This window comes from Mesoplodon bidens, assembly GCF_964165515.1.
Source record: "Mesoplodon bidens genome assembly, chromosome: 6".
In the NCBI taxonomy this organism is placed as follows: domain Eukaryota; kingdom Metazoa; phylum Chordata; class Mammalia; order Artiodactyla; family Ziphiidae; genus Mesoplodon; species Mesoplodon bidens.
Genome location: NC_138162.1, coordinates 104,567,396 through 104,676,014, shown reverse-complemented (window position 1 = coordinate 104,676,014; position 108,619 = coordinate 104,567,396). Strand labels below are relative to the sequence as shown.

General features: G+C 43.8%; 1 protein-coding gene across 6 annotated transcripts; it reads left to right on the top strand.

Moving 5' to 3' along the window:
* Nucleotides 1–67,145: 67,145 nt before the first annotated feature.
* On the top strand, nucleotides 67,146–108,185 carry ENTPD4 (ectonucleoside triphosphate diphosphohydrolase 4). Of its 6 annotated transcripts, XM_081236714.1 has the most exons (14): nucleotides 67,146–67,333; nucleotides 72,953–73,052; nucleotides 75,968–76,058; nucleotides 77,231–77,428; nucleotides 77,940–78,145; nucleotides 83,020–83,170; nucleotides 83,915–84,018; nucleotides 93,377–93,436; nucleotides 93,719–93,873; nucleotides 95,461–95,627; nucleotides 98,926–99,250; nucleotides 100,930–101,015; nucleotides 102,803–102,964; nucleotides 104,161–108,185. In XM_081236714.1, exons 3-14 carry the CDS (start codon nucleotides 76,051–76,053, stop codon nucleotides 104,387–104,389), a joined length of 1,851 nt encoding a protein of 616 aa, XP_081092840.1. In that variant the 5' UTR covers nucleotides 67,146–67,333; nucleotides 72,953–73,052; nucleotides 75,968–76,050; the 3' UTR covers nucleotides 104,390–108,185. The 6 variants fall into 6 exon arrangements, with proteins under 6 accessions (XP_081092840.1, XP_081092839.1, XP_081092841.1 ...); XM_081236713.1 differs by lacking the exon at nucleotides 75,968–76,058; XM_081236715.1 differs by lacking the exon at nucleotides 67,146–67,333 and having other exon boundaries at nucleotides 72,956–73,052; nucleotides 75,783–76,058.
* The last annotated feature ends 434 nt before the right edge of the window (nucleotides 108,186–108,619 follow it).

The following is a 108,619-nucleotide window of genomic DNA, read 5'->3' as shown; positions in this document are numbered from 1 at the left end:
CCAGGGGGCAGTCGCTGGGGAGGGTCAGCCGGACCGTAGGGATTGGGCAATGCTTGAGGCTGGAGGGAGATTCGGAGCAGCGGAAAATCTGCCCCCAGAGCCCGGGATTTTGCAAACAGTATTGCTCAGCAAGCTTTGGCATTCCTCAGGCCTGGAGGGGGGAAGTTGCTGCGAACGTCATTTATGGAGCAGTTATGGTGGCTGGAGGAGGGGAGGGGTGGAGGCACACGTGGGGGTGGAGTGGAGTTCTAGAATTGAGGACCCACTGCACGATATGAGGGGTGCACCTCCTTTTGTGCAGCACGAGAGCACGTCCTGTGGAGGGAACAAAGTGAAAACTCAAGATGCTGTGCCAGGCTGCTTCGTTGGGGAGAACAGCCACTTGAATTTTTCTGTCTCACTGAAAACACATAATACATAGAGCAAAACTTGTGCCTCCTTATTCTTACCAAAAGGCTAGATCCACCCTGCCCTGGACTGGGCAATAAGTAGCCACCAGGATGGAGCCCTTCTGAGTAGGCGCCTTCAGCACGTTTTCCTGGGGCTGGAGGGGCTTTAGAAGCCTGGTCTCACAGTAGGGTGCAAAGTGGCCAAGAGAGTAAAATCGTGCAGTATTGCATCTGCCTATCTTTAAAGACTCTGGTCTTCTAGCTCTTAAACTCATCCCAAGCTATCTTCTTAAATAAAGCGTAACCCAGACTGTTTTATTTTAACATAAATAATATTGTCTTTCCCCATCTGGGGGAAGGGGGAGGAATCAAAAAATAGGGGAGTAACCTGCCTGTTTATCTAAGGCTCCCTGAAAGCATGGCATCTGCACATCTAAATGTGCATGTTCTGGGCTTAAGACTTGGCTGGAGCTGATCAACTTTTACTGCACCTTATCCAAAGAAGGCTTCTCTGGTCAGGAAAGCTGTGCCTTGAGATATGAAAAGGGGCAGGAGACCCTGAAGATGCTGCACACCCTCCTTGGCCTCACCCTGGTCCCAAGGTTTGGGTCATAACAACCCAGGCAGTTCTCCGGGATTTGAGATCAGTGATATGAGCTATGTCAATAGAGTCTTCATGACCAAGGGCACCATTTCCCCAATTTTGGTAGCTGCCAAAAGTTGCTCCCGAGACCAGTGCTAAGGATGGGCTAGGTAGAAACATGCTCTGTATTTAGTAATTGCTGGAGAAAAATTTAGTAATTGCTTTTGCCAGAGATGATTTTGAAGAAACGTTGGTCAAAACCTGTTGATACTCATGTAAAAATGGATACCCTTTAACCAGTACATATTAACTCATCGTCCCACTTCAGGGAATGTGACACAACTGTCTGAATATGCATGATGCTCTTCAAAGCATTATTCATAGTAATAAATAATTGGAAACAACCAAAATGTTCAACTAGAGAACATTGGCTGAGCAAATTATGATACCTGTATTCATGAAATATTATGGGGCCATTAAAACTGTGGCTATGCAACGACATGGGAAATAATTATGATGCAATGTTATGTGAAAAAACAAAACAAAATTCTATGAACATTACATTCACAAAGATGTAAATATGCATAGGAAAAGAGTGAAGTGGTTATTGTGATAGTGACGTAGGATTAGAGGTATTTTTACTATATTTTTCAGACAAACAATGCTTGTATTGTTTCTATAATTGAAGAATGAAAATGGATCATTCTTTTTAGGATCTAATCTCCCAACGGATGAGAAATCTCCTGAACTCTGCAATGGTGATATTGGTGGAGAAAAGTAAGCTTGTGGATGGTTAAGAGGACTCTTGGCACTTGTAAACATGCCCATAATCTTCAGATACCTAAGTTTTTTTAAAATTTCATTAAACAAACGTTAAGCCAGAAGCATTTAGAGAATCTTTGGAATACTTATTTTGAATATTCAATATTTTTTCTCACCAAATGTGGTAAAAATGGTGGTTTGGCCCTCAGCATCCATCTTAAACTTCTCCTTGTACTGTAGTGACCAGAACATTTTAAACCCCATTTCTCAGACTCCTTTGCAACTAGGAGTCTAGATATAATTTATATTCTGCCAGTTGGGTGAACTAGGGAGATTTGGGAAGTAGAAGGCAGATAGAGACCACCTTCCTGCTGTTTTGAAGTTATACGCTGCCTAGTGAAATCAGAGACTCTTGGGTTAGGAGCAGTTGGGGTGGGCAGTGGCTGGCCTGTTACAATAACATTGCAGGGTCTGGACACCAAGTTCGTGAATGTTGAGAGGCAATTGTGGCAGTGGGAGTGGCAGCAAGGTTGGTGGCATCACCATAGCTTCCATAGGTGGCCTTCACCTTTGAGGATGTGGTGGAGGTTCCCTTGGGAAGCCGGTTTGGAGGTGTGGGTCTGAGAATCATCTCTGGAGTCCCCGCCCAGGTTTCAGCTCTTCCTTCCCATCCCACAATATCCTGTATAGGAGCAAATGGGCATCAAAATGAAGGCGGCTTCCCTAGATGTCAGAATACAGCAGCCAGACGTGGTCTTAGACCTCTGAGGAAGGCCTGCTTGCAAGGAGGGGTGAGATCCCAGACCCCCTAACCCAGTGCTTTGGCCACACTGCCAACAAGGAGGCAACAGTGGAAGGACCCAGGAGCAGAGTGGAGATCCTGCCCTGTGGGGTGAACCAGGAGACTCAGAATGACTTGCTGGTTCCAGCCGAGTCTTACATAAAGTTCCTGAATGTTGAAGTTCTGAAGATGTCATCATGCTGCTTTAGCCCAGCTGGGAGTCAAGCTCCACTTAGAAACGGGAAGCTACACAGGGTGTAGGGGGAAGAGCATTTGAGTTGGAGCCACAGACCTGTTCAAGCCCAGATCTCACCATTTAGCAGCTATGTGGCTCTGGCCCTTTTGGTTGGCATGCTTCCTCACCTGCTTACCATGGGCACTGCCACTTAACACATGGTGAATGAAATACAGAAAAAAGTAGACTAGAAGCTCGTGGTGAAGTATATATAATTTGGGGGTGTTGGGAGGAAAGAGGACAGAAAGGAGTTAAGAGTATAGAGTTAAGAGGTCCGGGCTTCCTCCAAAATCCTACCTTTTTCACAATAATTACTTAAACCCTGGCGTCCACCTGCCCACCCATGCAACACACAGATATATTAACACCGTACCCAGAATTTAGCCAATGCTGTGTCTCCCCCTGGAGCCCCAGAATTCCTCTAACAGAGGGGAGGCCCGGACCATGGTGGGACGGCAGCTGGTGTGATGTCTCCTAGATCATCGTGTGCTGGGTACCAGGTGGGGTGCACATTTTGCCTTTGTTTTTCACAACGTGCACGCCTCCACATCTCTGTTATTTTTAAGTCAAGTGTATACGTTGGAAGGGCTGTGCGGGCCTCTAGACATGCAGGGTGTCTCCCTCATTTACACAGCTGACCCCCTTGCTTTCCTAAGGACAGCACTGTATTCCCTAAAAGCTCTATCTGTGATTCATCCTTAGGGATGAGTCTCCCCTTGAGACAGAAGAAATGGAGGCCAAAAGCTAGCCTCCCTCCAGAGCCCCCCATCAAATAAGGAAGGGATGGGGGGGGGCGAGCCACCAGGCACAGAGAGCACAGAGCTGCCTCAGTTTACGGGGCTTCCTTTTATGAAAGGTGGTGACAAGAGAGGGTCAGAGCTGGCAGTTTAAGCAGCGGGTTGAGAGAGGAGTGTTGCCCAACTCTGCCTCCCAGAAGCCTGCCGGGCTCGCACTGCTGCAGACTCTGCTGCTGAGTCCCTTGTGATAGGGCTGGGCCCCCCTGCTGTGTGACAGCCACCGCCCCCCCCGACTCCTGTCCTGTGGATGCGTGTGCCATCCTCCGTGGCAGCTGCCCCCTGCACTTTCACGGATGAGACCCAACGATGCCAGCCGTACCCTCCTCACATCAGGGTCTCTGCACTGCGGCCATTCCCACTCTCACTCAAGAACCCATCACCTAGCAGATGTCTCAAGGCCCCAGAGGTGGACGGAATGGGTAGCAGAGGAGCCCTGAGGCCCCAGTGGAGGCCAAGCATTGGCTGAATTGTGGGTAGGGTGTGCCACATCTGTGTGTTTGCATGGGTGACCTTGGACCACCCGTAGCCACTCACCAAAAGGGCTTGCATCTGTCATCTTTCCCTTTCCTCACCTTTTCCACAAATATACTCAACCCTCCATAGCCTGATAAAATCCCTCTTCCCTGTTCCACGCCTTAAGCTATTGCCCTATTTCTCTCCTCCATTCTGAAGCCCCAGAAAGAATGATCGCCCCTGGCCATCCCTCCTTACAAGGCGCTCCCTCCTGAAGCCTTCCCGTGGTTTCTAACTCCTGCACTTTTCGAAAGGAGCTCTTGAAAAGGTCACCAATGACCTCACTGCGGGATCAGCCCGCCCCTCCTGGCGGGAGCCTCTGAACCCCGCCTCCTCAGGAATTCCTCCCTCACTTCCTCTCTCTTCCTGCCCTTCAGGCAGCACCCTCTGCCTCCTCGGCCTCTCCTTCCTCCTGACAGTCTGTCCCCAGAGCTCCTTTCTTCTCCTCCCTTTGTTCCTCGCTTCCATTCCCACGTTCCCGTTCCCAACCCCGGCTCTGTTGTCAATCCTGACCATTCCTCTGCACTCCAGCCCCATATTTTCTCATGCCTCTCAGACAGCTCCATCTGAAGCTCAGATGGTAGATCAGTGTCCTAGGGCTGCCGTCACAAAACACCACAAACGGGCAGCTTGAAACAGCAGCAGTATATTCTCTCATGGCTCTGGAGGCTAGAAGTTCAAGATCAAGGTGTTGGCAGGGCCATGCCCCCTGCAAAGGCTCTAAGGAAGGTTCCTTCCTTGCCCCTTCCTAGCTTCTGGCGGCTCCCCTGCAATCCTCGATGTTCCTTGGCCCCTGTCATTGGATTAGAGGCCCACGCTACGCCAGGATGACTTCATCTTAGCTTGATTATATTTGCAAAGATATTTCTAAATAAGGGCACAGGTTCCGAGCAGACATGAATATTGGAGGAAAACTGTTGAGCTCACGACAGGGGAAGTTAAGAGGCTAGAGCTGCAGGCTGTCGGGGGAGAAGCCCGGGTTCCAGTCCTGACTCATATCCTTTGCCCCCGTCCCTTTATCTTCAAAAGGAGGAGTTGGACCCAGTGATGTACCAATCCCCTTCCAGCTCTATCTGTCCAATCTAAAACTGAGTTCATAATCTTTCCCCCTAGTTGACAACTTCTTCTCATGCTACTTTTTCCTGTAGTTTACCTCTGTTTTACCACGCAACCGGCTGGCAAGTTTAGAGTCCTTCCTGGCTTCTCTCTTCTTCTCTCAGATCCTGTCAGCCATGGGGAGATTCAGGCCTCTGAGAGAGTGTCACTTATAGCTACGGCGACTGTGTAATTTATCATCCAAACTGGGATGCTTTTTGAGAGTGACAAGGGACACTGGTGAGAATTACACCAGGACAGAGGTAGAAACTGAGACTGTCCTGGGGAAACTAGGATATGGTCGTCCTACTTAGAGCCTACCCTTGCTTTCCATGCCCCACCTGTCACAGGTACTCATTTCTCAGCTCAGATGGCTCCCCTTCCAGGAAGTCTTCTCTGACCCTCCGGAAGTGAGCTGAGCCCTGTCACTCTGTCACGCCTCCTTCTGGGCTCTCCCAACCTTCTATTTATTATTACAGTTATGTTGCCTCAAGTTCTTTGAGGATGTAAATTGAGTAAATGATCAATATTTATTACAGGAGTAAGAGTTTCCTTCAAAGGGGCTCCATATTCCTATATAATAACATTAAAATGCTGCAGACGTTCATGATCTCCAGGAAATTAAACCATGTTGCACCGTAGCTCCGGAGGGTCTGAGCACAGACGGTGGAGAAGAGAGGAAAAAAGGGACATTTTCTTTTCTTCCAAAGTATTGATACATGTCACAAACGCTAAAACAGGGTGCTACTTTTCTTGGGAGCATGGAGTTGCAAAGCCTGAGAACTGGAAGAGACCTAGAATATGATATAGTCTATAATCCCATCTCACAGGTGACCAAAGAGGTCCAAGAGGTAAAGTAACTTGTCCACAGACACAGAAGTGGATAATGGAAGAACTGGGATAAAAACCCAGGTGTTCAATTCAGTACTTTTTCAATTCACCCACCTTTGAAATAACCCTAGAGGCTGATAAGACTCCTTTATTGCCGTCATTAGTCTTATCTCAGATGCCTGCTCTGTAAAAACCAATAGTCATCAATGCTCCGCTCTGGCCGGGTTCCCCCGACATAGCACATTAGCACATGGCCTCATTTGCCAGATTCCGCAGGTGAGTTTCACCCTGAGCCTTACCATCATTAAGAATGTGTTGATCGGGCTTCCCTGGTGGCGCAGTGGTTGAGAGTCCGCCTGCCGATGCAGGGGACACGGGTTTGTGCCCCGGTCCGGGAAGATCCCACATGCCACGGAGCGGCTGGGCCCGTGAGCCATGGCCTCTGAGCCTGCGTGTCTGGAGCCTGTGCTCTGCAACGGGAGAGGCCACAACAGTGAGAGGCCCACATACAGCAAAAAAAAAAAAAAAAAAAAAAGAATGTGTTGATGATTATCCTCTAGGCAGCATAGCTGCCATATTTCCAACAATTCAATAGATTGCGGAGCATAGAAGAGGCACTCTTTAGGAGAATGGAGATGATATTCCCCCTGCCTGGAATATCCACTGCCCGATGGATAGATTCTTTTTTTTTTTTAACATCTTTATTGGAGTATAATTGCTTTAAAATGGTGTGTTAGTTTCTGCTTTATACCAAAGTGAATCAGCTATACATATACATACATCCCCATATCTCCTCCCTCTTGCGTCTCCCTCCCACCCTCCCTATCCCACCCTTCTAGGTGGTCACACAGCACCGAGCTGATCTCCCTGTGCTATGCAGCTGCTTCCCACTAGCTATCTATTTTACATTTGGTAGTATATGCAAGTCCATGGATAGATTCTTGTCCTTCAAGTACCAGCTCTAATGTCACTTCCTCAGAGAGAACAATTTAAACCAGTACCACAATCACTTTTTAAAAAAATGTATAGCACCCATTACTTTCTTAATTTATCTTTGTTTGTTTGTTTGTTTATTCTCCCTCTTGCACTCTCTCTCTGTGTCTCTGACTATCACACAGTAAGTTTCAAGGAAACAGACACTGGGTGTCACATCCTCACAGCTCTGTCCCCGTGCCTAGAACTGTGCCTGGCACAGAGTAGGCTATGACTGAATAAATGCAAATGAATAAATAAAATGTCCCCTCCTCTGGGTCCGCCTTCCCTGACCCAGGCAGCCCACACACATCTTTCTCCACTGAACTTCTCTGGGATGTGGGTACTACCTCACCCACATGACATTTACCATTTACTTCCTTGTACTGTAGTTTGTTTCAGAACATACCTTGGTCCCCCATCTAGACCCTAAGCCCTGGAGAGCAGAATCTCCGGTTATGCTCCTTTGTAGGCCCAGAACCTAGCACAGATTCCTGCACATAACAGGAGAGCAACAAGCATGTGTTTAATCGATTGAGGAGGAAGCAGAGCATAGCAGGAAAGATGAACTTTGAACTCAGACGTCCTGACTTACCACTCACTACCTAGCTGTGTGTCCTTTGAAAAATTACTTAGCATCTCTGAGTCTAGTTTCTCAATTATAAAAGGGGCACATTAATTCCTACATTACAGGATTAAAAAAGAAAATATATATAGCACTCTATATATGTATATGTATTTTTGTATTCAGAAATGTCATTTCCCCGTTAGTGTTTGACAAATGTTTGTTAGCTCTTACAGTAGCCATGGACATTTTTCATAGCATGCTGATGTTCACCAAAGATTTTCTGTCTCTTAATCAGCAGTTAATTCTGCTTTTTAAGTGTTCTTTTTTTTTTCAAAAATGCAAGTCTGTAACATTTTTGTCAAAATATTTTGATACATGCAAGTATATAAAATCAGGACATGAACACTACGTGCTACTGTTAACAGATTTCCTTTCCATATTACCATAAAAAGGACCAATTCACATTCTCACCATTTGCTTCACAATCACAAAAGTCACTTCAAGAGCTATAGCCATCTCTCAAAACTGATCAGTTTGGTGCAAGTAAAGCATGTTTCTTTTAAAAGGCTGTGCACTTGCCCAGGTGTGAGGTTATTACAATGTAGCACATTTATACAGGTGGAAATACAGAGAGGCTGCTCTGACCTTTAATCACCTGTCCTATGACAGCAGAGCCCTAACTTAATCTCCATGTCTCTTCATTCCCAGAAGTTTGGTGGCCAAGTCATACTAAATAGTGGCAACTTGTAGAACTCTGGAAAGTTTTCGAACACTTTCACATATCTTATCTCATTTGATTCTTAGGGCTGTTATTACAGAGTTAGATGGAGAAATGCAGGCCATGTAATATTATTTTATGGTTGGATTGATTTGTAAGCTGTACTACCCAAGGAGGTTGATTAATGGGGCCAATATCAGCAAGGGAGGTGTCACATAGTACCCTGTCCTTGACCAAGTTCAATTCAACTATTTTTTTTAATCAACTACTGGAAAAAGTCATGGAATGCAAACTTATCAACCTCTTGGAAGACGCAATATTAGGAGGAGTAGCTTTACAGAAGGCTAAAAGTCAAGGTTGTTTTTTTAAATCTCTAAAAACATATTGATAAAATTGTACCCTTAAATCCTGAACCTTACGGACAAGCAAGGCAGAACAGGCCCTCTTGAACTGGTAAGACTTCACATGATGCTGTAGTTGCCCATCAGCTTGGGACAAGCTCCAGCTCCCAGGACGTTTTTCCTGGCTCTCTTCACTTGGACGACCGCTGTTTGTCCTTCCAGTCCCCAGTTAGATGCCACTTCCTCTGGGAAGCATCCTGACTTCACAGGTTTGCTTCTAGTTGTTCAAGCCAAAATTCCTGGATTCATCCCAAAGTCCTAATTGTCGCTCACATAGAACATATGATCTATCAAGAATAATGCCAGGGCTTCCCTGGTGGCGCAGTGGTTGAGAGTCTGCCTGCCGATGCAGGGGACACGGGTTCATGCCCCAGTCTGGGAGGATCCCACATGCCGCAGAGTGGCTGGGCCCGTGAGCCATGGCCGCTGGGCCTGTGCGTCCGGGGCCTGTGCTCCACAACGGGAGAGGCCACAACAGTGAGAGGCCCGGGTACCAAAAAAAAAAAAAAAAAAATCATGCCAGCTCTGCCTCTAATAGACAGTTGAGTTGTAGTTATTAATGTACAATCTAATTTTTATTATTTATTTGTATTTATTATGTTTTTGTCCATCTCCCACCAGTAGAATGTAAACTTTCCAGGAGAGAGATCTTTGTTTTGTTCACAGCTACTTCCCAGAATCAACAATAGTACCTAACACTGGTAGGAACCCAGTAAGTATTTATTTTTGCTTTTTAAAAACAATTTTATTTATTTATTTAGGGTTTTTTTTGCGGTACGCGGGCCTCTCACTGTTGTGGCCTCTCCCGTTGCAGAGCACAGGCTCCGAACGCATAGGCCCAGAGGCCATGGCTCACGGGCCCAGCCGCTCCGCGGCATGTGGGACCTTCCCGGACCAGGGCACGAACCCGTGTCCCCTGCATCGGCAGGCGGACTCTCAACCACTGTGCCACCAGGGAAGCCCATCAATTTATTTATTTATTTATTTTATTTATTTATTTTATTTTTTTATTTTTTGCGTTACGCGGGCCTCTCACTGTTGTGGCCTCTCCCGTTGCGGAGCACAGGCTCCGGACGCGCAGGCCCAGTGGCCATGGCTCACGGGCCCAGCCGCTCCATAGCACGTGGGATCCTCCCGGACCGGGGCACAAACCCGCATCCCCTGCATCAGCAGGTGGACTCTCAACCACTGCGCCACCAGGGAAGCCCAATTTATTTTATTGATGTATAGTTGATTTACAATGCTGTGTTAGTTCCTGGTATACAACAAAGTGATTGTCATACATATATCTAATAGTTTGCATCTGCTAATCCCAAACTCTCAATCCACCCCTCCCCCACTCTCCTTCCCCTTTGGCAACCACAAGTCTGTTCTCTATGTCTGTGAGTCTGTTTCTGTTTCGTAACTAAGTTCATTTGTGTCATATTTTAGATTCCACACATAAGTGATATCATACCGTATTTGTCTTTCTCTTTCTGACTTACTTCACTTAGTATAACGATCTCTAGGTGCAGCCATGTTGCTGCAAATGACGTTATCTCATTCTTTTTCTATGGCTGAGTAGTATTCCGTTGTACATATGTACTATGTCTTCTTTATCCATTTCTCTGTCAATGGACATTTAGGTTGCTTCCATGTCTTGGCTATTGTAAATAGTGCTGCTATGAACAGAGGGGTGCATGTATCTTTCCAAATTATAGTTTTGTCCAGATAAATGCCCAGGAATGGGATTGCTGGATCATATGGCAACTCTAGTTTTAGTTTTTTGAGGAACCTCCATACTGTTCTCCATAGTGGCTGCACCAATACGAATTTACTTTTAATGAATGACTGAGTGAATAAGTGAGGGTAAGTTAGGTGTCTCCCTGCTGTGCCCCCATCCCACTCTGCAATCCTCTCCTCATAAGACTTTATACACTGTAGTGTAATTGGGGTTTCTTTCTACTTAAAAACATATCTTTTAATTACATGTTTGCCCATGAATAAATTCTGGTTGTCATGTAATGGTTTGCTTGTCCAACCATTTCGCTAGACTGGGAACCACAAAGAGCCCATAGCTGGTCTGCCTGGCTGCCTGCCTGCCCCCAGCATCTGGCACAGTGCCTGAGCAGAGAAATAGCACATTTATTGATTGCCATGCCTTCTTCTCATGTTTGACAGGCACTAATTCATGTAACCTCCACAGCCATCCAATGAGGGAGGTTCTACCATTATTATTATTTTATAGATAAGGAAACAAGGCCCTGAGAGGTTGAAGCCCAATGGCACACAGTAAGGGATGGATCTCAGATTCTGACCTAGGAGGTCTGGCCCCCAAGCTCAAGCTCTAAACTGCTAACTGAATTGCCTCACCTTACGAGGCACCCAATAAAATGTGTTCAATAGATGCATCAGTGAAATATGGCTGCCAAAAAAAAAGTCAATGCATTCTTAGGCTGTGTGAGTAGGGTCAAGATAAGGGAGGTTAGTCCCAGAGTACAGTACAAATCAGCTCAGTTTAGGATGATTCCTTTTGAACAGGAGATCAGCAAGTTGAAGTGGGTCTAAAGTTTAAACCACAATGGCAAAGGGTCTGGAAATTATGAAATACTGCTTAGCCTTTGAGGAGTTGGTGGTTCACATGCAGGGATTCTTGTGGGAAGGAGGCCAGTCTGATGCTCTGGCCCGAGGGCAGAGCTGGGCAGATGGGTTTAAGTCACAAGAAGGCACGATTCAGCTCACTTGGTGGAGGAACTGATGGTTAGAGACATTCAAAACCATCCATCAGCAGATAAATGGATAAACAAAAGGTTGTGTGCACGTACAATAGAATATTATACAGCCTTTAAAAGGAAAGAAGCTCTGACACATGCTACCATGTGGATGACTCCTGAAGACATCATGCTAAATGAAATAAACCAGACACAAAAGGACAAATCCTGTAGGATTCCACTTACTTGAGATACCTAGAGTAGTCAAATTCATAGAGACAGAAAGAACAGTGGTTACCAGGGTCTGGGGAGACAGGGGAATGGGGGGTTATTGTTTAATAGGTACAGTTTTTGTTTGGGATAATGAAAAAGTTCTGGAGCTGGATGGTGGGAAGTTTATACAACAACAAGTGAACGTACTTAATGCCACAGATCTGTACACTTAAAAATGGTTAAAATGGTAACATTTATGCTATGTATGTTTTATCACAATAAAATAAAATTTAAAAACAAACAAACAAGTTCTTCCCTGTGAGACAGTGAGGTTCTCTCCGTTGGCAGTGAACAAGGGGAGGCCAGATATCAGGGGAAATATAAGGGCATCCTTGAGTCCGGGTGGGAGTTGAACTGGGTGACCTTTAAAATGCCTTTCAGTTTGTAAGCTTTTATTTGTTTTTAACATTTATTGGGCATCCACTAGGCATGGATTGTCTCGTTGACTCTCCATCACTCTGTAAGACAGCACTGTCCTAGTCTCCATCTTACAAACAGTAAATGGAGGCTTAAAGATCTCCAGTCATTTCCTCAAGCCCTCCCCAGTTCTAAGTGTAAGATGGGAACTCCAGAGAAAGCAGTATGCTACAGCACAAAGATTGCACCAAGAAGGAAACCTAGAGTGTTGGTGAATTATACGAGGCCATGCTGAGCTAACATCTGGGCCCAGGTCTTCCACTGACTCCATGCTGCCTCCGCACTCTTCCTCCTCCATCTTGGGGCATCAAAGGCCCCCCATGGGCATTCCTGTTAGGTCCCAGAAGGTGCCAAGCTGTCCTCAGGAAGGCACATCCTCAAACAGCTTCTGAGGATGTTAAGAAGGCCAGGATGTCCTCTGAGAGGCATAAAGCCTGAACCAACGTTAGCTGTATCATTACTATCCTTTCAGGGTCCATTCCCTGATTAACAAGGGGGTCACCACGTTAATTCCATCATGATTTCCCATGTCACACGCAACCTCTGTGTTTCCTCACTTAAAAGGTCATTGAAGGGCTTCCCTGGTGGTGCAGTGATTGAGAGTCCGCCTGCCAATGCAGGGGACACGGGTTCATGCCCCAGTCCGGGAAGATCTCACATGCTGCGGAGCGGCTGGGCCCGTGAGCCATGGCTGCTGAGCTTGCGCGTCCGGAGCCTGTGCTCTGCAATGGGAGAGGCCACAGCAGTGAGAGGCCTGCGTACCACAAAAAAAAAGAAAAGGTCATTGAAAATGATGGTTTGAGAACACAACCTCTTCCTTAGATTCAACACCCGTTTTAATTTTATGAACATTGCACTTTGTGTTCGAGATGGTCTTTAAATGCTTTGAAGCAGAGTCTAGACCAGCACTGCCCAATAGAAATACAACGCATGCCACAAATGTAATTTAAAATTTTCTGGTTGCCACATTAAAAATGTTGAAAGAAATGGGGAAAATTAATGTTAATATATTTTGTTTATTCCAACTTATTCAAAATAATTATGATGAGATATTTTGCATTCTTCTTTCATACTGTCTTTGAAATCGGTGTATGCTTCATACTCATGGCACATCTCAGTTTAGACCAGCCACGCTTCAAGTGCTTCATGAAGCTAGTGACTACCATACTGGGTGATGCACGTCTAGTTTCTTTTGTTTAAGGAGCTGGATGGTAAAAAGTAAAGAGAAACAAGGCCATGTTTTGAAGGGAGCTGGATCTAGTGAAGGTTTTATTTAGTACAGGATGCATACATGTCGACTCCAGGGGATATAGAGGGGAGAGCCTAAAGGTGAAAGCAAGAGGAAGTTAAAAATGGTGCCTCATCCAGGAAGAGGCTGGATGTAAGGGAGGAAGGAGGAAAGAGTGTGAAGGCAGGACAGGGGCAAACTTTGAGGTTATTGCTGGTTGGGTTCCTCTTCCATAATTACAGGTACACTTTGGACATACTGCAGATTTGGTTCCAGATTACCGCAATAAAGCAAGTATTGCAAGAAAGCGAGTCACATGAATATTTTTAGTTTCCTAGTGCATATAAAAGTTATGTTTACAGGGGGAGGGATAAATTGGGAGATTGGGATTAACATATACACACTACATATAAGATAGATAACCAAGAAGGACCTACTGTATAGCACAGGGAACTCTACTCAATAATCTGGAATGGCCTATTTGGGAAAGGAACCTAAAAAAGAGTGGATATATGTGTATGTATAACTGATTCACTTTGCTGTACACCTGAAACTAACACACTGTAAATCAACTATACTCCAATAAAAATTTAACAAAAATGAAAAAATAAAAGTTATGTTTACACTATGCTGTAGTCTATTGAGTATGCAATAGCATTAGGTCAAAAAAATACACACGTTCATTTAAAAATACTTTATTACTAAAAAATGCTAACCATCATCTGACAACGCAGCATTGCCACAAACGTTCGATTCGTAAAAAACGCAGTTATCTACGAAACATAATAAAGCAAAGTTCAGTAAAGCGAGGTATGCCTGTATTTTAAATCATTTTACTCTTTTATGATTCCCTATTTCCTTCTCTCCACCCCAGCTCTCCTTTATTTATCCAGTTGCCATCATTGTGATAACACGAGCACAGAGCTGAGACTCAGGTCCCCTATAAGCCCAGGTGCCACTGCTCAGTTGTATGACTCAGCAAATTAACCTCCCCTGTGGCTTCAGGTTCCTCCTCTGAGTAATGAGGCGGTTGGATTATTTAGGTATTCATTCAGTCTCTCAGGCCGTCATGCGAGCACTGACCATGGTCCTATGTGCTCGCTGATCGTCACTTCCTTCCGATTCTACTGTTTTCTCTTCCTCTTGACTTCTGGGTGGTGCTTTGATTGTTGCCACGTGCTGGATCTCACAGGATGAAAATTTCTCTTCCTAAATGAAACCAGAGGCTCCTCAGGCAGTGCAGACAGTCCCCACTAGTGAATTCCTCAGTAGTAATGGCCTCCTTAGCTGACATTGGAGGTTTCCACCATCATCCATCTAAGCTCTTTGTAATATACCCATGGCACCGAGAGGGTAGGGGTAAAAAGGTAAAACAAAAATCCCTAAACTGATCTTCTATCTAGAAATCTGATTTATAATTGCTGTCAGTTAGTACTTGGGGGCCTACAGAATGATAGCCCTCACCACTTTGGCAATAAAGGAAATTTAACTTTCTTCTGAGTGTGTCGAAAGTCTGCGCACAGTACATCAGAGGTGGGCTGTCATCTGAAAGAGAGAAGAGGATGTCCAGGTTCCTAAAATCTGACTGATAATGGATTGAAAGTAACAATATTTCAATTAAAGAAAAAAAAAAGAGTGGACATTGAAGGCATTCTGCTAAGTGAAATAGACAGAAAAAGACAAATACGGTATGATCTCATTTAGATGTGGAATCTCTAAAAACCTAACTCATAGAAAAAGAGAACAGATTTCTGGTTCCTGGAGGTGGGGGAGAGGGGAATTGGAGGAAGGGGGTCAAAAGGTACAAACTTCCAGTTATGAGGTAAATAAGTCCGGGGTATGTGATGTACAACATGACGACGACAGTTAACACTGCTGTATGGTATATTTGAAAGTTGCTAAGAGATAGATCCTAAAAGTTCCCATCATGAGGAAAAAAAGTTTTGTAACCGTATGAGGTGATGGATGTTAACTTAACTTATTGTGGTAACCTTCTCACAACATATGTACGTCATTATGCGTACACCTTACACTCATACAGTGTTTATGTCAATTATATCTCCCTAAAACTGGGGGATGGGGGGAAAGAATGGGCTGGTCAGAAATGGTCTTGAAATCTGGAAGTAAAAGGAGAGTCACAGATGGAAACCTCAGCGACACCTGTCTGTGTAGAGATGAAGAAAGATGCAGCCTCTGCAAAGCCTCGATGGCCCCTCCTATGACAGCCTGCCTGATGCCAGGACACACAGGGGCCGTGAGTGCTGATGGCAGGGCTGTATTTCCGTGCCTTTGGCTGGATGGCTGTATAAAGCCCTGTTACTTATGTTGATACCATGAAACGTCTGATTCTCCTAGTTCCCCTGGTTCTGGCTCTTTGCCCACCAGATCACCATCTGGTCAACTTTGGTTTCCAGGAGGGTTGCCGCACAGAGAGGGGACATGTGAGGCCCCAGCACATTTATTTCTCTCTGTGATTCCTGGGTAACTTGGCATTCCGGTTCCACATATTAATCTTGGGAGTCTGATAAATACGAATCAGCCCCTGAGAAATCAAAATGCTCTCAAGGCACCAACAAAAGCGGGTTTCTGAGTCTAGAAGTCTACCCTGGACCATGGTTCAGTCACCATGGTGTTAATGAATGACACTCAGCAAGAAGTGGCCGTACCGCCAGTGGTCACACCCAGATAGTGGATTATTCATTTGACACATCATTTTTGAGCACCGTCTTGGCTGCTAGACGCTGAACTGAGTTTGGGGGACACCTGGCTCCTGCTTCCTTGGAGCCTCTGGTTTTGTTTTCTAAAGCAAATTTCAGAGAAATTCAAATAACAGTCCTTTCCTACCTCTCCTTTTAAGCCTAAAAACTACCTTTAAAAAAATATACTTATTGGGCTTCCCTGGTGGCGCAGTGGTTGAGAGTCCGCCTGCCGATGCAGGGGACACGGGTTCGTGCCCCGGTCTGGGAAGATCCCACATGCCGCAGAGCGGCTAGGCCCGTGAGCCATGGCTGCTGAGCCTGCGCATCCGGAGCCTGTGCTCTGCAAGGGGAGAGGCCACAACAGTGAGAGGCCCGCCTACCGCAAAAAAAAAAAAAAAAAAAAAATATATATATATATATATATATATATATACTTATTTATTCATGTATTTATTTTTGGCTGTGTCGGGTCTTTGTTGCTGCACGTGGACTTTCTCTAGTTGCGTTGAGCAGGGGCTACTCTTCATTGCGGTGCGCGGGCTTCTCATTGTGGTGGCTTCTCTTGTTGCAGAGCACGGGTTCTAGGTGTGCAGGCTTCAGTAGCTGTGGAACGTGGGCTCAGTAGTTGTGGCGCATGGGCTTAGTTGCTCTGAGGCACGTGGGATCTTCCCGGACCAGGGCTCGAACCTGTGTCCCCTGCATTGGCAAGTGGATTCTTAACCATTGTGCCACCAGGGAAGTCCCCAAACTACCTTTTTAAAAAAAAAAAATGCATGGGCTTCCCTGGTGGCGCAGTGGTTGAGAGTCCACCTGCCGATGCAGGGGACACGGGTTTGTGCCCCGGTCCGGGAAGATCCCACATGCCGTGGAGCGGCTGGGCCCGTGAGCCATGGCCGCTGAGCCTGCGTGTCCGGAGCCTGTGCTCCGCAACGGGAGAGGCCACAACAGTGAGAGGCCCGCGTACCTCAAAAAAATTAATTAATTAATTAAATGCAGACTGAAGGAAAGCTCTGCAGTCCTCTCTTGCTCCACCTTAGGTTTTTGCTGACATGAAGGTTGTCTTTTAATGAGTGGTTCTCCCTGATGGGGCCCCTCTTGAAATCTGGCTCCATCTTTGCTGGTGCTGCCTGGGCAGAGGAGGAAGCTGCAAAGGCTCTAACCCCAGCAGAACCATCTGGAGCCAGGTGAGGACCTGTTGGGAGGCAGACAGGGAGCAATCAGGTGCATGGGCACCCAAGAGAGAAATCCTCCCTAAGCTTCAAGCAATTATGGAGTAACCAGGGATCCAGCTGGGTTCAGAGGTTTTCCCTTTCGGATTAACTCTGCTTGGAAGTGCCCGGCACAGCTGATGTCTTTGTGCAAAGGGCCCTTTATGGGCATTAAGTGGAAGCCGCTAGCAATTCCATCACTTGTTCACATACCATATTTAACCTCCCAGCGGTTCCTACAGGGACGATCTCAGCTATATTTATCTCCCATGGACTTGCCAGAGCACTTTTGGTTGATTAAGGGAGGGGTGGGTTCAGCCCTGTATCAGAAACCCTCTGCTTTCAGGCCAGAGACACGTGTATGAAGGGAGATGTCTCAGAGAGGTGGCGGGGACAGTAAGATAAAGTGGGAGTGACCTGCCGAGGAGAGCACACCCATTCCAGAACCCAGGGGAAGAGAGGCTCTTAAAGGGACTGGACCACATGAGCTGTGTTTGTTTCCCAAATGTGTTTTGATTGTTCAGAACATTCAAGGATATGACTGTGGCCTACAGGACAAGAGGCTGACTGTCATACATTGTAGCTAACTGAGGGCATGGCATGGTCTGGTGGCAACTAATAGCATATGTTCTTTCCATCTTCTCTAGGAGACTCTTTATAAAGGGTCTCCACTCTACATAGGTCATTTAGAAGCAACACTTCAAGGTGTTGTTGAAATAAAGCAGGGCTGTGTAAGAATAGTTTCATGCTAAAATACAGATTCTCAGGTACTGATCCCAAAGATTCTGATTCAGTAGGTCTGGGGTAGGACCCAGGAATCTGCATTTGAACAACTCTCCTCACTGCTACCGCCACCTCCCTGGCGCCCCTGTATACACATCAGGTGACTCTGCAGTCCTCTTTTGCTACATGCAATCTCAGAGGACCCCACTTTGAGAAGGTCTGTGAAAAGGGCTCTAGGCCTGTCAACTGAAGCCCTGGATTTGGGAGTAGCTGTGTGACCTCAGAGAAGCCCCTTCACCTCTCTGGGCCTTCATTTCTGTGTCTATAGAATGAGGGAAGTGATCTTCGGACCCTTTCCAGGACCAATATTCTAGGAGTTGAGGCACATTCACAATGCCCTCCCAAGGCTGTGGGTGTTCCAAACCTCCTAGAATGAGAACCGACCCTCAGACTGAGCTTTACCCTAAAGAGGATCAGCTGACAAACCACAGAGCTTTGTCCTGTTCCCTTATGAGGATCAGGCCTCTCAGGAGAGACAATACCATACTTCAATCTAACACCACCCCCTTCCTCCCCAAATAACTCTAAGCATTTCCACGGGCATCATTTATTTTTGCCTTTTCTAAGGCTAGACGTTTCTAAGGCTGGACTTTTGTAAGGCAGGGGAAAGGGTGAGCCTCCCCATTTATTGAAGACAGACTGAGGCACACAGAGGTGGGGAAGTGAAGAGACAACCCGCCTATCTCTGACTCCTATGCTTTTGGCTCCATGCTCTTCGCATCTTCATTGCAAAAACATCAACTCACTGGGAGCCCTCATCTGCTCTGCATCTGCTAGAAATGAACATCGTAGCTCTGGATGAGACTTACGAACAGGCCATCTCTCTTCTACAGTATTTCTGTGAGTTTATCTCACATAGACACATGGCAGGAGCAAGTTACACAGGTCCTGCAATGCTTAGAGTGAGAGCCCTCCTTCTGAAAGGAATCGAGAACTTTTGTCCTATGTGTTTTTATTAGATCTGGTCACCCCCCACCCCAGCTAACTGATAACATCAAATGAGCCATAACTTCCTGCACTCAGAGCCTTGGAATGTAGTTGTGAATCATCACCCCTCTGTGTTGCTGCCTGGTTATTGCAATAGGAAGAAAAATGAAGACTGCGACACATGCATAAGAAAAGTCCTTATCTGTGATACTTGAGCTTCGGTGGCTACGTTTTATACCCTCCCTTCCCCTCCCCCTTCCGGTTTTGCAAAGAGTAGGCCTGAGATTATAGATTAAAAACCCTCCTGGACCCCCATTTTTCTCAGATGTATAAGGCTGTTACTTACAAAGCCTTCATTAATAATCACCTGCTGTATCTTGGGAAATTCTTGTGTCAAACCACAAAATCTTCCAGTAGATACTGTATAACTGCTCTAAGTTTACGGTTTCTGTCTTAATTTAAGGTTATTCACACATTTCATCCATTGGCAACTCAGTTCTGTGGCAAGAGCTCTGTGCCAATAGCAAAAGCTTTGACATTGATAGAGATCAGTTTTGCAATATATAATGCTGTTCTTTCTTTTCTACCTGTACCACCTTCCAGACTTGAGGCCAGCACTTTAGAACATTACTGAAAACCAGAAAGCGGTGTGTGTGTGTGTGTGTGTGTAACAGCCAAAACAGATGCCATAACGTTTGTGTGTTCTTTTATCTTAGGGAATCCTCTTAGTGTGAGCACCGCACACTGATTATTTTACAAACAATTCCAAGAAGTTAACTTCTAAAGCCATTAGCAGGAAAGAGAGTGTTGCTATAGACAGATCCTGATAAGTGTGCCATGTGGCAACCTTTAGAAATAGCAAAGTTGGGAAAACTGAAACGAGATACTCTGTGTTCTGTTTAAGAAGGCAGAAAAGTACGTAAAACATTCTAGAAATTTTTCTACTCCAAATCATTACAATGTAAATATGTAAAAGAGATGAAAACTCTCAGCCAGCTGAGAAGACTCATTCCCAGAAAGTAGCTAAGTTTAACTGTAGTTAAATATTTATTGTCAGTAAATCTTAAGTCAAGTCCCTGGAGTGTCCTGGTTAATGGAACATCGGTGAGTAAAAAACATGAGCCCTTTCCCTAGAACCCCCTGAACCAAGCTAAACGATTCCCAGAACCTTTTTCTATACTTCCAGACTTTGGGGAATTACCTAATTTTTGCAATGAAACCTGCCACTCTTCCCAAACACAGTGCTGTGTATTTAAGTTGGGGGGTGGGACAGGGAGGGTATATTTAAAGGTGTATATTTAAAGAATATAAGGGTATATTCTTAACTTTTTAAGAATTTTTGAACTTCCAGCAACCCTTGACGAATAACTGGGTGTTTTTTTGTGGCATATTATTGTTTTACTGTTAATTTGACACATCTGAACCAAAGCATTCACAATACTTGATATACTTTGAAGAGAATCATACACTATAGTCTTAGACATAACCACAGAACAAGCAGAACAATTAAAACTACATAAGGCCTTAAAATATATCCACAGTGTGTATTATTTCAATATTCATTCATTTACAAATTAGACTACATACCATTAATTTTATTTTTATTTTTCTTTCATTGTTTTATTCAAGCAGGATTCATTCAAGGAAAGGCAACTTGGTTTTTGTGTGAACTTTATTTTTTTCACTACATTCGTTAATATAAAAGTTATGAATTAAACGTTTTCTTATCTCCTGCATCCAGGAGTAAATCCAGGAAATTCTCAGATGGTAATCCAAAACAACAGGTCCTATTCTTAAAAATAGTCAAAGTGAAAAGGGATCAAATAGCCAGTCTGTTTGTGGTCTTAAAGAACATCTAATAAACTTTCAGGATTTCTAATAGTGACAGTATTGCACTTCTATGAGATTAGTCAAAATTTAAAACAACATTGCGTACAAAATTATTCTTGAAGCTCTAAATGCCTTTTAAATTACTAAAATGAAAATTTTAAGTTGTTACCTCACAGTACCAAACTTATAAATCAAAACTAGTTAAAATTCAGTGCTATTGTGACTTCTTATTTACAAGGTAACTAGTGGGTAAATTAACAAATGGCATAAAAATTAAGACTTACATCATTTTTTTTAAAGGAGAAAATGTATGATAACCAGGGAATACAGAAAATTCAATGTATTTTACAATAAAATAACCTTTAAATCTCTGTCCCTGTACAACAGGGTTTAGGTCATCTTTAGTGAACTTGCATGTTTTCATACAGTTTATTCTGAGCACTTGAATTGTTTTAGATATACAGCTTTTTATTGAAAGAATATTACATTTGTATACCAGGATAAGATTTAGTACACTGAGATTTTAAAAATATTTATAGGGCTTCCCTGGTGGCGCAGTGGTTGAGAGTCCGCCTGCCGATGCAGGGGACGCGGGTTTGTGCCCCGGTCCGGGAAGATCCCACATGCCCTGGAGCGGCTGGGCCCGTGAGCCATGGCCGCTGAGCCTGCGCGTCCGGAGCCTGTGTTCCGCAACGGGAGAGGCCACAGCAGTGAGAGGACCGTGTATGGCAAAAAAAAAAAAAAAGTAAAACAATATTTAATGTAGTTTAGGAAAACATACATAATACAAGCTAAAAGGAAATTCATGCAAACAATAAAAACCAGATTCAGGATTAAAGGTGGATTTACCATGAAGCCTATGAAGCTTAAGTTCAGGCCTCTCACTTAGAACCCTTTCAAGGTCCTGTACTTGAATTTGATTTCGTAATTGTGTACTTGTTTTCTTAAAGAGGTTCTCCTCTCCCAAACTGTACTAGCCTCAGGCTAGGAAGGAAGGGGGAATAGGGGGAGAAGAGGAAAGGGCTGAGGAGGGGAGGGGTGAGGAGGAAAGGGCTGAGGAGGGGAGGGGTGAGGAGGGGAGGGCTGAGGAGGGGAGGGGAAGATAGGGGAAAACAAAGAGTCTCTCCTAAAAGATGCTGGCGCCCCAGGGCCTGCTCTGGCATCACTGTCCAGCTCGTGGGCACTTGTGCCTGAAGGCATGTTTACTGTAGACTAGAGGGTGAGACAGCTCTTGCATTTGACTTGATTAACCGTCCAGGGCCTTGCACAGCTCCAGGCTTGGAGGACATGGAACAGAAGCCACCTGACAGGGAGGAGTTCCCAAGAGGGCTGCCAGCTGCTCCACTTCACCCTTAGTCCATTCTTCCAGCCCTGGTGCACCATGTAACACCAACACAGAGCTTGCAAAACGCAGAGCGTGGCCAGAAGTTCTCCAGGCCAGAGGCTGAGTGCTTTGCGGTTGTGTCCAGGAGGATGGTTTGAGACCCAAGGCACCCTGCAGCCACAATTCTGCTCCAGCCCTTTAAGCTTCCAGACTAAATCTCGCTTCTTTTACTCAAAGTGTACACCATTTTTTAAAAAACAAACTTGAACAAAATAAATAAATGACAGTTATTTCAACAACAGCAACAGAAATATACAGAAACATACACTATGAACATCTTTCCATGTTCTTTTACAGCACTTCTTAAAAATTTTATTGAAGTATAGTTAATTTACAATGTTGTATTAATTTCTGCTCTACAGCACAGTGATTCAGTTATACATATATATATATATACATTCTTTTACATATTATTTTCCATTATGACTTATCATAGTATATTGAATATAGTTCCCTGTGCTATACAGTAGTACCTTATTGTTTATCCATCCTATATATGATAGTTTGCATCTGCTAATCCCAAACTCCCACTCCATCCCTCCCCCACCCCCCTCCCCCTTGACCACCACAAGTTTGTTGTCTACGTCTGTGTGTTTCTGTTTCATAGATAAGTTCATTTGTGTTGTATTTTAGATTCCGCAGATAACTGATATCATATGATATTTGTCTTTCTCTTTCTGACTTACTTCACTTAGTATGATAACCTCTAGGTCCATCCATGTTGCTGCGAATGGCATTATTTCATTCTTTTTTATGGCTGAGTAGTATTCCTTTGTGTATATATATATATATATATATATATATATACCACATCTTCTTTATCCATTCATCTGTCATTGGACATTGAGGCTGTTTCCATGTCTTGGCTATTGTGAAGAGTGCTGCTGTGATCATAAGGGTGCATGTATCTTTTTGAATTACAGTTTTGTCTGAATATATGCCCAGGAGTGGGATTGCTGGATCATAGGGCAACTCTAGTTGCAGTTTTTTGAGGAACCTCCATACCATTCTCCATAGTGGCTGCACCAATTTACATTCCCACCAATGGTGTAGGAGGGTTCTCTTTTCTCCACACCCTCTCCGGCATTTATTGTCTTCTACAACATTTTTAATGGCTACATAAGACATGTCAACATTGATTAAATGGTCACTATTGGACCATTAGACATTTAGATTGTTTCTAGTTTCTGCTCGATACAAACATTCCTACAGCTGACACTTAGCATACAGCCCTAGTGATTTCTTTAGAAAAAAATTCTTCTAAGTGGACTACCTTTGTCGAAGAGGACTGAATATTTTCAAGGTTTCTGAGATATATTGCCAAGTATGTTGCCCAAAATGTTGCATCAATTCACACACATCAGTATATGAGAATGCCTTGTTTCCCAAACTGAAGTCAATGTTAAATGTTTACATTAAACAAAAGTATGTTGTCCAATGGATAGATTTAAAAAAAAATAGCCTGTCATAGCTTTAATTTGCCATCAGTCCAAGATTCAATTGCCACATGTTCATTGGACACTTGTGTTTCTTCTGAGTTGATTTACTATTCTCGTGCTTTGCTCTGTCTTCCATTGAGACTGTACTCCTAATCTTATTGATTAGTAAGAGCTTTTTATATATTATGACATTAACTTTTTTTCATGTATGTTGTTAGTACTTTCTTTTTTGTTTTGCTATTTGCCTATATGGTTTATTGTGGTTTTGATGCACAGACATTTTAAAATTAGATGTATCAATATTTTTTATTTCAGATACTTCCTTGGGTGTTTTTTTATTTTTAAGAGTCTTTTCCCCAAAGAATATATAAATGTTCACCTATACTTTTCCCCAGTACTTCCATGGTTTTATTATTTTTAATTTTTTTTATTGAAGTATAGTTGATTTACAATGTTTCAGGTGTCTTCCATGGTTTTATTTATGAAATTTGGGGTTACCCTCTTCTTTTCCAAAGAGTTAATCATTTCATGAAAGTCACCTTTTTTCTTACAGATTTTAACTGGGACTTTCATTATATATTGATTTGAGTCTCTTTCTGGACTTTTCAGTTTTAATCGATGAGTGTCATTTTCCCAGCGTTATGTCAATTATTGTAATTATGGTGTATGGAATTCTAGTTTTATGGAAAGTCCTTATTATTTCTTTCTTTTCTTCTTTTTCTTTTTCTTTTTCAAGATTAGTTTGGTTGTACTTGCATGTGTATTCCTCCGGAATCATTCTGGCAATTCTACTTTCTTTTCCTTTACTCATAATATTATGAACATTAATGATTTTTCTTAAACCCAAACGTGGTCTTGACCAAAAGATGTGGTTGGAGAAGAGAGAAACAGTACAAAGAAACACTCACCAGGCTAGGTAAGATATTATAGATTTTTTACTCTAATCATTTCCAAATAACCAGACCTTAAATTCCTCCAATATGATCCAAAGACCTACCACCGATGGAATAAATGAAAATCTTCTGTGTAAAAGAAGAGGTAGAGAGAATATAAGGACATATAGGTAGAAGTAAAAGAAAAAAACCAGGATCTGAAATTAAGAGGAACACAAAGACACATGAAATCAAAATGCTGAAAGGAGCCTAAAAAAATGACCCATGGTTTTCATTTTTCTACTTCCATTCATTCTTCATTTCTATAAACAAAACTCTACATGTTTTTAAGAAGCCACTGAAATTTTTTAGTCTAACCCCTAATCTAATTTATGATGTATAGGACCTACGTTTCAGAGAGTTACAAAATAACAGAATCTTAGAGCTCCTTTCCTGCCCAATGCAGGAGTCCCCCTGTAGCACTTCTCCTAGGAGTGGCTGTCCAGCCTCTGCTTGGCTACTGCCAAACTAGGCCTTGACTCACTACCTCACTGAGCCCTTCCCATGTTTAAGTAGCCTAATTATTAGAAGGCTCTGGCTGCTGTAAAGTCAAAATCTGTCTCCCAGCATATCCCTCCCCCACCCTTTTCCCTGGTTCTGCTCTTTTGAGCCAACATTGGCCTTCACTGCTTTGGAGCTGGTTCTCCTGTCCCCTTCAGTTTTATCTTCCACAGACCTGTCATTCCTGATCAGTCCTTTTGGGACATAGTTCTTGATCTCTCCCCTGGAAGTATTATAAAATAGCCCACATTTCTCTTAAAGGTGAAATGCAGAAGTTAACATAATTCTCCAGGTTGCATCTGACCAGTGCAGTAAGTTGGGAGAACCTCACTCCTTACTTGGCATTTTTTAAAATGAATGCACCTCAGGTTACATTCAGGTTTGAGATAACAGACTCAAGCTACAGCTATTTGGCCTTGTCCTCAGGAAATAGTTTTGGTCCTTTTCACATAAGCAAGAGAACAGATCTCACCGGTAAACATGAACTCCTAGCAGACTGGTGAAATTTGGGAGGAGTCTTTAAAGCCAAGAATAAGGGGGAAAAAAGGCCTTTCCATGTAAAAACTGGAAGAATCCCAGCAGTGGAATTATGAGTGCCACGAAAACTTCTGTGCCCAGGAAAAGTGAGTTCCTGCCCATCAGTGAAGAAACCCCAGGATGCATCCCTTTGGGGGGTGCCTTGTTCCAGGCATAGGTCTCTGCCCCGGTAGACAGCTTTTGCCCCCTTTCAGTCTTGCTTCTTAGGATTGGTTAGGAGTAGTGACAGCTTAAATTTCTGTCTTGTCTATTCCAACGTGTGTGCCCGTCTGTGAAAAATGGAAATTAACTCAGGACCTCAGGACCCCAATTACTCTGCGCCTAGTACCCTTGGCCTCTGCCTCACACATGCCCTCCTGGCAGCTCCTCTAGTCCACAGAGAGCCTGATCCTGGCATGCCCTCCTCCCGGCTCACCTTTCCCTTTCCCTCCCCTACGGCGCCACCCCAGGCCAACTGCGCAGGCGTGGGCAGGAGGCTGCCGTGACCCAGCTCTTGAGCTGTGGTCATATGCCACAACAGCGGGGGCAGATCAGGAGGACTGGGGCCTCACTAGCCGCGTCTGATCAGCCCTCTCCCGTTGCCTCCAGACCAGAAAATTCAGGCATATTCACAGATCGGCCCTGCTTGAAATCTACGAGGAGGCCTAATTACAGAGCTCCGGATCTCAGTTTTCTGTTTTGCCCTAAATCCTGGCATAGACCACAGTGAGTTAAGTCGGAAACTAAACACTCTCTTTCAAGGGAGGGAGAAGGCAGGACGAGGGAGTTGGGGAGGGTGGAACCTCACTGAGCTTTCATTGGTAGAAGATGAGCATGTGATCCTAAGAGATCTAGGATCTTCCGGAGCGCACAGATGTTTCTTCCACTAGTTCATTGTCCGTAGGCCCGGCCCATCTCACCTTTCGGGGGGCTTTGTTCTCTATTAATCTATCTCTTATAATGTAAAATCCATTTTGGAGTAGATTACGTACATACCATATACTGCTAGCCCTCCTGGCAAACTAAGTCACTGAAAAAATACACAGCCAGCCAGATTTGTCAGAAAGTTTGCCACCATATAAGGATGAGAGATGGTGTTGAAAGAGTGGTGCTTTCTTGCTCTGGTTCAGCCAGCTGAAAAGTAAGTCTCCCTTTGCAAAATGTAGAGTCCTGACCCCTTGTACAGTCCTGAGTCCTAGGGCACTCAGATGGGAAAGATGGGAGTGAGGAAAAAGAGAGCTCTCCAGGCTCCAGGCTCAGCTGACCCTCCCTCAGGAACTCTAAGCCCTGGGCAGGGGGACACAACCCACACCTTCCTCCCTTACCCCCTTAGCCTCCGCTAAGGTTTGAGACATTTGCTGAACGCTTACCTTGTGTGGTTAACATTTCCTTTGTGTATCTTTTCTCCCAAACTCAGCCATATCCCTCACAGCTCATCCCTGTGCTCAAGATGAGGATACAGTTCTTGAATGAAGGAACAAACCTCTAACTCTCATTCCATACATTCTCAGTGAAGAGCTGGACCCTTTGGGGATGTTTCTGCAAACTGATCAATACTGGGGGAAAGAAAGGAAGGAAGGAAGAAAGAAAGAAAGACAGAAAATTATTTTTAAATAATAATAAATAAGAAACCCAATAAAGAGGTGTGTTTGTCTTTATGTTCTACTCTGAACCTTTACACTGTGGGTTGGAATATCCCCTCAAATATCACTCATGAACTATCTAATGACTTGAGATGTTTTAAAAATGTTTTAGCATGGCAAATTTCCGGCAAATACAAGAGAAGAGAGAGCCCCCATGGATCCACCAGTCAGACCACTCAGCTTCAACAAATTCAACTCACAGCTGATTTTGCATTACTTACACCCCATCTGTTCATTATGCACCCCCACCCTGCCCCCAACCAGCAGTTATTTCAAAGCAAACAAAACACATCATGTCATTTTACTCCTAAATATAGAGTGTCCCTTAAAAGAGAACATCTCGTTTTGAATAATCACTTCTGTGCTGTTATCCAAGTGCTCTGATCTTTGAGGCAGATCTTTGAGGATGAGCTCCCTTAAGGTATGCTGGGTCAGGTGTCTATTACCATCACGTGGGACTCCGTGGGTGCACTAAAATCATGGTTCATACCTACCCTACCACTACCCCCCATTTCCCAGTTGCCCACACTCAGGGGGACTGGTTTCTTAAGAGAGGGTTACCTGCAGAGACTTGGAAGCCAGACTGGCTTAGAATCCCAGCTCCACCACTTCCTAGTTCTGTGACCTTGGGCAAGACACTCAACCTCTCTGTGCCTCAATTTCCTCATCTAAAAGCCAAGTTAATTAAGCTCATACAACTCAACAACAAAGAAACAGACAACCCAATTGAAAAATGGGCAGAAGACCTAAATAGACAATTCTCCAACAAGACGTTCAGAGGGCCAACAGGCACATGGAAAGATACTCAACATCTCTAATTATTAGAGATTTTGATTTTGAAAATTAAAACTATAATGAGGGACCACCCCACACTGGTCAGAATGGCCATCATGAACAAATACGAATAACAAATGCTAGGGAGAGTGTGGAGAAAAAGGAATCTTCCTACATTGTTGGTGGGAATGTAAATTCATGCAGCCACCATGGAGAACAGTATGGAGTTTCCACAAAAACCTAAAACTAGAGTGACCATATGATCCAACAACCCCATTCCTGGGCATATATCCAGACAAAACTATAATTCAAAAAGATACATGAACCTCTATGTTCATAGCAGCACTGTTCACAATAGCCAAGATGTGGAAACAGCCTAAATGTCCATCAACAATGAGTGAATAAAGATGTGGTACATATATACAATGGAATAGTACTCAGCCATAAAAAGAATGAAATAATGCCATTTGCAGCAACGTGGATGGACCTAGAGATTATCGTACTAAGTAAAGTAAGTCTGAAAGAGAAAGACAAATATCATATATCACTTATATGTGGAATCTAAAATATGACACAAATGAACTTATCTGTGAAACAGAAACAGACTCACAGACATAGAGAACAGACTTGTGGTTGCCAAGGGGTTGCAGTCAGTTGTTTTGGAGAAGATGGTTCAGATGGGGAAACGGAGGCACAGGAGGCGGACGGGAAGGCTCTCGGGCTCCACGTCCACCTCCGCCTGCCCTGCCCAAACCAGAGCAGGTATGCTCAGTTCTCCCCAGTGATGCCTACTTTTGGGTTCATTCCTGACCCCTGACTTAGAGCTCGAGGATGTAAATGACTGTCGCATAATAACAGGGCGCAGCCTCGGAGCCTTTCCTCTCGTTCTTGACCAAAGAGCAGCAAGGTGAAGCCACAGGAGGAGAGAAGAAATGGGCTGCAGGGCCCTGCGTGTGTTGGGGTGACATGGGGGAGGCTTGGCACTCCAGAGGCGTCACCTCCACCATCTGCAGGGGCGGGGAGCCAGCCCTCAGCTGGGCCGCTGCAGATTCCAAGCCGCAGCCATCTCCCGGTTGGCAGCAGCTGCCAGCTGTGAGGGAGGAGCAAGCCCTGCAGGCAGATGTGTCAACCAGAGATAGCGGTCCACCCAGCCCAGGTATCTGGGGCCTCCCTGGTCTACTTCCCCAACACGTGTGCCTGGAACAAAATAAACAAGAGACAAACAAAAACAAATAGACCCAGGGAACAAAAAGAGAAAAGGGAGAATGAGAGAGAAGCACTTTCTAGACAGAGCAGTTGGAGCAGATGATAGCACAGGTGACAGGCAGTAGGGGGGTGGTGTGGCCCAATGGGCAGAGCTGTGGGTTAGAGCCACAGACCAAGAGTCCCCCACTGCCTGCAACTATATGATCTAAGGCATGTGCCCTTCCCAGGAGAGTGCCCCTTCTACAAGTGGCAAATGTCACCAAAGGGGTAAGAAGGTGTCCTTGTTTCTGGAAGGGGCGTCACTGCTGCACGTCTGCCCCAGTACTCACGGGAAGGGACAGGTGTTTCGGTCTTCCCACCTGTGTTCGGACCCGATTGTCAGGGCAGATTGCTGTCACTGTCAGACTCACTGCTTCCAGGTCTGCAGGGGAGGAAATAGCCCCCGGCTTGGCGATGCCACACAGGGAGGCTCAGGCTGGGTGGGCAGACCTGTCCTGGTCCTATGTGTGATGCGAGATCCAGGCCTGGGCTGTCTTCCATGCAGTCAGCTCTGAGACACTCAGTAGCCACGTCCTCCCTCCAGCAGCCCACACTGCCTGGTGGACCTTCGCATATCTGTCCATTGGCCTCAGAGTAAAGTGGGCTTGGGGGATTTTTCCCCAGGTGGAATCGAAGAAAAAAGTATCAGTGGCCTATTGCCATTAAAACTCTACATATGGTCCTGGCAGCTTTAGACAGACCCCCTGCCTAAAACTCTACATATGGTCCTGGCAGCTTCAGAGAGACCCCCTGGCTAAAACTCTACATATGGTCCTGGCAGCTTTAGAGAGACCCCCTGGCTGTTTAAAGGTGGTTACTTACCTGTTTTAGACAAGAAAGGTTCCTAGCAGTGATTTCAAGGCAAGAATATGGAAGGAAAGCAACTCTGACAATTTGACTAATAGGAAAGACTCATTCTCCCTTACTCCCTAGCTTCCCAAGTTCATAGGTTGCTATTAAATCCCACCACATCCTTCCACTGGCATCTGTTTGGCTTTGCAATTTGATTCAGGTTAAGGGTGCATCCCTCTGGGCCTGGCTTCAGGCAAGGTGTGGAAGAGGATGCAGCAGAAGAGTGAGATGTGGTCCTGGGGTCCACAATCCAGAGGGGGAGACAAAAGTCACATCCTGGGCTGAAACTGACCAGGAGAGGTCAGACAACAGGTTCTGAACCATATCATGTGAAACAGTCCATGAGGACACTCATCTCAAATTACCATGAACCCCAAACAAAACACAGAGACCAAATCCTAAAATGTATCCCCTGTATGTTCGTACCAGTCTGGGCTGTAAAAGAACACACTGTAGTGGCGCTTCTCTGCCTTGGAAAGCAGGAGTTGCAGGATGACAACTCAGCACCACACCTGGGCATTCTGTGTGCACATCAATGCCCACCTACAAGCAATAGCAGCTGGGCCTTTAAAAAAAAGTATCTGGCAGTGTTTATAAATATTTTACCCTGAGTATAACATAAAGAAGATATTTAGGGCTTTCCTGGTGGTGCAGTGGTTAAGAATCCGCCTGCCAATGCAGTGGACATGGATTTGAGCCCTGGCCCGGGAAGATCCCACATGCTGTGGAGCAACTGAGCCTGTGCACCACAACTACTGAGCCCATGCGCCACAACTACTGAAGCCTGCACACCTAGAGCCCGTGCTCTGCAACAAGAGAAGCCACCACAGTGAGAAGCCTGTGCACCACAATGAAGAGCAGCCCCTGCTCACCGCAACTGGAGAAAGCCTGCACGTAGAAACAGAGACCCAACGCAGCCAAAAATAAATAAAAATAAAAATAAGTTTATAAAAAAAAGAAGATATTTAATGGGACCCCAAATTTGCTTCAACAGCTTGCAAGCTATTTATGGCAGGATCCTACTTCAGGCCTCAGATACACCCCACATGTCTTCCTCTCATTTGATCATTTCTTTCTCTCTTTTAAGGTCTGGTTCAAACCCCACATCTACTCTTCAGTGATGTCTCCAACTGCTCTTCCAATTCCATGTCAGAATTATTAGAACAGAAATAGTTGATTTATATTCTATGTTTTATATTTAGGTTGCTACGGTTGTTCTGGAGGGTAGAGCAGATGATACTTCTTTGAGCCCCACCATGGTGCCTCCACAAAGCTGACAATCCTGTCACCAGGAAATAATGGTAAAGACCATTCTAAGTATCTAGTGATTGTCCATGTCCTTAACTCACTATTCAGTGAGCACCAGTGAATACTTACTAGCTGCTTTGGAAAGCAAGCGGTTAATACCTAATGGTAGCGTTGTTACTGAGTCCAAGCTCGTACTGCGAACCCCAGGATAGGACAATAAACTAACAGACGAGTTGTTGAGGCAAGGAATAGTGACTTTACTAGGAAAGCCAGTAGACGGAGATGATGGTGGACTAGTGTCCCAAAGAACTATCTTCTCCGAATTAGAATTCAGGCTTCTTCTATACTAAAAGGGGAGGGGGTAAAGTCCTGGTTCCAGCCAGACTTTGGTGGGAATGTGCTAGTTTCTTCTTTCTTGTAGTCATTCACTGGTGGGTCTGGTCAGGATGTTTCCTGTGAGCTAAACAAAGGTATTTTAGCTTAATGCTCATTACCTGGGGGACAGAGATGGGCCACTATGTATAATGTAAGCTTATAGGCAACATTCCTTTACTGATTAACTTGTAATAGGATACAAAAGTTCTTCCCTATTACGGCATGACTTGCACCTTAGCCTGTGCTGATTAGATTTTTGTATTATATTGTTCAAGCCCATGTTCATCAGCAAAAGGATTACAGTCAACACAGTCATTATTCCAGATAGTAATGTGTATAGTCAGTGATAATTCCAATCGGATAATATGTGTGATAAACATCATCTTTGTGAATAACAATTACACAAAAAGCACAAACACATCCAAGACATACTGAAAAGTTGAAATCCACATGATACCTCCTTCTCGGAGAATAATATTAGCAAATCATGAATTTTCTTTTTAGTTACACATCTGGTCCCAAAGCTAATGGTTTGTGCGTTTGCCTTGTTAGAAGATCTAGAATTATCAGCTAGTTATATCATGCATATGATACATTACTGCCAAAACGATACATATTTCTAAGTAGACACCTCCATTCCAGACAGAACTGAACAAATAATTCTTCACCAGGATGGAAGTGAACACACAAGTAAGAGCAATTAACTTGCTAATTCTTTCCTCCTTGCTTAGTATATTAGTCTTTGTGTCCTATATACTAAAGTATACTTCCTTCCTAGATGCATTGAGGGGAGGGCAGTCTGCATGAGTAGAAGTCTGATATAGAGATTTTAAAACTTACTTTCAAATATGTAAACAAAAGTTCCATATCACCAATATAAAATTAGGCCTTGCCAAGTCTGGTCGGGTATAGTTTTGGCTTTAACCACTAACTTAAAATGATTTTTAATCCAAATATCCAAGAACCAGCCAAGAGAAGCAATCATGGTTTCTGCTTACAATGAATTACCATAAATTATTTACACCTTAAAAGATACATTTTAAATGCTTTAGTTTATTCTCATAAGTGGGTAAATAGCATTTGTATAAGCCTCCTGTAGCTGCTATAACAAATTACCACATATTGGTGGCTTAAAACAACCCAAATTGATTCTCTTACTGGAGTTCTGGAGACCAGAGTCTGAAGTCAGTTTCACTGGACCAAAATCAAAATGTTCACCTGGAGGCTTTGGAATGTTTCCTCCAGGTGAGCTTCTGGAGGCTACCTATGTTCGTCTCCTGACCCCTTCCCCCCCCACACACACACCCTCTTGTTCCCATCCTCATATCTCCTGCTTCCCCTTTTACCTTCTTGCCTCTCTTTAAGGACCCTTGTGATTCTATTTAGGGCCACCTGGATAATCCAGGCTAATCTCCCCATCTCAAGGTCCTTCACTGATCACACCTGCAAGTCCCTAGTCCCCTATAAAGTAGCATCCATAGGTTCCGGGGATTAGGGCATGGATCTCTTTGGGGAGCCATTATTCAGCCTACCACAGTCCTTATCTCACCTTGTCTATGCTGTGATTTATAGGGACCTTCTTTCAGAGATGGAACAAAGATAGACTTCTGATGGTGGAGCCATAATTGCAGTCTGAGCGTCATGCCCTGGTATTGAAGACGGGGCTAGATCGGCAGTGAAAAGACGACTTTGAATCTCACTCTGCCACCCCTGCTGTAGGATGGTGGGGGAAGCAACCACGCTGCGAGCTGCGTGTGTTCCTACCCAGATGCCCTGAAGGAAAGGCAGCCTCCAGTTTGGGTCAGTCCCCTCACCTCCAAACCTGGAGGTGCCTCATCCCGGTCAGTCCTCCACATTCAAACACCATTTCTTGCTCCTAAGAAAAAGGCTTAGAAATGCCTCATTTGGAGCCTTTCTGCTCTCCAGGCACCCTGGGGTACCCTGGAAATGGAAGGATCAGAAGCAACCAGCTTACTTTTCCTTGAGTGCCCAAGAACTAAGGGGGAATCCACACCAGGCTGACGCTCTCTCGGGCTTTGTCGGATACAAAAGGATGGAGCAGTAGATGCGCCCCCCCATCTCCCCTCTCTGGGCCCTCACTGGGATCATTCTTGAGTGTTAGTCCTATTCTTAATAACAAAGCCATTTTCTTCTAAGGGTCAAATCTTGTGATTTTCTTTTCTGACTTTGCTCCAGCTTTTTTCTGGGATGGCCCTAATCCCTGGGCCTCAGTGTCCCCACCTTCTAATTAAGTGGGGTGCACTCAGGTGATCAGAGATGAGTAGGATTGCGTACGTGCAGCCTTCCGGTGCAACCCGCTCATTTTGCAGATAAGTAGACCGAGGCTCAGAGAAGGGAAGTGGCTTGGCAGGGGTCAGCCAGGGGTTGTGTGTGAATTTCTCTGTGTTTTTGTCCTGTCTCCTCAGTAACTCCAGGGCAGGGGCTATGGCTTTCCTGCCTTTTGAGTCCCTCCAGGGGCCCAGGCCCGGACTGGGGTTTGTAGACACTTGCTGATTGGGAGGACTGATGGATGGAACACAGGGCTGGTTGGGGAGAAGTTGTCAAAAATGAGCCAGACTGCGACGCTAGCCCTCGTGGGCAGGAGTGGCTGAGGCACGAGCTCTGGGGAGCGCTCACCAGCTGGGTGATGGTGTGGACAAGTTTCTTGACTTTTCTAAGCCTCCATTCCTCCAACCAGAAGATGCAGATGATAATTCTTACTCCACGTGGTTGGAAGAGTTAATAAGGTTTAATAAGTTTGATACACTCAATAGATAGTAGTTTTGTTGTTGTTGTTGTTGTTTGCGGTACGCGGGCCTCTCACTGCTGTGGCCTCTCCCGTTGCGGAGCACAGGCTCCGGACGTGCAGGCTCAGTGGCCATGGGATACTAGCTTAGTTTTGTTGCGGTTCTTATCATCGTAATTAGGTAGGGGCAAAGGCAGGGTCACTCGGGGGAGGTGCAGAAACAATGCAAATGTAATAGAAAGACGTGGCAAAGCACAGGGAAAGCAGCCCCTTGCTGCAGATCCTGAGACTGGGGAGCCTGGCAGGACTGTAGAAAGCTCAGGTGAGTCAGATAGAGAAGGGACGGGAGTGGGGAGAGATAGAGAACTCCAGGTCCCAGTGCTCAGAAGACCTTAGGCTCATACACCTATAATTAATCTGTGAGCATCCCCAGCCCCAGCACTAAAATGGGTGGGGCCACCCCTCCTTGCTTCCACCCACATCCTTAGCGGCCCATGACCCTCCTAGACAACTCTGACCTGTGTTGATCTGGCTTTACCTGCAAACAGAGGGGTACAACCCAGGGCAGGGGGGTCCCACTCAACGGGATTTCCCCTCCTAGAAATGGATGTTCCCCTGGCAGCCGGGTCCTCCAGCACCCCAGCCTGTCACTCGTTGCCAACTCCACCAAGATGCTTGGGAGAATGGGAGCCACACGGAGGCCCAGCTGGGCTCCATGGAAACAAGACAGGCCAAGCGTACAGCTGGGTGGGCAACTCTACTAGGTGGACATGGAAGGGATGCTGACAAAGCTGGGGGCGGAATTCCTCTCTCACTCTGGAAAATCGGTGGCAGAGAGATAGATTGGTTGGAAGGCACTTTTGAGGAAATCTCATTTCTTGGGTCAAAATGTAGGGACTAATGCCTAGGTTAGCTAAGAGAATGGTTTCCGGCAGCGCGGCCTTGATGACGTGTGAGGTTGGTGTGTGTGTGTTTCTTCCAATTCCTGAAATGGGGCCCTCTCCCAGTTAGCAATCCTATGAGTAATCACAGTGTGATTCTGCTCTCAGTGAGCCTCTGCTTATCCCTGAAAAAGCGTCACCTGATAATTAAGCAGTGACACAATTATCAAACCAGAGAGATCTGCCATTTTATTGGAGACAGAATAAAGAGGGAAATGAGTAAGAGTAAGGAAATTGGCTCTGGAATCTGGAAGACTTGGGTCTGAGTTCCAACTGTACCACTGTCTTATACAAGCTTCGTTTCTTTTCTGGTACTCAGTTTCCTCATCTGTGAAATGGGGATAACGACCTTTCTTCTCCCCTGTGGCTGCAGTGAATGTCAGGTGAGGTATTTGTCTGCAAAGATGCTTGGTAAACTGTAAAATGCTGTACGCTTGCAGGAGGTGGTTATGGCCAGCTGTCCCTCCTCAAAGCTTCTTTCAGGGAGTTTTGAAGTTGGGAGGGGAGTTCTCGGCTGTGCCTCAGGTAATAGAGCTCTGGACCTCCCCCGCCAACCATAGTGCTTTTGGAGAGTATGTGTGCCCTCTCGTCTCCAGCCAGTGTAGCCCTTCTTTTTTTTTTAATTTTTTAAAATTTATTTATTTATTTTTAAAATTTATTTATTTTTATTTATTTGTTTTTTATTTATTATTTATTTACTGTTTATTTAGACTGCGCTGGGTCTTAGTTGCGGCACACAGGATCTTCGTTGCGGCATGCGTGTGGGATCTTAGTTCCCCGACCAGGGATCGAAACTGGGCCCCCTGCATTGGGAGCATGGAGTCTTACCACACTGGACCACCAGGGAAGTCCCTGCAGCCCTTCTTAATTAAACAGGTGTATGCTTGGTTAAAATTAAACAGGTGTATCCTCCGACTGATGGAAATCAAGCCCTTGCATTGAATCAGTGCAGTCCTGCTGGAAACTGCCCCTCTGAGAAGGCGGGGGGGCGGGGGGGGGGTTGGAGCTTCTGATGGTTTGGCCATGTGCTGGCCACCAGGCCACCCAGTCATTCCGAGGACCCATCCTTTTTCTGGGGGCCCTCCTCCCACCTGGCGGCCCGCAGCATTCAGGAATCCCCAGATATGGGAGCAAAATAAGATAACAACTCTATCAGCTTCTGGAAGCTGCTGTGCTGGATGGTGGTGAAGGTGGCAGAAGGGAAATATGTGTGGGGAGGGGAGAGAGGGAGAGAGACTTTGGGGCGGGGAGAGGACGGGGAGGGGAGATGGGGGAGGGCAAGGAGGGGGCTCATTCCGTTTTTGATTCAAAGATGCTGTTTGAGAGATGACTGTGTAGGTAAGTTCTGCGGTGGATAAGGAGGCTGCGGAGAGAGGAAGGAAGAGGGAAAATGAGAAGGGGAAGGAGGGAAAAGCACTGGAAAGGGAGGCTCTTTGAAAGACTATTCAGAGCTGTAGATTCCAGGCAGGCGGGAAGGCAGGCGAGTCTTCCCCCAGAGAAATGAGAACCCTGTCGGAACCCCTCCAGTCCGTTTACCCTCCTGGATTCCTTACAGCAATGAAAGGAGTTTTTGCCTGAAAAGCAGCAGCAGCAGCCCATTCCAGTTCCCTCACCCTTAGCAGGTGCTCAGTAAAGAGTAGCAGGATCCCAGGGTGGTTCCAGCCTCATTTCTCCAAAGGAAGCTGGGTCTGGGTCTGACCAAGTTTTATAGTCTTGAAGCCCAGGGGGAGTGGAGGATCCTGGTTTCCCCGATAGCTCCCTGAGGGCCTGGCCTGGGGCCACCTTAGGACACCAAATGCTTCCAACTCTTGGGGACCACTTCCTATAGCCTCAGGTGTATAATTTGCACACAGACTCCGCAAAAGTGGCAGATAACACAATCCATTTCAGTCATTTAACAGCAAAATGTCCTTCTCTAAGAAATATGCAGGACATGTTTAGGCCTTGCTTCGGCTATTCTCAGACCCCTGCTAGGAGTCTAGGGGAATTCACTTCAGACAACTCACCTTTATTGCGTATATCCTGTCTGCCAGGCAGTGTGTTTGCTGGGTGCTAAAATACAATCTATTCCCCATGCTTCAGAGCTCTCATTCTCATAGACGAGAATAAAATCATAATTGTTTTACAGATGAAGAAACTGAAGCCATATGTGCTGTCATTAAAACATCCATTTGTTGGGAACTCCTTGGAGGTCCAGTGGGTAGGATTCATCACTTCCACTCTAGGGGGCATGGGTTTTTTTTGGTTTTGTTTTGTTTTGTTTTGTTTTGTTTACAATCTATTTTGAAGTTTATCCACCCATTCTTTCAACATACATTTCCCAAGCTCATACTAATTAATTAGTCACTGGGGATACAATGGTGATCAGGACACAGAATGATCTTTATTCCCAGATTATCCTTTTGTCACATGCTACTGTCATGAATTCAAACTCTTGCCAGACTCCCTTCTTTTATGGAGAGATTAAAAGAATGTACTTCTTTGGGAAAATCCAATGATCTAGATATATAGTTCTTAATATAGTAGGATAACTGCTTAGCTGTTTCCTATAAAAGGATATAGCTGAACATCCGATGGAAGAGATGCCTAGGGCAAGGAATGTAGGATGGGACGTGGAGCTTCCATGCCTTCTCCAAGAGCTCTCTCCCACAGCTCTGCCTGCTCAACCCGGAAGCTCCGGGGGCACGAGTTTTATCCCTGGTCGGGGAACTACGATCCCTCAAGCCGTGAAAAAAAATGGGAAACATTCATTTGCTCTTTCCTTCATTCATTTATTCAGAGAGCTTTTATTGAGTCACATGAGGTGCCAGGCCCTGTACTGGGCACTGTAGGCTGATACAGAGAAAAGTCAGGCACATTCTTACCCATGATGCAACACCTACATAGGTAACCACAAATCTATGCAACTTCAGGAGTTTATATTTTGGTTGTGCACTGGAGCCTTATGACTTTTATCTATACAGCTTCAGTTTCATCATATAAATGCCATTGGGGGAGGGCAGTAATGGGAACCTATGATACACACACACACACACAGGTTACTGAAATTGCTGCATCACATCTCAGGAAGTTGGGAGAAGAAGGATGCTTGGAGAAGGACATAAGAAAAGAAAGCCAAAAGCAAAAAAAAATCAGAGTAAAGGCAAATATCATAAATGGTTGATTGAAAAATTTCCTTTTAGAATCACTTGTTTATGTGGTTTGGGAAACTTGTTTTTTAATAAGTACAATCTGGTTTTGCTTTGAAACTCCAAAATTAAAAAGAATTGAGCGTCAGACAAAACAAACACACACAAAAAAAGAAAGCCATCGCCATCTGAAATAGTGGGGTGGCCCCTGCAGGAGGAGGGGGGACAGTATGGCTTAGAGCCCAGGCTGGGCATTCAACCTACATCAAGACGGTGGGTAAGAGCACGAACTGGGAATAGTCAACATTAAATGGATCTACCATTTAGTAGTTGTATGAGCTTGAGAAAATGGCTTAATATCTCCAAATCTCCTGATCTGTAAAGTGAGGATAACTGTATGTATCTCTCAAGGTGGTATAGACCTCGTTGTGAGGATTCACAGAAAGTCTCTACATAATAGGACTGCTGTGTCGGAGGGACTTGGTAAGATATTATCATCCGCCAGCATCAGCATCGTTACCAAAAGTGCCCCATGGAGTAGAAGTAGGAGAGGGTGACAGTGATGGAAGTGAGGATTTTTCTGGTTGGAGCGGGCCGGGTAATGAGTGATAGAAGGCCCCCTCCGTATCTCTCTGAGGATTTCAAGCAGCCACAGGAGAGACCCACATCCAGGGCTAGACCTTCAAGGCCCAGGCTGCGTCTGGCTGGGAGGGAGTGTGTTCCATCTGACAACCAGCAACGGGGGCCAGGGAGCCCCTGCTCTGGAGGTAGAGCCCTGAGGCCCTTGAATAAGGACAGCAGATTATCATTCTTGTCTCCACCCAACCCTGGGAGCCTCCCAGAAAGAGATAAGCTCAGCTCCTCAGTCTCCCTGCCCTAGAGCAGCTACTTTTTACTTTAAAATAATTATACTTTTTTTTTTTTGTACTATTTACACAAATAATAAATGCTTATATTTGGAAAGTGTATAAAAGTCAAAACAACATTTACAATTACCCTGAGTCTCACCACTGGCAACAATCACCTCCTGTATTCTAGATAATTAGTGCAATATTTTTGGCCTTGTAAAAAATAATATAGTTGTAATAAGAATATAATTTTATTCTACTGTCTTGCTGAACATTACTTCATAATCTTGTGTTATTATAGACTTTACACACACAATTTTAAAAGTCTGCCTTTGATTTCAGTTAGACGATGTGTTCTTAACTAATCATTCCTATATTGTTAGACTGTTTCCAATTTTACACTATTATATAAAACATCACATTAACATCTTTGTATGCAGTATATTCTGTAATTTAAATTATTTCCTTAGACTGAATACCCAAAATGGAATTCATATCGTTAAAGGGCATAAACATTTATGACTTTTTATACATATATTAGGTATCTCAAAATGCTTTCTAGAATATGTAATGTATACTCATATAAAAATGTTAAAAAGTAGACCTAAGTAAAGTGAATGGAAAAAATAATTAATAATCCTAACATCCAAAATAACCTCTTTTGACAATTTCATATGCTTCCTTCCACATTGTTCTGGGATCATTTTATACATATAAATAATATTTTTCACTTATTGTCACTTATTTCTTCACATCTTTAAGAATGGTTCTAAAACATAATTTTTAATTACTGCAAAATGGCCCATTTTTCAAAACAGCTTATTGTGTCTATATCATAGTCTATATTTTATTGGTGGCTATTGGGAATTTCCCCCCAATGCTTCACTGTTATAAATGACAATAAAGCAGATGCTAAAAGGCCACTACATTCATGAGAAGGACCCCATCCCAGTGGGAGTCACAGAAGTATAGACTCGAGAGATCTATTATACCTCAAGAGATTCACTCGCCCAGCACCCTGTAACTAGATTCAAAATCACTTAATCCCCATTTTACAGATGAGGTACACTGCATTCAAGAGAATTTGACTGGGTTATACAAGTTCATAGATCTAGTAAGTACCAAAGATAAGAACTAAAACCTAAAAGCCTTAGATCCAATGCTGCTTCCACATGTGAATCAATTGGATTGTTTTTTATTCTGAAACATTCTTGTTTTCTGCGTATTTGAGAACTAAGTGTACAAGAGATGATAATATGCTAAGGAATGCCTAAAGAGGATTGATCTTTTATTCATATCAGCCTGAGGGAAGGTCTCTATTGGTGTGTCACAGGTCTCTACCCTTGACTCTATCCTGCCCAATGTTTTGATGACGGTGGATAAAGCAGACTTATAAACATTTCAGGTAACGTATAATTAATATGCTGAATGACAAAAGCAAGATTCCAAACTCAATGGATCTCAAGGATGGACTAAAACTCCTCCTACTAGGAAGAAGTATGAAGATTTCCTTTCTATCCAAGAAATTTTTAAAAATTTTTAAAAATTAAAAAAAGGAAAGAAAAAACTATACCCAGAAAGGAGGAAATATGACCTAATAGCATGTCTATGAAAAAAAAATTGAAAGTGCAGTTAATTCCCCCCACTTAGTGCTGGTCAACAATGTAATAATATAGGGAACCACCAAGTTGAACAACTCGAGGGGGCACTATTTACATGTACTTCAATGAGACAGCCTTGGATATGGCTGCCCAAGACCTGCAGTGATTTTTGGCTGTATTAATAGAACTGTAGGGTTGTTAATTTTTTTTTATGATACATGTTAAAGGTGATAAGGCAGACTTTATGTAAGGGGGACTAATACAGTGGGGTTTTGTAGTGAGGGGGAGAGAGATTTGGCTTAACTCTGAATACAACAGGTGGAGACTTATAGCCAAGGAGCAGGGTCAGAGGATGGAAAATTACTAAGAAGGAGCAGCAGGGGTAAAGGGGATTCTGGCTAAACCAACTCGACAAAATTTTTGCTAAAGGCAGACCAGGGTGGTTAGATATTGAGTGTGGGGAGATAAGGAATTTGCTCAGAAATCAAGGATGGGGGATTGTCGCTAAACTGACACAGAAGAATTCTTGCTAAAACTAGACTAAGCAGAGATGAACATGGAAGCCCATAAGTCAGGGCCTGGTTGAGAAGAGGGTTCAGAGGAGCCAGACTAGAATTAGATCAAGGAGAGAATCTTTGTCAGGGTCCAAAGTAATTATGCTCATATGGGCCTCCAAACGGGACCATATTTTTAGAGGAATAGTGACCAACTTGAGGGCACTGGGAGAAAGGTGACCTGGATGTTAAAAGGTCTGGGAAACATGTCATGCTTATCTTTCAAAAGACATTTATTGAGTACGTACTATGTGCCCATTGAACAGTACAGACGACAAAAACTAAATTCCTGTCTCAAAGAAATTTACATTCTGTGGTGAATGTTAAAAAAGACTGAAAATAAGCTAGTATATAAAAAAATAAGCAAGATAATTATAGTACGATAAACACTGAAAGAAAGGGGGGAGGGTGAAGAGCTGGATATAATCTCAAGAGCAATTAGTGAGGTAGAGGAAAATCAAGAGTTTGGGGTGTCACAGAAACAGAGGGGAAAGGTTGACTTTGTAGAGGCCTCTGGGAGGAAAAGGAAGATGAGAACAGAGAAGTAACCAAAAATTTGGCAAGATGGGTGTCATTTGTTACCAGAACATAAGAGCAGGTTTCACCGGAGTGCTGAAAATGGAAACCCACAAGTTGTGCCATGAACAGAGAGCAGAGAATGGAATGATATATACATAGAGTCAAGGAAGGATATGCAGTTGACCCTTGAACAACATGGGTTTGAACTGTGCGGGTCCAATTATACAGGTTACTTTTCAATAGTAACTATTACAGTACTCCACAATCCACAGTTGGTTGAATCCAATGTGCATGTGGGACCACAGATATGGAGGAACTGAGGATACCAAGAACAGATTTTAATTTATACTCAGATTTTTTAATGCAAAGATGGTCCACACCCCTAACCCCCATGTTGTTCAAGGGTCAACTGTATTTTAAAAGATGGGAGGTATTAGGACACAATTATGGGCTGATGGGAAGGATCCAATAGAGGAAGGAAAAGTGATGGTCAAGAGAGAGGGAAGGTTGATAAACGCAGGCATATAATCTGTGAGATGGCCAGTGGAGATGGGTCCAGAGCACAGGTGGAGGACTTGGCCTTTGATTGGAGCAGAGAGATTTAAAATGCTTATAAGGGCAGCATTGTAACTGGAAAGAAAACAGAAGATATGAGTTCAACTCCCGGTAGGTTTGTAGACTTGGTGATGGGAAGATGTCAAATGCTTCCACTTCCCTAACAAAGTATGAGACCAAAGTTGGGTGGAGCAGAACGTAGATTTGGGAAGAGAGGAAAGATATGGAATAACTGCCTTGAAAAGTGAGAATTCATATTGACTGGGGGAACGTAGCAGGATTGCTGGGCAGAGTAGAGGTTTGTGTGAGCCTCAGCCATCAGCTCTGGCCACGTTAAGTAACAAATCTATTGCAAGAATGGAGAGAGTTCACATGGCTGTGAGAAAAGCTGAAGGACCAGAGTACCAGGGACTAGCTTAGCCCTGGGGATCTCTATAGCAGGAATACATGGACGGCAGTTCTAGAATGCAGCTGTTGGGATGAAGAAGTTCCATCCCCCCACATTGAAATTCCAAGGAGAGAGCATGTGATTGGCCAGATGGAGGCAAAGAACAATGATTGAATTGTGTCACCAAGACCGTATTCCGTGAGGGATACTTCATCCAGCAAATCTGTGACGTTATTACCCAAAGAAGAGGGAAAGGATACTGGACAGACAAAAACCAGAGGACTACCGTGTAGTCATGAATTCAAGTGAAACCAGTCAGTAGGACTGCGTGTTTTCTCTATCAACATTCAGCCTCTTTGGGGCAAGCTCAAAGAAAGTGGGCCATTAGGATTGAGCTAAGTAAACATTGTGGGATAGGAGCTTATTATAGTAATTAGACCTGACACAATCATAGGAGGAGCTGGGAAAGAAAAGTCCAAATTTGGAGCTGAAAGACCAGAGAAAAGCCACTAACCAGCTCTGGCACTGGTGAACCAATAGGGATTTGCAGGAATGCTGTAAGCAAGTCACATCCAGCTGCTGCAACAGGATCACAAAGGGGGCTAGGACAGAAGTCCAGGCACGGTTGTTGGTTCCCCATGGCTACTGCCTCTGTGAGTTCACACCAACGTGTCCGGGGTGGGCTTGGAGTCACTGCTGGACAGCAGGGCCAGCAGTTGGGAAGAGAGACCCAGAGAGAACCTCCGGCACTTCTGTGTCTGACTCTAAACAACCACCTTCAGGGTGTTATGACTGCCGTTTCCCTCTGCCTCCCAAATCTTACACGACTTTGCTTTTGGCCAACTCGAACCCTGGACTTTTCAGAGAAAGGGATTCTGGGAAACACAGTTCCCAGTGTAAATGAATCATCAATATAAAAATACAGCATGATAAGGATAATAGAAAACAAGACAGATTAAGGGATTTAGGGTATTTTGAGGGGAGTGACTATCATGATGGACCATAAGATCCAGAGTATGCAGATCACATGAATTGGCCGTGAGAAGGTCCAAGAATTTTTGACTGGAGGTACGAGAGTAAGCGTGCAGTAAGGATAAAAGTTGATAGAAAGTGGGATATGAATCTGAGGTTTGGGATGTGTTCTGATTACCGGTGATTAGGAGGTATCAGGTGGCTGCGGTATTGGAGACCCATGAGTTGGAAGCATCATTCATGTGGAGGCTGAGGTTGCTGAGAGAATGGTGGCCAGGAGGGGACCAAAGAGGAAGTCCATGAGCCTGGAGCTGAAGTCCCAGTGAGCGTGCAGCAGTGACCAGCAGGTTGTCAGGTACAGCAGTTAGGACAGGTGGAGACCGAGCTTCAAAGAACTGAAGAGTTTGAAGTAGAAGGAAGAGAAGTGGTTTTAAAATGGCAACAGAGAGCAAGGAGGGCTCCTAGTCACTTCATGCCCTGAGCTACCTGAAGGGGAGGGGGGAAAAATCAACTGTCTTTTTTTTTTTAATTAATTTATTTTTATTTTTGGCTGCGCTGTGTCTTCATTGCTGTGCGCAGGCCTTCTCTAGTTGTGGCGAGCGGGTGCTACTCTTAGTTGCGGTGAGTAGGTTTCTCATTGTGGTGGCTTCTCTTCTTGAGGAGCATGGGCTCTAGGCACGTGGGCCTCAGTAGTTGTGGCTCACGGGCTTAGTTGCTTGGCAGCATGTGGGATCTTCCCGGACCAGGGCTCAAACCCGTGTCCCTTGCATTGGCAGGCGGATTCTTAACCACTTTGCCGCCAGGGAAGCCCCTCAACTGTCTTCTGAGAGCACTGTGGGTGTTTGGGGGGACCAGGAACCCGAGGGAGTGCCAGATTTCACCCAATGAAAGGAGCTGGGAGGTGCATTCAAGGAAGAGGTGAGAATACAGGGGAATGTGCTGACCACTCAACATGTGTTCCTAGAGGGCGCAATGAAATGTCGCCCCAGAGGGGAGAGGTGGGAGGGTGAGTCAGGTTAGGGATTATATTGGGGACTTTTCAGCTGCAAATGTCAGAGATCCAACTCAAACCAGATTAAGCAGAAGTAAAGAGAATTTATTTGCTCATATACAGGCTTACCTCAGAGATACTACAGATTCCGTTCCAGGCCACTGCAATAAAGTGAATATTGCAAGTCACATGAATTTTTTGGTTTCCAGGGTGTATAAAAGTTGTGTTTATACAGTATGTAAACTGTATAGTGTACAGTATTTATACACTACTGTAGTCTAAGTGTGCAATAATATTGTCTTAAAAAATGTACACACTTTAATTAAAAATACTTTACTACTAAAAAATACTAACCATCATCTGAGTCATCATCTTTTTGCTGGTGGAGGGTCTTGCTTCGATGTTGATGGCTGCTCACTGATCAGGGTAGTAATTACTGAAGGATGAGGTGGCTGTGACGGTTTCTTAAAATAAGACAACAATGAAGTTTGCCACATCAATTGACTCTTCCTTTCACAAACAATTTCTCTGTAGCATGCAATGCTGTTTGATAGCATTTTCCCACAATTCTTTTAAAATTGGAGTCAATCCTCTCAAAACCTGCTGCTGCTTAATCAACTAAGTTTATGTAATATTCTCAGTTGTTTGTTGTCATTCCAACCATCTTCACAGCACCTTCCCCAGGAGGAGATTCCACCTCAAGAAACCACTTTCTTTGCTCATCCATGAGAAGCAACTTCTCATCCATTAGAGTTTTATCCTGAGTTGCAGCAATTCAGTCACATCTTCAGGCTCCACTTCTAATTCTAGTTCTCTTGCTATTTCCACCACAACTGCAGTTACTTTCTCCACTGAAGTCTTGAACCCCTCAAAGTCATACATGAGGTTTGGAATCAGCTTCTTCCAAACTTCTGTTAATGTTGATATTTTGACCTCTTCCCATGAATCATGATGTTCTTAATGGCATCTAGAGTGGCAAATCCTTTCTAGAAGGTTTTCAATTGCCTTTGCCCATATCCATCAGAGGAATCATTATCTATGGCAGCTATAGCCTTACAAAATGTATTTCTTTTTTTTCTTTTTTTTTTTTTTTGCGGTACGCAGGCCTCTCACTGTTGTGGCCTCTCCCGTTGCGGAGCACAGACTCCAGACACGCAGGCTCAGCGGCCATGGCTCACGGGCCCAGCCGTTCCGCGGCATGTGGGATCTTCCCGCACCGGGGCACGAACCCGTGTCCCCTGCATCGGCAGGCGGACTCTGAACCACTGCACCACCAAGGAAGCCCCAAAATGTATTTCTTAACTAATAGGACTTGAAAGTCAACACGACTCCTTGATCCACGGGCTGAACAATGAACGTTGTGCTAGCAGGAGTGAACACAACACTAATCTTGTTGTACATCTCCATCAAAGCTCTTGGGTGACGAGGTGCATTGTCAATGAGCAGTAATATTTTTCTGAGCAGTAGGTCTCAACAGTGGGCTTAAAGTATTCAGTAGACCTTGTTGTAAACATGCTGTCACCTAGGCTTTCTTGTTCCATTTAAAGAGCACAAGCAGAGCAGATTTAGCAAATTTTTTTTGAATGGTAAATGAGCACTGGCTTCAGCTTAAAGTCACCAGATGCATTAGCCCCTAACAAGAGAGTCAGCCTGTCCTTTGAAGCTCAGAAGCCAGGTACTGACTTCTCCTCTCTAGCTATGAAAGTCCTAGATGACACCTTCTCCCAATATGAGTCTGTTTCATCAACACTGAAAAGCTGTTGTCTAGCATAGCCGCCTTCATGATCTTAGCTAGATCTTCTGGATAACTTGCTGCAGCTTCTACATCAGCTCTTGCTGCTTCACCTTGCACTTCTACGTTATGGAGACGGCTTCTTTCCTTAAACCTCATGAGCCAACCTCTGCTAGCTTCAAACTTTTCTTCTGCAGCTTCCTTACTTCTCTCAGCCTTCATCAAATTACAGAGAATTAGGGCCTTGTTCTAGATTAGTCTCTGGCTTAAGTGAATGTCGTGGTTTGTTTGATCTTCTATCCAGACCACTGAAACTTTCTCCATATCAGCAGTAAGGCTGTTTTGCTCTCTTATTCGTATGTTCACTGGAATAGCCCCTTTAAATTCCTTCAAGAACTCTTCCTTCGCATTCACAACTTGGCTAACTGTTTGGCAGAGAGGCCTAGCTTTTTTCCTATCTCGGCTCTCAATACGCCTTCCTCACTATGCTTCCTCATTTCTAGCTTTTTATTTAAAGAGACATGCGACTTCTCCTTTCCCTTCAACACTTAGAGGCCACTGTAGGGTTACCAATTGGCCTAATTTCAATATAGTTGTGTCTCAGGGAATAGGAAGGCCTGGGTGGTGGGGTGAGAGAGAGAGAAGGAGAGAGAGAAGAAGAAGGAGGAGGAGGAGGAGAAGGAGAAGAAGGAGAGGAAGGAGAAGAAGAAGGAGAAGATGAAGAAGGAGAAGGAGGAGGAGAAGGAGGAGGAGAAGGAGGAGAAGGAGAAGGAGAAGAAGAAGAAGAAGAGGAAGGGATGGGGAGAAGGAAGAGGAGGGGAAGGGAAAGGAGAAGGAGAAGAAGAAGAAGAAAAGAGAAGAGAAGAAAGAGAGAGATATGGGGGAACAGCCAGTCGGTGGAGCAGTCAAAACACACTCAGCATTTATTGATTAGGTTCGCTGTCTTAGGTGAGCGTGGTGCTCCCTTTCCATCTCTCTGCTCCTCTCTCCTCTCTCTTGGCTGTACTCTCAGGCAGCCTCTCCCCACCCAACATCAGGTGGCTGCCCAACAGCTAGAGGTGGATACGGTCCTCAGTGCCTGCTTCTTCCCTTCCACCCCAGTGAAATCCCAACCTGACCCATCCACTGTGGTTAGCGTGGTGGTGTCTCTAAGTGGCCATGGTCCTGGGCGCACTGCCCACCCCTGGTGGACAGAACCTCACGTTGGCAAGTAATGGAATGGTTCTTCGGAGGAAAACTGCGGTGCTGTCATCGAGAGCAGGAGGGCAGGGTACTGGCTGGGCAAACGTACGATGTCCACATTGGGTACGTACAGAGCAGGATGGGGATGAGGGTCAGGGCGATGTTGGATAACTGCAGAGGCTGGGATTTTGGATTCTGGTGGTCGCTGAGGAAAACAAGGCTATGAGGCATGATGAGGTTGGCACTGATAACTCTTAGAGGAAGTGGGCAATCTTCCTGTTCGTCCTGAACACCCAGAGCACCAGAATGGGGCCTTGGCCATGGCGCCATCTAGAGCTGTGTCATGGCGTAGCGGGGGAAGCCAAGGCACAAGATGGCTTCCCTGTGATGGCTCACTCTTTCAGCACCATATAGTTTGTGGTCTAGGAGACGCAAGGGGTCATTTGCAAATGTCTGAAGGATGTGGGGAAGTTTGGGGAGGAAAAGTTAAGGACCATGTGATTGACAGCAGCTCTTGGCAGTTTGAAGAACCGACCTCTGGAAGAGGGAGGAAACGTAATCTACGTGGCTCCAGAGCAGAATCAGCACCAATGTGTAAAAGCTGGAGGAAAGTTTTGAACTAATAATTAGAAGTAGAACTGTCTAGTGAAGAAGTGGCTTTATAAAAGACACATGCACCCCAATGTTCGTTGCAGCACTATTTACAATAGCCAGGTCACAGAAGCAACCTAAATGCCCATCGACAGACGAACGGATAAAGAAGATGTGGTACATATATACAATGGAATATTACTCAGCCATAAAAAGAAACAAAACTGGGTCATTTGTAGAAATGTGGATGGACCTAGAGACTGTCATACAGAGTGAAGTAAGTCAGAAAGAGAAAAACAAATATCGTATATTAATACATATATGTGGAATCTAGAAAAATGGTACAGATGAACTGGTTTGCAAGGCAGAAATAAAGACACAGATGTAGAGAACAAACGTATGGACACCAAGGAGGGAAAGCGGGGTGGGGGGTGTGTGGAGGTGGGATAATTGGGAGATTGGGATTGACATATATACACTAATACTTATAAAATAGATAACTAACAAGAACCTGCTGTATAAAAAATAAATTAAATTAAATTTTGTTTAAAAAGTTGTTTGCGGGCTTCCCTGGTGGCGCAGTGGTTGAGAGTCCGCCTGCCAATGCAGGGGACACGGGCTCGTGCCCCGGTCCGGGAAGATCCCACATGCCGCGGAGCGGCTGGGCCCGTGAGCCATGGCCGCTGAGCCTGCACGTCCGGAGCCTGTGCTCCGCAACGGGAGAGCCCACAACAGTGAGAGGCCCGCATACCGCAAAAAAAAAAAAAAAAAAAAAAAGTTGTTTGCTTCCAAGGCAGTGAGTTCCCTGTCCCTAAAAGTGTTTAAGCAGTGATTTGAATGCTTCTAGTCAGAGATATTATATAAAGCCTCCTATTTTGGAGATCTAGCCAGAACATTTTTAAGGTAGCTTCCAGATTTAAACTCTGTGACTTGATTCATACTCGGAAGGAGGAAGAAATCATCAGCCAAATAGTAGAGTGGCTAAATGTTGCCTCTGATACCCTTTCACTTCCCTTTTCTTACTCCTTTTTTCTGTCTCCAGGCACCTCCATCCCATCCCCAGGAACCTGCCGCTCTCATCACACCTCCTGGATTCCCAGGCAGGTCTGCCTTCTAGACATAATGTCCCTGCTGCAAAATGAGGCCTCTTCTTTCCCAGCAAAATATCCGGGATCTGACAAACAGCCTACTCTTGACAAACAATGCAGATGTAAACCAGCATGAACGTCAGAATTTGAGAAACTGAGCCCTGTTGGAGGAACTACAAATTTAATTGTAACCAGTCTGTATCATACATTCTGAATCATTTTTTCATTTATTAGCTTCTGTGTTCTCTCTTAAATATGTTTTGGTTAATCTTGTCTCCTTTAATCAGATTGCTAGAATCTGCAGGCAGGAGTTTTGTGATATAATCTTCTGAACCCTGGACAAAACTTCATATTTCAGTAATAGGAGGTTTGTGGAGTAAAATCAAGGTGAGTAAACTCTAATCATGAACTAGTTTTTTCACTTGCTCACAACGCCTACCGTCCACACCCCAGGCACTGAGATAGCTGAGGGGGTCTTAAGGTGAGTGGGGTTCGCCCCCTGCAAAGTGCCTACTAAGCGCTGGGCGCTGTGCTAGACACACTGCATCCTTGTCGCATTTGACTCGTAGACAACCCCATCATGCAGGGATGGCTATTTTCCTTTTACATGTAAGAAAACAGGCCCAGAAAGGACTGTCCAGAAAATGAGAGCCAAAACTTAAACCCAAGTCACTCTGGCTCAGTGTTGTCCATAAACAAATAAACAAAATATGATTACTAAACAAATCGGTTTTCAATTTTCATTTTTCTCTCTGGAGCCCCAGGAACAAAAAGACCATTTTTTAATCTATGATGGGATCCACAGAATAGAGCAAAAACTGCCTAGGTTAGTCCTGGGGGATACTAAAGTGAAATTCAGCGATGCAGGGAGGGACAGGAGTGGCTGCGTCTTACCTGGTGGATCTCCGTGAGCGACCGTTCGCAGCCCAGCGATCACTCAACTCCTCAGAGGAGCCTCAGACCAACCCGCTTCTGGCCCCTCTTCCTGAGCGGCGGCGGTGAGCCACAGCTCGGGCGCCATCTAGTGGTGAGTCGGAAGCCTCACTCTAAGACTCCGAAAAGGCTCGGGACCAGCAGAGCTTCAGGATCCCTGTAGAGCTCAGATTCAGAGTTCGCTGTAACAGGTGGGTCCAGAACCACCGTAGCATCCCCAAAGAAATTCATTTGCTGCCCGCTTGCCATCAGATGCATATCCCTGAACTCAGAGCCCTCTCTCAGCTCACACCTTCACCTTCCAGGCTTTCTGGAAGGAATTGGAATGCCCTTCTACACCCCCCCTTGTATTTCCATTCATGTTAGTGACAAATGGAGAAAATAAAGAAGCTCAGCTAATCTAGTCTTTCAGCTACACACACACACACACACACACACACACACGACCTGTTGGCAGGGTCATTCATCAGAGAGCCTCTCCAGGGGAACTTTTCCTAAACACAAGATCCAGGTGGGGAGAATGCAGCAGCTTGGGAAGGCAAAAGGATGAGGACCACCAAGGAAGAAAATGCTGTTTTTGCGAAAGGAATCCCCATAAACAGAGCTTTGAAAACAGGGGCATCCTCAGCAGGCTCTCAAGGCACTGGGCCACCTTCAGGGTCTCCCTCATGCTCCCCTGCCCTTTCATTTTGACTGGTATCCCACCCCTCAGCCCCAGCACCGCCCCCCCAACAGGGCAGGCAGTTGTGCAGAGCCTGGATCTGGACAGGAAGGGAGACGGGCAGTTTCAGTGGTCCAGAGATGCAGGCTTAACCTTGGTGTCAGAGGTGAGGGAGAGGCATCCCAGAGGATTTTCTCTGAGTACCACTGGGTGATGAAGAGTTCTCCGAGCTCATACTTTTGTACTTGATTCACCCAATTTAATCATTCATTATACAAGTGAATGAATAATGTATATGAGCATATGTAATGTGTATGTATTCTGAATTCATATTCAGAATAACGAATATGTTCTGTGAATGCATTTTTAAATTTATTTATTTATTTATTTATGGCTGCGTTGGGTCTTTGTTCCTGTGCGCGGGTTCTCATTGCTGTGGCTTCTGTTGTTGCGGAGCACTGGCTCTAGGCGCGCGGGCTTCAGTAGCTGTGGCTCGAAGGCTCTAGGGCACAGGCTCAGTAGTCGTGGCGCACGGGCTTAGTTGCTCTGCGGCATGTGGGATCTTCCCGGACAAGGGCTCGAACCCGTGTCTCCTGCATTGGCAGGCGGATTCTTAACCACTGCGTCACCAGGGAAGCCCCAATGCATATATTTTTAATTTAAAAATATATGTCCATTTTAGATCTCGTGGTCAGCAGAATCATCCCTCCCTCCCAAAATGTCCACCTCTTAATCCCCAAAACCTGTGAATACATTACCTTTCATCCTTGCATGGCCAAAGAGACTTTACAGATGTGTTTAAGGTTAAGGACCTTGGGATGGGGAGATTCTCCTGGATTATCCAGTCAGGCCCAATCTAATCACATTAGCTCTTTAAAAGCAGATGGATAACCTGGAAATAATTTTGCCGGTGACGTAAGTGTCACAATGGGGATAAGAGTCAAATTTACAGAAAGTGGCTTGTAGCAGAATAAAATCACTATCAACTCTTAAAAGAAAAATAAAAAGCAGAGAACCTTTCCAGCCTACGGTCAGAGAGAGAGAGAGAGATGAAAATGGGAGAAGGACCTGAGAGAGATGTGATGTTGCTGGCTTTGGAGATGGAGAAAGGATGCCATGCCCGAACCAAGGAATGTGGGCAACCTGTAGAAGATGACAAAGGTGAGGAAAAGGATTTTCCTGTAGAGTCTCCAGACAAGAAGGCAGCCCTATGGATTTTAGCCCAGCAAGGACCATGTCAGACTTCTGCTGAGCTGTAAGATAATTTGCAATGTTTTAAGCCACTAAATTTATGGGGACTTGTTAGAGGAGAAAGAAAAGCTCACACAGGCCTTTTTTGGGTTTTGAGATCTCAAAGTCTCACTCCGCGTCAAAGCAAGGGCCACCCGGAGCTCTGTTGCCTTTAGAGACTTTGCTCTGATCAGAGCCATATTTTTTGGATTTTTGTTTCAGGACCTGTGGGAAAAGCACCATGCCTATTAATAATCTATTTTATTACTCAGAAACCGAAAGATCTACTCTATCCCACCACGTGAGCCTCCAATGAATGTCTTCAGACTCCTCAGCAGAGTTCTGAATTAAGGGGCTCTTGGGGGTGGCTTCTGTGCCTCTCATCACTGACTAGGACACACTCTGGAAATGGATACATGAGTACATACTGTTGAGAGGGCACAAATGGATTGTCTCTACCAGGAAGCATGGTCCCCTTAAGAAATTACTCATTGAATCATGAAGTTATCCAGACCTCCGTAATGCAATCATATTCTTCTTGGGAATTTTTTATTTGAACCTAATTCCAAAGAAGTTAAATAAAATACGCATGAAATGTTTTACAATACAATTATAACAGTAAAAACAACAACAATGACAACGCAAAGAGTCAAAATTCCAATGGAAGGAAGCCTTGAATACATTACTATTCCATGCCATTAGGCAACCATTAAAAATTACAATGATTCATACTATGGAAAATAGGGAAATATTCTTATTATGCTAAATGGAAGCAGCATATTATAGAATGGTGTTCATTCAATAATCCTTTATTGACCTCATGCTATGTGTACCAAGCACCAAGTAATTAATGGGAGTCACAGTAGATGTACACTCATTGCTCTTATGGACCGAGATGTGCCATGACTGCAAAAATGTAAAATGATCTATGCACGTGGAAGGAGATGTACCCAAAAATGAAGGAATGGTAGGGTGTGGTAAATATTCTCCTTAACCTTCTTAAATTATGCCCTCAATTATAATCATTATATTAAAGGATAGGCCAGGAAGAAACATAAACCTCTAGACCTAAGTCCCAAAGCAGAGTAAGAATTGCAGCAGGCTCCTGGTTGAGGAAGCAGGGTTGGAATATACTGTTTAGAAACATAACAGGCAGGTCAGGAGGCCAGGCTCTTCCCCAGCAGGGGAGCAGGAATCCAGCTGTACACACAGGTCCTTTACAGTGAGGTTGGTTCCCGGGGGGCCACATTTGAGCCTGACCTGACACCCTCTGTGTATCTGGGAAATTGTCACTGCACTAGGCTGGGCCCTGAGGGTTGGCGACACCTGTCTCTACCTGTCTCCCCAGCCTCTGAGAGGTTAACTGGGGAAGCAGATGCCGCATTACTCATCATTTTTATGCCACCATCTGTGTCGGGCAAACCACATCCCCTGGGCCTGCCTCGGTTTCCCTGTGTGAATGAGGAATGTCAGGGCTTGTTAATTTCTAAAGCGCCTCTTAAAGGCTGCAGCCGTGGGAGCTGTGCTGGGCTCTAGGCCGAGCGAGCTAAGTCCTAAGAAGGCACAGCCCCGACCACTAGTTTCCTATCCAAAGACACTTTGATGATGGTACCGATATGAAGAAAATTATGACGACTGAACAACTACTGAGCGCATGACAAAAGTGAAGGTGAGACTAATTATCAATGAACATTAATTGTCCAACATGTATGTGTAGGGTAGGGTGTGGTTAGGAAAGGCACTTATAGAGATCTCATTTCTCTCTTGATTTATCTTCTCCTACCAAACAAGAAGTTACTTTATAAAGCATTAACAGCTTACTTTTATCAACTCTTATTACATGGCAGGCCCATGCTTAGCCCTTCATCTGGATTATTTCATTTAATCCTCGCAACGACCCAAATTAAGTGGGAATATGATCTCCATTTTGCCTTTGAGAAAAGAGGAGCTTAAGCAAGTGAATGACTTGTCCAAGGTCTCATAACCCGTAAGTGGTCCAGGACTTGGAAATCCTGGGTGAGCCTTCTCACCTGTGGATTATCACTGCCATTGGAATCTTGTGTCTGACTAATTCTACTCATTCTTCCAAATCCAGCCAATAAAACAGCCTTTTCTGGCCTCCCCACTGTGCCACCTCCAACCAATCTCCCAACCTCCTGGGCTCTGTGGCTCTACGGGCTGTAGTTGCTGCCCACCTGATGTCCCTGACTTCTGTTTCCTCCCCTCAAGCCCTCAGTTTGAATGCACTTCTGTTCTACTCCTTCTCTTCTTCACTTTACCCTGTCTGACCCTCTACTAGGATATTATACTACATCTTGGGATATAGGATGCAGACTTGAGCATGTATCGAAATCACATGGAGGGCTTATTAAAACACAGATTACTGGGCCTCATCCCCAGAGTTTCTGATGCAGTGGGACTGGGTGGGACAGAGAATTTGCATTTCTCGCAAGATTCCAGATGCAGCTGATGTTGTTGGTCCTGGCATCACACTTTGATCATCCTTGCTCTGGGGAGCCTGCATTCCACTATATTTTCCTGTGTTGCTGAACTTTTTTTTTTTTTAAATAAATTTATTTTATTTATTTATTTATTTTTGGCTACGTTGGGTCTTCGTTGTTGCGCGTGGGCTTTCTCTAGTTGCAGCAAGCAGGGGCTACTCTCCGTTGAGGTGCGTGGGCTTCTCATTGTGGTGGCTTCTCTTGCTGCGGAGCCCGGGCTCTAGGCACGTGGGCTTCAGGAGTTGTGGCATGCGGGCTCAGCAGCTGTGGCTCTCGGGCTCTAGAGCGCAGGCTCAGTAGTTGTGGCGCACGGGCTTAGTTGGGCATGTGGGATCTTCCCGGACCAGGGCTCGAACCCACATCCCCTGCACTGGCAGGTGGATTCTTAACCACTGTGCCACCAGGTAAGTCCCTGAACATCTCCTTAAACAAACTCTTCCCAATGTCTTACATAAGGAAACCTGGCTTTCTGTGGAAGGCCCTTTACCCAGGTTTTGTTCTTTTTTCCTAGATCCCTGATCACAAGACAAGGAAGCGTGGTTCTCACTGGCACTTCTAACACCCTCATCTCACAATTTCTTTATTCTTCCAACTCCAGTAGCCATTTCCACACCAGACACCCAAGGCAAGCATGGCTGTGTCTCCAGCTCCACCTCTCCGCCAGCCCAAAACCTGCCCATCACAAACAAGAAGGGGATTCTCAGCCACCAGTCCAGGCAGCCCCACCAAGTCTGTTTCCTCCTTCCCATCTTCTGGGCTGCTGGAGACAGTCACAGAACTGGGATTGGGTCCATTATGTATTCAAGCCTCCTGACCTCAGATGGAACCCCACAACTGCTCACTTATCTTGATAATCATCACCAGCTGACTCACCTGTCTCATCCCCGCCGCTGGCTCCTATTTTAACCCTGGCCAGTCCCCGCCAGCCTTTACCTGCTCCACACCTCCCTCTCTCTCTTGCCACCAAAATGGCGGACCAAATGGGGATCAGCTATGAGCTACCTCAGCGTCCCTCTGATTTACTTCACATTAGCTCTTCCTCTTCACTCATCCTGCCCTCCTTCCCTCCTATTTCAAAACAAGAGGAGTTTTCAAAACCACAGTGACAGGGCTTCCCTGGTGGTGCAGTGGTTGAGAGTCTGCCTGCCAATGCAGTGGACACGGGTTCGAGCCCTGGTCTGGGAGGATCCCACATGCCGCAGAGCAACTAGGCCTGTGAGCCACAACTATTGAGCCTGCGCATCTGGAGCCTGCGCTCTGCAACAAGAGAGGCTGCGCACTGCGATGAAGAGTGGCCCCAGCTTGCCTCAACTGGAGAAAGCCCTCGCACAGAAATGAAGACCCAACACAGCCAAAATTAAAAATAAATAAATAAATAAAAACTTAACCTGAGTTGCCAAAACTCAGGTTAAGATAGTAAAAAAAAAAAAAAAAAAAAAAAAAAACCACAGTGACATACCACCGCACACCCATCAAGATGGCTACTATCAAAGCAAAAACAAAAACCCAGAAAATAAAAAGTGTTGGTGAAGATTTGGAGAAAATGGAACCTTTGTGCATCGTTGATGGGAATGCGAAATGGTGCCGCCCTTATAAAAAACCAGTGTGGTGGTTCCTCAAAACATTAAAAATAGAACTACTGTATGATGCAACAATCCAACTTCTGAGTATATACCCCAAAGAACTTAAAGCAGAGTCTCAAAGAGATATCTGTACACTTAGGGCCATTGCAGCATTATTCCCGGTAGCTAAAACGTGGAAGCAACCCAAGTACCCATGAAGAGATGAATGCATAAGCAAAATGTGGTATGTACAAACAAGGGAATATTGTTCAGCCTTAAAAAGGAAGGAAATTGTGACACATGCTACAATATGGATGAACCTTGAAGACATGATGCTAAGTGAAAAAAGCCAGTCACAAAAGATAAAATACTGTATGATTCCACTTATAGGTGGTATGTAGAGTGGTCACATTCACAGAAACAGAAAGTAGAAGGCTGGTTGAAGGAGGCTGAGGGGAGGGGAAATGGGAGATGGGTACAAAGCTTCAGTTTTGCAAAAAGAAAAAGTTCTGGAGATTGATGGCACAACAATGTGAAGATATTTAGCACTTTTGAACTAAACACTTCAAAATGGTTAAGATGGTAAAGTTTACGTTTATGTCTACTTTTCCACAATAAAAAAAATAAAAGTCTCGGCAAGGATATACAGTGGAGAAAAGACAGTCTCTTCAATAAATGGTGCTGGGAAAACTGGACAGCTACACATAAAAGAATGAAATTAGAACACTCCCTAACACCGTACACAAAAATAAACTCAAAATGGATTAGAGACATAAATGTAAGACCAGACACTATAAAACTCTTAGAGGAAAACATAGGAAGAACACTCTTTGACATAAACCACAGCAAGATCTTTTTTGATACACCTCGTAGAGTAATGGAAATAAAAACAAAAAGAAACAAATGGGACCTAATGAAACTTCAAAGCTTTTGCACAGCAAAGGAAACCATAAACAAGACGAAAAGACAACCCTCAGAATGGGAGAAAATATTTGCAAACGAATCAACGGACAAAGGATTAATCTCCAAAATATACAAACAGCTCATGCAGCTCAATATTAAAAAAACAAACAACCCAATCCAAAAATGGGCAGAAGACCTAAACAGACATTTCTCCAAAGAAGATATACAGATGGCCAAGAAGCACATGACAAGCTGCTCAACATCACTAATTATTAGAGAAATGCAAATGAAAACTACAATGAGGTATCACCTCACACCAGTTAGAATGGGCATCATCAGAAAATCTACAAACAACAAATGCTGGAGAGGGTGTGGAGAAAAGGGAACCCTCTTGCACTGTTGATGGGAATGTAAATTGATACAGCCACTATGCAGAACAGTATGAAGGTTCCTTAAAAAACTAAAAATAGAATTACCATATGACCCAGCAATCCTGCTCCTGGGCATATACGCAAAGAAAACCATAATTCAAAAAGACACATGCACCCCAATGTTCATTGCAGCACTATTTACAATAGCCAGGTCATGGAAGCAACCTAAATGCTAATCGACAGACGAATGGATAAAGAAGATGTGGTACATATATACAATGGAACATTACTCAGCCATAAAAAGGAACGAAATTGGGTCATTTGTAGAGGACTGGGTCATCCATCCGTTTGTGGATGGATCTAGAGACTGTCATACAAAGTGAAGTAAGTCAGAAAGAGAAAAACAAATATCGTATATTAACGCATGTATGTGGAACCTAGAAAAATGGTACAGATGAACCGGTTTGCAGGGCAGAAATAGAGACACAGGTGTAGAGAACAAACGTATGGACACCAAGGGGGGAAAGTGGTGGAGGGGGGTGGTGGTGGGATGAACTGGGAGATTGGGATTGACATATATACACTAATATGTATAAAATAATAATTAATAAGAACCTTCTGTATAAAAAACTGAATTAAATAAAATTTAAAAGTTAAAAAAAAAAGTCTTTCCTCTGCCTCACACTAATTTTTCTCTTTGCATCTTCAGTCTTATCTTGTGTCGCCCTTTCCAGGGGGCTGGTCCTTCTCTTTTCTCCCCTCCAGAATCACCACAGACATTTGTAGGACTGGGGGTAAGAGTACATGTATTGTTTAGAGATGTTCAAGATTATAAATCCAGATAACACACGAGTAAATAGAATGTGGTATTGTTCTAGCTTGAAAATATATCTTTGTGACAACAAAATGGCAAAGGGCATGAAGCTATGGTTTCTATAACACTGAAAATCGGTGAACTATCAAGACCTGGCTCTCTCCTTAAGCCACGCTCTCCCCACTCCACCAGCCCATTTCTGCACAGCAGCGGGGCCCAGGCCAGTCCACACCCTCAGGCTACAGCAGCGGCTTCCACAGATCCAGCCCAGCCTATACCTTCCGGCAAATTTCTTTGCCACCAGCAGGCTATGCATGCCTGCAGTAGCCACAGAGCTGCACAATTCCGCAGTCAGCCGTGGGCCCTGGCACTCAGGAAAGCCCTGCATTTGACTGATTTCATGTTCTGCTGCCACTGTGTTGAAATTCTTAATAACTTTGGAACAAAGAGCCTTGTATTTTCATTTTGCCCTGAGTCTGCGTATTATGTAGCAGTCCTAGGTAGCCACACCCTACTGGAAAAGTTCTGAACCACAGCCTTGGGATGGAGACAGAAACGGGGCTGGGGGATGTCCCCTGGGTCCTCAGTTCCTTCCTGTCCACTCCCTGCCCCAGCCCAGAGGTAGTAGCTGCTTTTCTGCACCTGCTTCTTCTGCATCCCTTCATGAAACCTCTTTTTACACCTTTTAGTAATTAACCACCTTCTACTAGTTAACAGCTCTTTATGTTAACTTTTTCCTTTAAATAGCTTATATTCTTTCTACCTCTTGACTGATATAGGGAGACAAAGAGTAAACTAACAAAATAAGAAAATCTGTAGTACGTCAGATAGATAGGAGCTACAGAGAAAAAGTAAAGCAGGGGCTGTGTGTAGAGGGTGTGGAGTCCAAGGGGGACAGCTTGCCATTGTAAATGGGGGTCAGAGGAGGCATCTCAGAGAAGGATGCCGGGCTGAAAATACACATCTGACTCCTCATCCCCAATTCCAACTAAAATGATGAGAAAATGTAAAACTAGGGCTCAACCTGCATCATACAAGTGGAAAAGTCACCATCCAAGTCCAGAAATTCTCCAGAATTTCCTGCTAGGCACACAAGGCAAGTAGGATCAGAATATTGTAAGGAAAGATAAAGCTCGTCTCTGGATCACCCCCTGCTTTTTCTCCCCTTTCTGTCCCCTCTCTTCAGTGAATTTGAAAGGTGGTGAGCAGAGAAGAGACCTCTTTTGCCAGGCTCTAACTTCATCAATGCCTCCCTTTGATCAAGAAGGAAAGTAATATCATTCATTCATTCACTAATTACTTAGCAGACATGTTTTGAGCACCTCCTAAGTGCCTCTCTCTGTACTAAGACAGGCCCTGTCTTCAAAGAGATCACAGTTTAATGGGAGAGGATATGGGAGACAGGATGTGTCTAGGCAAATAAGTATTATTCAATGCTAAGAAGGACAAGGACTTCCCTGGAGGTCCAGTGGTTAGGACTCCGCACTTCCACTGCAGGGGGCCTGGGTTTGATCCCTGGTTGAGCCCAAAAGCTGTGCAGTACGGTCAAATAAATAAGTAAATAAATTAATTAAAATAAAATTTAAAAAGACATTCCTTAGGGAGGTGTCGGGAATGAACGGAAAAAAAAAAAAAAGCTAAGAAGTACAATGAGTGGGTTGGATAACAATATAGGAATTCCAAAGTTTCTGGCAGATGAAGCTTAGCCTGACTTGAACAAGATGAAATCTTCAATTCAGTTCCAGTAGACATTACTGAGCACCTCCCCTAAAAAAATACAGCATGGATTTCAAACAGGGATGAATTTGGAGCTGGGACAAAAGTCCATTGCAGTAGGAGGGGGGTGAAATCTATTTCTTTCTACCGAAGGCAAGGTAGCTAGAACCTTCTCAGTTCTGCAGGGAACGGGAGAGACACATGTGGGCACACAGCATGTGTTTTTGAATGGAATTCATGTTTGCTCCAGGCTAGGAATGCCCAGAGGAATAAGATGGCAGCAAAGACCAACAACAGTTACACCAAACAACGGTGCTGAGCGATAAAGGAGAAAGACTTTCTTGCCTGGGGAGGTCACATGACAACACACAACTTCAAGGGGCAAATTGAAGGATGAGAAGGAGGGTTTTTTTCCAGGCAGTCAAGGAAGAGGAAAGCATTCCAGCCGTAGGAAATGTGTGTAAAGACCCAGAGGCATGAAAATAGGGAACAATTTAGGAGCAAGCAAGTAGTTAAGCATGTTAGAACACAGGGCATATATGACATGAGGCTTAAAAAGCTGACAGCCTTGGGGTGTCATGCTAAGGGGATGGGTATTAGACCAACCTGTCAATAAAAATCGAATCACCCTACTGATTCCCAGAGTTGATTTGCTAGGAATTTCAACTGTAACCTAGAGGGGATGAGGAATTAACAAAGGATGCTGGGAAGGAGAATGATACGTTAGCTGGGGTGAGGAACGAACACAGAAATGTTGAGATTCAAGGGAGCCAATAAATAACCTGCTGCTTCCTGACCAAGTCTGAAATATTTGAGAAATGAAACAAAAACTGTACAAAAATCAAACTATCATCTTTTTTGCAGATGAAGCTGATATTGAAGAACGTAGCTTATATCTGATCAGAACAGCGTGACTCATGTGCCAATCACAGGGTCAGGGAATGAAATTGCTCTGCTTAACCAGGCCAGGGTGATATGTCCTGACCCAAATGGACTGAGTGCGAGACAGGCGTACTGCTTCAGAAATTCAAGGTACTGTTACCAAAAAGAGAAGGATGGTTGTAGGCAGCAAAAGCAACCATGTCCACTCCCTATTTTGTGTGTGTGTATGTTTATGTGTGTGTAATGATCCACATCCCACTAGACCCCTTTATGGTCCAGTTGGTCACATGCTGTGATAAGAAAAGTTTGAAGGAAACCCTGTGAATTTTGATGCTGCTTTGACCAAGTCCCTTCCTCTTTCTGAATCTCAAGTGCTTTCACTCCAAGACAAAACACCATAAAATAAGAATTCTCCTGGCCCATTCCCTGCCTTAGGAATGCTGGGCTCATAAATGAGGTCATGTCTGTAAAGTGCTATGATCTTCTTGAAGACAAATGCTGTATAAATATATAGGATTATTAGCCAAGTCGCTCAAAAACCAGTCTGTGCATGCGTGCATTGGAAGGCAAACAGGAACGGAGGAGGGCAATAGGACTCATTGTTTCCAAGGGTCACTTGATTCCTTTGTTTCCATGACATCCAGTGCCTCACAGTCACCTCCTCCCAACACTTACAGACTGCCAGGAGGGCCCGTTTGCCAATTTAGTCTCCCTGGAATGATGGGTAAAAACATTTGGAGAGCAAAGCCAACAGAATGCCAAGCTATGGCCATGTTGGAGGTTTTTCCAGAAAGATAACTAAAGGAAATGCTGTTTGGGTTCTAAATATTGATGGTTTTCACTGGCCCTAATCCATTCATTAAGATTCCCACATGCACAGTTTTAAAAGAATCTGGAGTTCAATTTAAAAAGGAAAGAGCTCTTCTATCTTATGTTAGATTTTATAATGAGGAAGCAGAGGTGGAGAAGGAGGGAGAGAGGGGAAGGAGGAAGGGAGGACCTTGTTTCTGGTCTCTTTTGCCTCTTAGAAATCGTGGATTTCAGACCTTAGAGGTCAACCTAGCCACCTCTCCACTCCCTTTTTAAAGTTACATACGGATGGTGAGAACCAGTGAGGTAAACTAAATTTTTCTAAGCTTATGCAGTCAGTGAATAGCATAGCAGGGACTGGGATCCAGGTTTCCACCTTCCAGTTTAGTTAGCTTCACATTCAATCATCCTGCATCTCTTCCTGTTTTAGGAACTTGAACAAGTCATGTTGCCTCTGAGACCTAATGGCAAGTAATGGAATATCCAGCCAGAAGTAATTTAAACAAACAAAGGCTTTATTCTCCTCTCATAACAAGCAGTAAGATGTACATCAGTGGCTAGTATTATTTTAGTGATTTAGTGATGCCATGATGGACCTAGGCAACTCTCTCTTTCTGTTTCAACATATTTAGTATTGGCTTCTTATCTGCATCACTGTTGCCTCATGGTTACAGGATGGCTTCTGCAGTCCAGACATCGCATCCCTTTTTGAAACTCTGATTTAATACTTTCTTTTTTTTTAACATCTTTATTGGAGTATAATTGCTTTACAATGGTGTGTTCGTTTCTGTAGTTTCTGCTTTATAACAAAGTGAATCAGCTATACATATACATATATCCCCATATCTCCTCCCTCTTGCGTCTCCCTCCCACCCTCCCTATCCCACCCCTCTAGGTGGTCACAAAGCCCCGAGCTGATCTCCCTGTGCTATGCGGCTGCTTCCCACTAGCTATCTATTTTACATTTGGTAGTGTATATATGTCCATGCCACTCTCTCACTTTGTCCCAGCTTACCCTTCCCCCTCCCCGTGCCCTCAAGTCCATTCTCTACATCTGCATCTTTATTCCTGTCCTGCTCCTAGGTTCTTCATAAACTTTTTTTCCCTTTAGATTCCATATATATGTGTTAGCATACGGTATCTGTTTTTCTCTTTCTGACTTACTTCACTGTATAACAGACTCTAGGTCCATCCACCTCACTACAAATAACTCAGTTTTGTTTCTTTTTCTGGCTAAGTAATATTCCATTGTATATATGTGACACATCTTCTTTATCCATTCATCTGTTGATGGACACCTAGGTTGCTTCAATGTCCTGGCTATTGTGAATAGAGTTGCAATGAACTTTGTGGTACATGACTCTTTTTGAATTATGGTTTCCTCAGGGTATATGCCCAGTAGTGGGATTGCTGGGTCGTATGGTAGTTCTATTTTTAGTTTTCTAAGGAACCTCCATACTGTTCTCCACAGTGGCTGTATCGATTTACATTCCCACCAACAGTGCAAGAGGGTTCTCTTTTCTCCACACCCTCTCCAGCATTTGTTGTTTGTAGATTTTTTGATGATGGCCATTCTGACTGGTGTGAGGTGATATCTCATTGTAGTTTTGATCTGCATTTCTCTAATGATTTAATACTTTCAAAACACAGACTTGCAATAACGTACTTTGAACTTGCAACCATGTTAGATGTAGTTCTTTTGTAAATATGCTAACAAACTAAGGAAGATGATTCCCTTTATAGTTGATGAAAGCTTTTTGGTTTAAATCATGAATGAGTGTTGAACTTTGTCAAATGCTTTTTCTACACTGATTGAGATCATATGAATTGTCTCCTTTATTCTGTTTATGTAATGAATAATACGGATTATTTTTAAATGTTGAACCAACCTTGCATTTCTTGAAAAAAATCTCATTTGGTTAAGCTATCTTACTCCCTTTAGATAGATATTGCTGGATTTGAATTGACAATGTTTTGTTAGAATTTTTGTGTTTGTGTTCATAAATGATATTGATGTGTATGTAATTTTCCTTCTTTTTTATCTCTTGGAATCAGGATTATTCTGACCTCGTGAGTTAGGAAATATTCCCCCCTTCTCTATTTCTTTGAAAGAGTTTATATAAGATTGGTATGATTTCTTTCTTAAACAGTTGATAAAATTTACTGGTGAAACCATCTGGGCCTGGAATTTTCTTCTGGGGACCATAAAAGATATAGGGCCATTCAGATGATTTTTTTCTTCTGTCAATTTTGGGAAATTGTATTTTTCCAAGAATTTTTCCATTTCATCTAAGTTGTTGAAACCAGCATATAGTTGTTCATTATGTTTTCTTATTTTTTTTTTTAATTTTTGTAGGATCTGTAAGGATGTTCTTCCTTTAGTCTTGATTTTGATTATTTGTGTTTTCTTTCTTTTTTCCTGATCAATCTCACTACGAATTGATCAATTTTATTAATATTTTCAAAGAACCAACTTGTGGTTTTGTTAATTTTGTCCTACTTATTTTTAAAAATTACTACCTTCCTTCTATTTGCTTTGCTTTTAATTTTCTTTTCTTATCCTAACTTCTTAAGGTGGAAACTTTGATTTCAAACTTTTTTTTTCTTTACAAAAAGAAGCTTTTAAAGCTATAAATTTCTCAGTAATGATCGCTTTGGCTGCATTCCATGAATTTTGACGTATTTTCATTACCATTCTATTTGAAATGTTTTCTAATGCTCTTAGAACTGTGCCTGGCATAAAGTACTCAGTAAGTGTTGTCTCATATTAGCTTAGTTTTTTAATTTCTCCTGTTAATAAGGGAGAATAAGTTGATGGCTCACTCTGACAGTTGTGTTTCTACCCACTTCAGAGCCTCTTTGCTGTTTCCACTGCCTGAAGCGCTACTCCTTCATATAGGCCCAGACTTCATCCATCTTCTGGTTAATTCCTATTCATCTTGCCGGTGTGACCTCAAACATCACTTCCTCAGAGAAGCCTTCCCTGATGACCAAAACCGGGCTGGTCCTCTCATGTACTGGGTTGAATAGAGTCCCCCCAAAATTCATGTCCACCCAGAACCTGTGAATGTGACCTTATTAGGAAACAGGATCTTTACAGATATAATCATGTTAAGAAGAAATCGTATTGTATTGGTTGGGAGGGGAGAGGGTGTGGCTAAATCCAATATGCTGCTGTCTTTTTTTTTTTTTTTTTATGCTGCTGTCCTTTTAAGAAGAGGTGAATTTGGACACAGACACACAGGAGAACATCATGTGACAGAAAAGTCAGAGATTGGAGTGATGCATCTACAAACCAAGAAATGCCAAAGATTGCCAGCAACAACCAGAAACTGACAGGCAAGGAAGGATCATCTCCTAGACTCTTCGGAGAGAGCATGGCCCTGCCAACACCTTGATTTCAGACTTCGAGCCTCCCATACTATGAAAGAATAAATTTCCGTTGTTTTAAGCCACCCAGTTTGGGGTAATTTGTTATGGCAGTTCTAGGAAACTAATGCAGCATATTCCATGTTTTCATATTTTATACTTTTTTTCCTAGCTCTTATCAGAAAACTATTGTATATGAATTATCAGGAAATACTGATGGTGTGATAATTCTAGTCTGGCATTTTGGTAGAGGCCTCCTCAAGAGAGAGACTACCATAATATAAACCAGTAACACAGATGGTAAGGACTTTGAAACAGACGTAATTTTGAGGGGTCCTGGCCCTAAAATCATAGGTGGCCAACTACTTCAGCTTCTCAAAGCTAACCTTAGGTATAAGTCACAGAGCTTTCTAATGTGTAAGCTATCCAAACGGGTCATTTTTTAAAAATAGCAACAGATTGCCATAAAAGGGCACTCAAGTAGGAGTCAGAGCCAGAGGTTCTGCTTCCCCTCCTGCCTCTAGGGCAGAACCTCTAGGGCAAGACATTCAGTCTCTCTGGGTTCCAGGTTCCTTAACACTAAAAGGAGATGGTTTGGTCTAGATAGTAACTATGGTCTCTTTGTTGGAACATTCTGTGGCTTTATGATTCTAGTATGGAGCAATAGTTAAAAGACAGTATTTACTTCTAAAGCACAAGACTCCTTGGTCACTGCTAGGCTTCTTCCATGAACAGTATCTGAATCCAAGGATGAAATGCTACCACAAGGAGATTTAACCCAAGCTGGTGCTGGACCAAGGATTCTGCTTAAAATTTATAACTACTAGTTTTGTCCAAGCTTGTTTAACTTGACACAAGTAATGGAGTAGACATTTCCAGGACTCTCATTTTTAAAAATATTTTAAACTGGCTAGGCTGGCTGGTCACTTTCTATCTCTGGGAAGCAGTGTATTCACCTGTTTAGAAAAAAAAAAAAAGAAAAGAAAAAAGGATAAAAAGCTGTGTTTCTCAAGGTCTCTTCCAGCTCTGTGACTTCAAGGCACTTTTTTTGGTCAAGCTAGAGTGGGGCCTTGAGCTAAGTCCAGATCTTGGGGTTAACTCTCTGGAACTAGTGCTGTTCACCTCACTATTTCTACTCATAACCATCGACTGTGTTGGAGGTGCTCTAACCCAGAGTAGGCTCTGAAACATGCAACTTTTGGTAAGGATGAAATCCTGGCTTTTACTAATTATGTGGACCTTAAGAGAGTCACTGAATGAGTTTGAGCTTCGTTTCCCCGCTTGTAAAATAGGGATAGCTACTCGCAAAGTTGCAAAATGAAATGTCGAGTCGAGCAAAAATGCCGTTTTTCTTAAGTTTTCAAGTGCTGTTTTCCATAATACTGAAGAACACAAATAAAAGATGAACTGCGGGGCTTCCCTGGTGGCACAGTGGTTGAGAATCTGCCTGCCAATGCAGCGAACACGGGTTCGAGCCCTGGTCTGGGAATATCCCACGTGCCGCGGAGCAACTAGGCCCGTGAGCCACAACTACTATGTGCTCCGCAACAAGACAGGCCACGATAGTGAGAGGCCCGCGCACGGCGATGAAGAGTGCCCCCCGCTCGCCGCAACTAGAGAAAGCCCTCGCACAGAAACGAAGGCCCAACACAGCCAAAAATTAATTGATTAATTAATTAATTAAGAAAAAATGAACTGCGGTGTCATAAGCACTTTGCACCTCGCTGTCAGCGGGACAGCCTAGGATCGGCGGTAACCAAGCCACTACTGGTTATTTAAGCCACAGTACTGGTCATTTCAGTGATGCCACTTTCACTTTCGGCATTCACTGAGCTCGCCTGCACCCGCGTGGTCCGCGGAACAGCGCTGCGCTCGGATGCCAGTCACGGCGGCGCGGCGCAGGCCCCGCCCCTCGGCGTGCGCGCTCCCGCCGCTGCCGGTGACGCGACGCGGGTGGCTACGGGGTGGTGTTTTGGCGGTACGGCTGCGGGAAAGGAGCGGAGCTACTGGGAAGCTGCTGCCGGGAAGCCGCGACTGCGTTGCCGGCGCCGCCTCGCTGCGGTGGCCGTGATGCGCTCCGCTCGCGGGTCCCCGCTCCCGGGAACCCCGACCGCCGAGTCGGACGCTGCCGAGCAGGTGAGGCGGCCTTTCCGGCGCGGACGAGGGGAGGGTGGGCGGCCGAAGCGGGGCCCGACGGGGCCCGACGGGGCAGCGAGGCCGCGGACGAGCCACTCTGCCCCGGGGGCCCTTCCCGCGCCGTTGCCTCCCCGCCGCCCGGGCCGCGCGGCCGCATCCGGGCGCCAGCCGTCAGCGTCCGTGACCCCGGGCGGCAGGTGCTGTCGCCCAGCCCCTGGCGGGAGAAAGCTGGCAGTCGTGCTGTCGGCACCCGCTCCGGTGACCGCGCTGGATTTCCCCTCTGACACGTAGTGGGCGCGGGTCTGGGCCGCATGGGGAAGGACCTGGCGGGGGAGAAGGATGCTGCACCGAGGACCCTGCGGGTCTTAACTGCCACCTTGTCATGACATTTACAAGTCAGCATCGTTTTTGCTTTACTCTGCCTTTACCAAGTTGCATGCTTTAGGTTTCTCCAAAATCTAAATCTGATTAGCTCCATTGGAAAAATAGAGCTCGTTGGGCAATAAAGTGATGGTAAGAGCAGTGTTTCACAAACTCGAGTAATGCGTGACACCTCTTAAAGGGACAGTTCACTCATTCTCTGGAATTTGACTCAGAGCCCGCAGGGGTTCTCAGACCCCAGTTAGACGAACGCTGGTGTAGACTGTTTAGGAAAGAAAAGAGATGCTTCCATGCTGAAAGATAAACTAGGTTATTAAAGAATTCTAAATTAGAGACTCAGATCCCTAGTTTAATTTCACATTACAGCCTTTACTGTGTTCTGCTTTGTGTAATGAAAATAATTTTCCAGCCTTGGAGAGGCCTAAAAGAATTATATTCTTTGTATTATGTTATATTTGATGTTATTGTGTCTTTGTATCAGGTCTCTTCATTCTGTCTGACACATTAGCAGAATTATAAAATGGAGTATTAATTTGTGTACGTAGTTTGTTTATTCCATTGTTAACCTTAACATTGATTTATTTGTTGCATATTGAATCTGTGGTTTACATCCTTCCAGGCCTAATAGGAATGCATGATCTCAACCCTTACCTATATAGTCTAGAAAGAAGAAACAATGAAAGTTATCTAGGTATTTATATTCTCTACATATTTATTCAGCATGTTTATCTTAAATCAACTACACATGAATAAAGAGAAGATTCAGAGTGTGGATAAACATTGGGAAATATAACAAGTTAAATCTTGGCAAAGAAAAATACTGACCTGTGCCTTGAAAGAAGTGTAATATTGTGAACGGGAAATATTACTTAGTAGGAAGTGACTTAAGTAATGGCCCAAGACAAGAACGAGAACAGCTTGTGTGGGAGAGGAGAGACTCACCTCACTAGAGCAGAGAGATGTTATCTGGGGCTGAGCAGAGAACAGTTTAGTAAAATAAGATGGGACCGTTTGATGAATGGAAGGTCTCAGATGCCACACAGGGACGCTGTTGTTGACCTGTAGGCTCTGGAAGGTTCTTTTTTTTTTTAATAGATCTTTTTTTTTTTTTTTCTAATTTTTTGGCTGTGTTGGGTCTTCGTTGCTGCGCGCGGATTTTCTCTAGTTGTGGCGAGTGGAGGCTACTCTTCGTTGCGGTGCGCGGGCTTCTCATTGCGGTGGCTTCTCTTGTTGCGGAGCACGGGCTCTAGGCATGCGGGCTTCAGTAGCTGTGGCACGTGGGCTCAGTAGTTGTGGCTCGCGTGCTCTAGAGCACAGGTTCAGTAGTTGTGGCACACAGGCTTCGTTGCTCCGCGGCATGTGGGATTTTTCCGGACCAGGGCTTGAACCCGTGTCCCCTGCGTTGGCAGGCGGATTCTTAATCACTGCGCCACCAGGAAGTCCCAATAGATCTTTATTGGAGTATAATTGATTCACAGTACTGTGTTAGTTTTTGTTGTACAACAAAATGAATCAGCCATATGCATACATATGTCCCCATATCCCCTCCCTCTTGCGTCTCCCTCCCATCCTCCCTATCCCAGCCCTCCAGGTCAACGCAAAGCACCGAGCTGATCTCCCTGTGCTACGCTAACTATTGTACATTCGGTCGTGTATATATGTCGACGCTACTCTCACTTCCCCCCAGCTTCCCCCTCCCACCCTGTGTCCCCGAGTCCATCCTCTATGTCTACAACTTTATTCCCGTCCTGCAACTAGGTTCGTCAGAACCTTTTTATTTTTTTAGATTCCATATATATGCATTAGCATATGGTATTTGTTTTTCTCTTTCTGACTTACTTCACTCTGTATGACAGACTCTAGGTCCGTCCACCTCACTACAAATAACTCAATTTCATTTCTTTTTACGGCTGAGTAATATTCCATTGTATATATGTGACACATCTTCTTTATCCATTCATCTGTTGATGGACACCTAGGTTGCTTCAATGTCCCGGTTATTGTAAATAGAGCTGCAATGAACATTGTGGTGCATGACTCTTTTTGAATTATGGTTTCCTCAGGGTATATGCCCAGCAGTGGGATTGCTGGGTCCTATGGTAATTCTATTTTTAGTTTTTTAAGGAACCTCCATACTGTTCTCCATAGTGGCTGTATCAATTTACATTCCCATCAACAGTGCAGGAGGGTTTCCTTTTCTCCACATCCTTTCCAGCATTTATTGTTTCTAGATTTTTTTTTCTTGAGCTGGTTGTATTGTGAAGGTAATGTTTTACAGAGAAATGTTTCCAAAGAATTGTGTTCACGGTGAAGGCGGAAGGTCAGTGACCTGCCTAGAGACCTATCCTGAGGTAGGAGTGTCTGCTGTGGTCATTTTAGATGTGTGGACTGTTTGAGGAAGAATTGACAGGACCTGATGAATGACATAAAGTAGCAACACACAGATAATTGGGAATCAAGGTTAAGAACCAGGTGACCCCAGTCCATGATGAGACTCCTCTTAGACCTGGGGAATTTGGAAGGGGGTATTAGTTTGTGTCAAAAGATTTGGGAGCCCAATCTTAGACTAAATGAGTGTGTGGTAACTGAGTAAGCTCAGGATGTGGAACTGAAACTTGAGGGAAGTCAGAGTTGCAGATTTGTGAAACTACAGAGGGGATGCAGGGAAAAGTGTGACCAGAAAAAGATCATTTAAAATGGGGACCAGAAGTTTGCAAATGAACAGTGAGAGGTAGTGAAGAGGTTTGATTAGCACTTGCTATTGAAAAATAAAACTTAGAGACTTCCCTGGTGGCACAGTGGTTAAGAATCTGCCTGCCAATGCAGGAGACACGAGTTCGAGCCCTGGTCCGGGAAGATCCCATGTGCCGCGGAGCATCTAAGCCCGTGTGCCACAACTGCTGAGCCTGTGCTCTAGAGCCCGTGAGCCACAACTACTGAGTCCGCGAGCCATAGCTGCTGAAGCCCACGTGCCTAGAGCCCGTGCTCCGCAACAAGAGAAGCCACTGCAACAAAGAGTAGCCCCCACTCGCCGCAACTAGAGAAAGCCCGCACACAGCAATGAAGACCCAATGCAGCCAAAAAATTAATAAATTTATTAAAATAAATAAATAAAATTTAAAAATCTAAATATTAAGAAAATGTCGATCATAAATGCAACTATGTGCATTCTTCTTTTTTCTCTTATTTAAAAAAATTGAAGCATAATTGACCTACAACACTATGTTAGTTCCAGGTGCCCAACATAGGGATTCGATAATCCTGTACATTACGAAAAAGATCACCACCGTAAGTCTAGTTACCATCTGTCACCGTACAAAAGTTATTACAATATTGACTATATTCCATATGTAAATTTCACCCCTGTGACTCATTTATTTTGTAACTGGAATTTTGTACCTCTTAATCTCTCTCACCTGTTTCTCTCCTCCTCCCATTTCCTACCCCTCTGGCAACCACCAGTTTGTTCTCTGTATGTTTGTGTGTGTTTCTGTTTTGTTATGTTTGCTCATTTGTTTTTTAGACTTCACATATAAGTGAAATCATACAGTATTTGTCTTTCTCTGTCAGACTTATTCCACTTAGCATAATGCCCTCCAGGCCCATCCATGTTGTCACAAATGGCAAGATTTCATTCTTTTTTTGTGGCTGAGTAATATTTCATTGTATACATACACCACAATTTTTTTATCCATCTGTCGTTGGGCACTTTGGTTGCTTCCATATCTTGGCTATTGCAAATAATCCTGCTATGAACACAGGGGTGCATATATCTCTTCAAATTAATGTTTTTGTTTTCTTCAGAAAAATACCCAGAAATGGAATTGCTGGATCATATGGTAGATCCATTTTTAATTTTTTGAGGAACCTCCATCATGTTTTCCGTAGTGGCTGCACCAGTTTACATTCCCACCAACAATGCTCAAGGTTCCTCTTTTTCCACATCCTTGCCAACACGTGTTACTGTGCATTCTTCTTAAAACAACAAACGAATCAAGTTGTTTTGATGTATTTTTCCCACAACTGAGTGCCACACAGCATCCTTCACTTTGGCCTCTCACTCTCCCCAAGACAGTCATTTCTTACAGAATTCTGCCTATTTGTGGGCTTCTTTTGACTTTTCCAGGTTCTCTTGTAATCTTTTGATATTCATATTGTTCTTTTTTGAAGCACCCTTCGTGGCATCTTACCTGTTCTTACTCAGGTTTAGCTCTTCCAGAGTCTCATTTTTCTGTTATTTTGTTTGCCTGTAATTTCAGAATTTGCTAATGTCTGTATCACTGCATCCTGCATTTTTCACCGTGGGAGCCATTTCACTTTGCAGTTGACTTGTATTGTTTTCACTGTTTTCCTTAGGACTGTCAATGAGAAACTGACTGAAAAGACTTTAACTCAGGACCCAGCGGACCTCACTCCGCTAAAGAATGTTCAGCTAAGGGGGGCCCCATCAGCTGAAAGAATTCGAGTTAATGCATCTCTCTTGTGATGGGCCTCACACAACTTAGGCCTTTTAAAAACATGGCAGTTTTATGTAATATTGCTAAGAGTTTGCCACCCTAAACCCTGGTGCCAAGACTCTTAGCTGCAAGTACAGCTGGAGTTTACATTTTAAGATCAAATTACTGTATTGTTGTCTGCTGGGTGATATTCAGCCATACTTTTGTCCTAAGTGAAAGTAATTACTTTAGCAATTTACAAGCTGACCTATTTTCTGTCTGTCTTTAAACACACATTTTGTAACTTACAAAAATATCTATTTATCCTCATTGTCAAAGTCATCACATATCTCAAAAAAAAAAAAAAAAGGCCTAAGACAAACACCCGATTAAATAACATTTACTAAGTTTGCCATGGTGCATCCTAACAGGGCCTCTTCTTTGAAATGTACTCTCCTTTCTCCTCCCCCATCCAAAGCCTACTTCCCACCTGCAGGAATCTTGTAGCCTTCACCGTGCTCTCTGAACTGGTACAGCAGGAGTCCAGATAATTTAACATTGCCTTCTGTTACTCTCTTGATTATTTCTTGGGTGTTGGTATTTTCTCCATTACCAATCGGCAGAAGCCTCGAGATTGGAGTCAGTCTTATTACCCCTCTGTGCCCTTCATAATACAAATCGTTGAATCGTGAAAGGCCTTCCTTCTCCCAAGGACCTTGACTTTAAGCTGTTAATTAAACATTCTTTTCTTTTGTTCTTAGTTCAGCTATCACATAATTATCGATTTTTTTTAAATGTTCAGACTGGAATGAATTCCTGTGCCATGAAGGGTTTTGAAGACGGGCTTTCTTGATATATCCAGAAGAGGATTGGATGCTGGAAACTGGAGATATCAGTCAAAGGTAGCTTGTTAAAGACGGTTCTGTTGTTTCTTCTGATGATAAAATTAATATATGCCCTTTAAGCAATCTAGGCAAGCCTAGGGAAGAGAACAGAGATGATCCATTATCTCACTACTCAGAAATAACTAACCACTGTTAACATTTTGGTTTTTCTCCTTCCATTTTCTCCTTTCTATGCATGATGTTATTTTTTTTTACTTAACCTATCATGAGTATCTTTCCATGTCAATAAATGTAGATCTGTGTGAGCACCTTTAACAGTCACATCGTAGTCCATTGCATACATGGACCATGTTTAATTTAATCCACCCCCCTATAAGGCACATTCGTTTAGAACAGTGTTTTGCTATTATACGTAATACTGTGATGAACATCTTTAATCCCCTACCCCTCACTTGCCCCTCCCTCCTTTCCTCTCCCCACTGGTAGCCACTTAGTTTGGTCTCTATATCTGTGAGTCTGGAGAAACTGAATTTTTAATTTAAATTACTTTAGCCACATGTGGCAATGGCTACCGTATGGAATAGCGCAAGACTAGATCAAGAAGGACCTCTTTTACCATCCTAAGGAGTTGGGACTTTTTCCTGAGTGAGAGAGAAAAATTGGGAAGTGGGGAAGTGTCATGATGACTGTTTGTTTTGGAAAGATTACCCTAGTGTATAAGTTTGTAACCCTTTTGGGTCCCAGAACTCTGAAACTTGACTTCTTGCCAGGCCCTTTCCTAGGGGCTGCCACGCTGGGAATGCAGCCAAGCAGACCTAAATCTGGCCCCTTGTGGGGCTGGCATTCTGGAGGAGGAGACACATGAGCAAGAGAAATGCAAACACACACACACACACACACACACACACACACACACACAGAGTGTGTTAGAGGACAGGATAGGAGTATGGATTCACATGCTTGAATCCCAGCTCTTTTATTTATATTCACCTTTTATTAGCTGTGTGACCTCAGGCACATTACTTAGCCTCTCTGCTTCATCTGTAAAATATTATGCAAATAGTAGCTACCTTGGTGGTTGATAGGAGGAATAGATTAGTATTTGTAAAGCATTTGAGCAGGGCCTGGCACATAATAAGCACTATATAAGAAGTTCATAAAGGGACTTCTCTGGTGGTCCAGCGGTTAAGACTCCGAGCTTCCACTGCAGAGGGCATGGGTTCGATCCCTGGTTGGGGAACTGGGAACCTCCATGCATGTGGTGTGGCAAAAAAAAAAAAAGAAGAAGAAGTAAATAAATACGTAAATGCTAAGGAGGAGAAATAACCCAGGGAAGGGAGCTGGATGGAGGGGAGAGCTTGCAGTTATAGATTGGGTGACCAGGGCATGCCTCCCTGAGAAGGTGACATTGAGTAAAGATCTGAAGGGAGTGAAAAAATAAGCCATATGGATCATTTCCAAGCAGAGGGAGCAGCACATTGAGAGGCTCTGAGACCAGACAGTGCCTGGCGTGTGTGAAGACAGTGTGGACACCAGCGTGGCTGGAGTGAAGTGAGAAAGGGAGAGGGACGGTGAGGTCAGAGCAGTAACAGATGTCCGGATCCCGTAGGACGGGGAGTCAGGGTACAGCCTTTGGCCTTTATTTACTTGCGAGGGGAGCCGTTGGAGGATTTCCAGCGCAAGATTAACAGGATCCTGGACCTGAGCAGGGCTGGGGTGGATGTCGGTTTCTGTTGAAGAATCTGCCTGAAGCTATGGGGTGAGGAACTGGAGAGCCGCTGGGTTGAGACGGCAGGTGGGAGACTGACGAGTCAGGCTGCTGTCCTGATAGGCCAGGTAAGAGTAAGATAAGCTCACCTCAGGCAGAAGTGCTAAGAAAAGGGACAGGCTTTAGAGGAATGGAGGTTCAAGAAATGGACGGACTCCGTAAGAAGTTGGCTCTGGAGGACGCAGAGGAGGGAGGGGTCAGGCACGACTCCCTAGTTTCTCCTTGAGCAGCCGATGGGGTTGAGACTGAGGGGAGGGGCGTGGGAGGAGGGGGTGAGGGTTACAGTGGAAGGCTTCAGCTTCAGAAGTGTTTCTCGTGGGCCCGTGCGATGTGCAGATGGGGGTGTTGGTAGGTGCTTGAAGATATGTACCTGTAGCTCCGAGGAGCAGCCTGGGGTGGAGAAAGAAAGGTCTCACCTGTTGGATCATTGAAGCAGCAAGTGAAGTTGCCCAGGAACAGAGATTAGAGTTAGAAGAGATTGGAGCCAAGACAGAGAACCTGGGGAACAGAGCAGACAGGACGTGCAGAAACGCCGAGACGCGGAGGGTCCTGAGAAGGAAGCGTTCAAGAGCTAACAAGCAGACTAGGGGAGACAGCTGTCCCGAGAGGCCTGGAAGAGGTACAGCGGTGCCACAAGACCAAGAAGGAGACCCGGGATCACGCGTCCTTCGGATCCGGCGGGTTGGAAGGAGGCCCCGGCCTCCTGTTCTCCTGTGATTTGAGGTCTGGGAGCTGAAGGAGTGGCCGCCACGGTGAAGGTGACAGAGCTCACGAGGCACATGGTGCCTCGCATGGTACTTTGTACATAAAAGAGCCATCTAGTAGGTATTTATCAGATGGACGGAGAGTTCAGGCTCCCAGTCGGTTATTCATTCCGCCTGCCTCCTACTCCCAGCCCTAACCTTCCGTAACATTCAGCCCCATAAGGTGGTTAAGAGCTATTCGGTGACCTGTATTTTGGCGTCAGTGATTGGCATTTGGGTAAAAATGCCAGACTGTTATTATCTCTTTTGATTTAGGCCTGTGTCTGATAGCACGAAATTAACTCTGAAGCGTGTTGCTCAAAATAAACCGAGCTAAGAGCTCCGCTGCAAGGATCACAGACCAGGTTACGTGTGCTTGGATTTAAGCAGGCACCTGATGAAGAACATAGCGTCTCCTTGGCTTGTGCTGTCTTGGTGACTTTTGTCGCTTCCTGGAACAGGAGGGCTCTGGCACCGGGAGGCCTTCTGTAATGGTGTGTGAGGACTGACCCCCAGGGCCTCGCCGGACCTCTGACCTGCCAGCATGGGGAGGTGAGTGATGGTGCCCAATCACCGGCACTGTAAAACCCAAGATTTGGTGCCACAGAGCAGGTCTGGAGAGCGGGGAGGAACCTAAATCCCAAGTGAAAAGTGTTAAAGTTGTGCTACACTTCTGTTTAACACCTTTGTTCTTCCAGGTCCCCAGGGGGGCGCCTGTCACCGAAGGAAAGTGGGGTTCATGTAGTTTACTGTAAAGGACACACATGTTGGAATCTGGGAGGAGGTGTATTAAGCACAGGATAACGACCTGTAAGCCTCGGAGGTATGGGAGGGGTGATAAACTCCATGGCGTGGCCCAAGAACCCACATGGAGACCAGAAACTACAAATAGAAAATTCCATTGGGTTGACGGGATACCTCCCCCTTCTGTGAGACGTTTTAGTCCATGAAGCACTCTTTAAAGGGAAGAGTGTAGAAATTAACAGTAAACAGTAGAATTTATCCCAAAGGCAGCAAGGTTTGTTTTGTTTTGTTTTGTTTTTTAAGCCTAATAATAGTCTCTCATTCCTGACAAACTGAGAAGAAAGTTTATTTGCAAAAATGGCTCAGGAATATTTCTAAAAACACAGGATATACAAAACGTATTTATTGACTGTTGCAGGGATGTTGTTAAAGATACTGTTTTTTCCCTTTTTCTCACGCAATCAGCACGGGAGAGATTGGCCTCGGGATTCAGTGTTAGACAATCTTATTCCTCCTGGGCTGTTTATATGTTTCTGCTGTAACAGACAGGGTTTTTGGTCGCTATCATGCTCAGCCACCTTTGCAGGCTTTCCTTATTACATGTGTTTCTGGGCTCTAAATTCAGCATCCTTAAACCTGGTTTCATTATAGATTTACATATTTATCGTATTGAACTTATTCTTATATGCTGTCTATAATTCTATTTTTGGAACAAAGCAGGGCACAAATAAAACTACTTAATACTCTCCAGAAAGGGGGAACACAGAAGTGTCATCAGAGCTTAATTCTCATTCATGTAATTTTATAATAACGAGTTACATAGCAATAGCAATGTGGAAGATGCCGGTATACCGATAACCTACCAGCAGGGAAGTAGGGGCAGCTCAAGCTGAATGTTTTAACTTTGCGATCAGTGGAGGGGAGGGGAGGCCTCTCTGGAGCAGACTGCTTTAGCTAAACCTGTCTTTTTGAAATTTCAGGATCGGCTTCTCCTGTCTTTTTCCGGCTTCCTGGCATTTCAGCATCTCTCCAGTGGGGTGTCCCCGAATTCTGAACACCAACTTACGCCAAATTATCGTCATTAGCATTCTGGCTGCTGCTGTTTCACTTTTATACTTTTCCGTTGTCATAATCCGAAATAAGTATGGGCGGCTCTCCAGAGATAAGAAGTTTCAAAGGTAGGAGGGAAAAACATTTGTTTTCTAGATGGGATGCCATACCTTCATGTTATGACTTCCAGACTTTGGGGATTTGGATGGAATTTAAGGAGCAGGTGGCTGGAGGAAACAGATTTTGTACCGAATACAGCATAGCATGAAAAATTAAACTGCTTGAAATGGTTTAGTCGTTTACCACCAAATCCACATCATAAGAGGATTTAAGCATAAGCTTCTCCTGTGATATCTTTTAAGCTGATTTTTCAGTTAATGTTGATAGTTTGGAAATCGAGTTTTGCTTTTCAGAGCTTATTTGAACTTACTTAAAGGAATGATGAGTGTGTATCTGCTCTAGATTACTTTTACCAGTATCACTTTTTTGTTTTCTTTTGACTTTTTAATCATTTGGCAGTTGTAAAAGTGTTACGGTGGTGCTACTACACAGCTTAGAGATCACTGATTTGGTGTTTGTTTATTGCATTATTGATAGCCTCTGTCTCATTAAACGTATGTGTCTGTTTCTCTAAACAAGGTACTTGGCACGAGTTACTGACATTGAAGCTACAGACACCAATAACCCCAATGTGAACTATGGTATCGTGGTGGACTGTGGTAGCAGCGGGTCTCGGATATTTGTCTATTGCTGGCCACGGCATAATGGCAATCCTCATGATCTGTTGGATATCAGGCAAATGCGGGATAAAAACCGAAAGCCTGTGGTTATGAAAATAAAACCCGGTATGTAAAGGATAAATATCTGACTGGTAACCAGGCTCTGCCTTTTCGTTCTCTGTGCTGGCTTTCACGTCTTTCCCTTTCTCTCCTTGCAGTCATCACCCTCATTCAGAGCTCACACCAGGACCCAGTTGATCTCCTTGTTTCACTCTGTTTCCCCTTTTCTGTTCATCTTGCATAAGGTGACCAATACCTTCATAAAATAGCCTAAACCCTTGTCTGTCTTTTTTGTCTCCTGCAGCATTTACCATAGTGCCTTTACTTATGGTGTCTGCTCAGATGTTGGCTAGTTGACGTTAATTATGGAGGGATTGTTTTCTAGTTGGTAGCCGTTGGTCTGTATCCTTAATGACAAGGTAATTTCAGATAACTCATGGACATCTGTACTTGAATACACTGATATGTATTTGTTATTTTTAAAAATTGCTACCCCAGTGCATTTCTAATCATCTAGGTTATTTAAGAAGAGTGACAATAGAACTTAGAAGAGCTGATATCACTATGTCTAGTTTTAAAGATACTGTCATTTCTAAGTCAGTGTGTTATGTAAAAATTGGGATTTGCCTTCCTCATTAGACAATTTAAATCGGTGGTTCTCAACCTTTTTCTGTATCTCTATCATATCCACGGGCATTTCCACCCTTCTGTCAAGAACGTTAGGAATGGAAGATCTCAGGAGTACCTTGAAATAGGCACCTTACGTCTCGATGGTTGATCATCACTGATGTGATTGGACCATAGATCTTAATGGAGTTTCAGCACTTTTATTTCATTTAGTTAATGTGTTGAATAGTAAAATATTAAATAAAAAATTCTGAAGCATTTATCTTTGAATATATTAGAGAATGTTGACAAAAAATAGCTGTCATAGCTTATAGTCTCCCATTTCAAAAATGTAAGTGAAAAAGAGATTAGTTTTAACTGATAAGAAAACCTGTCCTCATAGAACAGTCCACCAGGACTGTAGACCTTTCGCCTCCTACTCATTCTTCAAGGAATAAGTCAGTCCCACTTCTTTCTTCAGTCAGCACTCGACAGGTTGACCGTTCTTTGAGGTTTGGGCAGCTTGGCACCAGCATATAGCTCAGAAAATTCAAAATCTCTACCTCATTTTTCAGGTTAGAGAGAGGTAACTTACTCTGAGTCTCTTGTATAAGCATTATTTTGATACCAGAGTACATTTCCATGAACACTTTTTTTAAATTAATTAACTTATTGTTGGCTGAGTTGGGTCTTTGTTGATGCGTGCGGGCTTTCTCTAGTTGCGGTGAGTGGGGCTTCTCTTCGTTGTGGTGCACAGGCTTCTCATCGCGGTGGCTTCTCGCCGTGGAGCATGGGCTCTAGAGTGCGCAGACTTCGGTAGTTGTGGCACGCAGGCTCTAGAGTGCAGGCTCGCTAGTTGTGGTGCACAGGCTTAGTTGCTCCGTGGCATGTGGGATCTTCCGGGACCAGGGCTTGAACCTGTGTCCCCTGCGTTGGCAGGCAGATTCTTAACCACTGTGCCACCAGGGAAGCCCCCGTGAACACTTTTTAAAAGTTACTCATAGAAGATCATTTTCTCTGTAAGTCTTAGTGAATGACTTTTAGTTTTCTATTTTCCCATTTCTTACATTTTTATGTGTCTCTAAATCTAGAAACATTTTCAGGGTTAAAGTAATATTGACCAAATAAATTCACCAGAAAATTAAAAATAAAACTCTGTAAAGCACTTTGCATTTCATCTGGCTTCACATCCGAGGTTCCATCAGTGATTACCTGCCGTCATGGAATAAGGTGAAAACTTTCATGCCTTGGAGTTGTTCCCTGAGAACAAGGGGCAGCTACAACAGCATCCCAGGGTACACACCAGAATCTCATTAAAATCAGGCTGAATATGATTCTCTCTGATGCTACAGGAAATGTTTGAAGTGGAAATTCAGGTACCTTTTTATAGTACTTCTCTGTCCTGAAGCATGGGCTCTTGCGTATAGCGTTATAGCAAAACTCTAGAAATTTCCTTACTTAATAGATTCTAGATAGTTTTGGGCTTGGTGTCCACTGAAATGGCATCGTATGTGGAGTCCAAAAATTCTGGCTTTTAGTTTGCTTGATGCTGATTGCTCTGACAGGTCGCTTAATCTTTCTGAGTCCACCATTTCCTAATCTGTGAAATAAATCTTGGACTTCTAAAATCTCCCTCAGCTATAATGTTGTAGGCTAAATGACAGCTGGAAATAGTCATTCACTGATGTACTCATTCAGCAAATATTTGTTGAGCACCTGCTATTTGCCAAGAGACTGTGTCAGGTGCTGAGAATAAATTTGAACAAGACACAGGTTTGTGCCCTCCAGAAACTTCCAGCGGAAATGAGACAGGCAAGTAAACAGGTAGTTTCGATGAGGTGGAATGAGTGCTCCACCGAGAGGTAGGGGTAAGCATGGAATGTAACGAGAGCTCGCCTTCAGGGTCCTGTTACGGAGGACTTCCAGAGAGGGCATAGCTCAGTGGGTGAGCGGGAGTCAGCCAGGTGAAAGGGGCGGGGGGAGGGAGGCAGTCAAAGAGAAGCCTCTTCCTGGTGGAGCTGCAGGGGCCCTAAGGCCAGAGTATGATGCATTACAGAAATTTTATGCAGTCTAGTTGAAGCCAAATGGAAAGAATGTGGCAAGAGATGGGATCGGTGAGTGCTCAGGGCACGTTATGCTGTTCTAGAGCTGAGCTTTATCTGGAGGGCATTGAGGAGCCACCAGAGGATCTCAGACCAGGAAGATCTCAGACCATGGAGAGTGGTTGTGGATTGCCAGGACTTGAGAGTAGGATGTGCTGCAGCAGGCTGCAGAGGTTGGTGGTGTCCAGCAGAGATGAGAAGTGAAATAGTGTGAGCAGAGCCAAGGATAGGCGATCAGTGAAACCCAGAACACATGCTGGGGCGAGGGAGAGGGATTTTACCCAGGACACTGGCTGGGGCTGCTGAGGTAGGTCATGAGCAGTAAGAGCCAGGTTTACAGTGGAAGTTGAGTTTGGGTTTGCATATGTTGCTGTGAGGACAAGCACATGGCCGTGTCCAGTGGACAGTTACTACATACTCATCTGGAGGTTGGGGAAGAGAGCTGGAGGGCTGCGATTAAGATTTGGAGATCTGAGGCATAGATGGTGATGGCCGCCATGGGAGTGAGTGAACTTGCTGAGGACAGTGGGGGCATGTTTCTCAAGGGCAGGGACGAGCTCATGTGCAGCTGATCCCAAGTGTCTGACACGCAATAGTTGCTCAGTTAGGTCTGTGATGACTGAGAAGAGAGCATAGGACTGAACAGGTAGCACCACCATCACTTAACAGCCGAGACACTGTGGAAGGAGTTGCCAGAGGGATAGGGAAAAACTAGGAGTGTATGGTGTGTAGTGTGAATTGCTCTCAAATTAGCCTCATTAAAGAAGCAAAACTTTCTTTTCTTTTGTACCTCTTAATCCCCTACCCTTCTCTTGCCCCTCCCCCTCCCCTCTCCCCACTGGTAACCACTAGTTTGTTTTCTATATCTGTGAGTCTGTTTCTTTTTTTTTATATTCACTAGTTTGTTGTATTTTTTAGATTCCACATATAAGTGATAATAAACGGTATTTGTCTTTCTCTGTCTGACTTATTTCACTAAGCGTGATACCCTACAGGTGCACCCATGTTGTTGCAAATGGCAAAATTTTATTCTTTTTTTCTGGCTGAGTAGTATTCCATTGCATACACATACCACATCTTTATCTGTTGATGGACACTTAGGTTGCTTCCATATCTTGGCAATTGTAAATAATGCTGCTGTGAAAATTGGGGTGCATGTATCTTTTCTAATAGTGTTTTTGTTTCCTTCAGATATATACCCAGGAGTGGAATTGCTGGATCATATGGTAGTTCTGTTTCTAGTTTTTTGAGGAACCTCCATACTGTTTTCCGCAGTGGCGACACCAATTTACATTCCCACCAGCAGCGTACGAGGGTTCTCTTATCTCTAAATCCTGCCTAGGAGTTTTATGGTTTCTGATCTGACATTTAGGTCTTTAATCAATTTTGAGTTTATTTTTGTATATGGTGTGAGAAAATGTTCTAATTTCATTCTTTTACATGTAGCTGTCCAGTTTTCCCAGCACCATTCACTGACGAGACTGTCTTTTCTCCATTGTATATTCTTGCCTCCTTTGTTGTAGATTAGGTGACTATAAGTGCGTGGGTTTATTTCTGAGCTCTCTATTCTGTTCCATTGATCTATATGTCTGTTTTTGTGCCGGTACCATGCTGTTTTGATTACTGTAGTTTTGTAATATAGTCTGAAGTCAGGGAGTGTAATACCACCAGTTCTTTTCTTTCTCAGGTTTGTTTCGGCTGTTCGGATTCTTTTGTGTTTCCATACAAGTTTTTAAATTACTAGTTCTAGTTCTGTGAAAAATGATAGGGATTGCATTGAATCTGTAGATTGCCTTAGGTAGTATGGTCATTTTAACAGTATTAATTCTTCCAGTCCAAGAACACAGTATATCTTTCCATCTGTTTGTGTTGTCTTCAGTTTCTTTCATCAGTGTCTTATAGTTTTCAGAATACAGGTCTTTTACCTCCTTAAGTAGGTTTATTCCTAGGCATTTTGTTCTTTTTGGTGTGATGGTAAATGGGATTGTTTCCTTAATTTCTCTTCCTGATAGTTTGTTGTTAGTGTATAGAAATGCAACAGAGTTCTGTATGTTTATTTTGTGTCCGGCAACTTTATCAAATTCATTGATGAGCTCTAGTAGTTTTTTGGTGGTGTCTTTAAGATTTTCTATGTGTAGTATCATGTCATCTGCAAACAGTGACAGTTTATGAAGAAGCATACCCTATAAGCTAAAGTATCTACTTGTTAACATGAGTGTCCTTTTTCTGTAGGCATTTCAGAGTTTGCTACCTCTCCAGAGAAAGTCAGTGATTACATTTCTCCGCTGTTGAACTTCGCTGCAGAGCATGTACCACGGGCAAAACACAAAGAGACCCCTCTTTACATTCTCTGCACAGCTGGAATGAGAATCCTCCCCGAAAGGTGATCCTTCCCACGAGGGCAGGGCCAGCCAGCCTGGTGGTGGTATTGGCTGTGGTGGGTTTTCTCCCTCTTCATCCCCCTCATCTCCCTCCTCCTTGTCTTCCTCTTCCGTCGTCATCATCAAAAGGAAGACAATAAAAATTCTTTTTTCAAATCTGGAGTAGTACCAGACCTATTCCCTTAGTCAGAACTCACCAAATATCTTTTAATATACTTATTTATGACTATAAATAGTAAACTGTAAAGTTGTCGTAAAAAACTGATTTTCTATTTTATTAGTTAAGGATTGTTTGCAGTTGTAGTTTTACATCTCAGAATCACATAATTTACACAACTTCTGAAAATTCCTTCTCTTTTTTTTTTAACATCTTTATTGGAGTATAATTGCTTTACAATGTTGTGTTAGTTTCTGCTGTATAACAAAGTGAATCAGCTATGTGTATACATATATCCCCATATCTCTTCCCTCTTGCTTCTCCCTCCCTCCCACCCTCCCTATCCCACCCCTCTAAGTGGTCACAAAGCACCGAGCTGATCTCCCTGTGCTATGTGGCTGCTTCCCACTAGCTGTCTATTTTACATGAAAATTCCTTCTTAAACAGTCTTTTCAATGAACTGTTTTGGTTTTAAATTTTATTTTTTTCACATAAGGTGTACCAGAGCCATAGGGGTTTTTTTTCTTTCTAAAACAGAAAAATTCAGGATATAATATATTGATATGTAAATTTTTGGATTGTCTTACAGTCAACAGAAAGCCATTCTAGAAGACCTTCTGACTGACATCCCCGTGCACTTCGACTTTCTGTTTTCTGACTCTCATGCAGAAGTAATTTCAGGGAAACAAGAAGGTTGGTATGTTAGTCTTCAACTTGAAATTTGGGAAGCTATTCCTTTAAGTCCTCCCAGTCTTCCTCATTTACACTTTATTAAATTACTCTTAACATCTTAAAATTTGGGAAACCATGCCTTCAAATATTATAATTTTTAAATGGAAAAATCAGTTTCTTATATGACTGGTCTTTATAATCCAAACATTAAGTCATTAAAAAGTAACTTGGTTTGTCTTCATCACATTTAGGAAGTATATTTTGGACTTGTTTTGATAGAAAAGCTTTGTGTTCCTTGCCTAAGTTATACAGCTTTCTGGAATTATGATAATTACTGAACTGTTGGAACCTTCTACTGATTTACTTGTTAGGAAGGGGAAATTATTCTTGACTTTAATACACTGAGGAAATGTTCTGTTTTCAAAGAAATAATTCTACTTCAGAATGAAAGGACAAGTCACTGAAATTATTTGGGGAATAGCTTGCTAGATATGGAGACCAAAAATCATTTATTTCAAAATCATCTATCATTTCGCCAATAACTGGGCAAAATTCACATATTGCCGTGAAGCTGTTTATAGACAAGTAAGGTACACAGTTAGCTGCTTATATAAGGCAGAGTTTTAGATGCCATAAGGAAGATAAGGAAAAACTCATGGAAATTTGAAAGAAGGAGACTTTTTTTTTCCTAACTAGGGGTATCATGGAGAAAGTGACATTTGAACTAGGCCTCAAGGGATAATTATAAACACAGCATGCCAAATCATGGTAAGGCTAGGACTCTGAGAGAGGGATAGGAAGCTCATTCTAGGCAGAAGAAATGATTTGAGTCAACACAGGTCGGAAAAGTTGCACTATGGACAGAGGAATAAACATATTTTAATTTGGTGGGATGATGGCCCTTTCAAAAGGTTGTGGTAATATTAAAAGTTGGACAGGTCTTGGTGATGTCAGCATCATGGTAGCGTGCATGGTTCCTTTTCTCTCTCCCCTTTGATTTACAACTAATTGGACATCCATAACCAAAAAAAAGTGCCTCTGCACAGCACACTAGGACCCCCAAGAGATCAACTCATCAGTGCCCAAGAAAGTGGGTGGATTGGACCTCAGAGGAGGCTACAGAGCCAGGCCAGGAGCAGCAGGGGTGGCAGTGGGCCAGCACGACCTCTGGCAGAGGAGGTGGAGGATGAAGGTGGTAAGCTGGAGTGGGGAGTTTACCTGGCTGAGTACTGCAGCTGGAGGGACTCTGAGGAGAGACCACAGCAACTGGGGGCAGAGAAAGAAAAGAGAAGAAGGCAGAGAGAGCTGAAGAAACGAGTTTCTTGCTGTCTGCCCTGGGATTCTAGCAAGAGGACAGCCCACAGACCTCTGGGACTCCCCCTCTCCACTCAAGGATCCTCTTCTGGGCTATGGCACACCCAAAGCCCCAGGTGCTAAGCACACATCTCCCCAACTCTGTCACCATCCATTTTTTTCCCTTTCCACTGGCTTTTTTTATGTTCATATTCCCAACCTTAGTGATGAGTCAGCTCAGGTAAGAAAAACCAAAAACTTGTGCTGTAGCGCCACCTTCTAGAAAACGAAACAAAGGCTTCTAGTAACCAGTGTGTTGAATTGTTAGAATGATAGTAAACAAAGCTTTACTTAAATAGGAAAGTCATTTGCTACTTCAAATGCAGTGACAGAGGCACTTTTCATCAAACACTATGAAAAATCAAAGCAGTGTGATATCACAAAAAGAAGAAAAACACTTTTCTAGCAACAGAACTTAAAGACATGGAATATTGCAATCTAACTGGTAAAGAATTCAAAATAGCTATTAGGAAGAAATTCAACAAGGTACGAGAAAACTCAGAAAGGCAGTACAGTGATCTCAGGAATAAAATTATCAAGCAGATGGACTTCCCTGGTGGCGCAGTGGTTGAGAGTCCGCCTGCCAATGCAGGGGACACGGGTTCGTGTCCCAGTCCGGGAGGATCCCACATGCTGCGGAGCGGCTGGGCCCGTGAGCCATGGCCGCTGAGCCTGCGCGTCCGGAGCCTGTGCTCCACAATGGGAGAGGCCACAGCAGTGAGAGGCCCGCGTACGGCAAAAAAAAAAAATTATCAAACAGAATAATTTAGCAAAGAGATTGAAATTCTAAAAAAGAACCAAACAGAAATTCTAGAGCTGAAGAACTCAATAAATGAGATGAAGAATGCATTGAAAAGCATTGAAAGTAGAGCACATCAGATGAAGAGAGGATAAGTGAGCTCAAGGGTAGGAATATAGAAACGTTTCAGGTGGAAGAGGAGAGAGAACTAAGATTTTTTAAAAGTGGAGAAACCCTATGAAAACCATTAGGCTTTATTAGAAAAGCCAACGTAAGATGAATGGATATCCTAGAAGGAGAAGAGAGAGAAGGGAGCAGAGAGAATTCAGAGATATAATAGCTGAGAACTTCCCAAACCTGAGAAAGGAACTGGATATACAAGTCCAAAAGCTGATGGAACACTTTGTTATTTCAACACGAAAGACCTTGTCCAAGACACATTATATTAAAACTGTCCAAAGTCAGTGATAAAAAAATTTTAGATGCAGCCAGGGAAAAAAAGACAGTAACCTACAAAAAAAAACCCTTTAGGCTATAACCAGAGTTCTCTGGAGAAACGCTATAGGCCAGGAGTGGAATGACATATTCAAAGTATTGAAAGATAAAAATTGCCAACCAAGAGTACTCTATGCAGTTAAGTTATCCTTCAGATATGAAGGAGAAGTAAAGGCTTTTCCAGATAAACAAAAGCTGGGGAGTTCACCACCACTAGACTACAAAAAATGTGGAAAGGAGCTCTTCAAGCTGAAGTGAAAAGATGAAAGTACACAAAACTCTGATTAAGGTGATAAATGGAATTAGAAAACTAAATCTTTTTTAGAATAGTGTACTAAACAATTACAGCATAAAAGTTAAATGAAAAGAGCATTAAGAATAGCTATAGGTACTACAACTTGGTAACAAAATTGCAGCATAAAAAGAATTTGTGACATGAAAAATATAGAAGGGGAAAAGTAAAAGGATGGGACCTTTACAGGCGAATGAAGGTAAATTGTTATCAGCAGGAAAAGGACTATTTGTGAGAGATTTTATGTAAACCTCTTGGTAACCACAGAGTAAAAATCCGAACAGAGATAAGTAACATAAAAAGGGGGGAAACTAAGCAAATCACCATGGAAAACCATGAACTTTCAAAGGTAGACAGAAACAGAAGGAAAAAGAAACAATGGAGAGACAACCAGAAGGCAAAAGATTAAATGGCAGTAGTAGATCCTTACACATAAATAATTAAACGTAAATAGATTGGGTTCACCAATCAAAAGGCACAGAATGACTGGATGGATCAACAAAAAAAAAAATGACCCAACTATACACTGTCTACAGGAGACTCATTTCATCTCCACAGACACACATAGGCTCAAAGTGGAAGGATAAAAGATGATATTCCAAGCAAATAGAAACCAAAAGAAAGCTGGCATAGTTATGTCAGACAAAATAGACTTCTAGACAAAAAGGACAACAAGTATCAAAGAAGATGCTTATATAATGACAAAGAGGTCAATACATCAAGGAGATAGAAGAATTGTAAATGTATATGCTCCCAACACCTGAGCACCAAAATATATTAAGCAAATACTGACAGGCCTTAGGGGAGAAGTCGACAAAAATACAACAGTAGTAAGGGCTTCAGTACCTCGCTATCATCAATGCATAGATTGTCCACACAGAAAATCAACAAGGAAACATTGGAATTGAACCAGGACAAGCAAACTTAACAGACATATACAAAACAATTCATCCAAAAGCACCCAAATACACATTGTTCTCAAGTGCACATGGAACATTCTCTAGGATCATGTGATAGGACACAAAACAAATGTTAGCAAACTTAAGAAGATTGAAATCATACCAACTATCTTTTCTGACCACAGTTGTATGAAACAAAAAATAGGCAACATGAAGAAAGCTGGAAAATCTACAAATACGTGAAAACTAAACAGCATACTTCTCAACAACCAGTGTGTCAAAGAAGAAATCAAAATCAAAAGAGAAATTTGAAAATTACAGTAAGTCCCCTACTTATGAACGAGTTCCATTCCGAGAGCGTGTTCATAAGTCCAGTTTGTTCATAAGTCCAACAGAGTTAGCACAGGTACCCAACTAACACAATCAGCTATATAGTACTGTACTGTAATAGGTTTATAATACTTTTCACACAAATAATACATAAGAAACAAATATGAAAAATAAAGAACATTTTTAATCTTACAATATAGTACCTTGAAAAGCAATAGTATGGTACAACAGCTGGCATACAGGGGCTGGCATGGAGTGAACAGACAAGAAGAGTTACTGGAGGAAGGAGAGGAGGTGGGAGATGGTAGAGCTGAAGGATCGTCAGCAATAGAAGATGGAGGGCAAGCTGCAATTTCACTCACACCTGACATTGATGGCACAGGTTCTGGGCTTGGAATAAGGATGCTGTACTACTGTATTCCATACAGTACTGTACAGTAAAGTGCACAAAAGCACAGCTACTTTTAAAGGATGCACACACATGGCAGTGTATGCCAGACATGTGAATTAACTTATGTGATTGCACATGCGAATGCATGCTTGCATCTTTGAAAGTTCGCAACTTGAAGGTTTGTACGTAGGGGACTTACTATATCTCAAAACAAATGAAAACGGAAATACAACATATCAAATATTGTGGGATGCAGCAAAGGCAGTTCTAAGAGGAGAATTTATAGCGATAAATGCATATATTAAGAAATTAGAAAGAGTTCAAACAACCTAACTTTGCACCTTAAGGAACTAGAATATTAAGACCAAATTAAGCCAGAAGTTAGCAGAAGGAAAGAAATAATAAAGGTTAGAGCAGAAATAAATGAAACAGAGACCAGAAAAACAATAGAAAGGATTAACGAAACTAAGAGCTGGTTCTTTGAAAAGACAAACAAAATTGGCAAACCTTTAGCCAGACTAAGAAAAAAGAAGACTCCGAGTTAGAAATGAAAGAGGAGACATTACAACTGATATTACGGAAATACATAGAATCATGAGAGTACTATGAACAATTAATATGCCAACAAATTACATAAGCCAGAAGAAATGGATATATTTCTAGAAACACACAACCTTCCAAGACTGAATCAGGAAATAGAAAATCTGACCAGACTGGTAATCAGTTAAGAGATTGAATTGATAATCAAAAAACTTCAACACAGAAAATTCCAGGACCAGATGGCTTTACTGGAGAATTCTACCAAGCATTTAAAGAAAACATCAATCCTCCTCAAACTCTTCCACAAAGGAGCAGGGAACACTCCAAACTCATTCTACAAAGCCAGCATTACCTTGACACCAAAACCACATAAAGATACCACAAGAGGGGCTTCCCTGGTGGCGCAGTGGTTGAGAATCTGCCTGCTAATGCAGGGGACACGGGTTCGAGCCCTGGTCTGGGAGGATCCCACATGCCACGGAGCAACTAGGCCCGTGAGCCGCAACTACTGAGCCTGCGCATCTGGAGCTTGTGCTCCGCAGTAAGAGAGGCCGCGATAGTGAGAGGCCCGCGTACCGCGATGAAGAGTGGCCCCCGCTTGCCACAACTAGAGAAAGCCCTTGCGCAGAAACGAAGACCCAACACAGCAAAAATAAATTAATTAATTAATAAAAAACTCCTACCCACCACTCCTCCCCAAAAAAGAAAAAGACCCTGTCTAGTTCTTAAAAAAAAAAAAAAAAAGATACCACAAGAAAAGAAAACTATAGACGAACATCCTGATAAATATAGCTGCAAAAATTCTCAACAAATCAACAAAATATTAGCAAACTGAATTCAAGAACACCTTAGAAGGATTATACACCATGACCAAGTGGGATTTATCCCTGGGATACAAGAACGATTCAACATATGCAAATCAATAAATGTTAATACATCAATAAAATGAAAGATAAAAATCACTTCATGTCAACAGATGCAGAAAAAGCATTTGACAAAATACAGCATCCTTTCATGGTAAAACAAACAAACAAGCAAAAACCCTTAATAAATTGGGTGTAGAAGGAACATACCTCAACATAATAAGGGCCACATATGACAAACTCACAGCTAACACTATACTCAATGGAGAAAAACCAAAAGTATTTCCTCCAAGATCAGGAATAAGACAAAGATGCCCACTCTCATTACTCCTATTCAATATAATATTGGAAGTCCTAGCTACAGCAGTTAGGCAAAGCAAAGAAATATATCTAAATTAGAAAAGAAGTAAAATCGTCACTATTTGCTGATGATATGTTCATATATAAAGAAAATCCTAAAAACTCAGTCAAAAATATTGATTAATTGTTGCATTAATCAACTATTTCAGTAAAGTGGCAGGATGCAAAATCAACGTACAGAAATTAGTTACATTCCTTTATGCTAATGATGAAGCATCTAAAATAGAAATCTAGAAGATGATCGCACTCACAGAAGCACTAAAAATGTAAAATACTTAGGAATAAATTTAACCAAGGAAGTGAAAGATCTGTACAATGAAAACTAAAAGACTTTGCTGAAAGAAATCAAAGCCATAAACAAATGGAAAGATGTCCTGTGTTCATGGATCAGAAGAATTGATATCGTTAAAATGGCCATACTACTCAAAGCCATCTACAGATTGAGTGCAATCCCCATGAAAATACCAAAGACATTCTTCACAGAAATAGAAGAAACAATCCTAAAATTTGTGTGGAACCACAAAGGACCCCGAATAGCCAAAGCAATCCTGAGAAAAAAGAACAAAGCAATCAGGCATCTGGGTTTCAAACTATACTACAAAGCCATAGTAATAAAAATAGTATGGTGCTGGCACAAAAATAGACATAGCAACCAATGGAACAGTACAGAGCCTGGAATTAAATTCAGGCATATATGGTCAACTAATATTTGACAAGGGAGCCAAGAAAGCTTTTTTCTTTTATCAGTGGATAAAAGACAGTCTCTTCAACAGATGATGCTGGGGAAACTGGAGAAACACATGCAGAGCAATGAAATTGGACCCCTGTCTCACACCATTCACAACAATTAACGCAAAACGGATCAAAGATTTAAACATAAGGCTCAAAACCGTACAACTTCAATAAGAAAGGAGGAAGCTCATCTATTGGTCATGGCAAGTTTTTTTGGACATGACACCAAAAGCACAAACAACAAAAGCAAAAATCAACAAATGGGCTACATCAAACTCAGAAACTTCTGTACAGCAAAAGAAATAATTAACAAAATGAAAAGACAACCTACAGAATAGGAGAAACTTTTTGCAAACCATCTATCATGTAAGTGGTTAATATCCAAAATATATAGAGAACTTGTACAATTTAATAACAACAACCCAAAAACTCTGATTTAAAAATGGGCAGAAGAACTAAGACATTTTCAAAAGAGGATGTCAAAATGGCCAACAGGCACATGAAAAGATGCTCCACATCACTAATCATCAGGGAAACACAAATCAAGACCACAGTGAGATATCACCCCACACCTGTTAGAACGGCTATCCTTAAGAAGATAAGAGACTACAGGTGCTGGTGAGAATGTGATGAAAAGGGAACCCTTATACATTGTTGGTGGGAATGAAAATTTGTCCAACACTATGGAAAACAGTATGGAGGTTCCTCAATAAAATAAGTTCTCAATAAAAATAGGGCTACCATACGATCCAGCAATTCCATTTCTGGGTATATGCCCAAAGGGAATGAAAACAGAATTTTGACAAGATGCATGTACTCCCGTGTTTATTGAAGCATTATTCACAGTAGCCAAGATACGGAAACAACCCAGATGTTCATCAACAGACAGATGGATAAAAAAAGATGTGGTAGATATACACAGTGGAATCTTATTCAACCATGAGAAAGGAGGAAGGATATCCTGCTATTTTTTTTTTTTTTTTTTTTTTTTTTTTTTGCGGTATGTGGTCCTCTCACTGTTGTGGCCTCTCCCGTTGCGGAGCACAGGCTCCGGACGCGCAGGCCCAACGGCCACGGCTCACGGGCCCAGCTGCTCCGCGGCATGTGGGATCTTCCCGGACCGGGGCACGAACCCGTGTCCCCTGCATCGGCAGGCGGACTCTCAACCACTGCGCCACCAGGGAAGCCCTATCCTGCTATTTTTGACAACATAGATGGACCTTGCGCACATTATGCTGAGCGAGATAAGTCAGAGAAAGACAAGGACTGTATGATATCACTTATTTGTGGAATCTGGAAAAGTCCAACGTGTAAAAAGACAGTAAAATGTTGGTTACTAGGGGATGGGGTCAGGAGATAAGACTGATAGTGTTCAAGGGTAGAAACTTGTAACAGTGGGTAAATAAGCCATAGACAGTTAATGCACAGTGTAGTCAATATAGACAATGATACTGTACTACAATGATGTAATGTGATAATATCACTACAAGGGCAATCATATTACGATATATAAACGTATCAAAGTAACACACTGTACCCCTTAATTTACACAGTGTTACATGCCAAATTTATTCAATTAAAAACAAGTTGGACAGGTCTTGAATTGTTGGGCTGTGGAGTTTGGACTTTGTTCTGTAGATCAGCCCAGCAGAGGATAGCATGGGTTGGAGTGGGAGAGTAGGGGCAGGAAAGTCAATTAGGTCTCTGTACCAGCTTAAATCAAGGCAGTAATGAAAATGGGTGAAGGTCCAATGTAGAAAATGTTATAAAAAGAGAATCAGACTTGGAAACTGAGTGAAAGTGTGAGATAAAAGAATGGAACGGTTAAGGGCTTCCCTGGTGGCGCAGTGGTTGAGAGTCCGCCTGCTGATGCAGGGGATGCGGGTTCGTGCCCTGGTCCGGGAAGATCCCACATGCTGCGGAGTGGCTGGGCCCGTGAGCCGTGGCCGCTGAGCCTGCGTGTCCGGAGCCTGTGCTCCGCAACGAGAGAGGCCACAACAGTGAGAGGCCCGCGTACCCCCCCACCAAAAAAAAAAAAAGAATGGAAAGGTTAGAGTTCACTTGTCTTTAAAACCTTGTACTTGATAGGTTTAACCTCATAAAAAGTGAAAACTCCGGTATTTCAAAACAACCTATAAATTTCAAAGAAACAGGAGTGCCTAGGGAATTATATTTTCAACCCACGCAAATGGTATGAAACTACAAAACTAAAAGCCGAGAGTTCTCGGAAAACCACTAGGAAAAGGTAATACATCAATAGAAATGTATTTTTTCAGATAACGTTTTCACAGCTTATCAGGGAATGAAATAAATGTTTGCACTGACTGCAATGATCAGGACTATATAAAATATTTTTAAACTTTACTCTTCTTATAACGTCTCTAGGTGTTTATGCTTGGATTGGCATTAATTTTGTCCTTGGACGATTCGAGCATATTGAAGATGGTAAGTATCGTGTTTCCAGCAAATGTATCTAACTGGAAGTTACGGCTTTTTCTGTTTCATGCAAAGCATAAAAAAGGAGCTGAGTGTTGTGACACAGCTGGGTGTGTAGGAGCAGAGTGGGAGGTGCTGCTGTGTCACACAGTAAACTTGGTCTTAGTGGGGAAAAGCAAGCTGGGTCTGCCTAGATACACTTGAACCCACCATCAAAGCAGGATGACTCTTCACAAGATCCCGCTTCTCTGCATTTGTTCCATTCCAGTGGCTGTTTCTTGTTCTTTCCAGATGATGAGGCAGTTGTGGAAGTTAACATCCCTGGTAGCGAAAGCAGCAAAGCCATTCTCCGTAAAAGAACAGCCGGTATTCTCGACATGGGAGGCGTCTCAACCCAGATAGCATACGAAGTCCCCAAAACTGTAAGCTTTGCCTCCTCACAGCAGGTTATTATCTGTACAAATTTCCTTCTGTTTGGTTTGATTTTCATTTAACATGTCTCCATCCATTTGTGTTTTGTTTTCTGAGTCTGAACACATCTTTACTGTGCTTGCTGAGGGTACCACCTTCTCAGCCCAGGAGAAAGGAGACGGGAGGAAACCAAGGCAAACCTCCACTAAGCCGTTTGTGTTTGTTCATTGAAGTCAGCTGGTTTGTTTTCTGAACTTATCTAGAATTTTCCTTTGGTGTATATGTCAGCCACACACTTGAGTTTTTGTTTCTATTTCCAGTCACTTCTTTTCTCAAAGGTACTGTAAAACTTAATATAATAGTATCAGATTTCTTAAGTTATAATTGGGAGAAATACTCTTGTGTGTGGCTCAGACAGCTTTTGATTTTTCTGGAAAGGATAGAGGTTTGTATCCACCGCTTCCACGTTTCTGAACTCATGGTTTACTCTGTCATTTCTGCATTATCCCCTTCGGTACTGTAGTTTCCCAGTAGGCTGGGTGGCCTTCTGTAGAGGGTGTCCAGATGCATTCCTGAATTGCTCTATGTCTTTATTACTGTTTCCATTCAGCTCTAGATTAATACCTAGCAGAGTGAGTGGTTAGAAAAGAGTGGAGCTGGACAAGCCTGAGCTGCATTGTCATCCTGTCCTCACTAGTTCTGGAATCTTATGCAAGTCACTTAGCTTTTTTGAGCGAGCCTCTTCAGCTATAAATGTGACTGCAAGTGCCTCTAACAGAGGATTATCATAAGGCTGATTGAGGTAGTGCATATATCCAATGGCCTGCTAGGCACCTTGTATCAGCTCAGTAAACATTATTGAAGTATTTATTAAGCTCCTTAGGAAATGCTTTGTAAATTCGAGTATTACAATTTGTGTTTCCTGCTTCCCATCCAGACATGCCTCTAGAAGCTATTACACTCTTCGTACAAAATCATGTTTTCCCCTCAAGTAAAGTAAGAAACTCATAGAAAACTAGTTTGGAAAAATATTTCCCATGGATGCATCATCCAAAAAAATTATTGTTAGCATTTTGGCATATTTCTTTTCATTCTTTTTTTATCTGTTTATAGTGTTCAAAAATATGGTTGTTACAATCTTACTATTTGTACAATTTTTGTCCTTTATTTAGCACTGCATAAGCATATTCCTCCATAAACTTTATTACCATTATTAACTGACCCTACATGAAATTGTATATATAGATGACATCCAGTTTTTTCTGTCACAGAATTGCAAAGGACATCTTTGTGTATAGAGACTTTTCAATATTTATGATTATTTTCAAAGCACAGGATTCCATAAATAGATTTACTAGATCAGAGGATATGAAACCACATTGCTAATGTCCCTTTTCAAAAAGTCGTATCAGTATCACAAATGTGCAGCCCATCTGAAATTTCTTTAAGTCAGGATTGTCGTATTGAATTAGAAGGGATGCTTAGAAGGACCCTTGGGAGATGCAGATGCAGAAATTTTTGCTCCTTTTTGACGAGAATTTTTGTAGGTCCCTCTTTTTAACAAGAGGTAATTGTTTTTGTATTGCTTAAAATACTAAAGTTTGTGGTCCTTACGTCTGTAGGAAGAAGTAGCTAAGAACTTATTGGCCGAATTTAACTTGGGATGTGACGTTCACCAAACTGAGCACGTGTACCGCGTCTACGTGGCCACATTTCTTGGGTTTGGTGGCAATGCTGCTCGACAGAGATACGAGGACAGAATATTTGCCAGCACAGTTCAAAAGAACAGGTAAAGCACCTTCCATTGCTCGGCCGTCACCTTGAAACCACGGTTTGTCCTCACAGAAGACATATCCAGGCCAAGCAGGGAGGCCTCAGTCAGCAGAAGCATATGAGCACGGTTAGCTGTTTATTGCCCCGCCTGCTGAGCTGGAGAAGAAATGAAAGGGCAGCAGGGTTCTGCCTTTGACCCCAGCTCACCCGCCTCCAAAGAAGGCTCTCGTTCTCTCAGACCCATGGCTCCCCTGCTGGATTAGAGGTTTCACTTTCAGGATATTAAAATACTTTCGAACCCTGGGTGTTGCTATTCCAGATTGCAAAATCCTGCGGAAACTCAGCACCTGGGCCACTCAGATGTCCTGGAGGCCCCTAGGAAACGATGATAGCATTGAGTTACGGGATGTCCTGGCGGTGTCATGGGAAACCAGCCTGGCAGTTATTTAGTGAATAAGACCATAGTGAAGGAAGTTATTCACGAGAAAGAAATGATCTAGAAGTCAAAGTTAGTGATTTTAACCCTCTTTAGCAGTGAAATTTTAAAAAATGAGTTCATGAAGAATTCTGGTATAGAAAATATGCAAAAACACTTTAACAGTTTAAATTTATTTTATAAGTTTAAGTGTATACCAATTATTTATTTGAAATTAGTCCGTAAGAACAGAAAAGCCATATGGATGAATAAAAAATCTGAAATCTGGGGTTTTGTAAAATGGTATTAATTACTGTGCTTTGTTTTGTTTTGTTTTTGACTGCGCTGGGTCTTCGTTGCTGCACGTGGGCTTTCTCTAGTTGTGGTGAGCAGGGGCTGCTCTTCATTGCGGTGCATGGTCTTCTCATTGCGGTGGCTTCTCTTGCTTCAGAGCACGGGCTCTAGGCGTGCAGGCTTCAGTAGTTGTGGCTCTCAGGCTCAGTAGTTGTGGCATGTGGGCTCTAGAACGCGGGCTCAGCAGCTGCGGCGCATGGGCCCAGTTGCTCCGCAGCATGTGGGATCCTCCCAGACCAGGGCTCGAACCCCTGTCCCCTGCATTGGCAGGCGGACTCCCAACCACTGCGCCACCAGGGAAGCCCCTTTGTTTTGTTTTGACGAAACAATTTTGAGGAGAAAAATCCTGATTCATAGAAATAAATGATAGTGTATTTCCTTGATCTATTTTAATCTTTTTTGTTGTTGAGGTATAGTTGATGTACAATATTATGTAAGTTTCAGGAGTACAACATAGTGATTCACAATTTTTAAAGGTTATATTTCATTTATAGTTATTATAAAATAATGGCTACAATTTAATCTTAATAAACCTGTGGAGGCCTGAACTTTAAGAAAGGCCAAGTCAGAGCCATTCATTACCTCATTTTCCAGAAATTCACATGTGTGAATAGGAGAAGCAGTAAAAACTTGTTCTTTGTCTGCTCCAGATGTTAACTGAATAGCGTTAGTTAAGAAAGATTAACTAGTCCCTGTTTCTTTTTAAAAATAGTATGTTATATAGCATACTTTAGTATAATTATTTTTAGTAATAGTCTTAAAATAGAAATATTTTATAAGTGATGTTTAAATTAGAATTTTGGAGAAACACCTTCTTCTGCAACCCTAATTTTTACTAATTGGTTTTAATGTCAAGAAGGTTATATAATGGACATTGCAGTGGTACTTTTTAATTTAGTTGTAGAGCAACTAAAAACTGTAACATGAAGTATACATTTGACTCATCTTGGACTTTTATAATAATTGTAAATGTTAGTCATCACTTTTTACATATGTCATGAATTGAGCCTTGAAATGCATATTTATCCCTTTGCCATTAGGAGTGATGATTGATTTTTTAAAATTACTTAAACATTTTTAGTGCATTTTGAGTTGCCCTGATCTTAGGAATAAACAACTTGTCAGTTGAGTGGCAGGTAGAAAGTTGACTTAATGTCAGTGACTGAATATCAAATTCAGGCGCCTTCCTAATAGTTAAACACCTTTTAGGCCCATGGGATTTCCTGGTATCAAACAGTAACATAACTCCAGCTGTTGTATGCTCTTTTCTACTTCTCAGTTGCTTAATGGTGAGGACACACAGTAGGATGACAGATCTGGACATTTCATCGGCAGATAGTAAGCATAGGGCATTTCAGTGAACAAGTTAAGATTTCTACAGGACTTCTCAAAGCCTGTAGTACAATAGAAACTGTTATTTGCTGCAGTTGGGATCAATAGTTAGTTAACTTAAAAATTTAGTTAAAACAGAGAATCATAAAAATAGAATCAACCCCAAGCACTTTGTTTTAACTTATGTATTCATTTGCCAATCTTTTGCTCTGGACTAAAGGCTTTTCTTAGGCTATTTCTCTGGCAGGCACTGCACCCACTCATCTTGATGTCATTTTGGATACCAGGGCCTTAAAGACATCTGTGAAGCAATTTGATACCAATTTCATCTAGATTTTTATTAATTTTTCCCTACTTTTTTTCTTTTAATCTTGATAACACCTAATTTGACACCGGTTTTCTAGCGATCTGCCTTTATCATATTTTTCTAAGCCATCTAACCTTAGCTTTAACAGCACCAGCGACTTCTTGTCACAGTCACATTTCATCTGTATATAATTAAAATCACAAGCACTAGTGGCAGAAACGGGGCTGGGAACAGCACAGTGGTGGGCGTTGGACTGCAGTGAGTGGGACACTGGGAGGTGCTTGTTAACTGCGGACCCGCAGCAGCCGTGGACACCAGCCTATGTCACAGGTCACGGAAAGCGTCAGTGATCTGACCAAGTCACAGTTCCACTGGACCCCGTTCAGCTGTCTGCTGTACGCACATGTGTATCATGAATCTCCAGGAGGGGCTTGAGTCCGTGTTTTCCCAACTTAATTTTTCCAGAGCCCCTTTTTTTTTTTTAAGAAGATGTTGGGGGTAGGAGTTTATTAATTAATTAATTTATTTTTGCTGTGTTGGGTCTTCATTTCTGTGTGAGGGCTTTCTCTAGTTGTGGCCAGCAGGGGCCACTCTTGATCGCGGCGCACGGGCCTCTCACTATCGCGGCCTCTCTTGTTGCGGAGCACAGGCTCCAGACGCGCAGGCTCAGTAGTTGTGGCTCACGGGCCTAGTTGCTCTGCGGCATGTGGGATCCTCCCAGACCAGGGCTCGAACCCGGGTCCCCTGCGTTAGCAGGCAGATTCTCAACCACTGCACCACCAGGGAAGCCCCCGGAACCCTTTTGTGTTCCACAGGGCAGAGTTTGAGAAACACTGACTTGCAGCCACTTTCTTCTTCACACAGCTTTCTGTTGGTCTCATGATGAAGTTTCTCTTTGTCCTGTAGGCTCCTGGGGAAACAGACAGGGCTGACTCCTGACACTCCGTACCTGGACCCCTGCCTCCCCCTGGACATCAAAGATGAAATCCAGCAGAATGGACAGACACTGTACCTGCGGGGCACGGGAGACTTTGACCTGTGCCGAGAGACCATCCAGCCTTTCATGAACAAAACAAACGAGACGCAGACCTCCCTCAATGGGGTCTACCAGCCCCCGATTCACTTCCAGAACAGTGAATTCTACGGCTTTTCCGAATTCTACTACTGTACTGAGGATGTGCTGCGGATGGGGGGAGACTACAGCGCTGCCGCATTCACGAGAGCTGCGAAGGTAACCGCCCAGGAAGCCAGGGTCCGTGGCGACGGGCCCAAGTCCAGAGCGGGGCAAGGGGGAGGGCGAAGGCTGTGCGTGCAGCACCTCGGCAGCCCTGCTCCCTTGGTTGGGCCCGAGGAATAGTCACAGCAGAAGCAGGAAGTCCCCTGTGAGACTGCGCTGGCCCTCAGTGGCTCCCAGAGGACAGTCCTTTACGTGTGATAGTGTAATTCTGATCTGGCAATTCCTCGCAGCTTCCGACCCCTTGTCTTCAGGACCCTTTTCCCTTGTTCTCCCTGCCTTCCTGACCCTGCCCTGGGCTCTCAGCCTTGGTGACCCCGGACGTCCTCCCTTGGTCCTTCGACCTCCAGGTTCTTGGACGGTGTCGTCCGTGTTCGTGGTCTGCCGCTGCCTCTCAGGAGGAGGCTCTGCATCTGCCTGCCCAGCGCCTGCTAGATTTCACGACTGCAGACAACCCCCCTTTCTCCCCATTCTCTTCTGCTCTGTTGTCTCGGTCATGGCATCACTCAACCATCTAGTTCCCCTCCCCCAAACCCAGGAGTTACAGACTTCTGCCTGTCACTCATCCATCCCTCACCGTACACCCCATCAGAGCAGTCATCAAGCATGTTACTGTACGTCATACATTTTCTCAGAGCCCTGCTCTCCCTACTTTCTGTCCTACCCTCGCTGTCCTAGTCCTGGCCACTCTCTGTCGCCCGCACTATGCAGGGGCCTCCCCGTGGTCCTCCTGCATCTGGTCCCCGCTCTGGAGTTCATCCTCCACACCACTCCCAAGTGTTCTGTCTGAAACCCAAGTGCAGCCACCTGCTCTCCTAGTGAAAGTCTTCAGTGGCTTTCTCTTGCTTCCAGGATGAATTTCAAATACTTCAGTGTTTCCTTCCCACCCTGTTGCCTCATCTCCCCACCTAGCACTTGATACTCTAATCGTGTCAGGCATCTGTTTGTTGCCCTCCCATCTGTTCTCCCTCCCATCTTGTCTTCGTCCGTCGTGTTTCCTCTGCCTGACATGCATCCTCACCCTCTCACCCCAGGCTGAGTGCCATTCTCTGTATCCCCTGTTGTGACTTTCACTGCCCCTGTGAGCCTCAATGTCTTCATCCTTTAAATAGGGGTTGGAATAGCAGCTATGTCAAGGAGTTGTTTGAAGCATTACATTTAGAAAAGGTGCCAGCACAGGGTTCAGTAAATGTTAGTTGTTAATATAAACATTACAAATAACTTCAGGAAAAGGTGGCACCTCTTTCCCTTCTCTTGAAGACAGAGCCTTTCGTAATCATCTTTGTGTTCCCAGAACCTTGCACCGTATAGCCACAGACACAGGTTTTCAGTCTGACCTGGCGGAAGGACTTCTTCACTTTTCCAAAAGTCTGTGCCTGTCACATGCGGTCACTGGGGGGAGAAACTTCGCAGCTTTGAAGAGGTCGGTTGTGGGCAGTGAGATTCTCTTTAACAATAACTTTGGCTGAATTTTAAGACAAAGAACAAGCGTTGTCTCAGCTCATCAGTAAACATTCACAGAGTGTGTGTCTCGTCCTCATGGGTCACAGACACAAGCTTGTGTCTCCTAATTGGAAGGATATGTTTGTTATGAAATGAATTTGGTAAAAACTTTTGAAATGAAAAACATTTAATAAACCTTTCCTAGTGATTATTTGGGGTGAAATTTCTTTCAGGATTATTGCGCAACAAAGTGGTCGATCTTGCGGGAACGCTTTGACCGAGGACTGTATGCTTCTCACGCCGACCTCCACAGGCTCAAGTAAGTCGTAGACAGCTGGGCCCAGGGTGTGTTGAAGAAACTGCGTGTCCATTCTTGGCCACACCATGGCCCCAGTCTACCTTCTTGTCCTCACCAGTCCCTACTCCTCCTCATCCCCTCCAGGCTCCTTTCAGATGAACGGCAAATACTCGTGCTCAAACGTGTCTTGCAGTTTGGGGCTCAGTTTTTTGTTTTTTTTTTAAATGAGCTCACTGTCATCAGAAAGATTTTTCTTTTTAATTAATTTGTTTATTTTTGGCTGTGTTGGGGCTTCGTTTCTGTGCGAGGGCTTTCTCTAGTTGCGGCAAGCGGGGACCACTCTTCATTGCGGTGCGCGGGCCTCTCACTGTGGCGGCCTCTCTTGTTGAGGAGCACAGGCTCCAGACGCGCAGGCTCAGTAGCTGCGGTGCACGGGCTTAGTTGCTCCGCAGCACGTGGGATCTTCCCAGACCAGGGCTCGAACCCGTGTCCCCTGCATTGGCAGGCAGATTCTCAACCACTGCGCCACCAGGGAAGCCCCTGGGGCTCAGTTTTGCTCTTCCGTCCACCTGGAACTCCCCTGTGCATCCTCTCCTCATTGATGTCCTGCCCAGACATCAGAGGTCAGATGCTGTCCCTTCCAAGTCTTCCTCTGTCCACTTAGCTAGGCTCCATCCCTCTCTGCGAGTCTCCAGAGCGCTCATTATGTCCCTCTTGTGGCGTTTACCATGTTCTGTTTTTATAGTTATTTGTAGCTTTTTAAAAATCCTCTTTCATTATAAGTCATTTAAGCACATTGGCTATCTTATTATTTATTTTGATGTCTTATTACTTGCTTAGCCCAGTGCTTTGCAGAAAGCAACCCTCTGATAAATGTTTAGAATCATAGGGCTTCCCTGGTGGCGCAGTGGTTGAGAGTCCGCCTGCCGATGCAGGGGACACGGGTTCGTGCCCCGGTCCGGGAAGATCCCACATGCCGCGGAGCGGCTGGGCCCGTGAGCCATGGCCGCTGAGCCTGCGCGTCCGGAGCCTGTGCTCCACAACGGGAGAGGCCACAGCAGTGAGAGGCCCGCGTACCGCAAAAAATATATATATATATATTTAGAATCATAGATTATCAGAGCTGAAAAGGACCTGCCTATCTTGTCATTTTATAATAAAGAAACTGAGGTCCAGAGAAGGTGGAACTTGCTCAGTATTTATTCAGAACTGAATTGAGTAAGTGATGCAAGGCCTGAGGGGAAAAATCTCCTGCGGCCACGTATTAAATTACACGGAGGGCTTCCCTGGTGGCACAGTGGTTGAGAATCTGCCTGCCAATGCAGGGGACATGGGTTCGAGCCCTGGTCTGGGAAGATCCCACGTGCCACGGAGCAACTAGGCCCGTGAGCCACAACTACTGAGCCTGCGCGTCTGGAGCCTGTGCTCCGCAACAAAAGAGGCCACAACAGTGAGAGGCCCACACACCGCGATGAAGAGTGGCCCCCACTTGCCACAACTAGAGAAAGCCCTTGCACAGAAACGAAGACCCAACACAGCCAAAAATAAAAATAAATTAAAAAAAAAAAAAATTACACGGAGACCAAGCTTCATGAGCAGATTGATTTTAACAGGTGAGTGGTGTGGGACAGAGGGCGTAAAGCAAGCACATCAGCTGGAGATGCGTGTGGATGGTTTCGCCCTCAGAGCGCAGGCCTCGTGAAGCCTGTGCACCCCCGCTGATCACAGAGGGCAAGGCCGGCTCCACGAACGTGCTTCTGGACCCACCCAGTGACTCCGTCCCACTCCCACGTTTGTGCTATTTGTAGGTATCAGTGCTTCAAATCCGCCTGGATGTTTGAGGTGTTCCACAGGGGCTTCTCGTTTCCTGTCAACTACAGAAATTTAAAGACGGCTTTGCAAGTTTACGACAAGGAGGTTCAGTGGACCCTCGGAGCAATCCTCTACAGGACCCGCTTTTTACCCTTAAGGTATGGCTGCGAATTTGGTAATGAGAATCCAACAGCAGATGCTTCCCTGCATCCGAGGCGTCGTGGGCAGTGGGTGTGGCCGTTTGGGGCGTTGTTAGCGCTGGCCGTGGGCAGAATGGGGGAGTCGGGGAGGTCTGACTTGGTCTCCCCCCCGGAGCCTCCTCCCTTCCCAGCCCACCATCCCAGCAAAGGCGCCACGAAAGTGCTTATTCTCAGCTGTGTGTTCCCTAGCCCCTGCACAGAAGGGTCCATTCCAGGGTCCTTAACCTTTATGACCTTGGACCCCTTCTCAAAATCTTGTTTTTAATGCATGATGTAAATACATAGGCTATAGAGGAAACCATTGTATTGCAGTACATTCATCAGAATATTACAGAAGACAAATATGTGATACAGTGATATACGTTCTTCTTTATTAGCACATTAAATAGCAAGACCTGGCAGCAGAATTCGTACTTCCTGTAAGTTCAGTGTGATGATGCCTGTTGATGATATTTTGAGGCATCTGCAAAACACCACAGTGTGATGTAAAAGATCTGTGAGTTTCTCTAGGAACAGAGTCACTAGTTCTGCTGATACTATAGTAGCAATGGTTTTTTGTCTACATTCACGTTCAGTGAAAATACTGCATTACAACCAGAGATTGGTAAAATAAAGATGCGCCTTTTTTCCCACTCAAGTTCACAGACTTAGCTGTCAGTTGACCCCCCCCCATAAGAACCCTGGTTCACTAACAAATGAGATATTAGCTGTTTTTGTTTTTGTTTTTTCCCTTCATTTAATTAAGCATCTCCCAGCAGCACATTTAGCTGGGTTAACTGCAAAACTTGTGAGTAGTGGATGTTACTGATCATAAACATGTGGTTTGATTCCACATTAGCTTCTGTGTATTAGTGAAACACTCACAGTTGTAACTTTCTCTGATTTTTGTTACCCAAATTATAATGCTGGTAACAGCTACAGGCTTAAGAATACCCTTTCACATGTTATCGTGTTCATACTTACAGCTACCCTCTGCTGGGCCACATTATCCTACATTTTAGAGGAGGGGAAACTGAGTCTGGGAGACTGAGGTTACAGCTTCTGTCTGCAGAGCTGAGTCCTAAACCAGGTCCCTCCCACCCACGCTGCGCATCAATACATCACACTTCCCGCCTGCCTAGTTCTCACGTTTGTTCTTGTTCCCGTGTGGGCAGAGATATCCAGCAGGAGACCTTCCGGGCCAGCCACGCGCACTGGCGGGGCTTCTCCTTTGTGTACAATCACTACCTGTTCTCGGGCTGCTTCCTGGTGGTCCTGCTCGCCATCGTCCTCTACCTGCTGCGGCTGCGGCGCATCCACAGGCGGGCCCCGCGCAGTGGCTCAGCCACCACCGTCTGGCTGGAGGACGGCCTTCCGTCCCAGAAGATCGCCAGTACCTTGTGAGCCGGAGTTCGAGCCCCAGAAAGACTCTAAAGGAAAAGCCATTTTTGCCTCAGGGTTTCTCCTCTTCATTCTCATTTGTTTTGTTTTTCCTCTCCCTTTTTGTTCCTTGAAACAAAACCAAAATCCACCCGTTCGTAAACTCTGCTGTCCTAGAAGCATTGCATTTAGCCGTTCTGTGTCCAGCTTTAAGTTGCGGAATAGGGAAAAGGGAACATCACTTCATTTTTGCTGCATAGGATATCTGCCAAAAATTACTAAGATTTTTGGTTGTTCTCTAAGGTATATTTGATTTTAAACAGATGCACTTTAATATTGGAGGCAAACGGCAGGCTTTTCTCTGTCAGGGGAGGTGGGACCGAGGGGTGACGCTTTCACAGAACCAGAACACATACCGACTGGACCGATCATCCCCTTTTTCTCTCTGTCTTGAAAGCGCTAACCTAAAGAGGGAGATGTTTAGTTTTATTTATTGTTCAGGGCTGTTGCTGTTTGTTTTCTTTGCAGGTTAAAAAAATCAAAACTGTTGATATACAAAATAGAGAGGTACAGGCACCAGGAGGTAACGGTTTTTAAAATTGATAGTGAAGAGACCTGAAAAATGTGAAATGATGACCAGAGCGCTGTGTGTGTGTGAGGGTGAGAGTGTGTGTCTGTAAGGGTGAGAGTGGTGTGTGTGAGAGTGAGAGTGTGTGCACGCGTGTGTGTGTATGAAAACCACTGATGGGAGAGAGTGAGGGAGTGCAGCGTTCTCACTTTTAAAAGCACACACTTCAGAAGGCAGTGTTTCATTTCATTTAGAACAATCATTCCCCGTTACCGTTACTACTTCTGACCACAGGTAGTTACTTTCTTCATGCCACCTTTCAGCGGCCTTAGAACACTACGTTTTTGAGTTGGAAAATTCATAGTTCACTAGTTTCGGTGTTGTTAGAACTGGAGCTGGTGCTTGTCAACAGGCACGTCCGTGTTTCTCAGTAGCTCGTTTGTGCTTGTTTAATTGTGCTCCGGTTTCTTCCATCTTCAAGTTGGTACCCCCCGCCCTCGTACTTCAGAGACCTAGCTTGACTGTCGCGGTTGAGGCTGTGCTGGCAGGGCCACTGTAAATCCAAATGAAGTGAAGAACTGAACACAAGAAATCAACTCACAGTTTGAAGAAAACGCGTTTGACATTTTAAACAAAAACCTAAAAAGGACAACTGGATTGCCGTGTATGAGATTAGTGGGTTTTCACCTATTGGTTTAGCTTAGAAGCTTTGGGAATTCTCATGCATAGTTTTTTAGGCGATGTTCTTTGTGTGTGTGTGTGTGTGTGTGTGTGTATGCACACACAAGCTATTTCTTAACTCCAGAACAGCTAAATTCGTCTAGTTGGTAACAAATGTATATTTCCAGAATCATCAACTGCTTTTTTAAAAAATCAATGATGAGAGAAAGAATTCAGGTTCTGAAGCCCTTATTTAATTTAGAAAAAATTTTTAGATTTTCATCTCGTCTATTAATTACTTAAAAGCGTGGCATACAAGTATATTGATGACTTAAAAGATTATGAATTTATGAAAGAAATGCAAATCCTGTGATTCTGCTCTTCAAAGTGAATATTCGAACAACGGACAAATTATTGGTAGAAAGTTTGCCTCTCAAATATAAAGAAGGTTAGAGGAGCTGTATGGTGGTATAGCATCTGATGTGTAGAGAGACTTGTTTCAGAGAGGATGGAGACAGATGTCTCTCGAAAAATCCAGCTTCTGAAATGCTGGTCTCCAGCTATTTAAATGCTTAGTCCCTGGTAAATACTGTTCCTTTTCAAGACGCAGCCACACACGAGCTGTGTCATGGGTACCCCAGGGGCGTAGTGAGCTGGCGTGCTTCTCCTTGACTTTTTAAAGAAGGTTTGCCCTGTGGACTGTGGGTGGCATTAGGGGTGAAGAAGAAGTAAGTTTACGTGTTAGCTTTTCTGCCGCCAGCCATTTGGAGTAGTAAGGCCCTAACCTGCAGAACGAAAATTTTCCAACGCCTAGAATATGTGATTTGGCCTTTCAAATCAAGGCAAGGATAAGCTAGCATAGGCACAGATCTAAATAGGCCTAAATTAAGACCTCCTACGATAAATAGCCACTTTTTAAATAAAGGGTGCTAACCTGGCCCAGCTCTGTACCATTTGGGGAGCGCAGTAGAGACCAGCATGGAGGATCCAAGCCTGAGCATCCATCTGCAGGGACCTAACTCACTCTCCAAAGGAAGTCCCCAAATTAGGGTTCCAAGGCCCAGCGGCCTTATACTTTGCACAGTTCGGTGCCGTATCCCCTGCCAAAGAACTCCCGGAGCAGGCCTGGCAAACTTGCCCACAGGGAAAATCTAGGAGACCCTTGAGCTAAGAATGGTTTTTCAATTTTTAAAGGGTCATTAAAGAAAAAAAAGTGACGGATACACAACAGAGACTGCATGTGGCCTGTAGAGCCTCAAATATTTACTAAGTGTCCCTTTACAGAAGACATCTGCTGACCCTGCGTGGAGAGTCCCGTTCAAGGACAGATACACAGCCACATCCTCTTCATTCAGGAAGGTAGTTACCACCCATGAGCACAAAAAGAGGGGCAAGAGAAGTGACCAAACTTCAATCCCCAAATAGTTGTTTATGCTCCAGAATTTCACTTATCTTTGCCTCTAGATTCTTTTCAAGATCGGTTTTCTAATAAACCAAGTAGCATACTCCTCCTTCCCCCCGCCCAAATTTAAAACGTGCTGTTCAGGAGGGCTCGCAGTGTTGTGTTGAGATCTCTGCAGTCATGAGAAGGGCTCAGTAGCTTCTCCCCACCCAGCACCAGGGACGAGAAGACGGCCAGGAACTTTCTCTCAGCGATGCAGGCGCAGGCTGGGGTGAGAGGCAAGCACCGGAGGGGGCTTAACTCAGGAAGCAAAGAGTATCAATTAAGGGCTGGCCAAGAAGGCAGTAAACTCTGAACACTTTTAGCAACAGAAAGCAAGAGAAATTGGACCGGTGGGAACTTGCTAAAAGCCTCACAGAGAACAATGTTATGTGTTAACTCTTGGTGGAAAGACTCCTCCAGTAAATGCTTCTGTTCCATCGTCATATCTGTGCTGCTGCTTTCTGAACCTCCAGAGGATGTTCTCGAAGATTTTACAGTCCACTTAAAAGTACAAACAGACTGATTTGTACTGGTGGTTTCTGCCCATTTTCACCCTAAACTGCTGGCTTTCTGCAGCACTCCCCACCTCGGGGGCAGGGGAGACGCTTGCTCGCCCATCATCGCAGCTGTGCACCCAGGAGGGCAAGCTCTAGATTACCCAGTGTTTAAATTTGAAACTCAGGCCTACATAGAGTACTTTTCCTTCTGAGAAGCCTGCACCACTTAGCAAGAAACTCCAAGAGGCAAATGTGTTTTCCAAGCTTTTAAAAAAAATCAGCTTTAGAATTTTGTGTGGTAACGTGCAATGCAGCAAAACTACCTATGAGTAAATTATTTAGTTATTTATTTCTATTTCAGGGTTTTGTTTTTTTTTATTTTTATTGATTTTCCCCTTCCATAATGAATGATGTGACCAACCAAGGAGAATTCTTTGTTCTGTTACTAAGATTATATTTTACGTTTAGGAATTGTACAAACTAAGGGAGCATCTTTAAATGTTTTTAATTTAAATGATGTTTTCCATTCAAAGAAGAATTATCTTCGGGAGATGGTTGTGGTGTCTATCACTTTCTGTATTTGGCAACCTCACACTGCCACCCTCCACATGGATGAGTGTCGAGAATAAAAAGTTCATTCGGTGGCCCACAGACTCTGTGTGAGCTTGCTTTCTTGGGATTTAAAGAGATTTTTCTCTGATGTTTGAATCAAGTTATCTGTTAGAATGCTTAGTTGAACTTGAATCTACATTCAGTAAAATAAATTGTCTGAGTCTGACTGCGCACTCCATGCCTTTGCTGTATCTGGCGTGCGTGTAGTGAAGCTCTGCTGTGTGCGGGTTCCCCTGTGTGTAGGGAAACCAAGCATTTCACAAGGAGAAATATATACCATGGTGTAATAGCAACCCCTTTGTCAACAATAAAGGCCATCCTGAGACTAAGGTTTTTAAGGTTATCATTTTAAAGTACCCGTTAACTATATATATACGTACAAGGAAAAGAAATTATCCAACCTTACGTATTTTGTCTTATAAATAGTAAAGTCATTGCTGCCAGTTTTGCAATTAGATCCAAGCTTACAGCCG

Bases quoted from the DNA above. Each gene is read 5' to 3' on its own strand.
- ENTPD4 (XM_081236711.1), top strand. From the start codon at position 76,271: ATGTTGGAATCTGGGAGGAGGTGTATTAAGCACAGGATAACGACCTGT. The intron at 78,146-83,019 runs GTATGTAAAGGA...CTTTTTCTGTAG, and splicing joins GGTTATGAAAATAAAACCCG to GCATTTCAGAGTTTGCTACC. The intron at 93,874-95,460 runs GTTATTATCTGT...TTACGTCTGTAG, and splicing joins GCTTTGCCTCCTCACAGCAG to GAAGAAGTAGCTAAGAACTT.